We start from the raw sequence: 144179 nt of genomic DNA, 5'->3' as shown, positions 1-144179 counted from the left end.
TGCAAAGGTGTTCCACTGGGTTCAGAGGAAGGGCAGTCTCTTTTAGGAATATTATTGTCCGCAAACGATTGACTCACAGACACTACTTTAGGATAGGCTGCATTATCATGTTGATGCAATCATCGCCCCCGAACTGTTACTCTACTATACCCAGTACACAATATTGTAAACACAATAATCCCCGAGCCTTTTATACTGGCTGATCCGCCTCTCGTAACATCTAAAAAAAAATGGTTTAAATGGCTCTAAGAGCTATGGGACTTTTAACATTTGAGGTTATCAGTCCGCTAGAACTTAGAACTACTTAAACCTAACTAACCAAAGGACATCACACACATCCATGCTTGAGGCAGGATTCGAACCTGCGACCGTAGCAGCAGCGCGGTTCCGGACTGAAGCGCCTAGAACCGCGCGGTCACAACGGCCGGCTCGTAGCAGTCAGTTCCGAAATAGGTGCGGATATCAGGACATTTTCGATCAAATAGTGTATGTAACTCTTATTGTTAACAGAAATCTATTTTGTGTAGTGGTCTTTGACGAAGAGTGGTCGCAACACAAAGAATAAATTTAACAGTAGCTTCGAAGGTGTTACATGATGTCATTTATACATGTTATTTCAGTGAGTAAATTCCAGCTCTGACGACCGATTCCAAAAATTCTGCCAAATATCCCTTGCTTCACACACGAAATTTGGCCAGCCATTTCTATCTGCTGTGATGTCACTGAGGAGACACCGAGGCCCACGAGAAAGACATGCCGTGGCGTATACGTCACACCACGTGGCACTGCAGGTCTTACGAGTGACAGCAGCCGTCTCCGGCGGGCAGCGAATAACTGTTTCACACGAGTTAAATAATTGCCGGCCGAAGTGGCCGTGCGGTTAAAGGCGCTGCAGCCTGGAACCGCAAGACCGCTACGGTCGCAGGTTCGAATCCTGCCTCGGGGATGGATGTTCGTGATGTCATTAGGTTAGTTAGGTTTAACTAGTTCTAAGTTCTCGGGGACTAATGACCTCAGCAGTTGAGTCCCATAGTGCTCAGAACCATTTGAACAATTTTTTTAGTTAAATAATTCGTGACTGCTCGTTTAAATTCATGCAAGCTCTCCATAGCACGACAGAATTAAGACCTTTAGTGGGTACCATACTGATTTCCCGTGAACGCTGCACGGAGCCGAGCTTTCGCGAAGTGTGACGAACAAGCCGACTAGCATGACGTCACAAGTTCGTTGCAAGGCACGTATTTCTCGTGGGGCCCGGGAGACATGGCGGCAGACAGAATATTGTCGGTAGTCGCAGTCCTCAACCAACACTGGATTCAAGTGCGGCTAGTGTTGTGATTGCTGCTTTTCTAGTGAAAATTCACTTGCCCGTGAAATAAATAAGAGAGGCGCAGTATTGTGGTTACTGACTGCAGCTATATTGCCTATAAAACTAAGCTATGCACGTCCGTACCTTGGTGCAAACGAGTGGACAAAACAACTGTTCGTAATGCAAGGATATGCTCGGAACTCTCCTACCTGTGGATTACGCGTGGAATTTGAAAAATAAGTTTTTAGATGTGCCTCTGAGTAAGACAAAGAAACCGAACGTTGCCCGTTAGCAGAAATTCTCTAACTACGAGATAAAATTCAGAATGCTGTAACATTTTCTAGCAGCACAGGATATAAGGGAACAAATTATTTTGTTAATTATGTTGAAGAGGTATTAACAAACACTTTCCTTAGTTAACTCCATCCGCGCGACTGCTACGGTCGCAGGTTCGAATCCTGCCTCGGGCATGGATGTGTGTGATGTCCTTAGGTTAGTTAGGTTTAAGTAGTTCTAAGTTCTAGGGGACTGATGACCACAGATGTTAAGTCCCATAGTGCTCAGAGCCATTTGAACCATTTAGTTAACTCCATGTTTTTGTCTCGTTACGTCGGTGTCATTGGTGGATATTAAATATGGCGTTTGTACCTGTTATTAATAGCATAGTACTGAGAATCTATGCGTATTTTCGTACGACTTATTTTAACTGTTGGTCTCATAGAAAGAGAGCATCACTTACAAATGAGATCTGTGCGAGGAAATTTCGCTGACGACTTTGTATTCGTTATACCGAACAAAAAGAGAAAACTAGACCTGGAAGTTAGTACTGAACATAAGCACACTAGCAAGGGGCAGATAAAATGTGGACATCAGGAAACAAGTAGCAACAATGAAGCTAAGGACAATGACCATGTCATACAGAAGTCTGTAAATGAAACATAAGCCTGTTATTAACGACCTTCCGGATATTTTCGTACAGTGTGTGACGTCACAGCAGTTTCGGTACTTATTTACGAAGGGAAGGCGTATTATGTGAAGCACACAGTCTTCTGTGGTCGTAAAAACTTCAGTGGAGGTACAGCCAGATACGTGACTTCTGTCTTCAGCAACTACATCGTGAGACATAGTAACTGGGTTCGCATTTCTGTTGCGATGTGTAGACCGATCTTAATTTTTAATTTGAAAGTTGAGGGATTGTTGTAGAATTCCTCAAGCCCACAAACTGTATAAAGAAAAGTTCTCTAGATAGTCTTGGTTGAAAATAACAGTCAATGTGTAAGCCGCTGCCATGATCTTTATATAGCTAAGGAATCCAGTGAATGAATTCATGTCCATCAAAAAACCTTTCTAAAATGTTGGAACGCATGCTCTTTTTCCTAAAGTTGTACCTAAACCAACTTCAAAACTTCTTAATATACAGGGTGAGTCACCTAACGTTACCGCTGGATATATTTCGTAAACCATATCAAATACTGACGAACGGATTCCACAGACCGAACGTGAGCAGAGGGGCTAGTGTAATTGTTTAATACAAACCATACAAAAATGCACGGAAGTATGTTTTTAACACAAACCTACGTTTTTTTAAATGGAACCCCGTTAGTTTTGTTAGCACATCTGAACATATAAACAAATACGTAATCAGTGCCGTTTGTTGCATTGTAAAATGTTAATTACATCCGGAGATATTGTAACCTAAAGTTGACGCTTGAGTACCACTCCTCCGCTGTTCGATCGTGTGTATCGGAGAGCACCAAATTACGTAGGGATCCAAAGGGAACGGTGATGGACCTTAGGTACAGAAGAGACTGGAACAGCACATTACGTCCACATGCTAACACCTTTTTATCGGACTTTTTCACTGACGCACATGTACATTACCATGAGGGGTGAGGTACACGTACACACGTGGTTTCCGTTTTCAATTACGGAGTGGAATAGAGTGTGTCCCGACATGTCAGGCCAATAGGTGTTTAATGTGGTGGCCATCATTTGCTGCACACAATTGCAATCTCGGGCGTAATGAATGTCGTACACGCCGCAGTACACCTGGTGTAATGTCGCCGCAGGCTGCCACAATACGTTGTTTCATATCCTCTGGGGTTGTAGGCACATCACGGTACACATTCTCCTTTAACGTACCCCACATAAAGAAGTCCAGAGGTGTAAGATCAGGAGAACGGCCTGGCCAATTTATGCGTCCTCGACGTCCTATGAAACGCCCGTCGAACATCCTGTCAAGGGTCAGCCTAGTGTTAATTGCGGAATGTGCAGGTGCACCATCATGCTGATACCACATACATCGACGCGTTTTCAGTGGGACATTTTCGAGCAACGTTGGCAGATCATTCTGTAGAAACGCGATGTATGTTGCAGTGCTCTCCGATACACACGGTCGAACAGCGGAGGAGTGGTACCCAAGCGTCAACTTTAGGTTACAATATCTCCGGATGTAATTAACATTTTACAATGCAACAAACGGCACTGATTACGTATTTGTTTATATGTTCAGATGTGCTAACAAAACTAACGTGGTTCCATCTAAAAAAAACGTAGGTTTGTGTTAAAAAACATACTTCCGTGCATTTTTGTATGGTTTGTATTAAACAATTACACTAGCCCCTCTGCTCACGTTCGGTCTGTGGAATCGGTTCGTCAGTATTTGATGTGGTTTACGAAATATATCCAGCGGTAACGTTAGGTGACTCACCCTGTATACTACTGGTTTTTAAGACTTAGATACGCGCTTCTCACGTAAACCCTCCATCTTAGGGATATTTCAGGTTTAACACACAGTCTTTAATGGCTGAATAAAAGTACCTTCACGGTTTTGTTGACATATATTTTACAGCTTGTGCAGGGTGACGCGAAAGTGACTGTGCAACCATTCTCCGAAGCGTGGATCCAGAAATAATCAGATGCACCTCTGAAATATGAAAGGCAATTGAAAGATCTTCCTGGTGATCCAACAGATCTTGTATTAACTTGTCTTTCAGGATCATAACATCTAAAAAAAAAAATGGCTCTGAGCACTATGGGACTTAACTGCTGAGGTCATTAGTCCCCTAGAACTTAGAACTAGTTAAACCTAACTAACCTAAGGACATCACAAACATCCATGCCCGAGGCAGGATTCGAACCTGCGACCGTAGCGGTCTTGCGGTTCCAGACTGCAGCGCCTTTAACCGCACGGCCACTTGGGCCGGCTCATAACATCTAAAAGAACGATTATTTGGTGTAGTATGTTGTTTCTTATAAATTTCAACAAGGAACACATTAAAGAATATTCATAACATCCTTCCAGATCTGTAGCGTTAGGGAAATACGTTTTATTTGTGCATAGCCCAACCTACTGACATACTTTCAGTTTTTTTGCTCTTATGTCGTACGTCACACCTACAATTCTAGTACAGCTCCATTCAGTTCTTTTCTAATTCTTACTGATCACTCACTAGTCATTGTGATGTCGAAGTAGTCAAAACTGGCTCCTTCAATGGCGCAAATAAGGTTCAGGATATCACCTCCTGAAGTATCACATCAGCAAATTTAACTTATGCGACAATCAATGTTCATTTTACTGAAGGTAAGAACAGATAGCTCCTCGAGGGTTTTCAACAGTTTGTCAGCCAGCGATGCTGTTCATTTTTGAAACACAACCTACGACCAGCTTATAGTTAGAAGTGATGACAATTTCTGCAGGAACTGACCATCATTTTGCAGGACAATGCTCAAGCACGTACAGTGCAAGCTGTTACTGATGGGGCTGCTAAGTGTTGTACCACCTACTGCACTCCCCTGACTTAAGCCCTCGTGAGATCAACTCGATTTTTAAAGTGAAGGAAACACTTCACGGCATTCGCTTCAGAACTGGTACAAATTCGTTGGGCAACAGACCGCGACGGCATTCTCTTCAGAACTGCTACAAATTCGTTGGGCAACAGACCGCGCCGCTCAAACTATCAACACAACTGGCACTGCTAAGAGTATCCTACGACGTCCACATCGCTGGCAACGGGTTGTACACAATGCTGGTGACTACTCTGAAGCCGGCCGGTGTGGCCGTGCGGTTCTAGGCGCTTCAGTCTGGAACCGCGTGACCGCTACGGTCGCAGGTTCGAATCCTGCCTCGGGCATGGATGTGTGTGATGTCCTTAGGTTACTTAGGTTTAAGTAGTTCTAAGTTCTAGGCGACTGATGACAACAGATGTTAAGTCCCATAGTGCTCAGAGCCATTTGAACCATTTTTGAAATACTCTGAAGGTCAGTAAAATTTTGAAACACGCATCTGTTTTGCACGAGCTGTAAATAAATAGTTGCCACTATTGAAGTTCCAACCCTCGTATGAGTCACGTATGGGAGAATATGCGGCAGGCGGTAGCATGCGAACTAAGCCACCGCGTGCATTGAACCCAGCTGTCCATCTTGCGGCTGTAGTAGCGGCAGTTGGAAGAGATGACGTCGCAAGGGAATTCAGTGAACCTGTTTTGGTGGAGAATATCACCGAAATGAAAGAGGCATCGGGCAAGTTGTTAAGAAAGTGTGAAAAGACAGAAAATTTGTGCGAAAGGGAGTCGTCAGCGATCGCAGAAGGGCGTGGCGATTTGTTGTACAGTATCAAGCAATATGAGCGGGAAAACTTTGAAAAGGGTTATACGACCAGAGATTTAATAAAAGAGAGAAACGAAAGTGGAAACGTCGGAAAGAGGTCGTTGTGCGAAAATGAAGGAGGTGGAATTAGTTAGCGCCACGCAAGGTGCGCGAACAGCAGTTTTAGAGGAAGAGGTTGGTAAGAGAAAGGAAGGCGCCGCGCGAGGCACGGGAGCTGCCATTGTTAGGGAAATTGGTGCAAAAAATAGAAACTTGGTTGGAATAAACAGGGACCTGGAAGAGGATGAAATCCTCAATACTGTGGATGAGGCGATCCTGGCTGACGAAAAACTCGTACAAGTAAATATTGTTGATAATCATGAGAATATGGATTCAGATGAATGTGTGCAAAGGACTGAAATCCAAGACGATTATACTAAATATGAAGTTAAAGTTGATGTCATCCAAAGTGATATTGAAGAAATGCCTGTGACTGAAAATGAAATAGAAATTTTAGGAAAGGATCGGAAAATTGAAATTGAGAAAACTAAAGAAGAGCTGGCTCGTTGTCTCGTTTCATGCTAGAATCAGACAGTGAATGGGAAATAAGTGATAGTTCAGACGAAAGAAACGTAGAAATAGAGGAAAGAGAACGAATCATAACGGAAAATATATCTGAAAACAAAAGTAGGGTCTTTTCTAAACAAAATCCGGCGGTAGATACCGAACCGAAAAAGATAGAGCCACCTGACGATACGAGGCAAGATCTGATTAGACCCGTGAAAGACTTTGAAATCAGAAAACCGAAAAAGCCACCAGACCATACGATACGGTGGAATGAGTTGACAAGAACCGTGGAAGACGTAGAAATCAGGAAACCGAAGAAGCCACCAGACATAGGTGAGTTGCCAGTAAATAAAAACTTACTGCCACCACAATCATAAGGCATGGGGCAGATTTATTACGGACTTTGAAAATGTAATGGATTCCCTACACCATGAAACTACAGAATTTACACACGAGGAAATTCTACTTAATTATAAGAGCAAAAGTATAATTGAAGAAGCCTTACAATTTCCACCCCACGTAGAACAAGATCTGAAAGAGAAAAAAGGACTTCGTAAGAAAAAGAACGAAAGAAAAAGCGGAAGCCAGATCTGAAAGGCACGATAAGGGCCTTAAACTGACCAAATTCAAAGATGGTGATCTTGCTCTCGTAAAAACTAACGAAAAATGTAGTGAAATAATCCAGGAAATTTCTAAATTCAAATATATTCATAATGATCCCTTTAACTCCGCACACTAATGCCTATTATCTTGTTTATCCTAAGTCAAAGTAGCCATTTGGTGTTCGTAATATTGTAGATTTAAAACCTTATGTCCACAGAAATAAGTAATAAGGGGCAAAAGTGAAAAAAGTTATATGTATTTGGTCGAATGATATTTTACTTTATATTTTCTTGTTCTTGATGTTGTATTTGAAAGTGTTGTTATGTTGGATAAAACTTTTCTGTTGTCAGATTACTGATGCATGTCTATAAATTTCAGATTCAGTATAACATAATGGGATATACATTGCATGTAAACTACAGGACTGCAATAATGGAATATTGCACTATAATCAGAAGGACTGCCAAATGTGTCAATGGGCAGATAAAGTGTTGATGCTGAAAATAACAAAGGATTGCCAAAAGTGTCAACAGGCAGACAAGTGTTGATGATGAAGATAACGAAGGACTGCCAAATATGTAAATAGGCAGACAAAGGGTGAAAAGTTAATATAGTGCATTGAGTATTGTGTTTTCTTAAAGACCTGCATGTGTATTTCCAGCAGACAAAACATAAATTCCTAATGATCACACAGTGGAAAAAAGGTTTAGAGTAACCATGTGTAATGAAAACTGTGTATGTAAACTATATGTAAATCCCTGTATATATAGTCCATTAAATTTCGGACATGTAGCAGCCCAAATAAAATTTCCTCCACTGATATTTCGGCCGCGTATCGTCCGGCCATCCTCAGAGTGAGTCACAAGACTGACGACAAGATGCCAAGCGTGACCTTTTATGCTCCACCGCGGCGGTACTGCGCATGCGAGTCACACATGCTGGTCGGCGGCAAAGAAATACGCTTATACATGCGCCGCCTGTGGCGAAGGCTTACAGACATTCGATTCGCTTATCGATGTATGATCGGCGGCGGTGACACCATGACGACTTCTCTGCAGTTTAGTTACCCCAAGAGTCGGATTTCGTGATTTGTCCAAATTAAAACCATTATCTCTATTTATTAAATTATTAGCTAATCTTATCTCTATTGCTTCATTGAAGACATATTCCCAAAAGGAATAGATGGATGTTAAAATCTTCAAATCACTGAAATTCATGGAATGCCCTGTATCAATACAATGTTCGGCCACAGCTGACTTGTCTGGCTGTAATAAGTGTGTGTATCTTCGATGCTCCACACATCTCTCATGAACGTTGCGTGTTGTTTGACCTATGTACGACTTCTCACAATTTCCGCAAGGAATCTGATACACACTCACTTTACGAAGCTGTAAATCGTCCTTCACAGAGCCGAGTAAAGCTGCAATCTTCGTGGGGGGCCGGAAGATCACCTTAACACAGTGTTTCTCAAGAATACGGCATATCTTCGAGGAAAGAGCTCCCACATAGGGCAAAAACGTACTAGATCTGAAGGAATTACTATCTTCTTCCCCATCACATACCTGCATTCTAGGTATTGCGTTGAATGCTCTACGAATTTGTTGCGGAGAAAATCCATTCGATTTAAAAATGCTCTTGAGGTATGTGAGCCCTTCTTGCAAATTGTCTTTATCGGATATACAGTGCGCCCTATGCACTGAGGTCTTAAAGACAGCTATGGTCTGTTAAGGGTGATGGCAGCTACTCGCATGAAGATATAGATTTGTGTGCTTTGGTTTCCGGTGTACGGCATGGCCTAATGTGCCATCAACTTTACGGCGAACAACAACAGCCGTCCGTGACAGATTTGTTAGTCGGGTGACATCCAATGACTAGTGCACGTTTGCCGTCACTGAGCTCTCCTGCCCGGCCCATTGTGCTCTTAATGCTTCTCTACTGCCAGCGCAGTATTTCTCAACTTCTTTCATATTGGCAGTTTCACCTTTCGTGACATCTAGTGGCCAATTCTGCTTTACAGCCGGCCGAAGTGGCCGAACGGTTCTAGGCGCTACAGTCTGGAACCGCGAGACCGCTATGGTCGCAGGTTCGAATCCTGCCTCGGGCATGGATGTGTGTGATGTCCTTAGGTTAGTTAGGTTTAAGTAGTTCAAAGTTCTAGGGGACTGATGACCTCAGAAGTTAAGTCCCATAGTGCTCAGATCCATTTAAACCATTTCTGCATTACATAGGGATGACCGGATACTTTTGATCAGATAATGTAATTACTATTTTCATTTCCTATCCTCCGCTAGGTAATCAACAAAAATGAGCCATTCTGCACCCAGAAAACAATGACCGCAATCTTTCCTGCAAATGAAGCTGACTTCATCCTGTGTACTACAGGCGTACCAGGTTCGACAAAACGCATGTGATTGCTGTTCCGCTCCTGCTGTGGAGTTGTGGACCTACACCTCACTGACAATAGCAAATTGCCGGAAAAAATCACTCAGATGTTTTTAAAGGTCCAAATCTTGCTGAGAAGTTCGTTTTTGTAATTGCTGTTGCACAACATGAAGCACTTGCGTCATCCGTCTTGCACAAGCCGTTGTCATGATTAACACTTGAAGTAAAATAGTCTGTGATTTTGACCAGATCATATAGCGTAATATGTAGAGCCGTGGCTTCTGAAAGAGGAAGATGTCGCAATCCGGATCGACTCCGCGCGGCGGAATAACAACCGTAGCTTGTAGACCTGCCGATATGAGTTTGGTTTTTAGGCGGTTTCCACGCGTGTTCAGGTAAATACTGGGCTCGTATCCAGTTTCCGCCATATAAAATACGATACACAAACAGTTAAAATACGATCACTCTCAAAACCATGTTGACACAATCCACTGCAGGGACGCACACGACTTCATCGAAAGGAAGGTCATCCGCCCACAAAATTAAATAAAATAAAGTTTCCTAGTCTTGGTAATGAACTCTGTACTAGATGGGATTAACGCTAAGAAGCACAAACTATACAGTATTTTTGTTCTTTCGGTATGTTTGTAGCGTCAGCTATTTCAGTCACATTTAACCGTCGATCGTCCGGTATGGTACTGAGCACTTTTTCTTTGAGTTTCAGCTGTGGTAGTAGTCTTGGGACATCCTTGATATGAGTAGTACGACAAAGTTCATATGGCCCCACTCTGAATTGCAGTCAAATTTATTCTAGATGGTGGACCCAAGAAGGCGGCCATAGATGTGACAACATTGCAATGACATCATGGTGGGAAGTTCATATTTTGGCAGGAAAATAATTCAATTGGGCTACCTCCACTAACCTAACCCTCTTCCCTCCCCCCTCCCCTCCTTTCCCATAAAATGGTGGGAAGTTCAAATTTTAGGGGGAAAAAAGGGCACTTGAGCGTCCTCCACTAACCTAAGGAAATGGCGGGAAAATAGGTCACTTGGGCTACCTCCACTAACCTTAAGTCATCCGACCACTACATCTTCCTTGGAATTCAGTTCTTAAGTGTCGAAAATGAGGAATCCTGCACTTTGTAAACCTTCACTGACTTTTTTTTTGTATGTCCATCGTTGTAATAGCTGGTTACAATAACTTCAGGTGTTCAGCATGAAAAGGAAATTAAAACACCTGGAGCCATCTTTATGCAACCAATTTCGGTGTTCCGTTACACCATCTTCAGGCCCCTTTACCAACGTAAAATGGGAGGAATCCCGTCTCGTGTGCTGTTATAACAGGAGCAGTATTAAGTAACCAGTACCCGTAGATCTCTGGTTTACACGGCACTATCCCTTTGTTGATCATTGGGAATGTTGTCCTGACAGTCGTCGGTTGATGAACGAAGGGATAGTGTCGTGTAAACTCGAGACCTACGGACACCAGTTATTTAATACTGACTCCTGTTACAACGGAGCCTGGAATGTCAGACTCCTTGATCGGGCAGGTAGGTTAGAAAATTTAAAAAGGGAAATGGATATGTTAAAGTTAGATATAGTGGGAATTAGTGAAGTTCGGTGGCAGGAGGAACAAGACTTCTGGTCAGGTGAATACAGGGTTATAAATACAAAATCAAATAGGGGTAATGCAGGAGTAGGTTTAATAATGACTAAAAAAAAATAGGAGTACGGGTAAGCTACTACAAACAGTATAGTGAACGCATTATTGTGGCCAAGATAGACACGAAGCCCACGCCTACTACAGTAGTACAAATTTATATGCCAACTAGCTCTGCAGATGACGAAGAAATTGATGAAATATATGATGAGATAAAAGAAACTATTCAGGTGGTGAAGGGACACGAAAATTTAATAGTCATGGGTGACTGGAATTCGAGAGTAGGAAAAGGGAGAGAAGGAAACATAGTAGGTGAATATAGATTGGGGCTAAGAAATGAAAGAGGAAGCCGCCTGGTAGAATTTTGCACAGAGCATAACCTAATCATAGCTAGCACTTGGTTCAAGAATCATAAAAGAAGGTTGTATACGTGGAAGAACCCTGGAGATACTAAAAGGTATGGGATATATTATATAATGGTAAGACAGAGATTTAGGAACCAGGTTTTAAATAAGTAAGACATTTCCAGGGGCAGATGTGGACTCTGACCACAATCTGTTGGTTATGAACTGTAGATTAAAACTGAAGAAACTGGAAAAAAGTGGGAATTTAAGGAGATGGGATCTCGATAAACTCAAAGAACCAGATATGGCTACGAAGTCTTTCGCGACGTATTTCTTGAGTAAAAATCTCTCGGTGTACACGCCGCGTCAACGCGGCATGTACACCGAGAGATTTTTACTCCTGAAAGAACCAGAGGTTGTACGGAGTTTCAGGGAGAACATAAGGGAGCAATTGACAGGAATGGGGGAAAGAAACACAGTAGAAGAAGAATGGGTAGCTTTGAGGGATGAAATAGTCAAGGCAGCAGAAGATCAAATAAGATAAAAAGACGAGGGCTAGTACAAATCCTTGCGTAATAGAAGAAATATTGAATTTAATTGATGAAAGGAGAAAATATAAAAATGCAGTAAATGAAGCAGGCAAAAAGGAATACAAACGGCTCAATAATTATGTAAGGATGTAGAGGCTTATCTCACTAGGGGTAAGACAGATACTGCCTACAGGAAAATTAACGAGACCTTTGTAGAAAGGAGAACCACTTGTATGAATATCAAGAGCTTTGACGGAAACCCAGTTCTAAGCAAAGAAGGAAAAGCAGAAAGGTGGAAGGAGTATATAGAGGGTCTATACAAGGGCAATGTACTTGAGGACAATATTATGGAAACGGAGGAGGATGTAGATGCAGATGAAATGGAAGACATGATACTGCGTGAAGAGTTTGACAGAGCACTGAAAGACCACAGTCGAAACAAGGCCCCCGGAGTAGACAACATTCCATTAGAACTACTGACAGCCTTGGGAGAGCCAGTCGTGACAAAACTCTACCATCTGGTGAGCAAGATGTATGAGACAGGCGAAATACCCTCAGACTTCAAGAAGAATATAATAATACCAATCCCAAAGAAAAAAGGTGTTGACAGATGTGGAAATTACCGAACTATTAGTTTAATAAGTCACAGCTGCAAATTACTAACGCGAATTCTTTACAGACGAATGGAAAAACTGATAGAAGCCGACCTCGGGGAAGATCAGTTTGGATTCCGAAGAAATACGGGGACACGTGAGGCAATACTGACCCTACGACTTATCTTAGAAGAAAGATTAAGAAAAGGCAAACCTACGTTTCTAGCATTTGTAGACTTAGAGAAAGCTTTTGACAATGTTGACTGGAATACTCTCTTTCAAATTCTGAAGGTGGCAGGGGTAAAATACAGGGAGCGAAAGGCTATTTACAATTTGTACAGAAACCAGATGGCAGTTATGAGAGTCGAGGGGTATGAAAGGGAGGCAGTGGTTGGGAAGGGGATGAGACAGGGTTGTAGCCTATCCCCGATGTTATTCAATCTGTATATTGAACAAGCAGTAAAGGAAACAAAAGAAAAGTTCTGAGTAGGTATTAAAATCCATGAAGAAGAAATAAAAACTTTGAGGTTCACCGATGACATTGTAATTCTGTCAGAGACAGCAAAGGATCTTGAAGAGCAGTTGAACAGAATGGACAGTGTCTTGAAAGGAGGGTATAAAATGAGCATCGACAAAAGCAAAACGAGGATGATGGAATGTAGTCGAATTAAGTCGGGTGATGCTGAGGGAATTAGATTAGGAAATGAGACACATAAAGTAGTAAGTGAGTTTTGCTATTTGGGGAGCAAAATAACTGATGATGGTCGAAGTAGAGAGGATATAAAATGTAGACTGGCAATGGCAAGGAAAGAGTTTCTGAAGAAGAAAAATTTGTTTACATCGAGTATAGATTTAAATGTCAGGAAGTCGTTTCTAAAAGTATTTGTATGGAGTGTAGCCTTGTATGGAAGTGAAACGTGGACGATAAATAGTTTAGACAAGAAGAGAATATAAGCTTTCGAAATGTGGTGCTACAGAAAAATGCTGAAGATTAGATGGGTAGATAACATAACTAATGAGGAAGTATTGAATAGAATTGGGGAGAAGAGGAGCTTGTGGCACAACTTGACTAGAAGAAGAGATCGGTTGGTAGGACATGTTCTGAGGCATCGAGGGATCACCAATTTAGTTTTGGAGGGCAGCGTGGAGGGTAAAAATCGTAGAGGGAGACGAGGAGATGAATACACTAAGCAGATTCAGTAGGATGTAGGCTGCAGTAGGTTCTGGGAGATGAAGAAGCTTGCACAGGATAGAGTAGCATGGAGAGCTGCATCAAACCAGTCTCTGGACTGAAGACCACAGCAACAACCTGTTATAACTACGTACTTGACTGGATGCCTCCCAACTTAGTTGCTCAAGGTGCCTGAAGTCGGTGTAATGCAACATTGAAAATTGTAGTGTAAATGCAAACAGGTGTTTTAATTTTCATTCAATTGACTTTGGTTGAATAATATTAACAAATAAAGAATTTTATACTAGGGAACTATTCTATTTTATCGATTTGAGATACGTGTACACAGCACGAATATTTTAAAATATTATACAAATGGACCTACTACGTAGATACGCTATAGCTTTTTCAAATGATTGCACACTATGAATCAATGTAATAAAAACAAAAAATCACTGATTACATATCAAAGACGGAGCAAGGCAGGACTATTTACACGTTGCCCCCAAAATAACGAAAACAGCACTTTCCGTGCTTATATATATTATATATATTTTTATTCCACTTCAAAATGTATGCAGTATTTCTGTCATACACTATAGTGAACACTGCAGCTCCACCCAGAGTAAAATTTTAGGTTCGTCTCCCATACTACTTCGACATCGACAGGGGATTGAATCCCAGGCGGGAAACATTTACTGTTCCGAGATAATATTTCTAAATTAGAATGAGCCTCTTCACAATCAGTCACTGACAAATAGCGCAGTTCCTTCAGAGCGCGTGGGACGCATCTGTTTCACGGGGTGGGCGGCTGGTGGCGTGAATATAGAATGCAGTGCCGCGTCCAGTCAATAAAGAAGGGGACTGCGAGTAACGATGTGTGTAATCCGGGAGCAGCAGGCTGACCCCGCCCGTCCCGGGGGGCCCCGCAAGGTGCATTGTTTTCAGCACCTCCCCCTCCCCCGTGCCGGCCGCCCCTTCCGCGACGCACACCCTTACATTTAACGATGCAATTTTCAATATGGCGAGAAGCAAGTTTAATGGCTAGTCACTCCCCCGCGTCCACGCACGTCACTCCGCCAATAACTGCTCGACATTCCATCAACGACCGCTTTAGTGGAGGACATTATACACCTACTCAGCGTGATTTGTAGTCATGTGTGCTGCGAGACACTTTAATCTACCGCTTTGGCGCGTGTTTACGTGAACTGTTATCGTTGTCACTCACGCGTACTGGCTCGGCTTTATAGCATCGGCTAGTCTCAGCAGTCCCCTACATGAAATCTCGTGCACAGTTCAGTGTCACTGCTTCCTAAGTATATACATTGTCCAGAACCAAAAACTTATTTGGGGTGGTAAAGATAAATCGGGCACCGTGTACGTGAGAGGTGTAACTAATCAACAGCGGAAACTGACACGTGTGAAAATATACGTTCCGATGAATACTGGCTCGCAAACGAGCCGTTCGCGATATATTTGTGAATGTGGGATTGTGGGCAAAGTCTGACCTCACTATGAAATAGTGTTGTAATTAATAAATGTGAGATGTGAACTTTTCGATTAATTCCCTATCTACAATGCCTGATGAAGATACTGAAGCACCGGAAGGGGAAGAGGAAACATAAGGAAACTTCACAGGTTGAGAGGGTATGTGATATTATTTCAATGATTACAACATCGAGTCAGATTTGCATAAAACTTGGCAGTATGAACTCATTTATCAGTTTGATGTTGCATCCCGTCTGGCCTAGATGCGTGCACTTATTAGGTTGTGAAGCGTGTCATAAAACCATTGTATCCTCTTCTAAAGCAAACTGGTCCACAACTGTTGTAAATGTTCCTTGATATCCTGGGTAGTGGCACAGGGACGGAGTTGACATCCAAGATGGTCCCACGCATGTTTTATTGGAGACACATCTGGGGATCTTATTGGCCACGGGAGTACCTCAACATCAAGAAGACAATTCATACAGACACATGCTATGTGTGCGCATAACGCTCCTGTTGAACAATATCACCACGATACTGTCGCATGAGAGGAAAATCATGAGGAATCAGAGTGTCCGTGACATACCATTGTGTCGTCAGAGCTCCCTCAGTCACTACCAGCTGTAACTGAAGTCATACTGATGACTCCCCACACCACGGAAATGGAAAAGCCGTGTGGCTAGGGCCTCCCGTCGGGTAGACCGTTCGCCTGGTGCAAGTCTTTCGAGTTGACGCCACTTCGGTGACTTGCGTGTCGAGGGCGATGAAATGATGATGATAAGGACAACACAACACCCAGTCCCTGAGTGGTGAAAATCTCCGACCCAGCCGGGAATCGAACCCGGGCCGTTAGGTATGACATTCCGTCGTGCTGACCACTCAGCTACCATCCCCACACGATGACACCCGAGTATCACCGCTGTACCTCTCAAAAGAATTGAAATAATGGGTCCTCTCCTCAGGTCGCCGCCATACGCGGCGACGATGGTCATCCGGGGTAGTGTTCAAGCCGCGACTTATTGTTGAACACACTGCGACGCCATTAATCAGTGGTCCATTCTTCACGGTCGAGGCACAACTCCAAACACATCCGTCTGCGTTGTGGTGCAAATGGCAGCCTATGAAGGAATGGTAATACCCTAGTCCGTCTGTTGCAAGTCTCCGACCAATGGTGCGAAGTGACACAGTGTCATTTCTTGTTTGCGGACGGCAGCTGCAGATGTGAAGTAGTTTTGATGTGCTTGGTGCACAATACGGCGACCGTTCCTCCTGGCGGTCAGGCGTGGTCGACCAGAGCGAAGAGTATGCCTACCCCCACGTTCCCATACGGTCCTATTTCGAGCCAATGTCACATTCGAATGCCCCACAAATTCGGATGTTGTACGATTCTACAAATGGAGTTACACAATGAGATTCCTTTCCAACTCTTTCGGCTGCTGATAACGCTGAATCAAACGCGTACGCGGCATCTTAGTGTCCTTCAAAGTGCTCACTCAACATCTGACGCTGTTCACTCCCCATACATATCCTACCAGACATGGTAACAACACTAAACACGAAGAACACTAATGTACTGTTATGGCGATTCTACTTGTCGCAGAGATGTGACGGTGGTATGTATGTGTACAAAATTATCTTTGGCCGTGTCTTCACGGTGGTTTGGTTTCTTTTATCCGACAGTGTCAGACTAATGTGAGACAACATCTATCGCACCTGCATGATCCGATATGCATACGTTGAGTAGGGTCTGTACCTTGACCGCTCAGATCATCCGACCTCAATATTCCTGCTTTTTCTATCAGTGGCCATCTCAAGAGTGAAGCGTTCAGTAATCCCAATCATACAATTGAAGAACTCGAGCAGCAACTTTTACAGTCTTGTTAAGCTTTATGAGATGATTCAAGGTGTTTGAAAGAACTGGCAATTCACCTTAGAGACGGGTGCAATATTACATCCAAATGCTACCTTGAGCACCTAGATCATCCGACCTCGCGCCTCTGAATTTTTCTGTCTGAGGCCATCTCAAATGTGAAGGGCTCAGTAATCCTGATGGTACGGTTGAAGAACTCGAGCAGTAATTTGTACAGTCTTGTTAAACTTAACGAGATGGTCCAGGAGTGTTTGAAAGAACTGGTAATTCACTGTAGACAGAGGTGCAGTTTTGCATCGAAATGCTACGTCGACGTGTGGAACATCTCCTTTTACATGTGCGAGCTACAGTTAATTGCAACATGTAACGTGCTGAAGCAGTATTATATTCCTTGTCGGGATAGAGTGTGGGTGAAATTGGAACCCAATTAGCTGGGAAGTTAACCGAAAAGTACAAATATCTAATACCTTTGCTCTAACTGGCACAATATTTCATGCTGCAGTCAATGGCTGCTCGTACCCGCGCACTCGCAATTATCTCTCCAACGCTCATTTGAGGACCTATGTTTTCTGGAAAGTTTTTGCATTTAGTAACACATTCTTTCACCCGTGTCGGTTTCCGCTATTAAGTGTGATGAACGCTCTACGTAAAATGTGAACACGAACTCCACTGACAAAATTTCGTATTGTTCTGGGCTATTTTCAGAGTACTTTTATACAAGGGACTAGTAGTCTTCATTGGCTCTTTACAGACTAACTGCGATTCCTTTGGATTTTAACGTTACTCTGATTCTAAATCTGGCAGAAAACTCAAAGAGATTCTGGTCGTATGGAAGAGTGCACCAGTGGCAGGAAACAATCAATACCTTCAGTGCGTGATACCAATGGTAATGTTACTGATGATAGTGCCACTCGCACCGAGTTACTAAACACGGTTACCCGAAATTCCTTCACCAAAGAAGACTTAATAAATATTCCAGAATTAGAATCAAGAACAGCTGCCAACATAAGTAACTTAGACATCTTCGGTGTAGCGAAGCAGCATAAATCACTTAATAAAGGCAAAGCCTCCGGACCAGATTGTATACTAGTTAGATTCCTCTCAGAGTATATTGATACAGTATCTCCACATTTAGCAATTACATACAACCGCACGCTCGTCGAAAGATCCGTACGTGAAGACTCAAAAGTTGCAAAGGTCACTCCAGTATTCAAGAAAGGAGACAGGAGTAATCCGCTGAATTACAGATCAATATCACTAACGACGAGAGTAGGAATCAGACATATAGACTGTATTCGATAATTATGAATTACCTCAAAGAAAAGATTTATTGGCAAATAGGCAACATGGATTCAAAAAATATCGTCCTTGTGAAGCACACCTAGCTCTTTATTCTCGCGAAGTACTATCGACAGGGTATGTCAAATTGATTCCATATTCTTAGGTTTCCAGAAGGCTCTTGACACTGTTTCTCATACGGAACTTCTACTTAAATTGCATGCCTACGAAGTGTCGCCTCTGTTGTGCGACTGGATTCATAATGTCCTGTCAGAATTGTCACAGTTCGTAATAGCTGACGGAAAGTCATCCAGTAAAACAGAAAGAATATCTGGCGTTCCGCAGGGAAGTATTACAGGCCCTCTGCTGTTCCTAATATATATAAGCGATTTAGGAATAATCTGGGCAGCCTTCTTAGTTTGTTTGCAGATGATGCTGTCACTTCCCGATGAGTAAAATCATCAGAAGATTAAAAACAATTGCAATATGAGTTGGACAAGATATCTATAAGGCGCGAAAAGAGGCAATTATCTGTAAATAATGAAAAGTGAGATCCTCCACGAGAGTGCTAAAATCAATTCATTAAATTTCAGTTCTACGATAAATCACAGAAACCTAAAGGATGTCAATTCAACTAAATACCTTGGGATTGCAACTACAAATAACTTAAATTGGAATGATAACTTAGTTAATGTTATAAGAAAGGGGAACCAAAGATTGCGTTTCATTGGCAGAACACTTGTAAGATGCAACAGATCTACTAAACAGAGTACCAACACTACACTTGTCGCCGGCCGGTGTGGCCGTGCGGTTCTATGCGCTTCAGTCTGGAACCGCTTGACCGCTACGGTCGCAGGTTAGAATCCTGCCTCGAGCATGGATGTGTGTGATGTCCTTAGGTTAGTTAGGTTTAAGTAGTTCTAAGTTCTAGGGGACTGATGACCACAGATGTTACGTCCCATAGTGCTCAGAGCCATTTTGAACCTAGACTTGTCCGTTCTCTTCTGCAGTACTGCTGCGCTCTATGGGAACCTTAGCAGGTAGGATTGTCGAACGACATTGAAAAAGTTCACAGAAGAGCAGCTGATTTTGTATTATCGCGAAATAGGGATCAAAGTGTCAGGTATTTGATATGCGAGTTGGGGTGACAATCATTAAATCATTGGTTGCGGCAGGATCTTCTTATGAAATTTCAATCACCAGCTTTCTCCTCCGATCGCGAAAATATTTTGTTGGCGCTCACCTGCATAGGAAGAAATGGTCGTCATAATAAAGTAAGAGAGCTGAGAGCTCGTACGGAAAGATTTAAATGTTCGTTTCTCCCGCGCCCTGTTCTAGAGTGGGACGGTAACGGTAGAGAATAGGTTGAAGGTGGCTCGATGAGCCCTCTCCCAGGTAGAGTACTGATGCAGACGTGGATGTAGAGCTCCCTCTGCTGTCGTATCTGTATTAGACCCAAAACACTTGCAAAAGAGTGCAAATGTGAGCAAATCAACACTTTGCACTCGATACTAGGAACCACACTAATGTACAGTTTGGCCAACGAGTAACTGGTCGCGGTGGTCCTGTTCAATGGCCATCTCGGTCCTCAGACGTGATACCAATGGAATTTCTATTCTGAGAGGTTATGAAGAAACTAGTTTCCAGGGCTCCAGTCGATGCCCACACGAACCTACTTGACTGGGTTATCCCAGCCGCAGATACAGTGGATCAAAATCCTGGAATTCTTGAGCGTATAAGACAGTCGATATTGCGTCGCCCTGCATTCTGCTGTTATGCTGGTGGTTACCACTGTAATAATGCCTGTAAGGAAAACGTTCTGCATTTGTTACATACTGTACTGTATACTGACAGAACAGATTATTATAAAAGTGTACAGGTTTCGCCTGAAGGTTATTACATCACGTTGTATTTTCTGTTGTAGGTTTTTGTGATTGCATATCACTGTCTTTTTCACTGTATTGAAGGTATTTTCACAGAAGCGCAGGTAACTAGGATAACAAAACCCAGTAAATCGTAACTATGTTATTTAGGGAAGGCTGCTATAGATGAACCGGCTCCATCGATGGACCGCCTCGATTTGACTGTGGATATTGACAATAGGAGCATACTACCGGGCATTAAGTGTACCCTTATTGCCAAAGATTCGTCATCTTAGTCATGAGCTGTTTCATGAAGACACAAAGCACCAGTGAAAAAGGATAGGATTTGCACTGTATTCTTGTAATTGACTAGTGTTAGTCATTGAAACATCGTACTGATATGATAATACAGATAAAATTTCTGCAGTCCTTATCGGAAAGTACTACCAATGCACGCTATTTCGTCATAATCACAATGTAAAGTTACGTGCTGTGGACGAAGACTAGGTATTGCAATGCGTTGCAATGCGAGTAGCATTGAATGATCAACGTCTAATTTTGTCTAAACTTAGGCCTAAGTAAATCACTATGAACAAAATTTAAATAATGGTTTTCATTATATGTTTTCTAATAGCATGTAAATGCTTTGATAACCAGTTTCTTTTTTAAAAAAAAATCTTCGAAGGTGACATTTCTACATATAACCACATTGGTTTCGGATACATGTTATTTGGTTTCGGACGACTCGAAAACTCCTAAAATAAAATACATGAAAGGTATTGACACTTCTTTAGATGTGTACAGTATTTAACAGCTATTTGACTATTTCCCATTCAGGGAAGCTGCCTGGGCCAATGAAGTAAACCAATCGCCTCGACTGGGCCTATGACACATGTTTTATTTTTCAAATCTTTCGTTAACGGTGAATATTTATGACTTCTTTGTCTCCTTCAGTGAATCGTAAAAGATAAAGTTCAAGTTATACTGAAAATAAAATATTTATTACAATATCCGACAATGTTATTACACCTTTTCCTTAGGTGGCCCATTGACAGCAACCTTCCTCTAATCTGCAACTAACTATCGGAGACCAAGAGACCAAGAGGCCCTTGCATCAGAATACACACAAAATATCCCTGCAAACTCTTGTCAGTGGAATACAGGTTTAACCTGTATAAATATAATGACTTTTCGAGGTGTTTGGAAAATCAAACAATGTACAACTGACACTAAAAAGAATGGAACACATTTGTACCATTTTTCATGCAGATCAATGTTTAAAGAACAGTAGTTATTTTCCTGTAGCTTACAAACGCCGATCAGAAACAACAAAAAAAGTATTTTATACGCCAATTGACCGCATTCACAGATTTCGAGGAGCTACTCCCTCTAAGTGGAGTACATTACTAACAAGGGAACCTCCCCATCGCACCCCCCTCAGATTTAGTTATAAATTGACACAGTGGATAGGCCTTGAAAAACTGAACACAGATCAATCGAGAAAACAGGAAGAAGTTGTGCGGAACTATGAAAAAATAAGCAAAATATACAAACTGAGTAGTCCATGTGCAAGATAGGCAACATAAAGGAGAACATTAGCTGATGAGCGCCATGGTCTCGTGATTAGAATGAGCAACTACGGAACCAAAGGTCTTTGGTTCGAGTCCTCCCTCGAGTGAAAATTTTACTTTCTTTATTTTCGCAAAGTTACGATCTGTCCGTTCATTCATTGACGTCTCTGTTCACTGTAATAAGTTTAGTGTCCGTGTTTTGCGACCGCACCGCAAAACCGTGCGATTAGTAGACGAAAGGATGTTCCTCTCCAATAGGAACCGAAAACATTTGATCGCAAGGTCGTAGGTCAACCGATTCCTCCACAGGAAAACACGTCTGATATATTCTTTACGACACTGGTGACGGCATATGCGTCACATGACAGGAATATGTTGTCGACCCACCTAACTTGCACACTTGGCGAATGGGTAAAAAGATTCTTCTACCTTGCCCGATTTAGGTTTTCTTGTGGATGTGATAATCACTCCAAAAAAAGAGATGAAAACATAAGAGTTTGTCACATAAACTGCATCAAATGAACAGTTTCAGAGTCGCACAGTTTTCCCTGTGCTCTGTCAAAACATATGTTTTTTACGTTTACAAATGTTTCCGTGCGTAGACCGTCAAATTCTGTATATGTCCAAGCAAATCTGAACATGTCCTGGAATTTTGGAGAGCGAAGTGGATTATGTGTGAGTGCCTGAACTTTGATAATTATCTGAAAATAAAAAATTAAAATTTTCACCCGAGAGAACATTTGAACCAAGGACCTGTCGTTCCACAGCTGCTCACGCTAACCACGTGACCACGGCGCTCGTAAGCCAATACTCTCTTTATGTTGCCTACCTTGCGCATGGACTACTCAGTTTGTATATTTTGCTTATTTTTTCATAGTTCCACACAACTTCTTCCTGTTTTCTCGATTGATCTGTGTTCAGTTTTTCAAGGCCTATCCCTGTGCCAACTTATAACTAAATCTGAGGGGGGGTGCGATGGGGAGGTTCCCTTGTAAGAGCACGAAACATTTCATCCGTGAACCAGGTAAAATAGGATAGTAACGTGGAAAACCACGTACTTCCTCCTGACTTAGCTAGTCAACGCTACACGGCGAATGAAGTTCAGCAAATGTCGCATAGTTTTACTTAAACACGAGCTTCGATCGTTTCTCTCTTCCGACATGAGCCACGGTTACATTTTCAGCAATAGGCTATTTGCTAAGGTCGTTACTACAAACAAAAATGTTTCGCGGTAATTATTGACTCAATCGTTGGCCAAATGAAAATAAATCATCGTATGGCATTACTGGCAGGGGGACCCCTGACGCGTTGTTCGACAGCTCCGTGTAAGTCTTTGTATTTGTCGCCACCTCGGCGACTTGAGCGCTGGTAAAGCTAAGATGAAATGATTAGAATACCGCAAACACTCAGTCCACGATCAACGCCCGCATCTCGTGGTCGTGCGGTAGCGTTCTCGCTTTCCACGCCCGGGTTCCCGGGTTCGATTCCCCTCGGGGTCAGGGATTTTCTCTGGCTCGTGATGGCTGGGTGTTGTGTGCTGTCCTTAGGTTAGTTAGGTTTAAGTAGTTCTAAGTTCTAGGGGACTTATGACCACAGCAGTTGAGTCCCATAGTGCTCAAAGCCATTTGAACCATTTTGAGCCACGATCAACGAAAATCTCAGCACCGTTCAGGAATCGAACCAGGGACCCCGCAGTCTAGAGGCAATGACGATAATCACACTTTTTTCTTTTTTATCCTCTCTTTGTTTTTCTTCGTTTCTCTTTTTCAGTAAATCACAACTCCCGATGTTTTACTTCAAAAATGGCAAAGAAAAGTATTCGTGTTATCAGTATGTTAAAGACATCCCGTAAAAACAATGGAATCACAAAATAAATGCCATGACCAGGAATCGAACATGGGCAGCGGGTTGGTAGGCTAATGTCTTGACCGCTTTTGTCTTTCTTGAAGACGCTATCCCCCCCCCCCCCCCCCGCCCCTGTTTTCTGTGGAACTCTTCCCTTGTCTAAGTAAGTTTAATCCCTCAAAAAGATGAAACGAAAATTAAAACTACCCCTAGTTGGCAAGGCCGCATGCATCGAAAAGTCACCATGTATATACTGCCCTCGTGAGTGAGTTTCATTTTAATTATTCCTAATGCTTCTATACAGCTGAAACGCAACAGGAAAACATTGAGGTCATCAGGAGTGACAGTATCTGTAATAAAACTGGGAAGTATTTCGCTTCTCCGTCTCATACTCTTCCTTTTGTTTCTATCGGTGTTTAATCGAACCAAATATGCTAGCTGCTTCAATTTAAGATGACTGTAAAATGTTATGGGAAACTTTTATTCCGATTTTCTTTGCTCCTGTGACAGGACAATTAGAAATTAGACTAGTACTATATAAGCAATTAGCGTAATCAGTCCAAAAAGCGCAGTTCAAACTTGATATATGGCAGCACTAATGCCAAAAAAAGTCTCTCAGGCAGCCTTTTCTGTTCTGTAAATTTAAGGCGAACTGTTAATGCAAGGCGACTAATATCAGTCATCACGAAACTCTCAACTGATCTCGTTAGGATGCTGATAACCACGTATTGAGCATGATCGTCACATCTGTTGGTAATCGGCTTGTAAATATTTTACAAAGTATCCTTTATTTTTGGCAATTTAAAAACCTCCCTCTTTCGGGAGTCTCTCCCGCAGTTGAGTCATCCGAGTGCATCTTGCACGTTGAGTAAAAGCTTAAAGTTGCTATCGGTTCTTCACCGTGTTGCGGATTTGACCTTTTCATTTGACATTTTTTGTAGGAATCATTTAAAAATATGTAATTTCATTTATACTGTTCACAATTTATCGTATTATTTGACGTGGTGAAATTTAGAGATGAAATGAAATGTCGTGTGGCTAGGGCCTCCCGTCGGGTAGACCGTTCGCCGGGTGCAGGTCTTTCGATTTGACGCCACTTCGGCGACCTGCGCGTCGATGGGGATGAAATGATAACGATTAGGACAACACAACACCCAGTCCTTGAGCGGAGAAAATCTCCGACCCAGCCGTGAATCGAACCCGGGTCCTGAGGATTGACAGTCTGTCACGCTGACCACTCAGCTACCGCAGGCGGACAGTTTAGAGATAAGCGATCTATTGTGTTAAAGTTGTGGATTTACAAAACTCCTTAATATTCAAGATCTCAAATATAATTTTATTGATTACTGGTTTCGACTTATCTGCCAGCCATCTACAGATCTGTAATATGGAAAATGTCATCTGAGAAGTACATAAGTGTTAATCGAAAATATAAAAGTTCCATTACACGTTACATACCATAACAAAATACATTGTTTGATGTACAACTGCCAAACGGTGGGACACTTTGTCGTAATTTTATGTGAATAGGATCGTTTGTTATGCAGTCCAATGGAACAATGATGTAAATTATCCTAAAACATATTAGAATCACGACAATAATATTTTAATGCTAGAATACTTAACAGGGAAATATAAGCTGAAACTACAGTCTTTACCCAGAATAAAAAGTCGTCATATGTAATTCACGCTGACAGAATCAGACAGTTTACATATGAGGACGTAGACGTCATGCTTGCCACGTTATGTTACTGTAAAGTAACGTCAGAAGCAGTTATTCTTGTGGAATCTGTAGAACCAGATTCCAGTTCCACACGAGAAGCTACTAGTATATAACTTCCATATGTGAACATAAACATCCTGTGTAGCTCATGACACAAGCCTCGGTAGACAAGGAAGTGCACGTGCTTATAGGAAGACAACTTCCGCCTGATAGCGCTATTAACTAATTTTTTTGTTAGTGGAAATGAAGAACAATTAATACAATGATGACATGAATAATTAATTACACAAAACGAAAGACAAAATATGTTTAATATTTGATAACTGAGTACCATGAACCAGGCGGCATGAAAGTGTTGGAAGTACCACGCGTAAGTTTAACGAAGTATAATTACACCTGTTCTTTCAGTACTGATGTCAAACTTACGGTACATTGCCGAAAGCCTTGCTTTTTAACGATTACATATTGTATTATCATAAGAGAAAGTACTATGGATTTCTGCCTGTATTATCCTGTGCTTTCTTTTTGGTTTATAGTTCAGCTGCCTTGTTTATGGCACTTAGTTATTAAATATCACGTATATCTCATTCTTTTGTTCTGCATTATTAAATATTAATGTTGCCATTATTGTAATTGTTCGTCAGTTCTGCTAAGCGAAAAATAAGTTACTAGCGCTATGTGGCTGAACATGTCTTCCTGTAAGACTTGAAACACAGCGTCGTCAACTTTTGTCTCCCGCAGCGCGTGCATTTCCGTGTCTACCGAGGTCTGTCTCATGATGTTTATTTTCATTTATGGAGGTTACTTAGTACTAGTTTCTAGTCAATCATGACCTCCGTGTCCCCATATGTAAACTGTCTGTTTCTATCAGTGTGCATTATATATGACGACCTTTTACTCTGGGTAATACTTGCAGTCTCATCTTATACTTCCCTTTTATGTATTCTTGCACTACAATATTATTATCATGATTTTAATACATTTTTGAGATAATTTACATAATAAATCCGTTGGATTGTATAACGAACGATCCTGCTCACGCAAATTATGACGAGATGTCCCACCGTTTGGCTGTTTTACACTAATCAGTGTATTTTGTTATGGTATACATCGTGTGGCGGAACTTTTATATTAACAATTTACACTTCTGTACTTCTTAGATCCCATTTTTTATCTTACAGATCTGAAGGTGGCCAGTAGTCAAGTCGAATCTAGAAATCAATAAGATTATATTTTCGATCTTGACTGTTAAGGGTTTTTATGAAACCACAGCATCAATTATTCACTATTACCGGAAAAGTAAAGTCATATCTGAGAACTTGTTGAAAATAGTTTAAATAATGAATGACAGCGAATGACATGTATTACGGGACGGACGAGTTCACGTTGCATGCATTCTTTGACACATCTCTTTCACTGATCAAGACGTCTGCTGAAGAGTAACAGATTCACGGGTATTAATTTTTGTATCCAAAATGGAATTATAAAAACTGGCCGGCCTCGGTGGCCGAGCGGTTCTCGGCGCTTCAGTCCGGAACCACGCGACTGCTACTGTCGCAGGTTCGAATCCTGCCTAGGGCATTGATGTGTTTGATGTCCTTAGGTTAGTTAGGTTTAAGTAGTTCTAAGTTCTAGGGGACTGATGACCTCCGATGTTAAGTCCCATAGTGCTTAGAGCCATTACAACCATTTAAAAAAAACTGTTTCTCTCTTATTTTCTTACCACAATTATTAGCACACGAAGTTTTAAAGAGATACGAAAGCAGATAAAATGACAGGTAAAACGAGAAATTAATAAATTTGCTGAGATGGTGTACAAGAGACGCTATAGGAGAGTAAAAGATGGAATGAATTTCTGCATGGTGTAGAGTGTGGACAAAAAAATACTGTCAGTAGAAGTAAAGAGGTATCGATAAATCAACTATACGTAGAATATGGACCGTGGAATGTAACGAATAGCCTAATGCGTAAAGGGAAGAAGGCTGTGTTAGGATAATGAATGATGTAACGTAACTGTCTTTCCGATAAGATTATAATTTTAAAATAACGTTTTACACAGCAGTTGCCACACTTCGGATACCTTTAGATTGTCAAAACGTTTCGCGGGAAATTGAAATATAGTTTCCTAAAAATGAATTACTCAGCAACCAAATTTACAGCAACGAAAAGATTTCGACGGTCACATGGGAACTCGATAACCATCTCATTTTAATAATGGATAATTGAAGAGATTTATCGATTAAATTAACTGCTTATAGTTTACATTTGTTAAAAGTTGCTATAGAACTCTTGAGTGATTAAAACCTTATTTATGAAGTAGCTGACCTGCTGCACGTTGAATCGGCGATGGGGGGAATCAGAGTGAATTACTGCGGGTTGTCAAGAGCCGAGGGCGCGAACAAAGCGTTGTGATCGCTGTATGAAAACCAGTCTGCGGTGTTTGCGAGGGGAGAAGTCGCCCACCAGCCACGAGCAAGGGGTACACACGCAGAATGAAGCTCGCCCCTTTGCCACCCTAAAGTCGACACCTGTTTCCCTTAAATCTCTCGTCATGCCCTTCCGAGTCCCAGGATTAGCAACAATGTTTGACGCGCTTCTCCCTAATACCTTGAAAAGAGCATAGAAGTGTACTGTAATTTATGCCCTGTGTTCTCGCCCGCAAGGGTTAATGGTATTTTTGCAGTAGTTTTCCTCGATTAAAGTATATCTTTTTTGTTACTTTATCATTTTACAAATTTACGAATATTTGGCTACAGTTTTCCTGTGCTCTAAACTAATTCGTCTAAAATTACGTACTGCCCTTTCAGTTTTTCAATGTCTTCACTAATGCAAATCAACAGCAATCCATAAAGACCAGAAAAATACAAGGCAAGATGCTACTTGAATATTTTGTGAGCGATTAATTTTCCACACACTGCATTTTTGTATCATTATCATAAAAAACTTTCGGTCGTCGCTTCATTTCTTTCCTTTGTGTTTTGTAGTTTCTGAATGGCTACATCGATTAATTTTGCTAACATGAAAGTTTCCAATCCTTTCTCATTCATTTTCTAAGCAATCACTTTTGAGACTTGTGCAGATTTGCTTATTTTATGTTGCATTTAACAGAAAATTTCGTTGTCATAGCAATTTTTGCATGATAACGTCTCTATCACAAATGTGGTACCGTTACCATTGGGATTGAATAGCTTATGCATTGTTTACAAGATCATTTAGCTATAATGTAGAAAGCACAGCTTGTTTCACCCTTCATTCTGTCCGATTTAGCGTACGCCTTTGATGAATTGTAATTATATCAGTTTAGTGATTTCTAACATTGAGCAAGTGGTCACCCTAATTACAGACCTGCATGGAATACTTGATTTTGAAACAACATAGTAGGAACAGCGTATATAACACGTTTGTTAATATGGTACGGTGTTTTCACCATGAATAAAACGTGATTTGTGACAATTTCAATATTTCAAGAACAGGAGAGCTGTTCCTAATTTCCTGTCTCCAATTCTTGTGCGTTAACTGTTGTTTTCTCGAAACACACATACATTCCTTCAGATTTTTTTTGGATGGGCAATTTAATCGTGACAAGTAATCTGACCAGTCCCACGTTCATTCGATTTTGACAGTTTTCACGTGTTGCTTCAAACTCCGATCTTCGCGCATACACGCATGGATTACAAAAATTGCAATGTCTTGTAACCGTGCTATAATATCTATATTTTGTAGCTCAATTTATCTGGCATATTCAGAGTGCATTTCTTCGTATTATCTATCAGTGGCAATTGCGCAAACTATTAAATGCACACTACGTGCTATATAATAAATATTTCATATCGTTACACCTCTTTGTCAGTCGAACAATCGCGAATTACAAAAAAGGGGAATTGTACACTGGAAGAGAGAATGATTTATGCTGCAGACTATGACTGATCGAAGGCACTCATTCTGTGTTAGCGTTCGTAAAGAAAACAGGCTGAGTTTCGTGGCTTCAGAAAAGCATCTTAATTAGTATTGTGGACTTCAGTTTACTTACGGTTACCGCCATCTTTGAACTCAAAATTATACAGCACTTAAGCATCAATTATATGAACTAGTAATGTTGTGGATGTCTGCTTAAATAAGTGTTACTCTTGCTCGTTCTTTTTCTATAGAAATACTGTAAGTCTACGGTTAAGATGTCTACAATAAATCGTCAAACGTTAGACAAAGTTCCATCGCTGAGTACAAGTTGGCTTTCTTTCATAAAGAAATGGAGTCTTGTTCTGTATTACAGTCTGCTCTGGCGTATTCGTAATAAGCAAGTTAGTGAACAGTCTTAATCATCTCCGAAAGAACACTGCTGTATAGACTAACTCTTTTGTTAGTGTGTTTCGGTGACAATTTTGATATACGATAACCCATAAGTGTTCTTTCATCTACATCAACATCTACACCATACTTAGCAAGCCACCTAATGGTGTGTGGCGGAGGGTACTTTCGGTACCACTATGTGATCCCTCCAACCCTGTTCCACTCGCGAATAGTGCGTGGGGAGTATAATTGTCCGTAAGCCTCTGTATTGGCTCTAATTTCTCGAATTTTCTCCTCGTGGTCAATACGCAGGATGTATGTGTGGGGAAATAATATGTTGTCTGACTCATCCTGAAAAGTGCTGTCCCGAAATTTCAGTAGTAAATCTCTCCGTGCTGCACCACGCCTCTCTTGTAACGTCTGCCATAGGAGTTTGTTTAGTATCTCCGTAACACTCTCTAGCCAGCTAAACGATCCCGCAACGAAATGCCCCTCTGTTCGTTGGATCTTCTCTATCTCCTCAATCAGTCCTACTTGATAGGGATCCAAGATAGATGAACAATACTCAAGAATCGGGCGAACAAGCGCCTTATAAGCCACTTCTTTCGTGGATGAGTTACATTTCCTCAAGATTCTTCCGATGAATCTGAGTCTAGTGACTGCTTTTTCCACTATCTGTTTTATATGATTATTCCCCTTAAGGTCGCTCTGGATAGTTACGCATACATATTTTACGGCAGACGCTGTCTCCAACTGTATGTCGTCAACAGTGTAGCTGTTGAGTGGTGGATTTCTTTTCCTGTGTATGCGTAGTATGTTGCATTTATTTACGTTCAGGGTCAACTGTCAGGGTCTGCACCATTCATCAAATCTCTGCAGGTCATTCTGCAAATTCTTACTATCTTCTGGCGTTGCTACTTTGATATAAACAACTGCAGCATCTGTGAATAGCCTTAAAGAGCGTCCGACGCTTTCTACTAGATCATTTATGTATATTGTGAACAGCAACGGTCCTATCACACTTCCCTGTGGTACTCCGGATATTACCTTTACATCTGTCGATTTAGTTCCGTTAAGAACCACGTGTCGAGTTCTATCTGCAAGAAAGGCTTGAATCCAATCGCAGGTCTGCGGCGATACCCCGTAAGCTCGAATTTTTTTCATTAAACGGCAATGCAGGACGGTGTCAAATGCCTTACTGAAATCAAGGAACACGACATCAGCCTGAGCGCCGTTGTCCACTGCGCTGTGGATCCCATGGAGGAACAGAGCGAGCTAAGTTTCGCAGGATCTCTGTTTGCGGAATCCATGTTGATTTTTATACAGGAAATGTTCATTTTCCAAAAACGTCATAATTCTTCAGCATAAAACATGTTCCATAATTCTACAACATATTGACGTCAACGATATAGGTCTATAATTGTGTGGATCTGTCTTACAGTCTTTCTTACAAACGGGAATGACCTACGCTTTTTTCCAGTCGTTAGGTACCTTTCGCTGCTCAAGCGATCTACGATAAATTACTACCAGAATGGAAGCAAGTTCTTTTGCATAATATTTATAGAATATTATAGGTATCTCATCTGGTCCTGAGGCCATTCCACTACTAAGCCATTGTAGCTGCTTTTCAATTCATCAAGCATCTGAAGATCAGTTAATGGTTAGCGAATTACTATGTAGAGGTTATTTTGTAGAACCATTGTGTAATTTGATCTTATTTATCTCGTTTAAACTATAATTATTGGATCCAATTATGTGTCCTGTAGGAGAGCAAGAATTTATTCATAGTCTCAAACCTTGGCCATAAACACTAGAGTAACTAACCTCGGATTTCCACAACAGATTCTTGCTATTCGAAAGCACTTCTACATATGTTACTTGCAAATCTCTGCAAAGAGTGTGACATACCAAAGCTTTGAATTGCACCATATACCAGGTTAGTTTCCGTAGCCCACCCTGTTGTTGATCCCACTGACGTGAATAGCACTCCAGTTGAATTGAGCTAGTATTTCTTCAACTATCTGTAATTGGCAAACTGTTTTATATTGTTTAACAATAAGTTGTGCGGCATTTTAAATAAGTAGTTTTCATTTTAGAGCGATTAAGTAAAGATTCCTCTCTCTTAAAAAAATTAAGAGAGTAGAGTAGTTTAATAACGATTGCTCCCTCTACATATTGGCAGAAAAGGTGCCTCTATCTTTACGGTCTTTTCGCTTAACCGATATCAGCCCCTGTCAGGAGTGGGAGAGACCAGGTTACTATCGTCTATACGTTATATTTTCAGACTGCTCAGTCTTATGTAGTGTATTTAACTAGTGGAGAAAAGACCATCAGAAACAAAGTAGTAACTTTGTTTATACAAGGATAGAGGATGAAATCGATCATGACCTTGTTAAAGAAACTATGAGTAATTTGATTCTACTTTTATTTAAGTCTCAAATCATAAGTCTGTATGGCTAGACAGAATTTTGACTACGTATCATTTTGCTTCCTCGAGGGTTTCAGCACTCACGTACGGCGAAAAGAGATGGAAAAAACCCTGCAAGAGAAGTTGATTTTTGCACATAGTTCCCTGTATTGCGACTTTGTTAAGTGACATTAACCATGATCTGGTGTTCTGTCTTTGCGTAATGGAATATATTTGTAATCACACGCTTCAATATTGTTTCATGATAATAGAGTATGTAACTACATAGACTTCTATAATTGTCTATGATTACTGTTGCTGAACACTATCAAGCAGACTGCTGCCACATTTCCACTGTTATGAGAAGGTTCTTGTTCTCTTTCTTCTACCAAAGTATCTGTAGATACTTTTTTGTCCGATTTTCTGTTACAATGTAGCATACATTGAGTTTATGGATGTATGAAAACCTTTTAAGCATCCCTACTCCCACTAAATGTTAAACGCATTAACTGTATGAACCATATGTAATATAACAGACATAGAGAATACTGCCACATGTTTATTCTACTATTTTCAATAATTATACCCACATATAACAGGTCCGAGGTCAAGGAATATAATGACCAAATTTGTAGTATTAAAGAGCCATGTTTATTCACTCCCATTCGATTTATGGCTACATCAACTGAACTCAATATTCGATAATTACATTCAAATCCAAACAACACTAAACAATACTTGTCCCATGACATTCATCATAAATACATTCCCACAATCGCATGCTCAAGGAAAATGAATTGTCTTATCAAATTTCAAAGCTTTATGGAACACAGAAATATTAACTTCCAAATTTTTGATAGTCAACAGTTCACTTCTTTTGTGTCTTCCAAATGTGAACAGTTGTCAATTTATTTTACTGTCACTGCCTCAGTTTCCAAGAATCTATTCTAGGACAGGAAAATGCCACCAGAGAAAAGAATAATCTAAATCCTTTAAAATGTATTTTGACCTGCAATTATTGCAATTAATATTACAACTACACAGTAACATTATTTACAGTATGTAAATGATATAAATGTAAAATATAGTAACATATATCAGAAGGTTCATTTAATAACAAATACAGTGCAATATATTCTTTAACACACATATCTAATGTCCATTCTCCTCCTCATCACCATTTTCAATAGCATAAATGCAAAATTCAATAATACAATAAAACATATACAAAATATTTAATGCTAGAACTTCTTATGGTAAAAGCATCTGTAAGAGAGAACTGTAAAAAAAAAAGACCACAGGAATCTTAAATCATAATTTAATATCTTTGGCACATTACTGAAATATGACAACGCCATATATTACACAGCTTACACGACGATTATCGCTATGATGTACATAATATAGAGTCATTTACGTATTATCTTCTTTCTATATACAGCTCAATCAATGAACAGGAAAACTCGAATGACGTACTCTGATAGAGCTCATATGGACAACTCGGTGTGCTTCAGTCATAGTAAGTATTTATAATACTAAAATTAAGCAGAGAAGTAAAAAATACATAGAAGTACTGTTGTTCAGTACAAGTACCATATTGTCACGTTTCGGTGGCATTGAAGTTTTACAGGAGAGACTAATTCCTGTGAAGCGAACTTATTCAAACTCGATATATAAAAACAGACAAGCATCCATAAAGAGAACTTGGTGAGACAAAGCAGATAAGGTCCGCTGTGTAGTTCTCATAACGATTTTCCTTACCTTTAGCGACAGAGACGATATTCGCATTCGAGTGTAGATGGGCTGTGGACAAGGTTGGAGAGGCAGTTATACATAGGAAAGTGTCGAAATTGCTAGTTTTAGCTTGATGTCACTGTAGAAGGTCGTGTTTACAACATTCACACTCTCGCTCTTTTATATGCTTCTGCTTTCGCGAACTGTATTAATTTCCTTTTCTATACAGGCGTGATTGTATCCTCATCACCCCTTGCTTACCATATAAAATATAAGCCTATAAACATATGTTACAAATTCTTACATATGTTTCAACGGAACTATTATACGAAGAAGTCCTTTGTAAGGTAAACTTGAACGAAAAGAATCCACATGAAGGTACACAATACTATACCCTGTGAGCCTAGCGAAGCAAAGCTTCCCTAATGGTAAGAAAGACATTCAGCTGGAGATAAAACACAGCGTATTTTTCTGTGCACGGTTTATGTTTAGACGAGGCAGTTTAACAGACAGGATCGCAGCGACAGTAGAGCAACAAGAAACCTGTTTTTCATAGATTTCTTTCCAATAAGCGTCTTTCAGTAGCAGTCTTGTATCATGAACACGCACAGAACTTTCTAACAAACTGGAGCAAAGTGGGACAAACATTTTGCTGTCCTAGGAAACCATTTAGTGTTCGTTATTGGCAACTGCTAAGCATCAAAAATGGTCCAAAAAGCACTGTTGAAGAATTAGTCTGCCAACAGTTCATCACGCTTCAGCAGACGTCTACCGCTTCCCGAGACCACCGAATTGTGGAAGATTTAAATACTTATTTTAGTGTGAAGCTGCTGCGCATAGAATACCATCTATCGCCACTCCTATGTTAGATGTTCGAGAAAAACTGAAACGCTGGAATGTATCTAACCGTTGACTGACATCTGTCGTACGAGTTGGACCAGCAGTAGTACTCATTTCAGTGCAAGGGGTCTTCAGAGTAACGCGAAATTCGGTAAGCGGGGCGCTTTTGCTATACTTAACGTACGAGTTGCGTCTACAACTCCTACACTGAGAATTTCACAAAAATGGATGCACAACATCTTCAGAGATGTGATCCTCCAGTTTTCCAGAGGAAAACTTTGTGGTTAGACTGTTGAGCCTTGTTGCAAGCGTACATACTGTAGAAATAAAGGAAATGGGTAAACGACTCACTGGTTCCACGATGGAAATATAATCTTGAAGGAAACCTCAAAAAGCAGATAGAACGTTTTCCCTTTGTGGTTGTAACTGAGTTCCGATCAGCTACCACCATTCTACAGTGACGTCATTCCAACAGATAATTACTGTCCATTAGGAATCGAATCATTGCTTTGGTAGAATACTCTTCGGTAATATCTTTGTAGTCCACAACAAATACCATACTCTCAACCAGCCAAGCGGGCGGTATTTTCCAGCAGCAGGTCCGAGCTATGTCTAGGAATTTGCCAGAGACGCTGCCCTGAGTGTCCTTATCACACACGCGCCGCGAGACGCCGCGCTGGTTCCCGCGCCTTACGTGCGGTCGCGGTCGCGGTCGGCGTGCGGCGTGACGTCACTCTTGTAGGGCTGGAACAGCTTGGGAGGCTGGCGCGCCAGCTGCGTAGAGCCGGCGCCAGCAGCCGCGCCAGCCACAGCCGGGCCAGTCGCGAACAGCGGCGGCGACAGAAGCGGCGAAGGCGACGGCGACGCCGTGGGCAGCGAACTCGCCGCCACGCAGTTCACGATGCCGCATCTGCGACACACGTACAGCCGCGCTCAAAACAACATGTAACGGGGATCGCTGACCGTCCCACGTTCCAGCTTGTCAACTTGGCATATTAAAAGATGCACTTCACACAATGTAAATAAATATATAGCATGTAATATCAGAAGCCAAGGTCACTTGGTGTGAAGTTGTTAATTTCATGACCAGATTCGACAGTTACTATCTGTCATCTTGAGATTCTCAGATCTACAGAATACGGTAAAAACAACGTGCATGATCGTACAACAGTTATACACAAGGAATCATGTTATCTGAATAATAATAATTACGCGCTTCTCAGAAATAAAACTACACTAAGTCTTGTGGACATAATGTGAACATGCTCCAAGTACTATAATACAGCTCAACACTGGTTTGTTAAATAAATAAAAATGTTAAATAAAAGATCCATGTGACCAATATGGGGTACATGAGCAAAAACAGGTAAATTAGTGTTGTGTACATAGTTCCGCGTAGTCAGCGCGTACACAACTTTCCCAATAAAGCGCGCCCCGCTAAGCACAACAGCGCAGGCGCAGCGCTCGTCCGTCTCCGCACTACATCTACATCTACATTTATACTCCGCAAGCCACCCAACGGTATGTGGCGGAGGGCACTTTACGTGCCACTGTCATTACCTTCCTTTCCTGTTCCAGTCGCGTATGGTTCGCGGGAAGAACGACTGTCTGAAAGCCTCCGTGCGCGCTCTAATCTCTCTAATTTTACATTCGTGATCTCCTCGGGAGGTATAAGTAGGGGGAAGCAATATATTCGATACCTCATCCAGAAACGCACCCTCTCGAAACCTGGCGAGCAAGCTACACCGCGATGCAGAGCGCCTCTCTTCCAGAGTCTGCCACTTGAGTTTATTAAACATCTCCGTAACGCTATCACGGTTACCAAAAACCCTGTGACGAAACGCGCCGCTCTTCTTTGGATCTTCTCTATCTCCTCCGTCAACCCGATCTGGTACGGATCCCACACTGATGAGCAATACTCAAGTATAGGTCGAACGAGTGTTTTGTAAGCCACCTCCTTTGTTGATGGGCTACATTTTCTAAGCACTCTCCCAATGAATCTCAACCTGGTACCCGCCTTACCAACCATTAATTTTATATGATCATTCCACTTCAAATCGTTCCGCACGCATACTCCCAGATATTTTACAGAAGTAACTGCTACCAGTGTTTGTTCCGCTATCATATAATCATACAATAAAGGATCCTTCTTTCTATGTATTCGCAATACATTACATTTGTCTATGTTAAGGGACAGTTGCCACTCCCTGCACCAAGTGCCTATCCGCTGCAGATAATCCTGCATTTCGCTACAATTTTCTAATGCTGCAACTTCTCTGTATACTACAGCTTCATCCGCGAAAAGTCGTATGGAACTTCCGACACTATCTACTAGGTCATTTATATATATTGTGAAAAGCAATGGTCCCATAACACTCCCCTGTGGCACGCCAGAGGTTACTTTAACGTCTTTAGACGTCTCTCCTTGATAACAACATGCTGTGTTCTGTTTGCTAAAAACTCTTCAATCCAGCCACACAGCTGGTCTGATATTCCGTAGGCTCTTACTTTGTTTATCAGGCGACAGTGCGGAACTGTATCGAACGCCTTCCGGAAGTCAAGAAAAATAGCATCTACCTGGGAGCCTGTATCTAATATTTTCTGGGTCTCATGAACAAATAAAGCGAGTTGGGTCTCACACGATCGCTGTTTCCGGAATCCATGTTGATTCCTACATAGTAAATTCTGGGTTTCCAAAAACGACATGATACTCGAGCAAAAAACATGTTCTAAAATTCTACAACAGATATCACTGTCTTAGAGACGGACCAAATTCTGCTTCCGCCGATCCGCGTATTAATATGTAACGCAGCCATGAGATTGCTGCTAACGTAGAACCTTTTCTTCTCGCGGATCACACTCGCGCAGTGATACCTGAACACGCGAGGTATTATAACGAGTGTACAGACGTCTGATTAGTCAGTCTGCATCAGTCTGCATTAGTCTATAGTCAAGTTTCAGTCTTCGTCTAATAAGATTATCATATTCCTGTACATAGCCATGAAGATAAATGTATAGACACTTTGTCAAGTATCAGAGATATGTGAGAATAAGATTAACATACCAAGACCAAAGGAACTTCAGATTGTCAATTGTAAACAGCATCCAGAATCAAGTTATGTAATGTCTATGATTTTTATTATTTTAATAAATGTGTGTGAAAATTAATCAAGTTCTGTTTAAAGTTGGTCACCGTCAATCTGCTACTCTAAGCGTGCAAGTGGCATTTCTATCGTCTGACCTAACGGCAGAAGACAAACACGCCACGATAAGACCACGAGACGTATTGCTGACATTCGCCTACTTCGTTAGAGCGACAAGTCAAATAATCTGATGGTGTGTGTACCGAAGGTCTTACAGTACGCACACCACAATCAGGAAAGATGGTGCGTCAACGATAATTCAGGAGGACTGAGCCTATGTGCTTTAGAGCCCATGTTAAGTGGTTACAAGCTTGGTCGCCAGGCAGCGCCACCGCACTAAGGCGACGACGTGTACACGATTATTTCGAAAATTGTACAGACCAACTATGTACATGTAAAGCCTGTATATAGTAATTATAAATAAGTGTATATTCGATTCTATGTCTGGTTATATTCACATCTTCGCCTTAGTGCGGTGGCGTTGCCTGGCGACCAAGCTTGTAACTACTCAACATGGGCTCTTAAAGCGCATCGGCTCGGTGTTCCTGAGTTGCCGTCGATATCATCTTTACTAATACACTATCATCTAATATACCCGTCTCTGCTCTTCTACTCCTTATTGCTGCCATAGATATTTTATTTAGCAATGACAAACCAATGTGGATGTGTGTTATTATAACTGGAGCATATTCTCAGTAGGTCGACGAGACTTACGTGTAGTTATATTCCTGGGAGACATATGCTTTTTATTATTCAGGTAATATGGTCCCTTGTGTATAATTGTTGTAAGAGTATGCAGATTACTACACTAACTTTGTTTTATCCGTACACTGCAGAACTGAGAATCTGAAAATGACAACTAGTTACTGTCGAAACTGGTCATAAAATAAACAATGTCCTATCAAGCGATCTAGGTTTGTCATGATACAAATTACAATATTGATTGCCCCAACATTATGTGTAAGTTATATAAAAATACAATTAAATGAAAATGGGACTTGGAAATAGAAAAATAAGAAGAAATAGTCTGATACAACCGAGAATAAAAACACACAACGAGAAAGTAGAGACTTTTATTTTATTGTCACTTAAAAAAATAGATAACAAGAGGCGGACAAAAGATTTACAGGAGTACAGAATAACAGACAAAGACACACAAAAGAGATTAATTCAGGGAAAAGATACAAAAAGTTCAAGGATTTTCAGAAGAAAACACAAAAGAAGAGACGACTGAAATGAACAAAAGGAAAAAGAGAACAGCATTGAACAAGAATAATAGAAGTATTGGGAAGCCAAAGAAAGGTAAAGAATATGTCGTCATCAAACAGCTGTTTCACGTGGTCCTGAGTTATCCAAATTCGAATAATAATAATAATAATAATAATAATAATAATGAAATGAGATAAAAACAGTAAACTGCACCTGTGGAACTGTTATTTCCATAAAAATAATTTATAAGCTATCAAAAATGGTTCAAATGGCTCTGAGCACTCTGGGACTTAACATCTGTGGTCATCAGTCCCCTAGAACTTAGAACTACTTAAACTTAACTAACCTAAGGACAGCACACACATCCATGCCCGAGGCAGGATTCGAACCTGCGACCGTAACCACAAACAAAATATCCATTCAAAAATAGCGGAAAGTTCATGAAAAAAGAAAAACTTCCCTGTGTGGTGTTTGGCATTTAAAACAGTATGAATTCCGTTGGGAATCGGTGAGTGACATCTGGGGTTGTAACCAAAAGTTTCGCTAAAATGCATATAACAACTGTGTAGTTTCCGTTTTTCTCTAAAATTTATCGTAATAAATACTTCACTGACTAACCACTAAAGGGAAGAGAATTGCTTTCTGTTGCTAATTTTTCAATTAGCTAGGTCTTTTATGAAGTACACACAACAATACTTGCTGAAAAAAATGTTGGGAGAATGGAAATTGAGAAGAGTTCTTCTGAACACATTTTTTTTGGGGGGTAAAAGACCCCTGATACGAGTGGAAGCTATGTCAAAGTAGTAAGAACATTAAAATAATAACGTGTAAGGCCAATATTGGTTTTCAGACACCTGGAGTCCTCCTGAGATTCGAATTACACAAATTTTGAATCGAAATCTATGGAATTTCATATAAATTTTGCAGACAAACTTTTACATTTCAGTTTGCTTAGATATACTGATGGACACAATAGACACTTAACCATTTTTCTAGCACAGATCATAATGATTCAGCAATATGCAAATCCACTGATTAAGGGATTATGGAACTATGTGTTGTTGCATCAAAGTATTCACGAAACAATCATTGAAATTCCCGGGCAAATAATTTGCGTCATTATTACCGCAGTAAACGTAAGTTCCATAGGGAACAGTATGTGCCCCACGAATTTCACTTAACGTAAGCGTCACCCTCCTTTCAGTGTGATAGGAGAACCCACTAAAACCAACGTACGACTGCCTAACTATTGCAAAACAATATCTTCCAAAATTTTCCCAAAAATACGCTCTATTTTATGCTGAGAAAGAAGAAGATAGTGGAAGTGGTAAAGAGACGGGAAAGTAATAAATACTGCAAGATAGTACAGAGTGACTGTGTTATAGAAATAGCGAAGGAGACAATGGTGATGTGAGAGAGAGGGAGGACAAAGTGACTGTGTTATAGAAATAGCGAAGGAGACAATGATGATGTGAGAGAGAGGGACACAATGATGATCGAACGAAGTTGGCAGCGACAGAACCGTGCTAAGGAAAGAGTGATGCAGGCAGTGCCGGGGGAGGGGGGATGAATAAAGAGAGAGTGGAAGTAAGTGCACGTCGATGAGAGCCAATGACAATGAGAGACAGAATATATGACAATGACAACGTGGAAGAGAGAGACAGTGACAGTGAAATGAGGCAGCAGAAGTAGGAAGGAAAAAATGAGATATTAGTAGTAAGAGGGACCAAGAGGGAGAGAGCAACAGTGAGAGACGACTATAGTAGTGGGACAGAACGAAGGGAACTGTGACTGTGACACAGGAGACAATGGCAGGGAGACACAAAGGGATAATGACAATGAGCTGGGCTGAATCATTGAGTGAAAAAGGCCAACTGGGAGTGAATGGGTATGAGCGACTTACAGTGATGGGCTAGTGGGTGTGTGCGCATTACAGTTGGGCAAGGTTGTGGGAGTTTGAGGTGAGTTTTATATTTTAAAAAAAGCACGAATATGTTCGTATGCGGGTGAGTTTCATATTTAAAGGGAGGTTTACTATCTTTTGGTTCAAAAAATCGATTTTTTAAATTGCATTTTTGGATCCATAGAAGTGTTTAGAATCCACCCCTGAATACGGAACGGAAATGTTTGTTATTCGCGGTTGAACAAACAAATACACCTGCTTGAAATCGGCCTTTTTCACACACCAGTTTTTTTTCCTTTCGGAGGACGAGTTATTGTACCGGTGCTTGGGAGGAAACACACAAAATTCAAATTAAAGTTTGAACGCGTGTGTTTGGAAGTGAGCCCCCAAGCATTTGCATTCTGGTGCGAAGACTGTGGAGATCGCGACTTTCCTGCCAGAGAGCAGCTTCAACGAAGGGTATTCAGCAATTCTGTAGACCTTGACAACAATGGACGTCACCCCGGGACTCTATTCGACGCAATTCGCCAAGCATTCGGACGACAACCGGATTCAAGCGGCCGAAAACCTCTTGTCACCGACCGTACGAACGGCTCTGGAGCAGCGCAGGATGGCCCAGATCGAGCAGAACGCCCTCTATGAGGAAGAGGAAGGACTAGTTTATGGACCCGGAATAGCAGATTGAACGTAAGTTGCATAAAATTGCATTTAAATGAAGTGAAAACTTCAGATGCGTTTTTCTCGAAATTGCTTTTTTTTTTTATCGCGCGGTATGGTAACTTCAAATTTACCAAACCGATTGGCATGATTCTTTGTTTCCGACGAAACTAACTTGTCTAGGAGTTGTACCACTTTTATTCCGATCCATCAACTATAAATAGTTTTACTTGGCCGACGAAGTCGATAAATCGATGAAAAAATCACTATTTTTTTCAAATGGCCGCCGTTTTGTTTCCTATGGTCCAAATAACTTAAGCGAGGTACAATTCCTAAAGAATCTTATATATCAGGTGATCAAAAAGTCAGTACAAATTTGAAAACTTAATAAACAATGGAATAATGTAGATAGAGAGGTAAAAATTGACACACATGCTTGGAATGACATGAGGTTTTATTAGAACAAAAAAAAAAAAGTATTGCTAGACGCGTGAAAGATCTGTTGCGCGCGTCGTTTGATGATGGTCGTGTGCTCAGCCGCCACTTTCGTCATGCTTGGCCTCCCAGGTCCCCAGACTCAGTCCGTGCGATTATTGGCTTTGGGGTTACCTGAAGTAGCAAGTGTATCGTGATCGACCGACATCTCTAGGGATGCTGAAAGACAACATCCGACGCCAATGCCTCATCATAACTCCGGACATGCTTTACAGTGCTGTTCACAACAATATTCCTCCTCTACAGCTATTGTTGAGGAACGATGGTGGACATATTAAGAATTTCCTGTACAGAACATCATCTTTGTTTGTCTTACTTTGTTATGCTAATTATTGCTATTCTGATCAGGTGAAGCGCCGTCTGTCTGACATTTTTTGTATTTTTTGGTTCTAATAAAACCCCATGTCCCGAGTGAGTTGCTACTCTCATACCGGGCGCCTCCCCAGGTGGCGGATAGGGGAACGCTCATCAGATATGATGGGTACTGAGGAAATAAAATACTCAGGGCGGACCAAAAGTAGCAAAACAAGTCCAGGAGCGACAGTTCCCAGAATGGGCGACTTCCAGGACAGCCAAAATCCACCAAGCGACTGCCTTGGATCAAGCGGCTTGGCGGTCAGCGTCTGTTCACAGATTGTGCGGCTGAATCACCTTCCTCTACAAATCACATTTGTAGTTGTAATCTCGGAGACTTGTCTCCACACAGGAAAGATACATCCTTGAAAGTTCAAAACATGGAAAGTTCTTTTAGTCAAAATTCCCCGCCTGCCAAAATAAGACAGGAAAGATTGCCATCGGATCCGGGGGGCAATCAACCAAAGGAACTTACGGATGAATCGGAGCATCTGAATACACCGAAGCAAACACTGAGAACCAACACCTTTACAAACTTCGCCACGATAAACATAAACTCACTAGCTAAGGTTGGAAAACTCAAAACTCTACTGGACACTGCCATAGAGCAAAGGATAACAATACTCGCCATACAGGAGATGAGAAACACAATGCGGGAACCATACGAATCACAGGGATTCAGAATCTACCAAGGAATCCCTGGAAAGAGAGTAATGAAAAATGTACCACAATTCGGAACCGGTTTCATAGTGAAAAACACAATAATAAATTCTGTCAAGGAGTTCAAGGCCTACACGGATAGAATAGCAACTCTGACCATCAGGTCCGCAAACAAGACGTACACGTTAGTCAACGTGCACGCACCCACAAACGAGAAGAACAGAACTGACCCGAAACATGTAGAGGGATTCTGGAATCTGCTAGACCAAGTCCTCACTAATGTTCCATCAAACCACACTAAAATCGTAATGGGAGACTTCAATGCGCAGATAGGAAGAGAGAAAAGGTTCAGGAACATTGTTGGGGACTGGCCGGCACAAAAGAAAACTAGCACGAATGGCAGAAGATTGATAGAAATTTGCAGAGAACACAGAATGGTGATTAAATCGACCAGATTCAAAAGAAGACCACACAAGAAGAAAACGTGGAAACACACTGATTGGAAAAAGGGCGAATACCAACTTGACCATGTCTGTATGGACAAAGACCATCACAGAGAAATCTACAACGTTAAAGTTCTGAGGGGAAAGGACCTGGGCTCTGATCACTACCTGTCCAAAATAAAAATCAAGATAACACCGGCTGGAAAAAAGAAAAAAAGAACCAACCGGTTGAGACGAACCCACGACCAAGCAAAAATACAAAACAACACACAATACGCAATGAAAACAAACACAGTCCAATCAGACACGGAACTGGAAGAACTGACAGAGAAGTTGAAAACAATAGCCGCAGAAATAGCACAACCCGAAAAGAGAAAAAAACACCAGTGGTGGGACAGAGTGTGTGAGGAGGCAGTCGACAAGAGACATGAAGCGTGGAAGAAATTCCAAAATAACAAAACTGACGAAAATTTTGCAACGCTGACCCAACAAAGGAAAATAACTCAAAGAACGTTAAGAAATAGCAAAAGAAAGTATCATCACGGACTGCTGGACCAAATAGAAGATAGCTTTGCCAAAAACAACTCACGGCAATACTATAGAACATTTAGGGAAAAAACCAAAACCTTTACACCACCAACCCTCATGCTCAAAAACAAAGAAGGAGTAACGGCACACAACGATGAAGAAAATGCCAATATTATGGCGGAAAGCTTCCGAAATCTTCTGAACTGCGAAGACCCGATCAATATACTCGACATAAATACTAACACAGAAGTCAGGACACCGGAAGAGAACATACAAGCACCATCAATATCAGAAGTGGAAATAGCAATTAAACAATTAAAAAACAACAAAGCTAGCGGAGAAGACCAACTAACGGCAGAGCTATGGAAGTACGCCGGAGAAAACGCAGTGGCCAGCCTCCACAAGAACATTCAAAAGATCTGGAAAGAGGAGAAATTACCGACAAGATGGACAACAGCGATAATATGTCCCATCCACAAAAAAGGGAGTAAGACAGACCCAGGCAATTATAGAGGGATCTCCCTACTGGACTGTACGTACAAGATTCTCTCCAAAATAATTTATAACAGGGTCAGAGACCAACTAGAAAAAGAACTGGGAGAGTATCAGGCGGGATTTAGACCGGGAAGAAGCTGCCCAGAACAAATATTAAACCTAAAGCTAATCATCGACTACTACAAATCAAGAAACAAACAACTAGTGATCTCTTTCATCGATTTCCAAAAAGCCTACGACAGCATACATAGAGAATCTTTGAAGAAGATACTGAGAAATTTAGGCTTACACCCCAAACTGATCAAAATGATTGGGCTTACACTGGAGAACACAACCTCTAAAGTCAAATTCAGAGGAGCAACCTCAGACGCGTTCGAAATTAAAACAGGATTAAGACAGGGGGACGGGCTGTCCCCAATTCTGTTTAACTGTGCACTGGAATATCTGATGAGAGAATGGAGGAAGATTAATCCAGAACTAATAAAAGTAGGAACAAAAATCAAAGTAAACTGTTTAGGTTTTGCGGACGACTTAGCGCTATTAGCAAACAACATAAAAGAGGCAAGAACGCAAATTGAGACACTAGAAGAGATAGCTGGGAAAATTGGACTAAAAATCTCGTTCCAAAAGACCAAAATCATGGTCAGGGATCCTCTCTGCGTTGATCACATATCAATTTTCAACACTAAAGTAGAACTGGTGAAAAAATTCAAGTATCTAGGGGAAACAATAACACACAACAATAACGAGAAAATAAACTGGAAAGAAAGAACTGACAAACTGAAGAAGTCTCTATTCACAACTCAGAACATATACAATAAGAGATGCCTATCAACAAAAACCAAAATCAGACATTACCAGACGGTGATTCTCCCGGAAATACAATACGCATGCGAGACAATCTCCGGACCGTATAAAATAGGAGAGATAGAAGCAATAGAAAAAATAGAAAGAAGGATAGTAAGAAAGTGTATAAACAAGAAGAACCTAGTGGAAGGCCAATGGAGAATAATCCCAAACGAAACCGTCTACAAAACAATCACTCCACTAACAGAATTCTTCAGAAGGAAAAGGATATCATTCCTGGGACACATACTGAGAACGGAAGACACTAGACTAGCTAAACGACTGATCGACTTTTATTGGAATAAAAAAATCAAGTCAAACTGGGTGAGAGAAGTGCAGAAGGACATGGAAGAACTAGGAATCTCGAAGGAGGATCTTGTAACAAAATCACAGAAATACAGCGAATGGGTAAAAACAAACACAATAACACTCACGCACAAACCAAGGCAGAGACGAAATGTGGTGTATTCAGAGGAGGAAAGAAAACGAAGATCGGAACGGCTCAAAAAAATATGGGCTAAAAAGAAAGAAGAAACAGCCAAACAAATGAAACGGCTAAGGACGACTACAAGATTTGAACTAAAGTGATCCAATAGGGTCGTAAAAGCAAAAAAAAAAAAAAAAAAAAAAAAAAAAAAAACCCCATGTCATTCCAAGCATGTGTGTCAATTTGTACTTCTCTATCTACATTATTCAGTGATTTATTCAGTTTTCAAATTTATACTGACTTTTTGATCACCCGGTACTTCGCTAACGGTAACTCAGTTTTGATTTCAGACGAGCCGGCTGACCTGTGACATTCCGCGCATGGAAGTCTACATCGAAATTTTGTTTCGTTCCGACGGCACTTCTGCCTTTGCTCTTCGGCATTTCCGGTCGAAAAAACTCCAGTTTGCAGAGAAAATATCAATAAACATTTTGACAAATTTGATACTGATATCTATAGCACATCCCGAGGAGAAAATTCTCAAACAACATGCTTTTTTCGGGCCAAAGATAGTAAACCTCCCCTTATAAAAACACGAATATGTTCGCATGCGAAAATTTTCGGGAAAATTTTTAAAGTTGGTGAGGAAGGTAGAACGAGGTAGCTGGTACCCCACATTTCAGTCACCAGTCTTTTAAATGAACAGGAACATATTCACATTTTTATGCTCCTATAGGAACACTTTTCTGCTGGTTAAGAATTGCCAAATTACGTTAAGGGGGTAGGACGTCAAACGGGCCGACTTGGAGCAGGAGAGGCATCTCAGGACATTTTAATTTCCAGTGTCTATACTTTTACAAATAAGTTCATAAAACTTTGTCAGCATGACCAGGAAGGATTCAGAATTTACACTCATAGCAGTGGAAGTTCTAAAACATAACGAAGTAATTTTTTTTTACGTGTGAAATTTCATCATTTTTTTTGACTTACTAATGGCAGCATTTGTTGCTATAGGTACACTTTTCTTCATAAGTTAGAGAGATTCTTCGATGAATTTTGCACAGCATACATACCATACTCACAGGTGTAAGAAACTCTAGAATTTATTTAATTTATGAAAAAACGAATGAACTGTTATATTTTAAACTTCGTGTTTAGAAAAAACACAAATTTTATAGATAATTACCTCAAGTTTTACCACAGTTTTTAATAGATTTGGAAAATTCTAGAGTTTCATACACCTTTAAGTATGGTTTCTATGCTGTGCAAAATTCACCGGAGAATCTCTCTTACTTATGAAGAAATGTGTTCCTATAGCAAATAACTGCTGCCATTAGTAAGTGAAAAAATGATGAAATTTCACACGTAAAAAAATTACTTCGTTATGTTTTAGTACTTCCGCTGCTATGAGTGTAAATTCTGAATCCTTCCTGGCCATACTGACAAAGATTTATGAATTTATTTGTAAAAGTATAGACAGTAGAAATTGAAATGTGCTGTGGGCCTCTCCTGCTCCAAGTTGGCCCGTTTGACGTCCTGCCCCCCTTAACTTGTTGTTGCAAGATGATGTTGCTGTTCTTGCCGATGGATCAGTACATACTGGCGTAAGTTTCCTTGAAACAGCTATCGGTTGAAAATTAGGAGCTTTTTTCCACAAATCGTTTCAAATGTGGCTTGGCGAAGCCAAGTGGTCCCCACGGCAGTCTTTTTCAGTGCAGAGTGGAGAAGTAACTGAGGGAGACAGTGGGAATGGAAGCCGGGGCCACCGACGCAGAAGGCAGGGATGCCGTAGGTTAACCACCAGCTGATGCGGCTTACCTGCAGCTGGGCGAGCCGTCGCAGTCGTCCTGGCGCTGCGGCTGCGCGGGGCTGGGACTCGGACTGGGGCTGGGGTACGGGTAGGCGTAGCGCGGCTGCGGGTAGTACGGCGGGCACGGCACGTACATGGCCGCCTGCAGCAGGCTCGCCGCCAGCGTGGGGTCCGTGTACACCGCGTACGGCCACGCCATCGCCATGCGCTGCCGCTTGTCCTTCATGCGCCGGTTCTGGAACCACACCTGCGCCGCAAACATCCACTTAGCACCAAAGTACAAGGTCTTTCGGAAAGATTACTCCCCAGAACATCGAGTGACATTATACTGAGCGCACTATCCGAAAATTACCTCGAGCAATTAAACAGAGAACCGACTCGTGGAGATAACATCTTGGACCTACTGATAACAAACAGACCCGAACTTTTCGACTCTGTAAGTGCAGAACAGGGAATCAGTGATCATAAGACCGTTGCAGCATCCCTGAATATGGAAATAAATAGGAATATAAAAAAAAGGGAGGAAGGTTTATCTGTTTAACAAGAGTAATAGGAGGCAGATTTCAGACTACCTAACAGATCAAAACGAAAATTTCTGTTCAGACACTGACAATGTTGAGTGTTTATGGAAAAAGTTCAAGGCATCGTAAAATGCATTTTAGACAGGTACGTGCCGAGTAAAACTGTGAGGGACAGGAAAAACCCACCGTGGTTCAACAACAACGTTAGGATGGTTCAAATGGCTCTGAGCACTATGCGACTTAACTTCTAAGGTCATCAGTCGTCAAGAACTTAGAACTAATTAAACCTAACTAACCTAAGGACATCACACACATCCATGCCCGAGGCAGGATTCTAACCTGCGACCGGAGCGGTCGCTCGGCTCCAGACTGTAGCGCCTAGAACCGCACAGCCACTCGGGCCGGCCAACAACGTTAGGAAACTACTGCGAAAGCAAAGAGAGCTTCACTGGAAGTTTAAACGCAGCCAAAACCTCTCAGACAAACAGAAACTAAACGATGTCAAAGTTAGCGTAAGGAGGGCTATGCGTGAAGCGTTCAGTGAATTCGAAAGTAAAATTCTATGTACCGACTTGACAGAGAATCCTAGGAAGTTCTGGTCTTACGTAAAATCAGTAAGTGGATCGAAACAGCATATCCAGACACTCTGGGATAATAATGGCATTGAAACAGAGGATGACACGCGTAAAACTGAAATACTAAACACCTTTTTCCAAAGCTGTTTCACAGAGGAAGACCGCACTGCAGTTCCTTCTCTAAATCCTCACACGAACGAAAAAATGGCTGACATCGAAATAAGTGTCCAAGGAATAGAAAAGCAACTGAAATCACTCAACAGAGGAAAGTCCACTGGACCTGACGGGATACCAATTCGATTCTACACAGAGTACGCGAAAGAACTTGCCCCCTTCTAATAGCCGTGTACCGCAAGTCTCTAGAGGAACGGAAGGTTCCAAATGATTGGAAAAGAGCACAGGTAGTCTCAGTTTTCAAGAAGGGTCGTCCAGCAGATGCGCAAAACTATAGGCCTATATCTCTGACATCGATCTGTTGTAGAATTTTAGAACATGTTTTTTGCTCGCGTATCATGTCATTTCTGGAAACCCAGAATCTACTCTGTAGGAATCAACATGGATTCCGGAAACAGCGATCGTGTGAGACCCAACTCGCTTTATTTGTTCATGAGACCCAGAAAATAGTAGATACAGGCTCCCAGGTAGATGCCATTTTCCTTGACTTCCGGAAGGCGTTCGATACAGTTCCGCACTGTCGCCTGATAAACAAAGTAAGAGCCTAGGAATATCAGACCTGCTTTGTGGCTGGATTGAAGAGGTTTTAGCAAACAGAACACAGCATGTTGTTCTCAATGGAGAGACGTCTACAGACATCAAAGTAACCTCTTGCGTACCACAGGGGAGTGTTATGGGACCATTGCTTTTCACAATATATATAAATGACCTAGTAGATAGTGTCGGAAGTTCCATGCGGCTTTTCGCGGATGATGCTGTAGTATACAGAGAAGTTGTAGCATTAGAAAATTGTAGCGAAATGCAGGAAGATCTGCAGCGGATAGGCACTTGGTGCAGGGATTGGCAACTGACTCTTAACATAGACACATGTAATGTATTGCGAATACACACCGTTGGGTGGCTTGCGGAGTATAAATGTAGATGTAGATTTCGCGACATTACATCTTCTACAACTACATCTACGTCTACATCTATACTCCGCAAGCCACCTGTCGGTGAGAGACGGAGGGTACTTCGGGTATCACTATTCGATTCCCCAGTCCTTGTTCCATTATCGCGTGGGAAGATTGATCGTCGGTAAATTTCCGCACTAGTTACAGTTTCTTCAATTTTCTCACTGCGGTCATTTTGTGAGACGTGTGTGGGAAAAAATAACAAATTGTCCGACTCTTTCTGGAACGTACTCTCTCGGAATCTGAATAGTAAAGCTCTCCACGATGCATAACGCCTCTCTTATAGCGTCTCTCATGAATTTCGTTGAACATATCCGTAAAGGTTTCCCGCCGACTGAAGGATCCTGTAAAGAAGCGCACAGCTCTTAATTGCGCCTTGTATATCTTTTCTATTAAATCAACCTTCTTTATTAACGAACACTGACACACTGGGTATACCGGGTGATCAAAAAGTCAATATAAATTTGAAAACTTAATATACCACGGAATAATGTAGATAGAGAGGTAAAAATTGATACACATGCTTGGAATGACATGGGGTTTTATTAGAACAAAAAAAAGTTCACAAAATGTCCGACAGATGGCGCTGGACAGCAAAACGTCAGTGACTGCACATGACAATCGTATATAAAAGGAGCTGTAATGAGAGAGAGAATCAGATGCGCCAGCAGTCGCAGCATGTTGACGTTACCTGAAAAGGCGCTTTTAGTTAAGCTGTATTATCAGAATGGGGAATGTGCTAGTTCAGCGTTACGATCCTATCGCCATAGGAAGAGGAATCGAACGGGTAAAGGTCCGTTAACAAATGCAGCTGTGGCGAGAATGATTTCGAAGTTCGAAGCCACGGGTTGTTTAGACGCTAGACCCCGTAGTGGCCGACCGAGCACAAGGCATAATGCTGCTGAGACAGTTCAGGAAGAAATGGAGACTGTAGCGGGTTCGTCTATGCACGGGGAAGTCAGCGCTCGTGCAGTCGCACGTCGCACCGGCATTCCATACACTGCTGTTTGGTTGGCACTTAGGCGTACCCTCCGATGCTATCCGTTCAAAATCCATCGGCATCATGAACTGTTACCTGACGATTGAGTGAAGTGGAGGGCATTTGAGGTGTGGGCGTTTCAAAAGATGGCGGAAGATGACGATTGGTTGAGTAACGTGTTGTGGACCGACGAAGCTCGTTTCACGCTCCGAGTTTCTGTCAACGCCCACAACTGCACAATTTGGGCTACCGAAAATCCTAGAACTGTCGTGGAAACGCCATTGAACTACTAGAAAGTCACGGTATAGGTTGGATTTACCACATCTACCGTCATCGGGCCTTTTTTCTTCTAGGAAATGCGTGATTCTGGTTTTGTAACTGCTACCGTGACGGGTGAGAGGTAGGCCGATATGTTACAGAAACGCATCATCCCCAGTCTGGCTGATAAACATCTGCTGGAACGTATTTTGTTTACGCAGGATGGCGCTCCAGCCCATATTGCTAGACGCGTGAAAGATCTCTTGCGCGCGTCGTTTGGTGATGATCGTGTGCTCAGCCGCCACTTTCGTCATGCTTGGCCTCCCAGGTCCCCAGACCTCAGTCCGTGCGATTATTGGCTTTGGGGTTACCTGAAGTCGCAAGTGTATCGTGATCGACCGACATCTCTAGGGATGCTGAAAGACAACATCCGACGCCAATGCCTCACCATAACTCCGGACATGCTTTACAGTGCTGTTCACAACATTATTCCTCGACTACAGCTATTGTTGAGGAATGATGGTGGACATATTGAGCATTTCCTGTGAAGAACATAATTTTTGCTTTGTCTACTTTGTTATGATAATTATTGTTATTGCCGGCCGGTGTGGCCGTGCGGTTAAAGGCGCTTCAGTCTGGAACCGCGTGATAGCTACGGTCGCAGGTTCGAATCCTGCCTCGGGCATGGATGTGTGTGATGTCCTTAGGTTAGTTAGGTTTAAGTAGTTCTAAGTTCTAGGGGACTGATGACCACAGATGTTAAGTCCCATAGTGCTCAGAGCCATTTGAACCAATTATTGTTATTCTGATCAGATGAAGCGCCATCTGTCGGACATGTTTTGAACTTTTGTATGTTTTTGGTACTAATAAAACCCCATGTCATTCCAAGCATGTGTGTCAATTTGTACCTCTCTATCCACATTATTCCATGATTTATTCAGTTTTCAAATTTATACTGGCTTTTTGATCACTCGGTATTTTAACTTATGTATCGGTACTGGAAGTTCACCTTGACGCCAGCTGTAGATTAATGGTACATGTGGTTGAAGTAGAGGGCTCAAAATGGCTCTGAGCACTATGGGACTTAACTTCTGAGGTCATCAGTCTCCTAGACTTAGAACTACTTAAACCTAACTAACCTAAGGACATCACACACATCCATGCCCGAGGCAGGATTCGAACCTGCGACCGTAGCAGCAGCGCGGTTCCGAACAGAAGCCACCGGCCGTAGAGGTAGTAGGGATTTTGCGTAGTACCATTGACTTCCAAGCTCGTATGTTCTGACGGTTTGTTCGACTCGGTCTACGTGCCTTCCCTTCGAACAACTTTGGGTGAAGTGCAACGCCGCATAATGACGGCAGTGAATGTAGCAACTCCACACACGCTGGCAAACGTATGGGACGTACTTGACTATCGTCTGCAAGTCTGTCGTGGGCTCGGAGAAGACCGCTTTGAATTTTTGTGAAAGGTAAATGAAAACGTTGATCTTAATTGTACTTGTAAAGAGTAAGCCGAAGCTGTATCGCATGAATGTGAAAGTTACGCCTTTGTAAAATCAGGTGGATCTTACGAAAATACAGATTTGTAGTCCTATGCGTACGATAAAGTTTTCCCCAACTTTTTATCTTCTTTCATGTACAAGATATGTGCTTGTGAAATGGAATGAGTCACTGTGAAACACCCTGCTACATCCAATATATATTATTATTTTCGATTATTTCCTTTTGAGAGAGCGATTGAACTTGAGTAGTCATGATTTCTTCCTTTTTCTTCGTTCTTCACAAATTCTCTTCATACTTTCACTGTGTTCTCTCTTGCGTTCTTCTGACCATCTTTTTCCCGTTCTTTTCTCGGTATGTTCTTGTTTAACTGTGTGTTTCTGTATGATGTTTCTAAACTGTTCTCTATCGTTTATGTTGTCTTGTGTGATTCCCAGTTCTTTAATGTCTTCTGCTTCAGTGATCCACTTCGTCTTGTTTTTGCTCTTGTTTACTATCTCAAAGATTTGTCTTCTAAGCCTGCTTTTATTCATCCTACTGATATGTCCATAAAATGTCATCCTTCTCTTTCTAATGGTGTCTGCTGTTGTTTCTATGCCTTTGTAAATCTCTCTAGTTGGCCTCTTCATCCAAATTCCTTCCCGAAACACTGGTCCATATATTTTCATATATACTATAAAAAAGGAAAGAAAGGAAAATTAGGATGTAACGTACCGTCGACAATGAGGTCAGCAGAGAAGGATCACAAGTCGTATTAAGGAAGGGTGGGGAAAGAAATCGGTCGTACCTTTTCATGTGAACCTTCCCGGCATCAGCCTTAAGCGATTTAGGGAAATCATGGAAATCCTAAAGCAGGACAGTCGGGCAGATATTTGAGTCTTCGTCCTCCCGGATGCGAGTCCACTGTGCTAACCTCTGAGCTACCTCGCTCGAACAAACACTACGAAGAGCACAGCGACACAGCTAATTTACTTAGAAACATCACCAGCTGTCCATAGTTCGTACTTTACTAGCAATATTACAAGTTAGCCGGCCGGAGTGGCCGTGCGGTTCTAGGCGCTACAGTCTGGAGCCGAGCGACCGCTACGGTCGCAGGTTCGAATCCTGCATCGGGCATGGATGTGTGTGATGTCCTTAGGTTAGTTAGGTTTAATTAGTTCTAAGTTCTAGGCGACTGATGACCTCAGAAGTTAAGTCGCATTGTGGTCAGAGCCATTTGAACCAATATTACAAGTTAATCTTATACACAACATATGCGATAATGATACTGATGACAGAACTCATAAAGCTTAAGCAATTTTGAAGCCTTGTGCTTGGAACTTCAAACTGTACTAGGCGTGTAACTGTTAGTGACGTGTGTAAGTTTATTTTATTCACTCAAGAGTCATGCGTGGATCAAATTTCGCCTTTTTTAAAAAAAGTAACAAAAGTTCTGATAAAGTTATGGGACGAAATTTTTTCGTAAAAATTTACTGGCTTTTCTAGAATGAGGGAATAGATAAATTATTACCCCAACTGTGCTCTGATGTCTGCGTTGGGGACGAATTTTTATCAGCATCTTATATTATTCGGAAAGCTTTGTTTCAGAGAATACCTAAGGAAGTGAACAAATGGTTCAAATGGCTCTGAGCACTAAGGGACTCAACTGCTGAGGTCATTAGTCCCCTAGAACTTAGAACTAGTTAAACCTAACTAACCTAAGGACATCACAAACATCCATGCCCGAGGCAGGATTCGAACCTGCGACCGTAGCGGTCTTGCGGTTCCAGACTGCAGCGCCTTTAACCGCACGGCCACTTCGGCCGGCTGGAAGTGAACATTCAGTACTCTTGAGAGATAACTGTTCTCTGCTCAATGAACTTTGGTGACTACACCAACCCAAATTGTGGTTCCAAGTAAGATCTAAGTGGAAAAGGTTCCTCATTTAAGTTTTCGTTCGTGGGTATAGTGTATTATTTCTGCAGATACGTTTGTATACATAAGAAAAAGTCTCTGGCAAATTGAAGATTGCAGGCTCTGCAGCGGCTATGCACTGTATAACAGAAAATACCTCGTACCAACATTAGCCATTTGTTGTCCTGCTAATTTTATGATATGTATGAGAAATGTATCATATACCTCGAGTACAAGTCCTCTAAATTTGTCCACCACAATTTGTTGAGAACAAAGATTGCCTTTCTTCGAACTATTACCATTTACTTTTCTTAAGTACCATTATTACACTTTTGTATGGACTATACCGACTGAGTACCATCCTAGCAGTGCACTTTGGTTGTGAAACTGCATGGAAACGGTGCCTGATAAGTATTTACGTATTGCAATGTTTGTTTCGTTTTGAGTAAGTACAAAAAATAGGTGCACATAACTTATTTTTTTCTGAAAACGTCAAAGGGCCGCTACGCTTAATGTACTCATTGGACATAGAGATCCAAGTTGGAAATGACTACTATCCCCACTCTGTGAAAATGTTTCGAATTTAGGTTAGAACATTGGCGCAGTCTGGAGAGTAGGAGCTGTTTAGCGCCCTTGTCGACCAAATTCTGAAAATTAAATTTGCTGGCTGAACACCAAGCACAGCCAACTCGGAGGCACTTAGCGACATAACGGCAAAGCGTAGTCTGCTAAAGTAAAGATCCAGGTTCGAATGGCGACCGGCAAACATTTGATGTGACAGGAGCATTCACCAACGCGTACTGCGCTGGAGGATGAAACTTGCACTCGTCGTTATGTACAATCTTTCCATTTATACTCTTGGCTCCTTAAAGATGAGAAACTTCGCAGTTCAGTAATAGCCCAAGACACGTACTTGTTAATCGCTTCAGTTGTTTACATTATTTAATGGCACTGGAACGTGGAAAATCAAAAGAAATCTCAGAACTTCAACGAAAACTAACAGAGGGGATATGGGAGATGCAGCAACGTCAAGACTAGCTGATCAAATTTGAAATTGCCAGGTTTGTCAGGAATTGTAGGTTACACACTAGAAAGACAACAGTATGGCTCAAAAATATAATCTAGATGTCTAGAATTAAAATGTAATATTCAAGAAGCAAACTACCTCAACTATACTCGAAAGAATAGTCTGAAAGTAAATTAGGTGTATTGGGCAAATAGAGTAATTATTTAATCAGCGAACTGTTTAAGAGTATTAGTAGTAGTAGTAGTAGTTTTATTCATTCGTATATCAGGTTTTCAAGGATATTGGGAATGTCTTGGTATTTCAGTTCAAGAGCAATAAAAATAACATAATTCTTATATTCAGGCATTTAGATACATACAGATCTAGTTTGAGAAGGATGGGATAGGTAGTTTGCCGTAGCCTTATAGTAGGAATCATTCCGGTATTTTTGTAATGCAGTTTAGTGAAACCACGGAAAACTTAAATCACAATTTCTGGATAAAAGCTAAAGTCCCAAATTTCCCGAATACAACTCTAGTATGTTTAAAACCGTCCTACGTCACTCGGTTTGTCCCTAGTGCACAATACTGTTTTACAAAAAAACGGTTCAAATGGCTCTGAGCACTATGGGACTCAACTGCTGAGGTCATAAGTCCCCTAGAACTTAGAACTATTTAAACCTAACTAACCTAAGGACAACACACACATCCATGCCCGAGGCAGGATTCGAACCTGCGACCGTAGCGGTCGCGCGGTTCCAGACTGTAGCGCCAGAACCGCTCGGCCACCAGCGGCCGGCACTGTTTTACAAGAAGTTATTTAATAATGCAAAAGGCTAGTGTAACACTATTCATTCATTTCTGATTCCCTGTCACTGTACACTCTATACACACATTGCTTCACAATGTTACACTGCACTGTCGGTTGATTTCAGGACTATAGCGACGATGTCTGGTTTCCATTTTGAGTAACGGAACTTCTCATTTGCTAGTCTGAAAAACTGAGTCAGCATCTCTCTATAACAAGTGAGATATATAGCCCAGAAAGAGGATACAGTGTTGGTATTAGACATTGCATAGCTATGGGAGTAAGTTTTTCCATATAAGAAAAATAGGAAAAAACATGCTATGAAACTGTCATGTGAAATGACAGATGTTTTAGTAACGCTGTTACTACTTATATGTCTTAAATTTTTTACCAAGCTCCTAATCTGTGTTGTGTAAGCAATCTTTCAATCTATAGACTGTATTGTTTAACAGGTTCTTTTTAATTGTCGTTTTAAATAAGTTTGTTTTAGTAATGTCTTGTAATCTCCTTGGACAATTTATCGTACAGTTTTATTAAAGTTCACTGTAGTTCTTGTTCCACGGCCATGGACAGAGCTGTTTTTGCAATAATTATCAACGTTTTTTTGATGTGTGCAGGTGGTTGGTAAATGTATTCGCATAGTGTAGTTAAAACCCCCAGTGTTTTGAACAGATCTTTACAATAGACTCCACTACCGCTTTTGGTTATTATTCTTATCGTCCTTTACTGCGCTTTGAAAACGGTGTTTATATTTTATGCATTTGTTCCCAAAAGGTGTCAAAGTCTGTAAATCGTGTACAGGTCTTTTATGGCACCTTACAACAATATTGATGGTTTAAATTAGGTTGTTGAGAGGAACTCATGCGATAACGGTACAGACAAAAAAGTTTACTGCCAAGGAAGTAGCACATTTACAGGCGGGATTCACAGCCGACTGAACTGACCGGTTTCAATGACAATCATATTCTCTTCTCAGTACTTGCTACACATATCTTACATACAACAAGAATACATAGGCAAAACGTAACGCTGTTTTTTTTCCCTGATATCTATTTCGATCAGCATCACACCTAGATTCGAATGATTTTCGTTAGGAACACACCAAATTTCTGATGATATTTTTTACATAACGGAAGTAACTGACTGATAAATGTCTTACTGATTTAGTGATTAATAAAACACATGCTAGATATTTTTCCATAATAAGAAAGTATTTAATAGGTTTACATTCCAATCCACAGACCTGAGGACACGTATCTATAATTATAAGGTATGCAAATCGAAGTCGAAGGTATCGTGGAATACACATATCCTCTTAATGAGGCTATCCGGCAGAACGTTTATTCAAATCCTCATCCAGATGCAGGCTGTCCGCGGTTTCCCTAAATCACTTAGCCCGAATTCCAGGATCGTTCCTTTGAAAACATGCGCCTAATTTCCTTCTCCATTCTCCCCCTAATCCGGATCTGCCTTTAGTCTCTAATAACATCTTCCTAGACGGGACACTACACCCTAGTTTTCCTTCCTTTTCTTAAAGATCTGTTTAAAAGCTTCTGGATTTATGAGTTGAAAGAAACAGACAAGTGTCTGTAGTGCCATATAGCTTTCCTTCTTTCCTTCTAACAACAGAAAACCCATGCTCGTGATATTGCCAGATGGGCTACAAGAAAGGAAGAAACATTAAAATCATGTACTAGCACACACTTGGAAATTAGTTAATAACAGAGATTTACTGATATCTGCTAGTGGCGCAGTTACAAAAACAGAATAACGTTCATTACTTTCGTAATGAATTAAAGAGAGCTCACCTTTTTTCTAGTAATCAATTATGGTTCTGCTTTAATACCCAAATACGTTTCACCACATTTATAACATCCTCAATGGGTCTTCCCTTTTATTGTTCCTGAAATATATACAAAGAGACTTATTCATGTATTTCTGTATACATACATAATTTGCGTAGGGTACGTACGTATTTCAGGAACAATAAAAGGAGATAAAATCCTCTGAGGATACCACAGTTGTGGTGAATCATGTTTGGGTATTAAAGCAAAACAATAATTGTGACTGGCAAAAAGGTGGGCCCTCTTCAATTCATTATAATTTTTCTGCAAGCATAGGAACAGAGCTTAAAATTCCAATATGGTAGTTGACTACTTTCGTTATCCGTCTGCAAGAGTTAACGGAATGGAATGATTTATACAATATCTACGCCATCTATTGGTAATCACGAACCTTGTAAACGCTTTGTAATACAAACATCTGCTATTCTGTTCTGTTTACCATCAAAATAATTCCAAGTGTTTCCAGATAATTTTACTTTTGCGCACTTAATTTTCACAGCCATGAGAACATAGATACTTATACTGGAAAAAGGTTGGAAATATCTGCTGGAACTGATAGATGACTTAAAGCTAAAATTAGGGCAGATACTTCATTGCTGTTGTTAGGAGTGTTATAACGCGAGATACGTAACCTGTCGGAGCTTACGGTGCAAGTTTCGTCACTGAGTCGGGATCGTGAAGTAGCATTCAATTAATACCCACACTTATCACAGGAGGCTCTGAACGGCTTCTTGCTCAAGCGTTTTACTTCTTGTTGTAACCTGTTACCATAAAACAATTATCACTTTTCTCGGCTGCCGCATACACGGCGTAAAACACCGACAACAGCTGTCTAAAAGGTTGTCTTCTACGGCCAATAAAAGCTACTTTTTCGGATAACATTTTATAATATAATGGCAGAGCGGCAATCTCGTGTTTTGTATGTGTGTGTGTGTGTGTGTGTGTGTGTGTGTGCGTGGGCGCGTACGTTTGTGTGAGCGATTGTCCAGTTATTGTGTAATGATGGCAGTAGGGGCAGCCGGCACACCGAAACTTTTATCACGGCGATGCTAATTGTGCCAGCTGAGTTCGCGGGTTGTAAAATCCTTTAAGAGCCATCAAACAAAAATAACAACATTAACACACACACACACATACACATAGACGGGCAGAGAGAGAGAGAGAGAGAGAGCGAGAGAGAGAGAGAGAGAGATACTGGAAGAGAACAGGGCGGCATCCCTTTGAACCTTTCGGAAGCTCGGTCCGTGCGGTTTTATTTCACCTTTCGCCCCCTGCCTTTCTTCTACACACAAGTGGTGCGTCCCAGGCTACCGTTATACACTTCACTTCACTCCACCACCGTGAAAGTTGACTAGTTTAGAAAGAACATTTACCGTCCAAGGGGAGCTTTATTTCGACTCTCCTTCCTCTTACTTTAGTTCCTATCAGAAGTTACCAGCAGTAATTAATTTTGCTTCGATAAAACACCACCCGAACAGGAAATTCATGCAGTACTCGCTGACAGAACTTCGTGAGTCTTCAGGTTGGAAATCCTTCAAGAGACAACGAAAACTGTTCTTTGTATTGAAAAATGTGAGATCTATTATGGTAGAGTGCGAATTTGGATGACGTTCACTTTTACAATTTGTATAAAACCTCAAAAATAAATTATTGTAATACCAACAACGTACCTCAGAATTCAATTGCGGCAGGAGCTCATTGATATCTTCTACCTAAAAGCTTTACACAACCAGCTTCTGTAGAAAAAAATCCAATTTTTGTGTCTGTTGTGTGGTCAAATGGAAACTCTGCGAATCACATTCAGGATATTGAACGACAGCTTCATTAGTCATTGCGAGAACAGAGGACAAAATAGTTCCCCATTGTTCGGCTAGGCCTCGCTCATTACTTGGTCTTTCACTTGTGACCGTTTCGGCATTGTCCAGCCTGAGCATAAATGTTCTCTATTATTATCAAATAACACTCTAAATAGCATTACTGTACCCTTTGGTACACAAAAAGTCTTCATTCTAGAAGTTCTTTTCGCAGAGAAAACATTAGGGCAACGGTTCTAGCCCTGAACTAAACCACCTGATTGTATAGTAAATACACTGATGAGTGGAGCAAAGACGGATAAATGCAGTAGATTTTATGAAATTACACGATTTCCATGAAATACAGGAACCAGGCTGTGCTGAGTTATTAATGTGGCATTTGATCCTAACTAAAAATCATGTGCGGAAAATTCATCACGCGACACAGGTGACTGCAGTTTTAGTCTTCAGTTTCTGTCGTGAAGTTGTTTTACCCATCAACACTGCTACTATTACAAGATAATTCCCTTAAAATAGGATCTTCCGATATTACAGCATTTTTACTAAAACATCATGTATTATGCCATTAAATTATGTGTACAGGGTGACAATTATTGAACTATGTGAAAAAAAAGAAACGTCAATGACATACAAACTATGGCGTGCACACACTTTATTCAACATGTAAACGTCACTACAGATATTCGTATTAAGGTTAGGACATGTTTAATATGCCTGCCATCATTGGCGATGATGTGTTCCAGACGTATGGCGAAGTTCTGAATGACCCGCTGAAGTGTTGGAACATCGATGCTGTCTATGCCCTCCTGAATGGCTGTTTTCATCTCAGAACTGGTTTTGAGGTTATTGCTGCACACATTTTGTCTTTAATGTATCACCACATAAGAGTCGCATGTGTTCAGATCCGGAGAATATGGTGGCCAATCGAGGACCATGCCAGTGGCCTCTGGGTACCCAAGAGCCAGAATGCGAGCCCCAAACTTCTCCTGCAGAACATCAAACACTCTCCTGCTTCAATGGCGTCGAGTTCCATCTTGCATGAACCACATACACTAATGGCCATTAAAGTTGCTACACCAACACGAAATGCAGGTGATGAACGGGTATTCATTGGACAAATATATTATACTAGAACTGACATGTGATTAAATTTTCACGCAGTTTGGGTGCACAGATCCTGAGAAATCAGTACCCAGAACAACCACCTCTGGCCGTAATAACGGCCTTGATACGCCTGGGCATTGAGTCAAACAGAGCTTGGATGGCGTGTACAGGTTCAGCTGCCCATGCAGCTTCAACACGATACCACAGTTCATCAAGAGTAGTGACTGGCGTTTTGTGACGAGCCAGTTGCTCGACCACCATTGACCAGACGTTTTCAATTGATGAGAGATCTGGAGAATGTGCTGGCCAGTAGCAGTCGAACATTTTCTGTATCCAAAGAAGGCCCGTACAGGACATGCAACATGCGGTCGTGCTGAAATTTAGGGTTTCGCAGGGAACGAATGGAGGGTAGAGCCACAGGTCGTAACACATCTGAAATATTAACGTCCACTGTTCAAAGTGCCGTCAATGAGAACAAGAGGTGACCGAGACGTATAACCAATGGCACCCCATACCATCACGCCGGATGATACGCCAGTATGGCGATGACGAATACACGCTTCCAATGTGCGTTCACCGCGATGTCGCCAAACACGGATGCGACCATCATGATGCTGTAAACAGAACCTAGATTCATCCGAAAAATTGACGTTTTGCCATTCGTGCACCCAGGTACATCGTTGAGTACACCATCGCAGGTGCTCCTGTCTGTGATGCAGCGTCAAGGGTAACCGCAGCCTGGTCTCCGAGCTGATAGTCCATGCTGCTGCAAATGTCGTCGAACTGTTCGTGCAGATTGTTGTTGTCTTTCAAACGTCCCCATCTGTTGACTCAGGGATCGAGACGCGGCTGTACGATCCGTTACAGCCATGCGGATAAGATGCCTGTTATCTCGACTGCTAGTGATACGAGGCCGTTGGGATCCAGCACGGCGTTCCGTATTACCCTCCTGAACCCACCGATTCCATATTCTGCTAACAGTCACTAGATCTCGACCAACGCGAGCAGCAATGTCGCGATACGATAATCCGCAATCGCGATAGGTTACAATCCGACCTTTATCAAAGTCGGAAACGTGATGGTTCGCATTTCTCCTCTTTACACGAGGCATCACAACAACGTTTCATCAGGCAACGCCGGTGAACTGGTGTTTGTGTATGAGAAATCGGTTGGAAACTTTCCTGATATCAGCACGTTGTAGGTGTCGGCACCGGCGCCAACCTTGTGTGAATGCTCTGAAAAGCTAATAATTTGCATATCACAGCATCTTCTTCCTGTCAGTTAAATTTCGCGTCTGTAGCACGTCATCTTCGTGGTGTAGCAATTTTAATGGCCAGTGGTGTATTGTCGAAATCAGGTTCACTTTGGATAATGGGGATGAAATCATCTTCCAAAGTCTTCACGCACCGTTTCGTAGCCATTAAAGCGTTTAGTAGGTTAGAGAAAAATCGAGAAACGTCCAGTGAAATCTTTGATAAAATCAGTACATACTTATTACTTTCGATATCATCACTGAAAATAAGCAGGACGAGAATTCACCCTGGATTTCCTGATCGGATGTACTCCGTCGTGGGAGGTGCTCCAAAGAATGTTCCTACTACGTCCTGCCGTTGTTCCTATTATTACATAAAAATTAGTGTCATCAGTGTTCAGCTTATCGTCGACGGAAAAATACCTATAAAAGGAACAATACATCATGTAGAGGAGATTGGGGGAATGTGATTGACAGTGTCTCGTTGAAGCAAGCATTCTGGCATTCGCCTGATTTAGTAAAATCACGTCAATGTTATTCCAGCGCGGCTGGATAGCACCTGAACACAGGTCAGTGCATGCGTTTGGTAGAAATAAAAGTGCAGGAAAGGTAAATTACCTTGATAGTGGACTCCGGTAGGTTGAGCTGTGAGGCGAGCTCGCAGCGGCGCGGCCTGGACACGTAGTTCTCCTTGTAGAACTCCTTCTCGAGCCGCGCCAGCTGCTCGCGGGTGAAGGCGGTGCGGTAGCGCCGGATGCTCTGGTCGTTCCCGCTGCTCGTCGCCGTGCTGCCCGTCGACATAGCCGGAGTCTCTGCGATCAGAAGACTAGTGTTCGCTGCTGTCCCCACAACTACTACTTCAATTCTCCTATCATAGTGCCACTGAACACTCATTAATACTTCTTCCAATGAAGCGTAGGAAACATTTGTAGTATACAACCCTCACAGTTCAGTGAGAAAGCCTCTGAAGGTGTTGGAGAAGAGCTAGTGATAAAGTGATGTTCTGAACTCGTCCGTGAAGCGTGCGAATGGTGCACTTGGCAGTGTACCGACGGTGACAGGTGGGGATCTGGGTTCGAATGCTGGTCATCCGCACAACTTTAATTTTACGCGCCCAGTCAACGGTAACAAATGCTCTGTTCATTCTGTCCAGAGTAAACTAATTGATCGCCAACAAACATACATTAATCAACTTCACCATGTGAGACACTACATTACTGACTGAGATTACTGCATGTGTTTTCTTAACTGACTCAAGTGAGGCGCAGGAAGCTTCCGCAGAAATGTGTTAACCAGAGTATGGTTACAGGTCAGCTTCCGTTCTTGGCCGAATCCATGTTCTACATTTCTACGAGATTTATATCGCTCTCTAAGACAGTTTTCTCCAAGTTCATGCACTTCATTAGCAACGCTCTACACCGTATTTAAGTCTCTTCTATATTTAGTCTCTAAGACAGAGATTCATGAATGCTTCAAATGGCTCTGAGCACTATGGGATTTAACACCTGAGGTCATCAGTCACCTAGAACTTTGAACTACTTAAACCTAACTAACCTAAGGACATAACACACATCCATGCCCGAGGCAGGATTCGAACCTGCGACCGTAGCGGTCGCGTGGTTCCAGACTGAAGCGACTAGAACTGCTCGGCCACCACGGCCGGCAGATTCATGAATGTTTTGTAAACAGATTGTTTGTAAGAGTTAACACCGAACGAGATGAATGTGTGGTTAGGACGCAGACTGTTATTTGGAGGCAGCAGTGTTCGAATCTCCGTCCGGTGACTTCATTTTGGTTTTCGTGGTTTCCCTACATCACTACGGACCAAAGCCGTGATGATTCCTTGATAGAGTAACGGCTGTTATCTATCCTCCGTCTGGTCGTTGTCCAAAGGAGTCGATGCTCCCTCTCTAATGACCGCGCTGTTAACCGGATGTTATGCAATTGCTCATTTAGTGGGACTACAGTCAGTAGATAAGGTTAAGCGCGATATATGAAGGTTTTCCGTAAGTTCCCTAAATCGCTCCAGGCAAATGGCGGGACGGTTACTTTGAAAGGACACGACCGATATCCTTCCCCATACTTGACTCTATACGAGCTTATGCTCCGTCTTTAATGACCCAGATATCAACGGGACGTTAAACCCAATCTGCCTTCTTTTTTTGTTGCTTCGGCTGCGAGGAAAATGGCTGTCTGAATGGCGGTTTCCGTTGTTGAGGAGGGTGACTGGCAGCTCCCTCGGTGACGAGAGCCCTGGGAACGTTAGACACAGAGAATTTGTCCCGTTTTCGAAAATGCTGTGAAGACTCCTTGCGACCGCTGGAGTCGCTGTGGAACCATGGCGGTTCTGGGACCTCCGAGGATGTTTGGCAAACCCCAGAATGGAGGTGTGTCGGCGGATGCCAAGTATTGCTTTCTCTTGGACAGTAAGAGCTGTGATTGGCCTTCGTTAAGCCAGAAATTCTTCTGGAAGGAGCAAGAGAGGCAGTGGAGGTGGCAGGGGACAGAGTGACTAATGATAGCTCGTCGCTGAGGTTGTTTATGAGACAGCCTGCCATAAGACGGCAAAGGCCAAAAGTAGCAGAGTACAGAAGCGAAAAGGCTAGTGAGGGTCCGGAGTCGAGACCGGTGATAGAACTGTGAAGTGATGACAGCCGCGTGAGGAGTTGGAAGCAGCACGGAGGACGAGAGGGCAATTCAGTAAGGATCGGCGGAAAACGGAGAGGCGCAGGGCTCACTGTGAAAGAAAAGCGCCGTAGTAAGCCTTCTGTAGCATCCGCCTCTGTAGCAGCACTGCCAGCGCGGCGGATTGCCAAACAAAGGGCCCCGGGTTCGGTTTCCGCAGCTAGGAGAGTTTCTTCGCTCGGAGACTAGGTGTTGTGTTGTCTTTAAATTCCTATCGCCATAACTGACAGTCCACTGTTGACTTGGTCGCTTACGAAAGCCAGTAAAAAAAACTTTTTGTTGTTTCATGTCAGAATGGACTGGAAGTGTCTAAGGTTGTAGCACGGGCTAGTCTAAACTTTATTTGTCATAGTGTAAAGAAGGAGCGTTTATTAGACCACATGAATACAGAAACTAGAGGAGACCTTGCTTTCCAATGTGTAAAAGGATGTAAATGGATATTAAGGGATGTGAATAGAAATCTCGTTCAAGTAATAGTATATCTCTCCACCTGTAAGTGTTAAATGACCTATGTGCCGTCATTCCTTTTTCGGTGTCCGCAGTAATCTTTGTGTGATTCTAGGCTAGCCTCGTATATAGTGCCTGTATTTCTGGATTGGTTTCCCTACGGTTCGACGATTCTTATGGACGGACGATGGGTCGCTACTGTCAGATGGGTCACTGATTTCTCATTACAGTAATTCCCCGTGTTTCACGGGGTGAACCTTTTATAGCGAGGCTGGCGACCCAAAATATTACAGTTATCGGTGTTGGGAGGGTTGGTATTAAAAGCTCCCGAGAGCAACTGACTTAATTAAGTAGTACACCTACGGGAGGGAACATTGCAGTTACGGTCTACTCTTGTTTCCTACTTTGTAAATACCCGTCATCAGGGAAATATAATTACCAGTCTTCGATAAACCTACAAACATGAAGAATTCCAGGACTTTAGACAATTCGCTGTTTCCCTCGATCTTATGATAAACAGTGCAGCTCATAATTACAGACGGAAGTGTTTACCGAGTTCTTAAGCAGAAGGACAAAAGTTGAATTGGCTTTCCCGTAAAACAGCTGTTTGTTCGATGATTGCTGAGACTGCAGAAACGCCTTTGATAACACCTTATTCTGCATGGCAATCTTCTCGAGGCAGCCAGGTTGTACGAATGTAATCTATCAATAACTATATGTCTTACTGTTTATGAAATCAATAGCATTAGCGTTTATCGGTAATAAAGAAGTATGTTTGCCTGAAATGTTTACTTCTATTCGTATTAACACGAATCAATCGGCTACAAACAAAGGAAGTAATAAGAGAAACCCTGGCATGTAACAAATGGAGTTTTGATTTTACCTTTCGCCAACGACGGACATTCCGACGTTACTCCTAGAAATCTGCCAGGGTCATTTACCCGTGGGAAAGCCAGATGTCAGACTAAGAACCATCGGAATAACCCTTCGAAAGTGTGCTCATCTCCTAAAGCGGTGGTATACAACTCCCTCACTGAACAAATCTTCAGTATTCTTCACCGTTATGAATGCTTTACTATGTAGGTTTCAGGAAAGGGATGGTAACGGTTTAAGGAAGACCCTTACCCTTCGGCACGGATTTTTGTAGTAAGCTCGAGAGTATCAGAGAAATGTGTGACAAACTTGTATAGCAGACTTTACAAGAAAGATATTATCCTCACATCTAAAAATTCCGTTACAATACGTATCGCATAATGACCACCAGCGCAAAATTAGAGAAATTCGGGCATTATGTCACAGTGCCGGCCGATGGAGGTTGTGCAGTGATTAGTACAAGTGTCCGACTATCCAGACTCGTCGTTTTCCATTATGTCTCTAAATCACTAGTGGCAAATATCGGGGTGATTTCTTTGAAAAGGCGCGGCCAGTTTCCAGACTCGTCTTTCCCATCTTGTGCTCCGTTTCTGTTGACTTCGCTGACCTCGGGATGTCAAACCCTAATCTTCCTTCCTTCCTCGTCACCGACAATATTTCCTTCAAGATAGCGAATTCCATACTGCGAATTCGTATTGGGAATTTAAGGTTTCCGAGCTGACAGATGCTGAACAATACCTCACAGTGCTTTAACCAGATCTCTGTCCTGACAAGCTACACATAAATATTATATTAACCATATCCTGTTGTATATTCTCCCCTTCTAGAGTGGTTTTTTGCAGTGTCTTCTGAGACAGCTTCTTCTTGTGTCTTTGTACCGTATCGGCACAGGGTTTAGCGTAGTTATTAGACGGATATAGCATGGTTAATGTAAGGGGTGGTCGGATTTCCTTCCCGCCGTAACCCTCTGGGGCGGAATATGCGTACCGGAACTGCCTGTGTGTAGTGTTAGTCATGTGAAAGTGAGCGAAAGTTTTCAAAACGTCGGGCCTTAGGTACCGACCCAGTGTTAATTACATGGGATGTGGGAACGACATCCAGGCTGGCCGACCCACCGCCCCTCATTGTTAATCCGCCAGGGGGATTCGATGCGGGACCGGCGCATCACCCCGTCCAGGAAGCGACGCTTCAACAAGCACGGCTATCGTACGGTTATTGTCTTCTGAGACTGAATGTCGTACAGTATGTCATTTTGATGTGTGATGGTAGGATAGGAAATTATACGAGGCGTGTTTTTTTTAAGTAAGTACCGTTCTGAAATTAAAAAAAAGGACGTGCTAAGATATCTCAATAATTTTATTTTTACATAAAAGCCTGTACCTTACTCTACTTTTCTATATAATTTCCGTCAATACTGAGGCACTTGTCATAACGTTGTACCAGTGTTTGAATACCCTCCTGATAGAAGTCTGCCGCCTGACTTGTTAATCACTGCATCACCACTGTTTTGACTTCGTCATCGTATTGAAGACGCTGACCGCCCTGGTGTTTTTTCAAGCGCAGGAACCGATGGTAGTCACTGGGCGCAAGATTGGGGCTGTACGGAGGATGATCTAGAGTTTCCCATCGAAAAGATGTGATGAGATCTTTGGTCTGATTCGCCACATGCGGACGGGCATTGTCTTGCAGCAAAACGATGCCCTTGCTCCACTTGCCACGTCTTTTGTTCTGAATTGAACGGCGCAGATTGTGCAATGTCTTACAGTAAGTTGCTGCATTGATTGTCTCATTACGAGGCAGAAATTACACAAGCAATACTCCTTTTCTGTCCCAAAAAACTGTGCACATGATTTTCCGGGCGGAAATTGTTTGCTTAAACTTCACTTTTCTGGGTGAATCTGAATGCCGCTATTCCATGGACTGTTGCTTTGATTCTGGTGTGACGTAGACCACCCATGTTTCATCACCCGTAACAATTTGGCTTAAGAAATCATCACCGTCGTTGTGGTACCGCTCAAGGAAAGTCAATGCACTGTCTAAACGTTTGGTTTTGTGCACATCCGTCAACATTTTCGGTACCCAACGTGAGCACAATTTTCGGTAATTCAAGTGGTCGGTCACAATGCCATACAAAACACTACGAGAAACATTAGGAAAGTCATCCCGCAAGGTGGAAATCGTAAAGTATCTGTTTCCTCTCACCTTATTGTCCACTTCCTGCACCAAACTTTCATTAACGACCGAAGGACGCCCACTCCGTTGTCCACCATGCACATTTGTGGGACGATCTTTAAATGCTCTCACCCGCTTTCGTACCATTCCATCACTCATAATGTTTTCTCCGTAAACTGCACAGATCTCACGATGAATATCGATCGCTTTTAGGCCTTTAGCACTAAGAAATCTTATAACAGCCCGTACTTCACAGTCGGCGGGACTCACGATTATTGGGAGGCATCTTAAACACTCAGCACACAACGTAAACAAGGAAGAATCAGACTGTAATGGCGTCAGTGCGTAGATTAAGGTACAGGCTTTCATGTAAAAATAAAATTATTGAGATATCTTAGCACGTCTTTTTTAATTTCAGAACGGTACTTACTTAAAAAACAAGCCTCGTATGTTTGCGGAACGTGTTAAGAGTGCGCTGTACGAGACGTGATCCAAAATAAATGAGAATTATACAGTTACGCATTTTGTATTTTACAGAACATTTACAAAATTGAAGCACGTTTATAACAGTGTCCAGTGAGCATTTGTTCCAGCACCTAACCCAGCTGTGTAGCGCCTCCAGAGATTATTTTCATCTTTTATGTTCCGAAAATGCTTCTCGTTTAAGATTCTTTTCCGTGATAGGAGACGAGAAAAAGTTACGGAATCGATGAGTAGGGGAGGTGCGAAAGTGTTATTTTGTTTTTATCCAAAAATTACACAACACTGTTGCGTTGAAGGATACAATACCTTACCATCGTAATAAAAGCCATAGTCCCACCAGTGCCTCAGGTAGTCATTATAGTGCCAGAACGTACTGTTGCTGGTTCCTTGGGGAACAAATTCATAGTTTACTACTCTCTCGCATATCTGAAAATAAAGCAGTTTTGCTTTCACGTTGATTCTCACCAGTTTTAGTTTATTTGGCCGCAGTGATCAACAGGTCTTCCACGCTTTCAATTGTTGCTTGGCTTCTAGTAACATATCCATAACATCAAGACTCGTCGTTAGCAATAATTTTTGACGTTCTCTCATGTTTGCAATTTTAAAATCAGCGACTTGCACAACAGCGTTTAAAAAAATAAGGACTCCAACACAACTGGAGTTTCTGCACCGATAATGGTTGGCCATTTTATAGCGGAGCACCTGCCGGGAGAACCACTCACTACCGCCACTCCGCATAACGAATACTGCCGCTCTTTTCCCTACCCAATATCCGTTTTCGCACTATAATTTCAATGAAAAACAGCCATGAAATACTCAGGGTCTCACAACAGGTGGCACAATAAGGCTGACTAGATCATCTGGAGTTAACACTATTTTTGTGTCCGATATAACTTACTGTGAGGAAAGCGTGGTTTTCAGTTTAATAAAAGAATAAATATCTAGTTAAACGGCTTCTAGAAGCGTGAAAAATACGCTGATGATTGTTACTGACTGATCCGTGTCTTCTAAAATCCTTTTTCCAACTAAGACTTCCATTCTGGTTCATTTAATTCTTAAGAAACAAAGTTAACGTTTATCGACAATTCGACATGGAGGTAATTCTAGACGGAATAGTAAATTGGATGGCTACAAATAGAGAAGAAACCGTTGATGATCGTAGTAGAGGAACAATTGTGGCATTGGATCGTTGTATTACGGACCCAGCAGGAAACATAAATCAAGATGGTAAGATAGTACACTGGTGTGCAAAACTTAAGGACGAAAATAACTTTCTCATGTTGTGTCATTGCTAAGTAACGTATCTCCATGAAAATTGCACCATGCATAGAAAACTGCTAGAGTACAGATCAGAAGGTAACTGGAGGACGTACTAAATGGGACTAACAGAAAAGACACTTTTATTCAAAGGCAGTAATTACACTGAAGTCTGCCGCGCGGAATTAGCCGAGCGGTCTGAGGCGCTGCAGTCATGGACGGTGCGGCTGGTCCCGGCGGAGGTTCGAGTCCTCCCTCGGGCATGGGTGTGTGTGTGTGTGTGTGTGTGTGTTTGTCCTTAGGATAATTTAGGTTAAGTAGTGCGTAAGCTTAGGGACTGATGACCTTAGCAGTTAAGTTCCATAAGATTTCACACACATTTGAACATTTTTGAACACTGAAGTCTTCGCGATTTATTATGGTCCCCTGGAAATTACAGAAGGTGGATTGTGGTTCGTAATAGTTTGTGTGTGTGTGTGTGTGTGTGTGTGTGTGTGTGTGTGTGTGTGTGTGACCACGAACGACAATATATGCTCTGCACCTTGCTCCCATTTTGGCCACAAAGTCGGTTATGAGTTCTTGTGGTAGGGCGTTCCACTCCTCTGGAGGTACCCTCATATGACGAGAGGTGGTCAGCACCAAGGAATGTTCTCGAACATGACCGTTTTGGTGGTCCAGCTTTTATGGTGAGGGAAGGGGTAATGTTGCTTGGGCGTTCTGACCTCCTGATCTCTGGTCACGGTACACTCACGGCTCCACGTTATTGTCACACTGTACTTCTTCCCCGTGTGCTTCTTTCCCCGGGAGCATTCGACCCTGACTTCATTTTTATGGGCGACAATGCGGACCGCATCGAATGCGCACGTGAAGGAGCTCTTGGAACGAGAGGATATTCGGCGAACGCACTGGCCTGTCCGTTCTCACTACTTAAATCCCATCGAGCACGTGGTGGGATGCGTTGGGGAGACTTACTGCGGCAAAGAATGCCTTACCGACGTTGCGGCCAGCAACGGAGCACGTTGCAGAGCTGGCAGTGCCGTCCGTGGCAATCACACACATGTCCCGCCTTTTATTAATGTCCACAGGATCATCATGAATCACGGTGACTTCAGTGTGGTTATTGTCTTTCAATAAAAGCAGAATTTCTGTTCGTCTCACTGCGTATTTCTTTCAGTTACCTTGTGTACTATAGCGCAGTAGTTCTTTCTACATATGGTCTGACTTTCATTGAGCTATGCTACATGGAAGTAACACATCATGCGAAAGTTACTTTCGTCCTTAGATTTTGTACACCAGCGTATTTTCAGCACAGTACCTCCCCAACGGGTAGACGGGAAGAGAAATGAGAGCCCAGTGCCTGGACATCGTAGAAATTATTACAGTTTGGAGAATGACAGGGAAAGGAAACGACCTTTTCCTTCTTAATGGATTATTTCAGTATTCACCCTAAGGGATTCAGGAATACTACATGCAGTCTAAATGAAGGTAAGCTGTTGTTTCCTAACGACACAATTGACTCGTATTCAGGAAACAGTGGTTTAAGTGCCCGTCTGCTCATCCAGAATCAGTTTTTTCGTGATATCCCTAAACGACTAAAGCTAATACGCTGGGACGGTTCCTTTGAGATGACAGAAGTGCTTTCCTTCCCCAGAGAGAGCTTGAACTCCGTTTATAATGAGCTCGTCGTCAACACGACGTTAAACCCCAAGTTTGCAGCCGCGCGGGATTAGCCGAGCGGTCTGGGACGCTGCAGTCATGGACTGTGCGGCTGATCCCGGCGGAGGTTCGAGTCCTCCATCGGGCATGGGTGTGTGTGTTTGTCCTTAGGATAATTTAGGTTAAGTAGTGTGTAAGCTTAGGGACTGATGACCTTAGCAGTTAAGTCCTATAAGATTTTACACACATTTTTTTGAACCCAAGCTTGCATCCTTTTCCTTTCGAATTCAAGTTACTACTCACTGCTTCAGCACAGTCAGTTTTATACTTACCGATCCATTTAGCCTCCAAATATATTGTCCAGTCACATTATGTGACCACCTTTCAAAACCCTTAATAATTAAATTTCTGCAGCGCGAGACGTGCAGTAAGAGAGTCAAAAATAGTTCAAATGGCTCTGAGCACTATGGGACTTAACATCTATGGTCATCAGTCCCCTACAACTTGGAACTACTTAAACCTAACTAACCTAAGGACGTCACACAACACCCAGTCATCACGAGGCAGAGAAAATCCCTGACCCCTCCGGGAATCGAACACGGGACTCCGTGCTCGGGAAGCGAGAACGCTACCGCGAGACCACGAGCTGCGGACTAAGAGATTCAATGAGGATCTGGTAGATGCCGACAGGTATGTGGACCCAGTCCGACTCCAGTACCCTGGCCAGCTGCGCCAGGTTTCTCGGCTGAGGATCCAAGGCTCGAACGGCCCGATCGAGATGTTCCCACAGATACTTGATTGGGTTTAAATACGGGGAGTTTGGTTGCCACGGGAGCACGGTAAAGTTATCCTCACGCCATGCGAAGCGCGCACGTACACGGCGTATTGTGTGACTCGTTGTACTGTCCTGCTGGTTGATGCCATCGAGCCGAGGAGAAACAAACAACATGTAGTGGTGGACATGGTCCCCAAGGACAGGTGCATGTCTGTGTTGATCCACTGTGACTTCCACAATGACGAGATCACAAAGGGACTGCTACGAAAACATTCCCCAGACAATAACGCACCGTCCTCCGCCGTAGGCACTTCCGACGATTGTTGTAGGGTGTTTGCTTTCAGACGTTTCACGCCGTACACGCCAACGGCCATCTGTCCCATAGAGCATGAAACGTGATTCATCATAAAAGGCCGTCTGTCGCCACTCAGTGGACGTCCAGCTGAGATATTGGCGAGCAAATTTCAGCCTTCGTCGCCGATGGACGACAGAACGTGGGTGTATCATCCAGGCGACTGCTTCGTAGGCACATACGTAGCAACGTTCGCTGAGCGGTCGCTGAGGATACACTGTTGGCAGCTCCTCTGTTCATCCGTGCCGTCGGTTGCTCAGCAGTTGCACATCTATTCGCCCGTACAAATCTCCACAGCAGTCGTTCACCCCTGTCATCTATGGACCGTGATGCAGCACAGTTGCCCCGTCGCCAGTTTTGGAAAGCACCATTTTGCCAAGCACAGTGTACTTTAAACGCGGCGGCGCGCTAACGGTTTACTAACTTAGTCGTTTCGGAAATGCTTCCACCCTGTTCCAAAAGCCAGTGGTTATGGCCTTTTGGACGTCAGATAAATTGCTCCGTTTGCACATTACAACAATGACTGCACTGTTTTCCGCGTCCCCCCGTCACACTTTATATGCCCTCCACTGTTATCGCTGCCACCTGCGTCGGTGAGTGGCTATAGTACGCTGTGGTCGAACATAGGCGGTGGTCATTAATGTGATTGTACATTGTAAATTTGAACATCGGTAAAGCTGGAAACATGGGCAGTATACAGGGTGATCAAAAGGTCAGTATAAATTTGAAAACTTAATAAACCACGGAATAATACAGATAGAGAGGTGAAAATTGACACACATGCTTGGAACGACATGGGATTTTATTAGAACAAAAAAAAGTTCACAAAACGTTCGACAGATGGCACTGGACTGCAGAACGTCAGTGACTGCGCATGACAATCGTGTATAAAAGGAGCTGTAATGAGAGAGAGAATCAGATGCGCCAGCAGTCGCAGCAGGCGCTTTTAGTTAAGCTGTGTTATCAGAATGGGGAATGTGCAAGTTCAGCGTTACGATCCTATCACCATAGGAAGGGGATTCGAACGGATAAAGGTCCGTTGACAAATACAGCTGTGGCGAGAATGATTTCGAAGTTCGAAGCCACGGGTTGTTTAGACGATATACCCCGTACTGGCCGACCGAGCACAAGGCGTAATGCTGCTGAGACAGTTCAGGAAGAAATGGAGACTGTAGCGGGTTCGTCTATGCACGGGGAAGTCAGCGCTCGTGCAGTCGCACGTCGCACCGGCATTCCATGCACAAATGTTTGGTTGCCACTGAGGCGTACCCTCCGATGCTATCCGTACAAAATCCATCGGCATCATGAACTGTTACCTGACGATTGAGTGAAGCGGAGGGCATTTTCGGTGTGGGCGCTTCAAAAGATGGCGGAAGATGACGATTGGTTGATTAACGTGTTGTGGACCAACGAAACTCATTTCACGCTCCGAGGGTCTGGTCAACGCCCACAACTGCAGAATTTCGTCTACCGAAAATCCTAGAACTGTCGTGGAAACTCCATTGAACGACTATAAAGTCACGGTATAGGTTGGATTTACCACATCTACCGCTATCGGGCCTTTTTTCTTCGAGGAAATGCGTGGTTCTGGTTTTGTAACTGCTACCGTGACGGGTGAGAGGTACGCCGATCTGTTACAGAATCACATCATCCCCGGCCTGGCCGATAAACACCTGCTGGAACGTATTTTTTAAATGCAGGATGGCGCTCCAGCCCATATTCTAGACGCGTGAAAGATCTCTTGCGCGCGTCGTTTGGTGATGATCGTGTGCTCAGCCGCCACTTTCGTCATGCTTGGCCTCCCAGGTCCCCAGACCTCAGTCCGTGCGATTATTTGCTTTGGGGTTACCTGACGTCGCAAGTGTATCGTGATCGATCGACATCTCTATGGATGCTGAAAGACAACATCCGGCGCCAATGCCTCACCGTAACTCCGAACATGCTTTACAGTGCTGTTCACAATATTATTCCTCGACTACAGCTATTTTTGAGGACTGACGGTGGACATATTGAGCATTTCCTGTGAAGAACATAATTTTTGCTTTGTCTTACTTTGTTATGCTAATTATTGCTATTCGGGTTAGATGAGGCGCCATCTGTCGGACATTTTTTAAACTTTTGTATTTCTTTTTGTTCTAATAAAACTCCATGTCATTCTAAGCATGTGTGTCAGTTTGTACCTCTCTATCTACATTATTTATTCAGTTTTCAAATTTATACTGACTTTTTGATCACCCGGTATTTGAGAGACATGCCGCAGCGAGCATCAGACTAGCAATATTTATTGAACAGTGTGTAGTAATCGTCAGTACGAGCACTCGTCTTGCAACAAGACAGGATGAGCAGAGGCCGGGTGCGGCTGGAGATTTCATAAGCGCCGACAGCGTCTGCCGATGTTCAAGTACTGAATGGCCACATGGCGGTGTGATTTAGTGCGGCCGGGATGAAAGCGGCCGCGCGATAAGGCTGAGTGCCCGGCCAGCCGCCGGACAGATACTAGTAGCTAGCCGCCGTCTTTTAGCGGGCATTATACCGCCACCATTCAGCTACCTGCCGTGCCGACGTGTCTTAATGCGCCGCCGGGCCCTTATCGCCCGCTTCTTGTACAGTATATATTCGGGCGGGGCCCGCGCCCGTGCCCGAGGCAAGTACCGCTTGTAATGCAGATAAGCCACATGTGTCTCCTTAACTAGGCGGGAGGTGCTACCCGTCTGATAGTTAGCTACCGGAAACACTTATTTACGGCCGCGATTTGGAGGAACATCTGTGCGTTCTCCGGAGCGGCGGCGCCGACCGCGAGCGACAAATGAGAGGTCTGCTAGTTCCCTAGGCGCTTCACATGCCGCTTCCACTCCTCACGCACATTACGATCTTTTTTTTTTGTCTACTGCAGTTCTCGTTCCAACATCTTATTCTTTTTCCTGGTCTTAATCCCGCTTCTTCACGGATTCAGCCTGTTAATTTTCGGAAATTATTTGTGCAGAAACCAGATGGCAGTTATAAGAGTCGAGGGACATGAAAGGGAAGCAGTGGTTGGGAAGGGAGTGAGACACGGTTGTAGACTCTCCCCGATGTTATTCAATCTGTATATTGAGCAAGCAGTGAAGGAAACAAAAGAAAATTTCGGAGTAGGTATTAAAATCCATGGCGAAGAAATAAAAACTTTGAGGTTCGCCGATGACATTGTAATTTTGTCAGAGACAGCAAAGGACTTGGAAGAGCAGTTGAAAGGAATGGACAATGTCTTGAAAGGAGGATATAAGATGAACATCAACAAAAGCAAAACGAGGATAATGGAATGTAGTCGAATGAACTCGGGTGATGCTGAGGGAATTAGATTAGGAAATGAGACACTTAAAGTAGTAAAGGAGTTTTGCTATTTGGGGAGCAAAATAACTGATGATGTTCAAAGTAGAGAGGATAAAAAATGTAGACTGGGAATGGCAAGGAAAGCGTTTCTGAAGAAGAGAAATTTGTTAACATCGAGTTTAGATTTAAATATCAGAAAGTCCTTTCTGAAAGTATTTGTATGGAGTATAGCCATGTATGGAAGTGAAACGTGGACGATAAATAGTTTAGACAAGAAGAGGATAGAAGCTTTCGAAATGTGCTACAGAAGAATGCTGAAGATTAGATGGGTAGATCACATAACTAATGAGGAGGTATTGAATAGAATTGGAGATAAGAGAAATTTGTGGCACAACTTGACTAGAAGAAGGGATCGGTTGGTAGGGCATATTCTGAGGCATCAAGGGATCACCAATTTAGTATTGGAGGGCAGCGTGGAGGGTAAAAATCGTAGAGGGAGACCAAGGGATGAGTACACTAAACAGATTCAGAAGGGTGTAGGTTGCAGTAGGTACTGGGAGATGAAGAAGCTTGCACAGGATAGAGTAGCATGGAGAGCTGCATCAAACCAGTCTCTGGACTAAAGACCACAACAACAACGACAGTCTACGTCTATTGTCATCCACTGTGAAAGTGTGCAAACGTTTTTCTAAATGTACCATGTTACTGAGGCAGGACGCGAGTGCAACCCCGGTATTCACCAAGTCGGATGTGGTAAACCGGCTAAAAACCACCTCCAGGCTGACCAGCACACCGACGCCGTCGTTAATGCGTCGGGTGGATTCGATTCGGGGCCGGCGCGGCTCCCCGAATCTCGGAAGTGGCCCGCAAACGAGCGTCGCTATCCGGGCGGGATTCCCCGTTCCCACATACTATGAATTTTCCGCTTCGTAGGAAGCAGAATTTCTTTTCGCTTTATGCTTCAGCTATCCTGAATCGACACGTACGAGGATGGGTCCCCTGAAGCAGGCTCGCTAGAACAGAGTGTTGTCAAGTGGTTGCCTACCTGTAGGCGTTTAGTAATCACAGTTTTCACTGTACATGTTAATTTTTAAATTGCTCAACATACGTGGGTAGCTACCACTGAGGGTGTTTACGAACTGGCGAGGGGGGGAGGGGGGTGGTCTTAAAGGGATCCTTTGCCGTTTCATTCACACATGTGTCAATATCGCACTCTTCCATGATCACGCCACAGGAGGGCGAAAAATAGGAGAGCTAGAAAAGCATCTGCAGCCTTTGTTGCTTCGGATCGCGTTCAGATTTCTTGGAATGGTTTTGAACGGTGCCTTGTGTTCCGCACCGTTAAAAAATAATTTGCGGTCACCCCGCTCTCCAAAGCGATGCGGTCAGATTCAGTGGGGTTATAGAGAAAGGTAGTAGGCGCCTTTGAGCCAAAGTTCAAACTTATAAGTCGCAGTGGAAAATGATTATGGGGTTTCGAGAAAGTGATCCTTTAATTCTGTTGCGCTGTGTATTTCGTGGGGCAGGGTGGGACCCTCTAGCACAACGCTCCCAATCACACAGCACACGAGTGTTAGGTAGATTTTGGCATAAAAAAAGTGAGAATGGCTTAGCAGCAGTCCTACTCACTGTGTCAGAACCTGTGGAGCTTTTTGCTCCTTCCTAGAATGTAAAGCGACCTAAAAGGGTTTTGTTGTCAATGCGTGGAAGGTGAACGAAAACCGCCTAACGAGTGAAACATTTTATGTACACTGGAGGTGGAGTGGAGGGAAGGAAAGGAAAGGGAAGGAACTGATGGTGTCAGCTGCATCCGGACTTAAGGCAGAATCACTGGCGACGAGAGAAAATGTGTGGTTGGCCGGGATTCGAACCGTCGATTTCCTGCTTACTCGGCACTTCCGTAAACCATTGCGCCAATCGAACTGTGTTTATCGACATTGCGCGGACTGTCTCGGCACTCCTGGCCGACCCAGATTCCCACCTAGTGACACCTATCCCATGTCCTCCGTGCTCGCTACTTTGAGATTCCGGCATGAGGTCGAACTTAATTGTGCATCCGCACTGAAGGTGGTAGATTAATTGCCATTGAGGGGAATCAACTATATGAATGCGTAGTCTCTCTTCTTTCGGACCACACGTTCTTGTGAGTGAAACATTATGTATGAAAACTAGTATTCCAAACGAATCATAGTTGATGAAACTGATTCGAGGAAGGCACCTAGCTGGAGAACTTATAACAACCAACCCTCCGCTCGCAGAAAAGAAATTTTAGTTACTTTTACACTCCTGGAAATGGAAAAAAGAACACATTGACACCGGTGTGTCAGACCCACCATACTTGCTCCGGACACTGCGAGAGGGCTGTACAAGCAATGATCACACGCACGGCACAGCGGACACACCAGGAACCGCGGTGTTGGCCGTCGAATGGCGCTAGCTGCGCAGCATTTGTGCACCGCCGCCGTCAGTGTCAGCCAGTTTGCCGTGGCATACGGAGCTCCATCGCAGTCTTTAACACTGGTAGCATGCCGCGACAGTGTGGACGTGAACCGTATGTGCAGTTGACGGACTTTGAGCGAGGGCGTATAGTGGGCATGCGGGAGGCCGGGTGGACGTACCGCCGAATTGCTCAACACGTGGGGCGTGAGGTCTCCACAGTACATCGATGTTGTCGCCAGTGGTCGGCGGAAGGTGCACGTACCCGTCGACCTGGGACCGGACCGCAGCGACGCACGGATGCACGCCAAGACCGTAGGATCCTACGCAGTGCCGTAGGGGACCGCACCGCCACTTCCCAGCAAATTAGGGACACTGTTGCTCCTGGGGTATCGGCGAGGACCATTCGCAACCGTCTCCATGAAGCTGGGCTACGGTCTCGCACACCGTTAGACCGTCTCCCGCTCACGCCCCAACATCGTGCAGCCCGCCTCCAGTGGTGTCGCGACAGGCGTGAATGGAGGGACGAATGGAGACGTGTCGTCTTCAGCGATGAGAGTCGCTTCTGCCTTGGTGCCAATGATGGTCGTATGCGTGTTTGGCGCCGTGCAGGTGAGCGCCACAATCAGGACTGCATACGACCGAGGCACACAGGGCCAACACCCGGCATCATGGTGTGGGGAGCGATCTCCTACACTGGCCGTACACCACTGGTGATCGTCGAGGGGACACTGAATAGTGCACGGTACATCCAAACCGTCATCGAACCCATCGTTCTACCATTCCTAGACCGGCAAGGGAACTTGCTGATCCAACAGGACAATGCACGTCCGCATGTATCCCGTGCCACCCAACGTGCTCTAGAAGGTGTAAGTCAACTACCCTGGCCAGCAAAGTCTCCGGATCTGTCCCCCATTGAGCATGTTTGGGACTGGATGAAGCGTCGTCTCACGCGGTCTGCACGTCCAGCACGAACGCTGGTCCAACTGAGGCGCCAGGTGGAAATGGCATGGCAAGCCGTTCCACAGGACTACATCCAGCATCTCTACGATCGTCTCCATGGGAGAATAGCAGCCTGCATTGCTGCGAAAGGTGGATATACACTGTACTAGTGCCGACATTGTGCATGCTCTGTTGCCTGTGTCTATGTGCCTGTGGTTCTGTCAGTGTGATCATGTGATGTATCTGACCCCAGGAATGTGTCAATAAAGTTTCCCCTTCCTGGGACAATGAATTCACGGTGTTCTTATTTCAATTTCCAGGAGTGTAGTTTCTCTTTCGAAAACTTTCTCATGTGTACTGAACTTCTATGCACTGCGTTCATACTCTTACAAAAATTAAATTTCTTCAGTTTTTACTTTGCTTTTCCAGCTTCAGAGCTGGAACGGTCTGCAGCGAGTGGGCGCCTCAAGGAAACACAGATTGTTGCTCAGAGTAGCCAGAGTCAGAGTATGGTTCAGCATAACGTTTGTCTCGTTTTCGGAGTTAAACATGAAGCGTGATGGCTATGTGGCGTGCTCGGGTAAGGGAAAAATAAGATAATACTCGACCGTGTGTTTTTCTAAGGGTATATCGCGGAATTTTCCTTGTGCAATTTAGGAGCACCACGTAAAACCTAAATCTGGATGGCCACTTGGGATTTGATCCTCGGTCCTCCCAGATGCGTTGTCACTTCGACATATCGGCATTGCGCTACTTTTTCACATGGTTTCTAATGACCTCGTTGTCAACGGAACATTAAATTAAACCCATATATATATATATATATTATATATATATATATATATATATATATATATATATATATATATATATATATATTCGAAGTGACAGATGGGGACAGATTAACTTACACTGAAATAAGTTGCAGATATGCGGAGCATATTGTATGTAGCGCACTGCCTTTCGAACTCGATGGCATACATTTATACCTCTGAGGAGCGTTGAATAAGTAACGCAAAAATTCTTTTCTGAAAGGAAGTTGATTCTGTTCGGGATTCCAGTACTCTATATTATTCCCCACTCTTCTGGCTACAAAACCCTGTTTTCCAGCACAATCGCCGTTCAATGCGAAGGTCTTACGCCACCTTACCATGCCCGCATGGTAACATTCTAGTGGTCGACGTCGGATCTAGCGTCTTGCTGCATCAGTTACCTGTCCATCGTCCACGCACTGCTTCCCGAGGAGTGCATCCTTCATTGGGCCAAACAGATGGAATTTGGAAGGTGTGAGGTTGGGGCTGTAGGGTACATGAGGAAGATCAGTTTGTGTGACTTTTCTGCGATGATGTCACACGCCAACGGCACACCATGCTTTTGCTCACTGCCAGGTCTCCCTAGACATTCTGCAAGCGCCTATGAATATCTGTGATGCTCTGGTTTTCCGCTAAAACAAACTCAGTGACAGTTCTCTGCCTGGAACGACTTCCATCACAGACGCCATTTTGAAGACTACGTACAGCGCCGCCACCTATCGGAACTTCATAAAGCTATCGGGGCTGAAGAAAGAGCATTCCACGATGTCCCACAACTAATTCCGAAATTATTAACTAATATTGGCCGAGAAAAAATGTATTGCATTTTTTATTGAATGCCCCTCGCAGAAGTGTTAGACGACCAAATTGATTTCGAGAAATGAACAAACCAGCCAGCTCTGTTGCTTTTCGCAATGGCTACTATATCTTTTGTGCATCTGTCTTTTTTTCTATTGAATATCCGAGATAGCACACATTGTTCCCCTCTTCTAGATCGTCTTGTCGAAGTTGCACATTTAGTCTATTTCGTGTTACCAGCTGTGTATACCATTACCTTGATTAACTTACTTTCCTTTTCCTGCATGTGCATATTATACCCACGAGCTAGTACAGTATCACTGCTACGACATCTACATATGCATCTTCGCCATACTCCGCAAGCCACCTAATGTGTGTGGCGTAGCATACTTTTCGTACCACTAAATGAGTCCTCCAAGCCGGCCGGTGTGGCCGTGCGGTTAAAGGCGCTTCAGTCTGGAACCGCGTGACCGCTACGGTCGCAGGTTCGAATCCTGCCTCGGGCAGGGATGTGTGTGATGTCCTTAGGTTAGTTAGGTTTAATTAGTTCTAAGTTCTAGGCGACTGATGACCTCAGATTTGAGTCCTCCAATCCTGTTCCACTCGCGAATAACGCGTAGGAAGAATGTCTGTAAGCCTCTGTGTTGGCTCTAACTTCTCGAATCTTCCCCTCGTGGTCAAATCAAATGGCTCTGAGCTCTATGGGACTTAACATTTGAGGTCATCAGTCCCCTGGAACTTAAAACTACTTAAACTAACTAACCTAAGGACATCACACACATCCATGTCCGAGGCAGGATTCGAACCTGCGGCTGTAGCAGTCACGCGGTCTCGGACTGAAGCGGCTAGAAGCGCTCGTCCACAGCGGCCGGCTCCTCGTGGTCATTACGCGAGACGTATGTGGGAGGAGCCGGCCGAAGTGGCCGTGCGGTTAAAGGCGCTGCAGTCTGGAACCGCAAGACCGCTACGGTCGCAGGTTCGAATCCTGCCTCGGGCATGGATGTTTGTGATGTCCTTAGGTTAGTTAGGTTTAACTAGTTCTAAGTTCTAGGGGACTAATGACCTCAGCAGTTGAGTCCCATAGTGCTCAGAGCCATTTGAACCATTTTTTTTGTATGTGGGAGGAAGTAATATGTTGTCCGACTCTTCCCGGAATGTGCTCTCTCGAAACTTCAATAGTAAATCTCTCCATGATGCACAACGCCTATCTTGTAACGTCTGCCAATGGAGTTGGTTGCGTATGTCCGGAATGCTCTCGCGCCGGGTTGGCGACCCCGTGACGAAACGGGCCGCTCTTTGTTGGACCTTCTCTATCTCTTCTATCAGTCCTACCTGGTAGGGAACCCAGCACTCAAGAATCGGTCGAACAATCGCCTTGTAAACGACATCAGCGAACTGTATTATACTGTTTTTCTATTCGTGAGAAACAACTCCAGTATCAACTCCTGTACATCCCTCGTTGCCTCTTCGATACACATTGATGAGCTAAAACATTATGTGAAAAAGGCTTTCAAATATCGCTACCAGTCTCAATATTTGTTGAGAGCTAAATTATTTATTTAGCGACACTTACAGGGATGATCCCTCATATCAGGCTATATTGGTATTACAAAAACATTTAGCACGTGTGCATACAGATATTAAAGTTTTTTGGCATGACCGCTCTGATCATCCCGAGGAGAGAGAGAGAGAAGGATAACGTAGTAAGATGCGATGCTAGTTTGTGTATTGATCTTCCGTTTACAAGAACATTTTTTTAAAATATAAAACAATGATTCAGTTAGTTCTTGTGGCGTGGCAGTTTTCTTGTGATGTACTGAGGCCCCACTATTTCCATGGCTCTTTTAGACTTCTTTACCACTATTCACAAACGTCGCAACGCTGTCTTTAAAGCAGTCACGTCAAGCAACTTTAATATCGGTATACACTTGTGTTAAATGCTTTTTTAATGCCAATATAGCCATGACGAGGTAGCACCTCGAAACATATCGCTAAATAAATAATTTAGGTGTTAACAAATTTTGAGACTCGTCGCGATATTTGAAAATACTTTTATATTTTTGAAACAGTCACGGTCGATTAATTGTCAATATGGCTTAAAATTATTACATTATGACCACTACTTTAATATCGGTATACACTTGTGTTTAATGCTTTTTTAATGTCAATATAGCCTGATGACGAGGTAGCACCTCGAAACATATCGCTAAATAAATAATTTAGTTGTTAATAAAGTTTGAGACTCGTCGTGTTATTTGAAAATCTTTTTATATTTTTGAAATAGTCGCGGTAGATTAATTGTCAATATGGCTTAAAATTATTACATTATGACCACTACTGGTCGTTAAACTGAATTGCGCCTGGCGGTGTTGCAGCCACGTGAGGCGGCAAGGGACGTAATATGTGGAGTAGAATGGAGAATCACTCTATCGAAGAAACAAATCGCAAATATGGAAATCGATTCACATAAGCAACTTAGACAAGGGGCAGTTTGCTATGACCCGGCGCCAGGGAACGAGTAACTCGGAAATGGAGAAGCTAGTTCGGCTGTTAGCTTGCTGCTGCGGTGAGCATCTATGGAAAGTGGCTGGAGGGCGGTGAAACCATGTGTAGGCGACAAGGTGTTGGACGTCCACTACTCATCACACCTTGTAGACGTCGGAGGCTTGCCCGCCCTGTAGAGCAGGATAGGCGACGATCTGTGGCAGATATGACAACAGAGTACAGCGCTTCACAGCAGACGACCTCTACGTGTTCCCTTGCTGGCGCAACAACCTCGTCAACTGTGATTTCTGTGGGAACGGGTTCATCAGACTTGGAGCGTGGATCGTGTTGTCTTGTCGGATGAATCCCGTTTCATGTTACTTCAGGGCGATGACCGTAAACGGATACGCTATCAGCCAGGAGAACGGCTGCTCGAAACATGCACCTCGCCACCTTCTCAGATGAGGGAAATGTTACATTATGGATCGTATTCACCTGGGCTTCCAAGGGACTTGTGGTCGTAAGCGAAGGCACCATGAAAGCTGTGGACTGCGTGAACATTACTGAGGACCGTCTGCATCCTTTACTGCTTAATGTCTTCGCCGACAGCGATAACATCTTCCAGTAGGATAACTGTCCGTCTACAAGACCACTATCATGTTATAGTGGTTTGAGGAGCGTGACAGTGAACTCACGTTCATGTCTTAGTCACCAAATTCGCCTGATCTGAACCCAATTAACACGTCTAAGACGCTATTGGGCACCAGCTCCCCGTCCGCAAACCACCGGTCCGTAATTTATGGGAATTGCGTGAACTGTGCGTAGATATCTCGTGTCACATAACTCTCGAAACCTACAAAGTATCTGTCGAATCCGTATCACGCAGAAATGACACTGTATTGCGTTCCAGAAGTGGACCAAACGTTGTTAATCTGGTAATCATAACGTTTTGGCTCATAGGTGTATAAATGAAATATTAGCGGTTGTAATGAGCTTTCCTGATTTTGCCCTCTTGTATCACTCAGTCCTTGCTGGCTATTGTAGCTTGTTTTACATAAATAAAAAGTATTCCTCTTCTACCTCTTTAATTAATACCACATTTTCTATGAATGAAAAATAACCATTTTATTCGATTCGACAATAGAAAGAGTTTCTCAAATCTGTGGGTGTGAAGTATGTATCCTGTTTTTACTACATTTGTCCTCTATAAAAACTGCAGTTCTACAATTAACTTCTCGAATTTCGACTGGTGTTTCATTAGTAGATCCTAAAAGATTATGGTCACTGTCAGTGCAAGTATATGGACAACTTTTACTGTTCTTAAATTGATTTTTTGAACCATTGTTTTACCAAAAAACATTAATATGCTAAGATGTGCACTCAATTCGCATATTTAGTTAATGGACATTGTTCACAGCCGTCTTAGGATAAGTATAATGATATGTAACTTCCGTTTGCTGATCGACCTCTAACAGCACCCATGAAATGCAACGATTCTTGAGTTTCTGGCATCAAGATGAATTCACTTTAATATTTCAGTCTAGCTTGGTGCCTATAGAGATAAGTGTCCATGTATAGATCTAGATGTCTTAGCGTGTTTCTTACACTGGTAACTGTAGGTGTGAAACTTCCTGACAAGTTTAATCTGTAGGACCGGCTGGGATTCGAACCCTGAGCTTGACTTTCATAGGTAACGACTTTTCACCTGACCCATCCTCACAGTTCCCATCAGCCAGTACCGCTCTCCCGTTTTTATTAACTTTACCGGGAATCTCTTGCCTAGCTTACTCGTCTAGCACCACTGGGAGGAAGTATGTATCTTTAACTCTGCAATTGTGTGCACTCTGTAGCTACAGAGGAATGCTCAGATCTCTCATCGTCACCAGTGAAAGCCACGTTAAGGACTCGAATCTTTGCGGTACACATAGTTTGAATTTGTCAGGAAGTTTCATATCCATTTTCTGTGGGAGAAAAGTTGACGATAAATGAAGTAATAAGCATGTCTCCTGTCTTCAGTTAAATCTGTAACAAGCACTGTATAGCTGGTAGGATACTGCCCGCCAAACGCAGAACACCTAGTTTGGAGTGCCAGTCTGTTATTCAATTTCAATATCAGAACATTGTCACTGTGGAGTCATGGTATCGTTCGTTTATAAACTTCAGTTATAAGTTGTACGGTAAAAGCAATTAACAGTATAAAATATTCCACTAGTGAATAATAATATACGATTGTTTAGCCTTATACCAGTGGGGACGGGATATCTGCTCAACTTTGAAAGGTGAAATAACGAATTTTCTTTTTCCATACTAAAGAAATCGGAAGTCCCAAATAAAAGAGGCCTGACCGTTACTGGCCGCTACGCCTGGCGAATCAGAAGGCAATGTTCCAGCTCTACGTCTGTTTGTGCGGTGTGCTGTAACCGTCCAAGTATTTACACTCCCATCAAAGAGCCGGTGAGAAAGTAAACACGTTTAAGTTAATGACTTTATCTAGCCAGTCATTGTTTGTTGCAGCCGATAAATCACTGTGTCACGTGTGTGTGTGTGCTAACACTGAGGGTTTCATCAACAAGGTACGTAAGAAGAGTTCTACGAAGAAAAGTAATGTTTGAACAGAATGTTTAACTCCACGGTCGTGAATGTTCATATTGCGTTGATATTTCTAGACCTTTTTCGTTAATCCTTGATGAAATCAGAATTGTATGACCACTGAATTTCCTTGCATTTTACTGTATTTATACGTAGTCTGTCACAAACTAACAATTTATTTGGTGAAAACTGTATTAAAGGAACGCGTACACTCACGCATGCATAGACGTACACAGACACAGACACACACACACACAACACATGCAGAATTTAATTATATTGCTTTTTGTTCTTCTGCATTTCCTTCGTTATTTCCGCAGCTGTACTTCCAGTTCATTTCTGCGGACTCCTGACAAAGTGATTGTGCTTGCTTTGCTTTGACTCTTAATACTCTGTTCGCGGTTTGGAACAATTACAACTTTTGGTGCGCTTTCATGTGAAGTTTGATGATTATTCTGACGAAATATTATCATACATGAGAAGTCTACGTTAATGATTGGAAACGAGCTGTGATGCCAAAAACCACTTGTTGCGGAAAATCCATGAAGTCTCTAGTTATTGCCATTCGCATAGAATTACTTTGCAGAGGAGAAAAGAGAAAAATGACTAACTATTAATGTCATTATACCACGGCCTATGTGTCTAACTACAGAATCTTGTCATCTATAACCTCTGTAACTTACTGTGCTGTGGGACGATAATTATTACGTTTTCCTAGTTACTATTGAAAGAAGTAGCAGCTTTTACAATTGTTAACTCGATATCTTGCACTTTGACATTGTTTTATTTCATATGTGTATTTGAAATATGTCTCCCGCCTAACAGGTATACTTCTTTGTTTGTTAATTAAGCCTAGTCATAAAACTGAAGTGTTTTATATAACTACTTTGAGCTATGAAAAGTTATACTCTATCAGTAGAGAATGTTCGCTACAATCTATTTATGTTTATGTTACCACCGATTTTCATTCAGGAAAATATAACGTCAGGGTTGAAAGGACATGAGTGTAGCACACTTCTAGTAAGCTTTTCCTAGTGAAGTGGCTTTCAAGGGGTTCATTTCTACCCGTCGTCACCGATTTAGTCCAATTTTATGGAATATGCGAGGCTTGGCCAGAAATGGAAGTGACAAAATTGTGAGCCGCAGATGACCGAGAGTCTAGAGAAAATAGCATTTTTGGCGCGGGTCGAGCGAGCGGTTAACAAAGCGGAAAGAGTGCCGATCGCTACTCCAGTGGTAATGGGGTCAAGTACCCGTGTGGAAACATTTTTTTTTTATTTTCAATTTTTACGTTATTTACACTGCATATAAACCGAATGATGAACAGATTAGTCCACTTGTATACAGCACAATATGCTGTAAGCATTTCTGGAAAATTATTGCCAACACTCTACGTATGCCTACAAGAAAGTACTAGCTCTTTTGCACAGAGGATTCAAGACATGGTGGATTAATATACGACAAAATATAGGTATGTCGTTATTACTTCGTCAAAATCTGGTAAAGTGATATGATGAAACACACCACACAGCAAAACAAATTTGCTCTGTTAATTGACTCGTGGGAAAGACAAACAAATCCACAATTAAACTACAAGATTTTTCTAGATGTTCAATAGGAAGAAGGATTGCCATCGTGCAGTATTAATGTGATTCTCCTCACACTCCGCTAGTGAAACCCTGCGATGTCTGTTTTTATCGTCAGAGAAAGAATTTGCTCAAAAAACTCTTACCTTGTCGAGAAAGAAAAAGGAATCACATTCAGATAAGACAGCACCAGAATGTATTCCGTTGTGCACCCCCAGCTACACTCGTCAGTATTTGTCAAAATGATGACCTACGCGTCGTTTGCTGCCAAGTTGTGCTATGAGAGGAACCTTTTATGAATGTAAACCAAGCTCGTTTCTCTATAGAAACTTTAAAAGAACTATGCAACTGTAAACGTGCGGCGTTTATAACGAGTACAAGCTGCTGAAAAAAAAGTGGTTCAAATGGCTCTGAGCACTATGGGACTTAATATTGGAGGTCATCAGTCCCCTAGAACTTAAACTAACCTCAGGACATCACACACATCCATACCCGAGGCAGGATTCGAACCTGCGACCGTAGCGATCGCGCGGTTCCAGACTGAAGCGCCTAGAACCGCTCGGTCACATCGGCCGGCTACAAGCTGCTGAGAAAGTTCCTGCTTCCCCTGTATTATGATCATTATCACCCTGGCACGTGTAAATCATCAACTGTAAATAATAAAAAAAGTGTAATTTTGTAGACCAAGTTCTTGTATATGCCTTCTAATCCCTTACTGGAAATTTATTTCGAATCCCGAATTTTCCTTTACCTTTTCTTTTCACGTCTCTTATGAATATATTAGTACATACAATGTACTGAACATTATTACTGTTTATTTATAATGTAAGTAATATAAAAACTGAACTTCAAAAAGTTCTTGTATAGAGACTCGTTGGCACGACCCTAATATTTCGGTTCCTTACCCTTTCCGCTGCGCCAACCGCTGCGTGGGAACTATGTAGCATAAATGACTCATACCGCGCACGACATGCACCAAAAATGGTATTTTTTCTAAACGCTTGGCTCCCACTTCCATCACCTTCATTTCTGGCCAACCTCTGGATATAGAGCCTACCAAAAATTAGGTCAAAATCAGTGATAACTAATAGGCACAGTCCCGTTCTTAGACTGAATCGATCTTGTTGTCGATGGATCGATACACCATAAACCATCTATCGAACTCAGATCATATTTCTCAAACTTGATTACTGTAATCAAAAAGTATTTAGAAAAAATGACAAAGGCAATATTTACACATTTTTTATTTTATTTTATTTATTTATTTATTTAACCTGATCAGATTAGGGCCATCAGGCCCTCTCTTACATCGGACCAGTGTTCCACACATGCAGCATTTCACACATCAGAGTTACATCATGAACATAGTTTAAATGAGAAAATTAGCTTACTCTAGTGACAATATGAATAAAGAGTAGTGACTAAGACCTAATAAAGTAAATGTGGAAGTATTTTTACAACAGGTGCTATACATACAGATTATGATAAAAGCAATAATAATAACGGTAAAACAAAAAATCAAATAATAATGATAAACATGACTAAGACCTAATAAAGTAAATGCTGGCAGTATTTTTACATCAAGTGCTATACATACAGATTATGGTGAAAGCAATAATAATAACAGTAAAAAAAATCAAATAATAATGACAAATATGAGAAAGATTGGCAATAGTAATGTAGGTTTGTGCAGATGTACATTAATATCTTGGTGTGTAAAGTAGATGTTTACTAGTATATTCGAGTTTTGGGTAAGGGAGATTTAAGGAGGGGGAAAGAGGGAAGTAATGAGATGAAGTGCACTCATGTACAGAGGAAGGCATTACTGTTGCTTAAGTAGATACGTCATTACCTGTTTTTTGAAGCCGGTCATGTTTTTAAGTTCTCTAACATAACGAGGGAGGTTATTCCGGAGTCGGGTTCCCGCTACTGTAAAGGACTTGGAGAAGGTGACTGACCGATGCAGTGGAACGGAAAGGATTTTATTATAATGGGAACGTGTGTTTCTGTCATGTTGTTCCGACATGAGCGTTAGGGACGAGGAGAGATATGAGGGACAGTATACATTTATAAGGCAGTAGATGAGACAGAGTGTATGGAAATCTCTGCGTTTGTCTGCACGCAGCCAGGACAATTTTGCATATGCTGGTGAAATGTGATCAAAAAATCGAACGTCACAGATATATCGGACGCAGGCATTCGTGACCAGTTCTAGACGCCGGGAATTTTCCTGAGAGAGGCCTTGTAGGATAATATCGCTGTAGTCAATGATTGGGAGTATAAGCGTTTGTACTAATTTCTTTTTCAGATCGAAAGGGAAGAGTTTTTTATATTTTTGTAGGACATGAAGGGATGCTGATGCTTTTTTGCACACTGCAGTTACGTGCTCTGTCCAATTTAGATTTTCATCTATTATTACTCCCAAACTCTTTGCTGAGGGAGAGAAGTTAATATGTGTTCCATTTAGGATAAGAGGTGGTACGGATTCCCGATGTTTTGGGCTAATGAGCTTAGAGTGACCAACAAGTACCGCTTGGGTTTTAGATGGGTTTAGTTTTAGACCTATGTCCTGTGCCCATTTTGACAGTGCATCGAGGTCAGTATTGAAATTTTCAATAGCTTTCTTGAGATTGCTTGGTTTCGCACTTAGATACAACTGAAGGTCATCAGCATACATATGGTATTTGCAATAGGTCAGGACCGATGACACATCATTGACATAAAGAGAGAAGAGTATAGGACCTAATACTGTGCCTTGGGGAACGCCTGACACTACCTGCCGCCATTGTGATTTTATATTCCTAGACAGGACGCGTTGCTGACGAGACGTCATGTATGAGCGAAACCATTGCACTGCACTTGGTGAGAAATTTAGACCGCTAAGTTTGGCTAGTAAGATGTCGAAGTCGACAGTATCAAATGCTTTGCTGAAATCTAAGAAGCAAATAATAGTCGCTTCTTGTCTGTCTATGGCAAGTTTCAGGTCATCTGTCACCTTTATCAGAGCGGATGTTGTGCTTCGATGTTTACGGAAACCTGATTGGTATTCGTCTAGTAGGTTGTTAGTAGTTAGGTAGTTGGTGAGCTGGTCATGAACTATATATTCTAAGGCCTTTGATAGTGCAGGAAGAAGGCAGATGGGGCGGTAGTCAGAGGGTGCTGTGGCGATGTCCGTTTTAGGCAGTGGCTTAATTTGTCCCAGTTTCCAGGCCTCAGGGAAAACACTTGTGATTAATGAATCGTTGAAAATGTCTGTTATAGAGGGCAGTAGTTGGTCACCATCTGGATAGTGATACCATCATGTCCAGTAGATGCTGATCTAATCCGCATTATGGCTTTCTTGAAAGTACTGCAAGTGACGTGCTGTAGATAGAATTTTTCTTTGCTACAGTCGTTCATCCCCATGAAGTAATCAATGATTCTCTGTTTTTTTTTTCGGGTCAATTTTGGTTGTAGGTAATGTGAAGAATCGGTTTAGTTCTTCAGCTGGGACCATGGGATTTTCTGCAACTTATATTTTGCCTAAACCGAGACTACGGAGATTTTTCTACAGGATAGCTGGTCTACATCTATTGTCAGCTAATGTACGGGCATGTCTGAGCTTAGCGTTTCTCACCACTTGACTGACTTTGTTTCGTTTCTGCTTGTATACAACATGATTTTCAGGTGTAGGGTGTATCTTGTATGCTCGATGTGCAGCATCTCTGAGATTCATGAGCTGTTTTAGTTCTTCAGTCAGCCAAGGTGCAGGTTGCCTTTTTACTTTTCTGATCTTTATTGGAGCATATTTGTCATATTGTTGAGTAATTTTGTTAGTGAAATCCTGGAGTTTGTCGTTTATGTCCATGAGGGGAGTAGAGGTCATCCCCCAAACTATTTCTTGTGCCTCAGTTTCGAGTTCAGGCAAGTTTATGCGTTTGAGATCTCGGTATGTAGACAGTTTTTGTTTCTTTCTAGGGGATTCTAGTGAATACGTCATGGAAATGATGTCATGGGCAGACATGCCAGGCGCAGATATTTGAGAGATGCGGATTATTCTGTTCGGAGATTTCGTTGCGAATATATCTATGAAAGTGTGACTGGTAGTCGTGTGATGAGTAGGTGCCAGCTGGAGTGGCGTCATATTTGAGGAAGAAAGCATCCTCTTAAATTTCCCAGTGGAAGGCCTATTGCACAGAAAATTAATGTTAGTGTCACCTGCTATAATTACATGTTCATATGACGATTCGAGACTAGAGAGGGCAGTTTCGAAGCAGGCGAACCCACCTACTTTAGGAGGTTTGTAAAGGACACATATTAAGCACTTTCTGTTAAGTGATTTGATTTCTATGAACATATATTCCACTTGTTTATCTACATTGTTGTCGGATGTGTGTAGTACTGTAGGTGACAAATCAGAGCGTATGTACGCCCCTACTCCGCCCCCTCGTCTGTTGCATCTGTCGTGCCTGAGAAAGATATTTGGGCTAAAGGATAAATTACTGACTAGTAGAAGTAGTTAGCCCGAGTGTGTGGCAAATATTATTGTGGAGGAAACTTCAGAGATCAAACAAACATTTATTAAATAAATTGACTCTTCAGCTGCTTTACGCGTATATCGATTCAAATATTAAACTCTGTTTTAACAGATTCTTTTTAGTTTATATTTTTCTCCTAACAGAATGTAATTTCATAAAACAAATGGAATGGGCAGCAACCATTTCGACACGCAGTAAACTTCTGTGTGTTAAGCTGATTGCGATTATGATCAGTTCATAAGATACGCGCAACACACTTATAAGAAAAAAACAGAGATTTATAAACATGTAGAAGGTAGTGAAGATAATAGAAAGTCTTGCCGCAGAAGGAAGGTCGAAAACACACACGAAGAAAAAGGTGTTTTCCAGGAATAGTAGCTCGGAATGGACAGTTTGTTTTCAAGAAACAAGCATATTCACTAGGATCTATTACCAGGCCTGATATCGGAACGTTGAACTGCAAATAACTTTCCTGCGAAAGCACCTGGCGTGTTACGTATAAAACAGCATTTTAGCGTCGCACAAGTCATGGGGCTGTCAACACAAATTTTATCTTAGCACAACGACGGGATCGAGCGAGGCGGCGCATTGGTTAGCACACTAGATTCACACTCGGGAAGGTGACGGTTCAAACCCACGTCCGGCCGTCCTCATTTAGGTTTTCCTTGATTTCCCTAAATCGCTTCAGGCAAATTCCGGGATGGTTCCTCTGGAAGGCCGCGGCCGATTTTCTTCCTCTTCCTTCCCTAATCCGAGTTTTTGCTCTGTCTCTAATGACCTTGTCGTCGACGGGACCTTAAACATTAATCTCCTCCACAAAGACGGGAAAACTTCGGTAAACTCGGGAGTCTATGCATGGAAATCACAGCTGCGTTATCATGGGAACAAGTAACCACCCACGAACATTCTCGAACATGATCGTTTGGGTAGTCCATGTGATATGATGTGAGGAGGCATAATATTGTATTCACACACTGACCTCCAAATCTTCGAACCCGGAACACTCATCGGTCAGCGTCATAGTGACACTATACTCCTTCCCTATGTGCGTCTTTTCGAGGGTACATTCGGCTCTGACTTCATTTTTATGGACGACACTGCGCGACCGCATCGAAGAGTGCGGGTGGATAAGCTCTTGGGAGAATATTCGGCGAACGCACTGCCCTATAAGTTTCCCCCCACTTAAATCACATCGAGCTCTTAGTAGGATGCTTGGAGGAAACGTACGGCAGCACGGCCATACGCAAAAACGACCATCCAGCAGTCCAGCAGGTGTCAACCGGGCAGTTGGCGGAATGGAACGGCCTGCCAAAAGAAAGCCTTACCAACCTTGTGGCTACCTAGAGGACACGTTGCAGAGCATGCGGACCCGTCCGGTGGTGATCACGCACCGTACTGAGGACCATGTTCCACTTTTTATAATGTCCAAGGGGCAATCGTAAATCGCGGTGGCTTCAGTGTGAGTACTGCCTTTCAACAGAAGTATCATTTCTGTTCCTCTCACTGCGTATTTATTTCGTTACCTTGTGTACTATAGTGTAGCAGTTTTTTCTATATACGGTCTAAGTTTCATCTAGCTGTGTTACTTGACAGTGACACATCAAACGAAAGTTATTTTCATCCATAAGTATTGCAAAAGATTGAGGATATGCCATTTCATGTGTAGCACGTAAAACTTGCTCTATACAGAAACGAATGTGTCCAGTCCGTCCAACTTATCTATGACATGGAAGACATGATACGCAGAAATCAATACAACTGTTTCGGGAACAACGAATTTTTGTGAGAGTAAAAGTATACTACAGTTTTTTGGTAATTTTTATAAAGTGAAACTGTCCTCAGTCAGAAGGCTGGTTTGAACACTGCAGTGCTTTACTAGGCATGACCGTATTGCCTACTGACTAAGTTGTCTGCTTACGGAGGGACTTGGGCCGAGAATCACCGCATGGCAAATAAGTCTAAGGCTGATTTTGTAATAAATCTGAAATTCACTGAAATAAGATGTTCAAAAATGTGTGTGAATTCCTAAGGGACCAAACTGCTGAAGTCATCGGTCCCTAGACTTACACACTACTTTAAGTAACTTAAACTAACTTTGCTAAGAACAACACACACACCCATGCCCGAGGGAGGACTCGAACCTCCGGCGGGAGCGGCCGCGCAGTTCGTGACCGTTGCGGTATCATATTGACAGTACAACGTTTGGGCTGTGAAGAATATCTGCAATTGTAACTATTATTTCGCTTGTGCAACAGTATTTAAAACTACTCTCTGGCAGAAAACTTCTAGTATTCTTCAACATTGTTTAAACCATATCGATAACGGGTTCACCGACAATGAAGCTAATCGCTTGTTCATGTGCATCATTCTACATACGTTTCGGCCTTGCACACTCCGACGGAAACCTAACGCCACGGTAAATTTTAATCAGATTTTGTGTAACGTTCCATTAAAGCGACAGTTTTCATACAGTTCGGACGATAGGCGATGTGCATGTACCGAATTGCAAATAGTGATAAATACAGAATTCCTTTAAAGAACAAAGGAAAGTTTTCCGGTAATACCGTGTCCTAGACAATGTGGATTCCAGTACGTTCCTCTCTAGACGTACGTCAATCAGGAGCAGCACCACAAAAGTGTACGATCCTAGCGGGAGCTTTACATGGCAACTCGGTTTGAATACCAGTAATATCGCGCAATATTGTGTACCAAGAAATTCCTGAAAAATAATCCATGTTTTTACTGCTATAACACAATTTGCAGAAGTTATGATTATGTCTTAAACGGCTTGTGTCAGATTCAGTATCATCGTCTTGCAATACTACTCATTTGTTGAATGGCTTTGTTTCGATTTCAGGTTCTGCTTGTATACTCATGCACCACTTGAAAATTTTTGAGAGCTGTCATCATCTTCCGAATTAACGGAATACAATAAATCCTTTCGCGTTTTCAAATCAACGGAGCAACGTCTTAGCCTTCTTTATATAAATTTTACTTATGAGCATCAGAAGAGAGGAGATTAGTTAGCCAAAAAATTCAAATTCGAAAAAATATTGGACGCAGAAATAATTTTCCATGGCTCCTTACACTTAAATGTTCATAATTTTTGTGTATGACTACTTCAATCCCACGGCAATGAGACACGTACTTAACTGCGCAAATGATTAAAAAATACGGGGAGGGTTGCACAGCGAATAACGGAAAGAAGTATGTTGTGATTGCAAAGAACAGACGCCAAAAAGGAATAACTGGCTATATGACAAGATAGAAAATGAGGACGATATAGTGGAAGATTTCACGGTCAATATTGGCATCCATTTTGATTTTATTTACAGGGTAGCTGGGGGTAAAGCCCCACGCGGGGTAAAAACCTACACCTAGTTTTTGAATTGACTGCCGTTGTCTCAAGGAGTTGACCACCAGATCTCAGGTTTGTCTTATTGCAATTTATAGTTCCACGAAAGTTCATCCTGGCAGGTCGCTCCAGAGGGAGAAAATGAGGTAGATTTGTTTTTTACAACTTACACGTAACTTTCCTGATATTTCACCTGAATATTATATGATGTAAGAATTGAAAAGAGGAATCAACGAAAAACACGTTGAACTACTGCATCTAAACTTCACTTTCACGTGGAAACAGTTGTTCCAATACCTCCCCAAAGTAACTACGATGCGTTTTCCAGAAAATGGCGAAATGGCGCATATCCCCGCAGGTGTTTTGGGGTAAATCCCCACAGCTCCAACAATGTGACGGCAATTCTTTAATGATAATCCTCGCAAAAGATGACATTCAGCACTCGCTGAAAAGGTTTAGGGCAATTTTCTGGTAATCATTGAAACCTGTGCCTTTAGCGTCGACACTCAATAAAGAACAAATGGAAGAAGAATTCATGGGAAAAGAAAACCTTGCTGCAAAGAAGAAAAGACGTGCCAAAGAAAGAAAAGAACATGCTATAGAATCAAAGCGACGTAAGGTTCAAATGGTTCAAATGGCTCTGAGCACTATGGGACTCAACTGCTGAGGTCATTAGTCCCCTAGAACTTAGAACTAGTTAAACCTACCTAACCTAAGGACATCACAGACATCCATGCCCGAGGCAGGATTCGAACCTGCGACCGTAGCGGTCTTGCGGTTCCAGACTGCAGCGCCTTTAACCGCACGGCCACTTCGGCCGGCAAAGCGACGTAAGCTACGTTTCTTTACATCAATGCCAAAAAAGGGACGAAAACAGATCAAACAGCCAGTTGATTATTATTCAGAGTCCGATTCAGACTTCTCATATCATGACATTTGCTCGGATACAGATATGGAGTTTCTATTTGGCAAATAAGTACTTGAAGAAGAAGAAATATAAGAGACTGAGAATTCAAGGAAAAATCAGAGGACCTAACAAAGTATACTATTTACTAGGTACCTAATAAATAGCTTAGCCTCAGTAATTTAAATCTTTCAGGTTACTCTACTAATCCTCCTGTCGTGGAGGAGAAAGTATTATTTTTGTACTTGTAGTTTGAAGTATTATATTCAAATTTGAGAGACAATTCAGTTCAGTATTTTGTTGGGCTACTTGGCTACAATACAACAATGTTAAAAAGGGTTTTTTCAAGTGTTTTTATTACGCAGTTTATACCCATGTTTATCTCACAGGGAACAATCTCCCCCCATTTTGCGGAACAAAACCCTGCACGTTTTATTTTAGCTAAATTGTAAATATCTCTTTAATTAGTCATCAGAGAGAGCAGCATAACCCAACGAGCTGACGGAAAAAGACTGTGGAAATTCTCTGCTGGATCTTGTGAAATAAGTAAGGACCTTAACAACTAATTTATGAATGAGAGTATAATACGTTACGAAACATGTACGATATTCATGGAGGGTCTTAATATGTGGCGAAGTGTGGACGAGATTTTTATCAAGCAGGGTAAAAAATTTATGATAATCGCAAGAAAAGGAGTCACTCTAGAGAACCAACAAACCGCGTCGTCTTATGTGTACGGTGTAGGGACTTTGCAGCCGTCATTTATCGTTTTATTAAGTTCAATTTACCGTATAGGAGGTCGAGGCACAAACTGCGACTTACCATCTTCCGTCGTCATGGGGCAGAAACTTTTAGATCATGATGAACATCAATCCATTTTTATTTATTTATAACAGAGAATCATGAGGGAGTATGCAACAAGTATCTCCTTAAGTACGTCATCTTTATATGACCTAACACAGCCAAAACCTGCGGGCTCTTGGAACTGTAAGTTCGAGAATCTAGCAGCCACAATCCTTATTAATGTCATAGAAAACCCTACCAGTTTGGTAATGGAGAAAAGTTTGGAGGATAAAACTTGTGGCGAGAGGCCTAGGCATGACAACAGTAAGCAGGTTCAAATGAACATAGGTTGCAGTAGTTATCCAGAGATGAAGAGGCTTGCACAGGTTAGATTAACCTGAAGAGCTGCATCAAACCAGTCCTCGGTCTGAAGACCACAACATGTATGAGAAATCTGAGGAAGTAGTTGGGAATACACTATGTGATCAAAAGTAATCGGACACACCCGAGCCGGCCGCGGTGGCTGAGCGGTTCTAGGCGCTTCAGTCCGGAACCGCGCGACTGCTACGGTCGCAGGTTCGAATCCTGCCTTGGGCATGGATGTGTGTGATGCCCTTAGGTTAGTTAGGTTTAAGTAGTTCTAAGTTCTAGGGGACTGATGACCTCAGATGTTAAGTCCCATAGTGCTCAGAGCCATTTGAAACATTTTTGACACACCCGAAACCATACGTTTTTCATATTAGGTGCATTGTGCTGCCACCTACTGCCAGGTACTCCATATCAGCGACCTTAGTAGTCACTAGACATCGTGAGAGAGGAGAATGGGGCGCTCTGCGGAACTCACGGACTTCGAACGTGGTCAGGTGATTGGGCGTCACTTGTATCATACGTCTGTACGCGAGATTTCTACACTCCTAAACATCTCTAGGTGCACTGTTTCCTATGTGATAGTGAAATGGAAACTTAAAGGGACACGTACAGCACAAAAACGTACAGGCTGATCTCGTCTGTTGACTGACAGAGACCGCCGACAGTTGAAGAGGGTCGTAACGAGTAATAGGCAGACATCTATCCAGATTATCAAACAGAAATTCCAAACTGCATCAGGATCCACTGCAAGTACTATGACAGTAAGGCGGGAGGTGAGGAAACTTGGATTTCATGGTCGAGCGGCTGCTCATAAGCGACACATCACGCCGGTAAATGGCAAACGACGCCTCGTTTGGTGTACGGAGCGTAAACATTGGACGATTGAACAGTGAAAAAACGTTGTGTGAAGTGACGAATTACGATACACAACGTGGCGATCCGATGGCAGGGTGTGGGTATGGCGAATGCCCGGTGAACGTCATCTGCCAGCGTGCGTAGTGCCAACAGTAAAATTCGGAGGCGGTGGTGTTATGGTGTGGTCGTGTTTTTCATGGAGGGGGCTTGCACTCCTTGTATTTTTGCGTGGCACTATCACAACATAGGCCTACACTGCACCTCCTTGCTACCCACTGTAGATGAGCAATGCGGGGATGGTGATTGCATCTTTCAACACGATCGAGCACCTATTCATAAGGCACTGCCTGTGGCGAAGTGGTTACGCGACAATTACATCCCTGTAATGGACTGGCCTGCACAGAGTCCTGACGTGAATCCTATAGAAAAGCTCTGGGATGTTTTGGAACGCCGACTTCGTGCCAGGACTCACTGACCGACATCGATACCTCTCTTCAGCGCAGCACTCCGTGAAGAATGGACTGCCATTCCCCACCAAACGTTCCAGCACCTGATTGAACATATGCCTGCGAGAGTGGGAGCTGTCATCAAGGCTAGGAGTGGGCCAACACCAACTTTAAATTCCAGCATTACCGATGGAGGGCGCCATGAACTTGTAAGTCATTTTCAGCCAGGTGTCCGGATACTTTTTCACACATAGCGTCTGTTGACAAGCTAGTCTATTGTTTCTGAGTATCCTTAAAGGCAAGCACGCGCAGGAGAGCATTGCTCGGCAGCTGGCGGAGTTGCCAGCTCCCTGGAGACGGCCTGGGTGCGCGCTGCACATTGTTCCCACACCGCCTGCTGGGAGGGACGGCCTCGCGGTCAGACGACAGCCTCAACGCTATTTGTACACACGTAAGGCTTCCTCACCAGCGTGGCCTTTCTCAGAATGGGTTTTCACCGTATATGTGATGTGGAGGTGGCCACTGGGTCGTCCCCCAGTGGCAGCGTTCCAGTCATCCATTGACACACGCTAATCAGAATATTCTTAATCTGTATATTTGTTCTTTTGGCCGTTGCTAAGTCACTAAACGTCACCTGTTTCGAACGATCCTCAAGAGAAATCACGTTCATTGCAAAATACCCAATCGAATGTCCTTAAGGGGGTTAGGACGTCAAACGGACCGGTTTGGAGCAGGAGAGGCACCACAGGACATTTTAATTTCTACTGTGTATACTTTTACAAGTAAATTGAATTCATAAAACTTTGTCAGCATGACCAGGAATTATTCAGGATTCACACTCGTAGCAGCGGAAGTTCAGAAACATAACAAAATAATTTTTTTACACGTGAAATTTCATCATTTTTCACTTATTATTGGCTGCATTTGTTGCTATAGGTACACTTTTCTCTATAAGTAAGAGAGACTGTTCGATGAATTTTCCACAGCATACAAACCATACTACACAAAACTACAAAAATTAGAACCATTACTTTTCACCATACCGTTTTAATAATAATGTGCAATTTCCATGATTCAATTGATCGTTGCTAGTCAGTTAGTTGTGTAATTCTGCTTGTGCTTGTGCTATGTTAGTCTATGGCATTTATAATTTTTACATGAATATGTGGCTACACTAACTTGTCACTGTCCGGAAATATGTATATATTTCATACGTTAAAGGTGACGCAGAGGCAAGAGTAGCCGGTCATAGTCTACTCTACATATGTATGGTGAATAAGTGTCTGTATTTGAGTGTTTGTACTCTCTTTCTTCTTTTTTTTACTGAACTAGCCAAATAATTGTCATTTAAAAAGTCTTTTGGACATTCGCAGTCATAAACCACAGCTGCATTACATTAAGTAAATGTCCCTTCCGTCATTTGCTGCACTCTTCAAAGTGGAAAAATTAAACGGAAGACGTATAAAGCAATTATAATGAAACTAGTTGTAGTGTATCTTTTGGCGATCCGAAAACTACTTTTATCACCTAGAGTCGCTTTAAGTTACGATTCATGTTTTTACAGGCATATAGTAGCGTTATAGTCTACAATAGGAATACTGTATTCCTTAAGATTTCGTATACTCATCGTGTAAATGAAACATAAATATCTCAACTCGTAGAAGAACTATCCAGGGTGTGCGGCACGTAGCATTCTGCGAGAAGATTTTAGTGGTCGATGAATGAAACGATATGTTTAGATATTTGACAAATTTACTTGTGAGTGTCCTAAGTTACGAAATAACTAAAAGCGGAATAAAAGATATCTCAAGATTCTATAAAGTCATATATAAAGTGCACACAATGTTATCAGAAGTATAACCAAGGAAAAAATTTTGAACTTTGTTTCCTGAAGACCGTAAGAAAAAAGTGTTCAAAGGTAGCGCCACCGTACGAAGTATGTGATTAAATGATTTGAAGAAATAAGTACGATTTCGAATCAGAGACGCAAAATTAGTAACCACTCTTTGATATTTTAAGAATGAAACGTTGACGTCGTTAGCAGAGTATTTGCTTAGTGTTAAGATTTATATATTTTATATTATTTTTCCATTGCAAGTTTCACGAGCTATCATCAGAAAATAGTCCAGTTACTTTTCTGATGCGCAGACTACATTCTAAATTACATTGATATCCTTGGAGGTTTTTAATGGTTCGTAATTGCAGCTATAATTCTGACGTCTGCATTGCACTCGTTTCCTGTTGTGTGAAAATATTTCGTATTATTAATTTCAAATTCGTTCTTCTAGTATTCGTACATCACTTGGATCGTTAAAACTTCGTTGTGTTCGAATGGCGACCCTTGAAGTCCAGTTTTTTTCCTTTCTTTTATCAGGTTTCATTAGCAGAATATAAAAACTACTCGGCAACAAGTGTGGCATTTGTAGATGTACGCATGAAGCATAATGCTCTAAAATGATAGTGTAAAGTAATCGTTGCATAAAGAACGGAAGTTTTTTCTTTATTAGTTAAGCTGTATCTAAATTTACGTTATTTATGTAGTACGCTGCAGACAACAAAGTAAACATAACATTATTAAATTTTCTGGACATAGGCCGGCCGGAGTGGCCGATCGGTTCTAGGCGCTACAGTCCGGAACCGCGCGACCGCTACGGTCGCAGGTTCGAATCCTACTTCGGCCATGGTTATGTGTGATGTCTTTAGGTTAGTTAGGTTTAACTAGTTCTAAGTTCTAGGGGACTGATGACCTCAGAAGTTAAGTCCCATAGTGCTCAGAGCCATTTTTCTGGACATAATTCTGTTGGCGGAAACTAAAAAACACTTCATAAAATCCTGCTTTTTCTTCTTTTGAAGACGTACAATCGCCGGCATTGTCTTATGAACGAGTGACACTACAGTAACAACGCATCGGTTCTCTCGAAGCACTAGTCTCATTAGCAATGAGCGGGGCATCAACTCACAAACCTGTGAAGGAAGCACCAGATCTATTCGGCATAATGATTCCCTTCCGCGCAGTGCATACAGTATGAAATGGTATATAATTAACGCATGTAAAAAAAAAAGAGCTCCGCCAACCGGGAATGAAAATATACTAGTAGTACCGCCATACAGTGAGCTAGCTTGTAAAATATAAAAACTTTTGTTTTTGGTCTATGTAGTTTCCTAGTACTCCATACCTGTTAAATAGACACTATGGCAAATCAAAACAAGTTTCAACTTGTCTGGATGTATTTTTGCTCCGCACAGTATTAATCACGCATGCTGCACGATAAGATTCTTCTTTGAAATTGTAAATGAGTTTTAAATAATTATTCTGAAGCAGCGGGACATTATTTATTGGTCAGTAGCAGTTTTAAAGTAGAAAAATTTCAATTTCTTTCCCATTCGGCCGAAGTGTTTAAAGACAACTCATCTTCTAGGGTACTACCTAGGCTGGGCCTTTCATATACCGTAGCTTACATCGCCCTGCAGCTACAAATACTGCAGAGAAATCTGTAATCGAAAGTTCCAAATTTATGAAGCATGAAATTATTTGGGGGCTGTATTAAAAAATAAAAAAATGGTTCAAATGGCTCTGAGCACTATGGGACTCAACATCTTAGGTCATAAGTCCCCTAGAACTTAGAACTACTTAAACCTAACTAACCTAAGGACATCACACACACCCATGCCCGAGGCAGGATTCGAACCTGCGACCGTAGCAGTCCCGCGGTTCCGGACGGCAGCGCCAGAACCACTAGACCACCGCGGCCGGCATTAAAAAATAAATTTTCCACTGTTCTGTCGTAACGTTTCAGCCCTTGTAGCACTCGGCCAATGTCAAGAAGGACAATCGAAAATCCCACCGATTAATTAATGTACCTTCGTAATGGAATTTACCTCTCTGTAAAGATGGACATTACGGCAGAAAAATCAGTGTCGTACGTTATTAATCTCATTCAGTACTTATCATTATAATCACTGTGGTACTGTCCTTACTGAGCATTTAAATTTTTACAGAACCTCATATTAACTCACTAGAGACTAAACTGAATTGAGTCCCGACTGCTAGTTCCGTTCTATGTGGTTCCTGTTTTCATCGCTTGAAGTTACAATTTGTTTTCCCAAACACTGCTATATTGACTTCGATGCTGATGTTAAAGATCTATAGTATTTTATATAATTTGGTTAATTGCTTGTTTTGTATTATCTGTTCGGTAGAACTGGAACTGAAATGTCAGTACTGATATTGGTTTCCTCTAGTTTCCCTAAATGAATTGAGGGGAATGGTCGGGTGGCTCCTTCGAGATGCCGAGACGGGTTTTCAACCTCACCCTTTTTTAGCTTATCTAGAGTTCCGTCTCTGGCCTCAGTATCGACGGAGCGTTACACGCAAATCTTTGTTTGATAGAGCATTAAGTTCCTTCAGTCATGACAGAACTTACCATTTCTGTCTTAGGTATAAACCGAATCCTGACTGATTCATGATATTGGCTTAAAGGGACCAGTTCGTGAATACGAGGGAAATATTGAAAAATTAGTCAGTTTTACAAATAGTGTAACTCAAAGATTAGAGATGTAAGCCCATGAAATGATTACCATCTTTTAACTGATCTTTTGGGAAGAATTTAATGCACAAACTACAGCTTTTGGTCTCTTTTTTTAATTGTATCTTGTGTTTCAAGTGAAATAAAGCATGTTAATTATTTATGTACAGCATAGGTACACGAATCTCTAAATAAAAAGAAAGCAGAAGTCAGATTTTTTTCTGGAAGTTCTTTACACTCTCATGTTTAAAGTAGACTCTTAAAAAGATGTTGCTTTCATAAATTACCGTTCAAAAAATTTAATAATAATTACCAATAGTTTCAGTAATTATCTCACAGTTTTTCTTTAAAAAGGTCTTTAATTTTCAAATTTAAGTCATAAGAAAAGTCTACTTCTCGTCATGTGTGTTTAAAGACAATATACAGAGTTTCAGCTCACTGTATTTAACTGTTTTTAACCAGTGTGTACTAGAGCATCAGAAAACTAAATTTCTAGGAAATTCAAGTTAAAGTTAAACCTTGTATCTCTACCTACCCTGCATAACACTAATGCGTCCCAGGTCCACAGCCATCTTTTTCTGGTATTGCTCTCTCTCCTTTTTCTTTTTCAGACTTCGTACTATTGCTTCTTTGGTGGCCTCCCCAATGATTTGTTTGTTTCCGAAAGTCTCCTGCGGTCTATCAATTAAACCTCTTCACATATTTAGTTCATCTCGCACTTTCATCAATTCCATAACCTTAAACCCTGGCACTGCACTATCATTGAAACATAGCAGAGCATTCAACACACCTATTTTCAAGGTATTTAGTCCTATCAGAACAGTTTTTGGTAATCATTCCCATATACAGTTCTTACTCTCTTATGAGTACTGTGTCCTACCGTGGAATTACTTCTCTAATAATCTTGGGTATCTAAGACATTAGAGACTAAAACTCACAAAAAGCAAACAATAGAGAAAAAATCCTGTTTTAATAGAGCTGTCTGCGTGACATACAGGCATCGTCATGTGTGCAAACATTTTTAAATTCCTCTAATTTTGGGGCTTCTTTCGGTATACTTTCGTTGAAGTAAACTTTTTATTGTGCAGAAACCTACAAAGAACTTTTTAAAGACAAAAATTATAAAATTCGTTTTTTTGACACTTATTCAGGTACTAATCCCCTTAAGTAGCGTAATTGTCTGTCTTAAACTTTTCTGCATTTTTTTTCAAATTTGAGTTATTTTTAACTGTTTCTGTTAAGATGAGCAATTTTTTTTCCTTTGATTAAATATTCAGCCTGCTGTATCTCTCACAACCATTCAGTCACTGATGTCTTGGAAGGGCAGACTTATGATTTTGAAATGAATGGAATGTAGTATTAACTGGCAATTAAACCACAACCGGTGTTCAAACATCATGTGCTTTCTTATTACAAGTTTATTTTTCCCATCACTTCATGACGGCAGAAGACGAACAGTATTTCAGTGCTATCATCAGACTGTTTTACTTAATTTCTTACCTTGAGTCATGGCCTCAGCTATGCAGCAGGAAGCACAGTCATGCTGCACCAATACAGTCCGCACACGAGCAACGTTTTCCCTCCTAGTTGTGGCTGGTGCGATCATTCAGCAATTCTATACCAGACTCTCGTGTAATAAGCATCAGCTAATAACGAACCTCGCCACCCTCTCACTTATTCGCTAACTATATTTCGTCAGATGAAGTTGGCACAATCCCCACACTCGCCAGTATTACTGCCAAGCGGTCGGAGCCGCTTCTCGTTTGGCAGCGTGCAGTTATGAAAGATTTCTGTGTGACTCATTATTCAGCCAGCTATATTCTTCGCAGGGCTCTTACAGAGATAATTGGAGGCAATGATAATTCAGAACTGTCAAATTATGAATGGGTTGGATTTTTATTCGGGTTGACACCGAAGAAATCCAAAATCCGTCAGATATACTGTCTAACTTTCTGAATGGTTCGTACGTCACCACCCACCTGGAAACGAGAAATCTAAAGACTTTCAGTTGAGGAAGAAGCCAACAGCATTTTGTTACGAAACAAAAAATGGGATATGGCTCATTCTTGAGCCAATTTCTCATTTTACATCTGTATAATACTGCTACTGAAGAATTATACACCTGTGTTCTGAATTCAGAATGATTAAATGCATACATCCTTCTGATTGGCTAACAGTTAACTACGCATTTTATAGCGAATCATCACTTGTTTATAGTTCAGCATAAGAGTCACCGAGAGAGAGATGACGGAAGAGCACAAAAATATATAGTGTTTGCATTAAGACGAACATACTAGGCGGATGGTACATTTGTCTGCTGGCCTTTCGGCCAAATTTGAAAGGAGTTTAAATCTCAAAAAATTTTCAGCAAAATAAAATGCTAGAAACTGGGAACCTATGATTTTTCTTAACAATTAGACGAAGATCTTAGCTCCGAGAGGAGGTCAGGTGGTCTCATAGAACAAGAACACACAAGATCCCACCGAGTTTACTTTACATTTGTCCAATCTAGACTACAGCAACAACTAACAAGGAAACATAGCGTTTCAGTCATTTAAATAACGAGCGCGATAGCCGTCGAATCATGGCCGTTCAGAAAAAAATTAAGCACATTCCAGTCACAGAATACAATCGAAGGTGATCAGGAGAGAAAATTCCCACGAAATTGTAAATAATCGAACCAATTGATTTATAAAACGTGGATCTCCATATGAAGCACGCATGTTTACAGCAGTGTCCAAGAGCTTTGGGGCAGTGTAAAAGAGTTTTGGAGGAAATATTTTTTTTTCCGGTAAAGATTATCCTATCATGAAAAGAAAAAGTTGCACGGACAAAGAAGAAAAGTATCCGCCAATAACGATTCACACAGCGCTACGCAGTATTTGAAGCGGTGGGCAAAGTGTTTTTAACCATTCGCTGGTACCTTGGATGTCATTATCTAGTACCTCAGAATATTCGTATATAATATTCTGAATTCAGCGATGGAGCATCTGTCACATGGAAAACAGTTGTCAACGAAAACGTGAGAGAGTGTGGTTTAAACTTTTAAGTGACAGAAGGTTTCCCCTAGGATTACAATGACATACATCCCAGTATGTACTCTTTGTGAATAACAGTGAATAAATCTGTTTATTTATTATGTATTTTTAAGTCTGTCATAAGGTTACAAGTGTCACTTAAAGGGCTAACGTCATGTCGGGGACAATGTGTTTAGAGCTGGGATCCAAGCTCGGATTGGGAAAGGCTCTACAAGGAAACGGGCTGTGTACCTGTCAGAGGAATTATCCCAGCCTTTCCCTTAAGCAGTTTATGGAACTCACGGAAAAGGTAAATCTCGATGGTTGGACGGATCCCTGAAACCCGTAGTCCCGAACAGGGATGAGAAAGACCGACAGGTTAAAATTGATATTGGTATTTTAATTCTGAATATCCGATATTTTTCAGTATTTGTTTGGTATAGATTATAAGAGGTGTTTTTATTTTTTTTTACTAATAATCGGGAAAAAACCGAAGTATCAATTAGCATAGTAACAGAGTAAAATTTTTCGTTTTTAAATAAATATTTTTTAAAGAACGAGTAATTTTTATTCGTAAAATTTGCATTGCTTTGAAGTATTGCATTATTACAGAAAATGGTAAATGCAATCAGTGCTATTTTAATAACAATGCCGACAGAAACGAGAAACAAACAAATGGCATGAGAATTGGTACAACACTGCTGTGACAGTAATGCAGGGTGTGATTTGTGCTTCTACCAGGGGGGGGGGGCGGGGGATGTCTTAGGGGGTTAGTAGAATTATATATGTTACTAGCTTGGACCGTGGTATTACGCATGGTTAAACAGCTATTTATAAATAGATGTTAATGCCGAAACTCACTATTGACACGTATGCATTATCAGAAAAGCCATCCCTTGTTATATCTTTAAAAGTACATTATAGGTAAAGCTTATTTACAAAATCATCTACATGCGGGTACAGATATACGAGGGGAATTCAAAACGTAGAAGCACATTTGTGAACAGTTGTACTTATTCTGATGATAGAAAACTGAAACATATTAATAGTGTTAATAGTAAGACTTATTAAAAACTTTCAGTTTTCGGCTCCACAAATTTACATTATATGTAAAGTTTTACTCCAGTGCTTGGGAAATAGACATCCCAGTTTGGGATACATAAACTAAAACCAGAGGAGGGGATGGTCTGATGCAGAGGGGGGGAAATCCCCCCATACCCCCCTGCAAATCGCACACTGCAGTAATGTACCTGTTGTCATGTGGCGTCCCATAGACGGTTACCGCGTGTACATGCAGTGTGAAAGACTTCCTCTATGTGGTCTGTATGATAGTTTCTCACTGTCGTTGTCGGACATTAGTTGTATTACACAATGGCACCACCCCTAGACTGGAAGTATTTTACAAAGCAAGGTATCAATGAAGTACAATGCTCCACTTTCTGTAAAAGATTAAAAACGGAAGAAGCCACAACAAAGTTCCGACATAATTTATGGAGAAAACTTAACAGGTTGTTCACAGTTTACAATAAAAATAGAAAGCAGCTGATCTGCTGCCTGTGTCCACACAGCAGGCCTTTATCTGCTTTTAGCCTTTGAAACAGACAAATTAACACGAAAAATAGAGTTTTTCGACACCAGTTTTCGCCCTTTACCACTGACTACTCGTAATATCCAAATAGTGGTATGATATCCGATTAAAACATGATTTTAGAGCAGTGTCAAAAAATTAGTATCAGTAGAATAATACTTGTGATTTTGCTTGGTAGCCAACAACTAATCGCCGGCCTGGGTGGCTGAACGGTTCTAGGCGCTACAGTCTGGAACCGCGCGATCTCTACGGTCGCAGGTTCGAATCCTGCCTCGGGCATGGATGTGTGTGATGTCCTTAGGATAGTTAGGTTTAAGTAGTTCTAAGTTCTAGGGGACTGATGACCTCAGTAGTTAAGTCCCACAGTGCTCAGAGCCATTTGAACCATTTTGAACCAACAACTAATCACTTATCGAGAAAAGCAGCGAACGATGGACGGACTACGTTCTTCTATTTACTTATTTCATTTAATATTTTGATTCTGTGCGTCTTGAATCTGAGGGAGTCAAAAATTTTCAATCTTTGTTCGATTACAGTAAATAATAGGAATAAATAAACGAAAATCGTTTATTTCAGAAACAAGTTATTTTGAGCGGTTTTAACAATCCGGTTAGACTGGCGTTGAAAAAAACGATATCGAGTCGAGTGTCTTCTCGCTCGCTTAATGGTTGTCATATTCTTGGTATTGTAAAATTCACTCCTTCAATATTATCGGAGCAACAGATGCATTTAAATTTTTAGACAGCATACACGCTGATGTCGAGTGTGTATAACACTTCGGTTACAACGTAACATCGTAACATAGCTGAACAAGAATTCGAGAAGAAAGTAACTAAAATATTAAGTGGCAGTATTTAGCGACACGAGCAGACTCAAAACGGACGAGAGAGGTTCGCCGGTGTTTGTAGACGATTATAAGTAATTATTGACGGGCAGTAAAAGCGTTTTAGGTGTTTCTGGGAAGTTTTAAAATGTCAGCTCAGGTAGGAGCGGAACAGCGGGGCGTCCGTCATTTGTCGGGGAGATATATGGGCCGCAGGCAACATTTGGAACTGTTGACGCGGGGGACAGAGTGGTGAGGCGTGTTCCGTTGTAAGACAGGAATTCCGACGCTTGATTTATTGGCTCGCCGGAGGTAGACAGCCACCTACAACGTGCCGCGCCGACGCTCTTTACTTCACCCTGCTCTTCCTTTTCTATAAATGATCATTTGCTGTTGGAACTGATCCGAAATATACTGCTGCGTACTGCTGTGCTCGAGTTTACTCCAGCTGCTCTACTAAACGCCATAAAAAACAAACGCTTTCGATAAAAAGTGTCAGTTTACACCGTATAATCACTCATACAACTACAGTAACTGCTTTAGCAGTTATTTTGAAAAGAAAAATGCTTATCTGAAGCATGACAGTAGCTACCTCACTTAGAGGAACATCATATTTGGTACAGTAGTGCACTCTAGCCACCAGAAAACATCACTCTACATGTTTCTAATTATGGAAATGCGTTTCCGCTTTGAGCAAACAGTAATTCTTGTTCTTTAACACACATCGTCAGTGGGTTCATTTATTTTCTTAGCATCATATCGCACCCCTGCAAGAAAAGTGACACAAGTCGAAAAACAGCATCTTTATTTTATATCACTGAAAAATGCATGCAAAGTGCCCTAACGTGCACAAAAAATGTGATGGAATTTGCGGCCAACAGTACTTACTTGAAATGCAAAGGAAGCTTACACTGTTTCAACAGAAGTTTTATAGAATTAACTCTTTAAGACGAGTTTCAACGAGTACTGCAGTTTTGAGTTGTGTTCTTGCCGGGGTGCGCGATTCTGATGAACACGTGGCTGTCTGTCATTTGCAGAACAGCTGATGTTTTGCTCCATTTCGTCTTTCGGAAATGCTTGGCATGGCTTTGAGAGTTTCATGTAACATCAATATATGATAACGAGAAAATAAATCTCCCCATTGACGATGGTGAAATATCACATAAATATGTTTGGGTGTTAAAGTAGAAGAGCTCGTATTAGCGCAAGGTAGATAACTGCGCATTTGAAAGCAAACACGGACAAAATGTGCTCCAATTACAAGATGAATAACTGAACGTATTGGTTTGAAGGTAAAGCAGCCATCAACCTGAAGTTTGATTTGTAACACCACAGAGCATTATAAGGGATGGTCTTATTGCACGTGGTTTGCCCTTGCATTCCTCCAGTCTCATGCATCCAGTTATTGCAAGGGTCTACAGTAGAAAATGGAAAAAAGAGCAATTTCATTGTTTTACTTCTCGAAGTCATTTCTGTTTGTGAAAGTCACAGTAAGTGTCAGAAACAATCCAAAGAATGACCAAGGATTAAACTATAGACTATTAGATTTGTAGTGCGTGTTTTATCCGCGCAGCCACTTATTACGTGAAGTTAGGTTGGGTAATGCCAGGCAAGTCACGTGACTACCACACGCTCTGTTTACTTCAGCGGCTCCTCAGCGCACATGCACCTCAGTATGTTCTATCAGAGATTAGGTTACCGTCATCTCATCACAAATGAATCAAAAAATTCGGCCACTCCTTCTGCGTTGCTGGCATCCGGCTCTGAAACAAGCTACATGCGCTCTGCGCACAGTTAAATGCCCTGTTGCTTTTAAGACCAATATGAAACTCTTCCTTCTACAATCTTCGTAATGTTCCCCAAGAAATTAACGTATACGGCCAGTGTCCGCCTGTCAAATCCTCCCATTTTCTGCCATCTACGCCTCATGCCCTTTTCACTTCTAAATCAGTCACGTCACTTTCTTTTCCCCTGGTTTCATTTACTGTGTTTATCACGTTCCTCTGCCTCTCACTCTCGCACCTCTCATACTACGCCCATTGCTGCTAACTCTCATAGCTTAAAACTACCTTCCAGTAACCTTTCTCTATTGTTGTACTCATGAACTATTGTAAAATCTGTTTAGTTTTCTCTTTCTGTACAATATTAATTATTGAATGTTTTATAACGTTGTATGCGGTACTAGATAGTCTATAACTTATAACATGCTTATTGTAGGGATGTAATGTAAAATATTGAGAATTTCTGGTTACATGTAAGACAGGACCTGATGGTCCTATTCTTGCGAAGTCAAATAAATTACAACCCTTTGACGTGCGATCTGTCAACACAGTCATGTTGACACTTATATTAACGAACAATAACTATCTCCTTTCCCCTGATGTCTTCTTAATCCAAGCGTACAAGACAAAAAAATGGCTCTGAGCACTATGGGACTTAACATCGGAGGTCATCAGTCCCCTAGAACTTAGAACTACTTAAACCTAACTAACCTAAGGACATCACACACATCCATGCCCGAGGCAGGATTCGAACCTGCGACCGTAGCGGTCGCGCGGTTCTGTACAAGACAGGCATTGTTTTTATGACATTATGAACTATGTAACCGAAGTACAATTAAGTGAAGTAGAAAACGTCGGAATCTCCGTGACGCTTTCCGCGGATGATTATGTTGTATACAGGGAAATCACAACGCTAGAAAATTGTTGCGAAATGCAGGAAGACCTGCAGAAAATCGGCGCTTGGTGCAGGGAGTGGCAATTGACCTACAACATAAGCAAATGTAGCGTATTACGTATACATAGACAGAAATATCTTTTATTGTATGATTATACAATTGCAGAACGATCATTGGAAGCAGTTACTTACATAAAATATCTAGGAGTATGCGTACGGGGCGATCTGAAATCGAATGACCACATAAAATTAATCGCGAGTTAGACATATGTCACACTTAGATTCATCAGAAGAATTCTCAGGAAATGTGGTCCATCAACAAAGGAAGTAGCTTACAAAGCACTCGTTCGACCAATAGTTGAATATTGCTCGTCAGTATGGAATCTGTACCAGATAGAGGAAATATAGAAGATCCAAAGAAGAGCAGCGCGTTTCGTTACAGGTTCATTTATTAAGCACGAAAGCGGTACAGAGATGATCAACCAACTGCAGTGGGAAACGCTGCAAGAGACGCATTTTGCATCGTGGTGTTGATTATTTTTAAATTTCCGAGATCGTACTTTCCTTCCGCCTACGTATATCTCGCGAAAAGACCACGGAGACAAAATTAGAGGGATTCAATCACACACGTAGACAATTGTACTCCCCTCGAATTATTGGCAACTGGGAGAGGAACAAGAAGGGGAGTGAGTGTGGAACACAAAATATCCTCCGCCACACACCACAAGGTGCTTTGCGGAGTATAGATATAATAGATGTAGACAGACTTTTGCCAAGTTTGATTACTTCACAAGAAACTTGCAAACGATGACAGCCATGACGAACTAAAAAGCTTTCGAATTGTGTTCTCGGTATCAAATATATAAGGACAGATTATTAAGGATTAACGCTCTGTCGACGATTATGTCATCATAGACTAAGCATAAGCTCGTATAAGACAAGGATTGAGAGAGAAATTACACACGTCCCTTTCCAAGAAACTATTCCGACATTATCGTAATCTATTTACCGATTCCTGTAAACCAAAACAGTCTTTAATCGAAAATTTTTTCTTTATTCAGTGACCACTTTAGAAAAGTTAGGTCGTCATTAGATTAGCTCTTTCAGAAGACGTAATCGAATGATGATCTATCTGATTGAAACCGGTCACTAAACAAGGAAAAAAATTACGATCAAAGACTGTTTTAGGTTCCAAAAGTTTTTAAACACTGGATCGCTCTGTTCTCCATTGGGATCATTCACTATTTATGGACGCCATACCTGACCTACATCATTATCGGCGGACGTGTATTTGATCTCCACTCCTCCAGTGTCTGTATAGAGCGCGCTAACCAATGCGCCTCCCCACTCGGAACGACGACAAACGCCAACAAAGGAAAGTTAACGATCGCTAGATGTTTTCGCGCTGTAAATAAACACCTCAAGTAAATGTGGTTCCTGGAACACAGTAAAAATGGAGCACGGGAAAATCGTAAAGAAACAATAACCAATGTTGAACTACTGCGTAAATTACATAAATTCGGGGAGTTCTCATGAAAGTAAAAGAAATGGCTCTGAGCACTATGGGACTTAACATCTATGGTCATCAGTCCCCTAGAACTTAGAACTACTTAAACCTAACTAACCTAAGGACATCACACACATCCATGCCCGAGGCAGGATTCGAACCTGCGACCGTAGCAGTCGCGCGGCTCCGGACTGAGCGCCTAGAACCGCTAGACCACCGCGGCCGGCGCGCTAACAACTCACAGGCATAACGATTGAGAGTAGCGTAAATGAAAGCACTAGCAGGTGTCCGCAAAAGTTGGGTTATGAACAATTCGAAGCTCCAGACTTGTGCATTCCAACAATGTATTAGCACTGTGTCATTAAACAAAGTTTCTATGCTTTTGGTTATTCCGTCCAAATCATAGCTCTACTGTCAATAATTTAATAACAGTCTTATAATCATAGCGTATGGTTCTATGACGTCGTGTGCGATTATAAATTCAGCGGTTGCGTATTTACCATAAGTTTTGTTTTGTTCTTGCATAATGTTTCACGCACTAAATGGATAGTCTCCGACCATGCAGCGGACAACGACGTCGTCATTTCAGAACATAACTTCTGGCGATGAAAAGTACACAATTGTTAAATTTCCTGCATAATAATGCATAGCATAAATATCTGTTTACATTATCGGCATAAATTTTTAAGAATACTCAGAATGTGATAAATTAAAAGTCTCTGTGTTGTATATAACGTATACCATACCTGTTAACAAATAGTAAATGATCCTTTCGCTGCAATGTCAATACGATCTGATAATTTCTAATTAAAATAATATTGAAAGATTTGCCGATAGTCTTATAGCACAGTTCATTTGAAGAAAGAGTGTATTTATCGCAACTGTTTCAATAATAACCTCACGAAAAAGATTGCCTCCCGCTCTCGCCCTGCATTACTTAAATTATTTTGGGTTTAAGGACAAATGTAAATTTGAAATTATTAATTTGCCGTCAGTAATTTCACATAAATTTTCGGAGGTATTACCTAGACATAGAACATTACTAAATTATCTCATACAAGCAAGCGGTAATCATACCGTAAAATGTGAAAAGTTGAGTTCGCAAGCAGATGATGGCATGTATCGGAACGTCGGGACCATTTTCAGAGATTCCCGATTTCTGATATTAATTAACACTATAGATTTCGGGGCTTAATATCAACTTCCCGAAATTTTGAAACAATCTAATCAATACAAGAAATTCTAAACTTCTAAATACACAGTTGTGCTGAAAGAGAGTGTTGATTTTAGGTCGAAATTCAGATTAAATCAGTGATTCCCACCTCTTTGCCTATTTATAAAAGCAATGGTTCTGCACATGAAATATTATCTGCTATACATCTTTATACTTAGTGCTACTTTGCTCATGTTTCGACAGCGCATGTATATTTATTTACGATATTAAAATGTAGCAATAAAGAAAGCTTCTTTTGTTAAACCTATGAAAGTCATATCCTAATTAATAACATTTTAAGATATTTATTGCATTTTTGCAAAGTTGAAACGTTTTTCCTAAAGCGAAGAGGCTAAGAAATGTGCAAAACATAAAGTGGCAAATAAGGTAGTATGTTTGTATGACGTACTTTGATATTGTAGTTTGTAGACAGCTAGATTTCAAGATCGGAAGAAATCACAGCCCCGTAATCGGTTGTTATGGACGTTCTCGTATCCAGAGAGACAATAACTTAGACATACTTTACTCAGGTAATCTTTTTTCTTTTTTTACGTATAGGTAATCCAAGCAGTAGCTAGCGGTTACTAAGATTATTTTAATTTTTTCTTCTTTCTGCACATTTCGGAAAACTGGTAAATCGAAACGTTTGTAAATTTGTGCAACATTCCAGTCTGCACTTAGTCGGAGGAAGGTAAAAATTTCTAGATGTGATGACACTATGTAAGCCGTCACCGAATTCGGTGCAACTGGCAAATCGGAGTGCAGCTTTTGTGGTTCGACCACTACCTGGTAATTTCGTAAAATGGGCGTTTTCAATAGAAAATCATATTGAGGTAAAAAGACTAAAAGCTGAATCAACACCACTGAGTAATCAATGTTCTATTTACATGCATAGAAAAAGGAAGTGCATTCCGAAACCTAGCCAAGCTCCGTACCTTTTCTTTGTGTGCCTGTCGACGACACAGCGCTAGTACCTTCCGAAGAGTCGCCTCTTTTATTCCTAAATAATTCGTAATTTTCCACCAGAGCTTTCCCCACATTACTAATGTCAATGAAGTAGTAGAACTGAGCACAAGTTCAGCTCAACCGCTATTTTTTGTTTTTTGTTTTAGACAGAAATTATAAATGAAAAGATTACATCTTAGGACGGAGATGGTGTACAAATAAAATTTTCTCATTTAACAAACGACGCAATCGTTTATTACGAAAGCTTCTTTCCAGAATGTATCGAACTACAGATGTAATATCGTACGATTCGTTTTTTAACAAACGCCAGACTCTCTTAGACATACAATATTTCCCCCCAAATTTAGATGTGACCTGAAAACTAATGTTTGGAAGAAGGTTAAGTAAAAGCTTTAAATATAAGACCCGTTTTTGGCTGATTCCTATTTCTGTGCTATAGTAGTTGAACGTCTACTATAATCATGAAAAGACAACATAGAAATAAAACAGTTTAGAGTGAATAAAAATTACGATAAGAGTCACAAAATACCTTCTACGGATTTCGCTTTGGAGCTCCGTAAAGCAAAGAACCTAGTTGCTCATTGTTGCGGTTGATACTTCATTTCTAAAAAATCTTTCCCTGGCCATGACTTATGTCGCGCAGTAAATAACTAACAACATGGAAATTATACAAGCACCAGTGAGAATCATTTTGAATCTGTAGGCACTCGACTGATAACATTTTCCCCTCGGAGCGACGGTGCATTCATAGACGAAAGAGACGAAGCCAAGATTAAAATGTGGCTCCACGCTCGGGAATAACACCCAACTAGACGCAAATATGTAAAGCACGTGAAAACGAGAATAAATTCTTTCAACGCTTCGTGAAAATACAAGTACAACGTCATTCATCAAATGAATGACAAAAAAAATTAATTTTTTGTGATAAATACCTTTATACATAAGAATGATTTCACTGAGAAAGGCTTGTAAAGACTCGGGAAATACCCACCTCCCTAATAATCTGAAGCTGTGGGCAGGACGACAAACCGTAGCCAGATGTGAACGCACTTCGCTCCGCGGTCCGACTGTTGACAGCTAACAACAACCCACTAATTGTCCGCAAATTCGTTAATCTTATTTTCTCATTCCCTTTCTCTGAGGGATGCGAAAGCAGATTCAGAAACGGATATAGACCACACAAGTGTCATCACAGAAGACGATTCAACAGACCCAAAAATGTCCATAAGAATGCAGCATCCGGCAAAAATGATATTAAAAGACAACACCTACGATAAGCCCCACTGACATGATAATACTGACACTAGTAAATATATTTGAATTCTATGTAATAAAGGAAACAAACCAGCGTCATGGAAAAGCTGCAGCCGGCCGGTGAGGCCGTGCGGTTCTAAGCGCTTCAGTTTGGAACCGCGTGGCCGCTACGGTCGCAGGTTCGAATCCTGCCCCGGGCATCGATGTGTGTGATGTCCTTAGGTTAGTTAGGTTTAAGTAGTTCTAAGTTCTAGGGGACTGATGACCTCAGAAGTTAAGTCCCATAGTGCTCAGAGCCATTTGAACCATGGAAAAGCTGCAGAATCATACTGATAACAAAACGGAATAAACCTACAATAAACGCAAAATCATACCGACTAATATCATTGTTAAATACCATAGCCAAAACATCTGAATGATCGTAACAGAGCGCCTCAGAAGATATGTCGGCTCCGGAAAACATCTATTCGGCTCACTACGGCATCTCGGGAGCAGTTAACGGAGGCCGCTGGAGCCTAGTATTTTCGTGAACATAGAGCGAGCCTTTGACAAGATGTGGCATAAAGGGCTACTTCACAAACTGGCACACCTCAAAAACACCCATTATAAAATTCGTCACTCTGCCTCGCCTAAGACGTGTGTGATGCATTAACTGCACAACCTGCATGTGCGGCGTGTTGCCTATAAACGCGGCACAAGGAGGAACCGACTGGAGTTTTACTCCTACAGAGCTCTGTGTGATTTCTGTAGTTCGCGCCACTGTAGATTTGCCGACCATCTGGAGAGAACCAATATTTGGTACAGACGTTTCTCCCAAGTTATGAGTAATTTACCTCACTGGTCAAAGCTCGGAGAATATCAGACGAGCAACATAGCGACACAGACGTCCCAAAGTTATGCTGTGTTTCCTTCGGCATCATATATATTTTTCGTGGCTGGAAATGACAATACGATGAACTTTATTACATAGCTGTGAGAGAATATGTGAATTAAACAGTGACATACACAGTAGAAACGTAGCTTCACCTGTTTACTGCACGCTGAAGCAGAATTCCCACAAGTAAATATTTTCCCTTTATCATGATATTATATTTTGTCAGCAACATTATTTCAGTACATGGCAAAAAGGAATAAGCGAATGCGAAACATTGCGAAGTTGCGTAAGCTGGGCATACCCTTGCAATCACAGACTCTCGACTGTAGAAACATCGCACTAGCTACCGAAAACGAGAATAATAACTAAAAAATTTGTTCATTATATTATTTACAGAACTATCTTAAAATATGTGTAGTAGGCGAAAGAAATGAAAGAAGGCTATGGGAATGGGTGAGAATAAATAAAAAACAGCCGAGTTCCATAAGAAATGTTCATTAGAGTGTACCACGAACAACCGACTGTGAAAGATTTCTCGATTGTTCATGTCATTACATGCTAGAAATTTTGTATAAATTTCTGAAAGCTAAATACAACGTTTTTGAAAAGCCTTCTACTGCATAATGACTCCGTAATACAGAATAACCTAACAAGCTGTGCTATGTGTAAAATATGTTGCTATTTAGCTTGGTGGAAAAATTATTTTTATGTAAGGCAACATAAAAATAAAAATAATAACAATAACAAAAAATAAAAAGCTAGCAGCTGCGTTGAAGGACAATAATTTTCAGGTAAAATGTCTATGTTGACTACGTAACTACGAGCCATTTGAAGAGCATCTTAAGGTGGAAAGAATATAAATTTCGACCAGTTTCTGACAAAACATAAAATATTGACTATTTTCATTGTAGCCTTAAGTCAGTTTCAGTGATACTTGTTTACTTGGCAACAGTGTGCCACGCCCCTGCTGTAAGAAGCTAGCAGAACAAGGCGCGTTAAGACTGAAACCTGAACGTACCTTTGATAGATTCGGTTTTGGCGACTGGCGGGCTGGTGTACGTGGGCGGTATGACGTCTACGACGACGGTAGGCTTTCCTAGATGTGCAGCCGGCGGAGGCTTGATGTCTTCCGAGGAAGACACGACCAGCTGGTGTTCCATCACGCGGAACGACTGCTGCATGCTGCGACGAGCTGGTGGCAACGGCTGGGCGCAGGACACTAACTACGTGCTCAGCACCGCTGGGGGAGCCGTATTAGCGACCCGTAAAGAGACGCCTTCCCAATTGGTTGGGACGGACGCGCTCCGCCATTGGTCGGCGGCGGGCAGGGGCGGAGCCAGCGGCCACGCCCCGTACTCTCCCCTCGCACCCCAAAAACTACAGCTGATGCCGAGCCATCAAGGAAAATGATGACCAGGAAATCGCCGAGATTGATGCGGGCGAGGCAGTTCCTATTACTTTCTCCCTCTTCATTTCCGACCCCCCCCCCCCCCCCCCCCCCACACGCTCACCTCCTCTCATCCTAATCTACTGCTGTGCGATGTTATTTGTTGTACATTCCCTCCGCATTCGGTTAATAAAGATGGTTGCTCGAATTGAGCGTAAAGATCATTCCTTGCGACCAGTAGACGTGCCTGTCCCATACCAAACCCTGATTTAAACACACAGTTTTCGATGTTTTCCGATCTATTGCTTAACGAGAGATTTTCCGAACAAGCTATTTTCACGTTCGCACATTCATCGATTTTGTGACACTCTGCGAATGATCTGAATTCCGGTCAGTTCTTCAGAATTATTAATGGACTCATGAGGCGCTACTTACTGTGACGATCAATTGCCCCGCAAATGAATCGTTCCCGGAGATAAAACATATCTGCGTTTCCATGTGGCAGTAGAGTAGCGTTAAAACAAACCTATTTTTTCAGTTTTCCAGTTCTGTACAATCTGTTCTGGCAATCTTATCCATCGTGAAAAATTTTCCGTGCAAACGGAAATACTGTCTCGGAATCATAACAAATCTTCTCCGAACAAGATTTTTGGCAACATTGTGTTGCTAAAACGTCTTTCCTGTGACCAAATTCTCACCACACCCGATAGTGTCTGTTTACACGATTACTGCATTCCAGTTGCTAATCGTATATAGTGAAATGCTGTTATTTCACTCCCTTTATGTGAAAGCATTACTTTATCTAGAACTTTTCCTTTTTGTTTTTCAGACACGGAATAATATGCCTTTAATGTTCCAGACATAAGTAATGATGCTGAAACATCTCGGATGTTTACGGATTCGAAAATTTTCCCTTTTATCGCGTGTATACATTGATCGGTAGGAGAGATCTAAATGGAAATATATACAAAAACAGACAGAGAATAATTCCGGCCGGATTATATATATATATATATATATATATATATATATATATATATATATGTATGTATATAGTACAACAGAAAGTACAAAATGAAGCAAAGGCACAGGAAAATTACAGACTTGGTAATCGCGGTCACGTACGGTGCAAATGTTGTTGTATGCATAATATCGCGAACCGCACATGCCTGATGTCTTTCAGGATGTCAGTAAAGATCTCAGGAACGCAACTACATTAGAAGTAGAATAATTAAATAAGCCAATTTTTTTCCCATAACATGAGGTGGATAATTCGCTTTTAGGTCGTCTGAAGTTAAGGTTAAGCATCCGAATCATCGAGTGACTAATTTTTAAAATTGGTTCAAATGGCTCTGAGCACTATAGGACTTAACATCTGAGGTTATCAGTCCCTAGAACTTAGAACTACTTAAACCTAACTAACCTAAGGACATCACACACAGCCATGCCCGAGGCAGGATTCGAACCTGCGACCGTAGCGGTCGTGCGGTTCCAGACTGTAGCGCCTAGAACCGCTTGGCCACCCCAGCCGGCCAATTTTTAAAAGAATAGTATGTTGTTGTGGAATGTTTTTTTGTTACTTTAATAGTTTAAGTTATAATCGCTGGAACAACTATTGCGCATATAGTAGTGCAATTTAATGCGTTGATTAGAACGGTATTTTGAAGTTGAATATGGAAGTAACGTAATAACAGCTTTACTGATAATACAATGCGATGTCAGTGCCCTGATGTGAAACAGCATGCACCCCATTTGTGAGACAACAGATCAGTCACAATTAACTGTTAATGCAGTGTAGAGAATAAACATCGCAGAGTCTCTTCTCTTTGTTGATGCATCCCTGAATTTGTTTCTTTTCTTCATTCAAAGAGTACGGTGCGTGAACGAATGCATAAATAAACGGACCCATGTTTGTAACACAGACTTTTACAACTGCACAAACTTTATACATGCCATATTGTGTGTCAGCAAATACTTAATATCAGTGTCATTTACAACGTACCATCTCTTTAAACTGAGTTAAAACATTCTAGTTGTGTGGTGCTTTGCTCTTGTCTGCCTTCGTGTGGTGTCGTTACTCTGCTTAAACACAGCTGGATAAGAAACTGCAACGCCATGAAGGAGTCGTTAGAAAAACGTCAAGTATTCGCCACAAATGAATAATGGAGCAAAATACGAGTACACGACTAGAGACCCAGAGTAATACATGTAGGCCTACATTACTGCGAAATAATGGATATTTTGAGGGGCCAACCCAAATTACAACAAGGAAATTTTTTATGCCATTCCAGTAAGCCGGGAGAGCACTATTTTAACCTGGATAAGTGCCAATTTTTACATTATGACATGTAGTCGATACGAAGGATGGGAGGCTGGTTTAGCGCCCCGTCGAAGATGAGATCGTTAGAGACAGTGCATGTTGTCGAATTGGGGAGGGATTGCGAAGGAAATAGACCGTGCTCGTTCAAAGGAAAATCACGGAAAACTGACATCTGAATGTTAACCTCCGTACTCGCGAATGAGACCACGGGCTTCCATTGCCCCACCCCGCTCATTAGGTTGCTTAGAGTGTTACGCTACAGCTACATACGAGGGCGTGCTGCAAAGTAATGCCTCCGAATTTTTTATTCTGTGTTCAGTATCGGTTGAGGTACTGCATGTGATGCATATTACTCCGTCGACCTTCCCGCTTCGCTGAAGGAAGCTGCTACCTATTGCCACTAGAGGGCTCCGAATTGTAGCGTGTAACATGCGGTGCTCAACGTAACTGTGTCGGTTCGTGAGAAAAAGCGTGCTGTAATTGAGTGTCTAACCACAAAAAATGTGCTTCCAATTGAAATACATAGAAGAATAGAAGCTGTGTTGGGTGATGACATCAATAATGTAGGGCGTTTGGTTGTTCGTGTTGAGGTCTCCTTTTTGACCCCGAAAACAAGAAAGCATCAATGGAGATCCGCCACGACGGATCGTTTGACGCCTAAAATTTCAAGACCATGTCATCAGCAGGTAAAGCCATGCTAACAGTGTTCTTTGATGTCCAGGCACCACCATAAGCTCTGCAAGGTACTGCAAGGCCCTCAGAAAGCTGAAAGCACGACTTCAAAGAGTTCGCCCACACATGGAGCACCCTCTACTTCAGCGTGACAATACCAGAACAGACATGACCATTGTGACATCTGCTGCAATCCGACGCCTTGGGTTCACCATCATCGATCATCCTCCGTACAGTTCAGACCTTACCCCATCCGATTTTCATGTGTTTCCAAAACTGAAAGGACACTTTCGAGGACTTCACTTTGATAGTTTTGAAGCCGTGCAAGTAGAGGTGAGGTTTTGGCCCCGTCAACAAAGTCAAACATTCTACAGTGACGGTATCAGAAAAAACTGGTGTCTCATTGGGAGATATGTGCTCGTTGCAGGGTAACTATGTCGATATATGTATAAAACTGGTGTCTCATGGGGAGATATGTGTTCGTCGCAGGGTTACTATATCGGTATATATATATATATATATATATATATATATATATATATATATATATATAAAGTGCAACAATAAAGTAATGAGACTGATTTTCTTTGCAAGATGTGGCAACCCTGCAGACTTGCGTAGGCACAATGTCTTTGAACTTGGTCTATAAGCTACTTTTAGTCCAAGCGGCACATCGATGCAACTGCTCAGTCGTGAGTTGTGCTTTAATAAGTTAACATGTGTTTGTGTCTTTCGTCACGGAAATGGAACCGCATAATATTGCGCAACGGTATGCCATTTCTTTTTGTGTTAAATTGGGTGAAAACGCGACAACTTACGGTAAGCTTCAGAAGGCTTTTGGAGAGGAGGTTATGTCACGAGCTGACGTTTTTCGTTGGCACAAAATGTTTAGTGAAGGCAGAACGAATGTTCAGGTCAAAAGTGAAATGCATGCTTCTGAGCATCTTTGATTCCAAGGGAATCCCGAGGGAATTGTTCAGAAAGAGTGGGTGCCTCCTGGACAAAAAGTTAACCAATATTACTACAAAGAAATTTTAGAAAGACTTCGTAAAAGAGTTCTTCGTGTCCGTGCCGACATTGCTGATAATTGGATTCTGCAATACGATAATGCGCCATCCCATACTGCTCTGTCAGTACAGCAATTTTTAACCTCAAAACAAATTTCAGTTCTACCACATCCACCTTATTCACCAGATATCGCTCCGTGCGACTTTTTTTCTATTTCCAAGAGTCAAAACGGCGGTCAAGGGACACCATTTTCAAACAACACAAGCTGTCCAAAAAGCTGTGAAGAGGGTCTTGGAGGATATTACAGAAGATGAGTTCCAGAAATGTTACTATCAATGGCAGAAGCGCTGGAAAAAGTGTGTACAATCAGAAGGGAACTACTTTGAAGGAGACAACACTAAACTTGACGAAAACGGTAAGCAACATTTGTTTTATTCAAAACGGTTTAAGAGTATTCACATAAAAATTTGAAGGCATTACTTTTCAGCACTCCCTCATACTTACCCCGTAAGAAATCATCCAGCGCATGGCGAGAAGTACTTTGTAGCAGTATTATTTACTCCGTATTCTATTTCCATACGCGTTTGGAACGGAGGAGGAATGATGGTGCTGATACACCATGTAGCCTCTCTTATTTTTTTTCGTAGTTAGTGTATGGATTACATTTTACATTTGAGAAAGTAAAATGTTTGCAGGTGTATCTCAAGTATCAAGTGGCTCTCCCGATTTACCTGGGCAATGTTTTAAGAGAGTCCGTCTTTCTGGCAATGATGAATTCTGCGAACGTCGAGGAGTGCGGAAGCTTAGCTCTGGGGGTTCACTGGGTGTTGGCTTGCTACGTTCACTTGTGTTAACGTGCCACAGCAATGCCTCTGCGACGTGGTTACCGTCCTCGCTGGCGGCGCAGTGTACCTGTGTATCGCAGTTTGAAGGCGATTGATATTGACTTGGCTGGACAATTTAATAAACAGCAATTGATTGGAGGACCAAATGTTTTTCGTGGTTTGCACCTGAACTTTACCTGTGATGTACAGGCTGTCTTTGGTGGTTCCACATGGTTGACCTTGGCTGTTGTTTGGAGCAATCATGCAGATTATGGTGGCCTTGAAGCTTTTCCAGATGCTAATATTTTGGCATGGAAGACTTGGAGTATTGCTGAGACTACAGGATTGTTCGCTAAACAGCCTTATGGTACTCTTGTTCCCAGTATGCCATTTGTTTTGCCTACCAGGAAGAAGAAGAAATTAAATGCTGATGAGTACCTCTTTTTGTGGGCGAAAGTGGGTAATGGCAATTGTAAAATCAAGATCAACGGTGACTGTATGCTGTATTATAGACAATAAAGTGTGTTCTGTCCTTTCCTTATCTCTTATCCTTATCTCCCCCTTTTTTTCTCGAACTCCTTCGATGTCTTTTGTCAGGTTGATATGATAAGGTTTCAGTACACTATAACAGTATTGTGGGATAGGTCGTAACAGCGTCTTGTTTGTGGTTTCCTTACCAGAATCGCTGCTCTTTCCCAGAAGTATCTATTTATACTAGCTTCAACCTCAAATTAAGTTTTAATTTTTTTAAGTAAACATATTCAGCCGAAAATGTAGTGCATACGCGTCAGAGATACGAGGTAACAATTATATAACGGCCAGCGAAGTTTCGATTGCTGTCAATAGCGCTGCAGTAGTGGCTGAAAGTGTTGGTGGCTCTTATTCTTTCATCTGTGGACCGTGATTTCCGGTCAGTGATAAAGTTTCTTACTTCTCAAAACATAGTGCGGATTGTAATATTCATTTTCAGTGCAGTCAATGACTTGTTCTCAGTCCGGACGTTGATCATTATTCTGAAGTGAAATGCATTAAAGGGCATATTCACCTACTAAGACACAAAGTTTTGCCTAGCAGATTGTCTTCATATTTACTTCTTTGTCTTCTTTAGAGGCACCATAAAGTCCGCAGCCAGGGCTAGTACGTAGAAAAGTAACTGAGTTAAGCATTACGAATGGCTGGTAAATATCAAGTTACGAAATGAAGTAAAGCTTCTGAACGTATATTCTGAAACTCTTCACACATTAAAACGGTACAATTTAAACAAATAATTTGAACAATGAGTCTGGTTTCTGCACCCTCTCAAAATGACGTGACTACCATTCACAACAGCTTCCCGCAAAGTGTGTACACGACGAAGAAACACAAAGATATTATAAAAATCAAAGAGTTTACACCTTTGTCAGAGATAATCTCTTGTACATATTTAGCGAAACTTAATAGAATTGAATTTACAGCATTTTATGTTAAATCTTCGACATTGTTCTAAAGACATAGAATATAAATATTTAAGTACGAAATAATTAATTTTAGCTGACATAACATTTATATGAACTTTTGTAGATGAAGAGATCGATACCCGCTGATACTGTAGGATTCACAATGTGTCTTGGGCTTGATTACATTACACGATCGATAGTCATCGTCATCGGCGTAAGGTGCACGGGCCGAAGGTCATGAACAATCAGAGTGTGGCTGGTGTTGGTCATTTTGAGGAAGTCATCAAAGTGACCATACTGAAGAGGATCATGGGCGTGTTATGGAGAACCGGCGCTCCATGATTATGAATCTAAGCAGATACTGCGATCCTTGTCGCAAGACACTGTCATTAGTCACCAGTTGTTCAGGAAAGTGTGTGTCAGTGGATGCTATACCCAAAATGAATCGCTTAGGAGCAACACTGACATTTCTGCAGCGGTGCCATGTTGACGGGATCGTCATGGTCGATGGGACGTGGCCTACTCACTTTACCCCGGAGTCCAAGCATCTTTGGCGTCACAGTGGATCTCAGGTCAAGACGAAGTTTTTATTGGTACTGAAAGTGATGAGCATGGTTTTCTGCTCATTGTCTTCCTGCCCAGAGAAAGAGTAAAGGCTGACCGTTACTACGAAAGAGTGCGACAAGTGCGACGGGCCACTCAAAACAATAGATGTGGAAAACTCAGTGGAGGTGTTGTGCTGTTGCCTGACAAGCTCGCCGACATACCATGCACCACACAACAACTGTTCTCAAAGAGTTCGGCTGGTGGCTGTTTGATCTACCACTGTACAGTCGGGATCTTACTCCCAGTGACCACCATATTTCCGCGCTGATGAACTTGCCGTTGAGCGCCCCTAATCTACACAAATACAATATTTTATTGCACCTGTCGTCTGGTTAGCATTTTCACAAAGACGAAGAGTTGAAGACGACTGTCGCATGCTCATTCCATTCACGGGCATCAAATTGCTATGGCACAGGAATATAAAAGTTGATCCTACGAAATGAAGGCGTATCAATTCTATTGGTGATTATATCGAAAAAAATAACTCATACATTTCTGTAGGTATATCTACTGCCAATAAAGTTTTTAATGTACGTACACTAATTGATCAAAAATATTGAGACATCTATTAGTATCAGTGGACGTTTATATGGGGTGTGTCCACCAGCAGTCCTTATGACGGCTTGAGCTCTGCTGGGAACACTTTCAATGAGGTGCGTGAATGTCTGTAGTCGAATGACAGATCATTCTTTCTCAAGAGCCGAAACCGGAGAAGATAGTGATGTAGGACGCTGCAGTCTGGAGCGAAGTCGATGTCCTGAATCATCATAAAAGTGTTCCATTGGGTTCAGGTCGAGACTCTGAGAAGGCCAGTCCTTTCAGGAATATTATTCTCCACAAACCATTTTCTCACAGATGCTGATTTATGACAGGTTTCATTGTCATACTAATACAACCAATCATCATCTCTGAACAGTTCCTCTACTGTGCACGGTACACAATGCTGCAAAAGTGTTCATTTACTTAGGAATTTAACATTTTCTTGTCGGCGGATGTGGCCGAGCGGTTCTAGGCGCTTCAGTCTGGAACCGCGCGACCACTACGGTCACAGATTCGAATCCTGCCTCGGGCATGGCTGTGTGTGATGTCCTTAGGTTAGTTAGGTTTAAGTTGTTCTAAGTTCTAGGGAACTGATGACCTCAGATGTTAAGTCCCATAGTGCTCAGAGCCATTTGAACCATTTTTTGAACATTTTCTTAAGCGCAGTAAGGGGACGACACCCTAACCATGAAAAACATCCCCAAACCGCAACACCAGCTCCTCCTTGCTTCTGTACTGGTCTTGCACATGATGGTAGATTAAGTTCTCCAGGCATCCGCCAAATCCACACCGTTCCATCAGACTGCCAAATGGCAGAGTGTGATTTATGACTCCAAATCACTCGCATCCAGTGGCGGGGCTCTTCACATCACCGCAAGCCTCGCTTAGCATTGGCCACAGAAATGTGTGGATTACAAGGAGCTGCTCGACCTTCGTATCCCATTATTTTTACCTCCGTACGGGCAGTCATCGTTCTAGCCAGACTGCTGACAGCACTTTGGAACTCACGAGTGTTTCCTTCCGCTGATTCCATGCTAGTATTTTCAACCAGCCTCCGGAATACTCAATGGTCGCTGTACGTGAGTACATGTGGTTAGCTGTGACTGTTCCTTCGCGTTTTCACTTCACAGTCACATCATCCGTGATCCCTTTGTACTCGGGTGACATTCAGCGAGTAGTCCACGTTCGAAGTGGCTGAGCTCTCCAGACCGACCCATGTTTCTGTACTGGCAACGCAATACTTCCCGCCTCCTTTTATACTGGCTGGTTCACCTCTCCTGACATCTAGTGGTCAATTCCGCATTATGCAGGGGTGTCCCATACTTCCATAATTTTTATCGTCCGGTGTTTTTTCTTTTTCTTCCTTCTCTTTTTTTAAATGGCGTAACTTAATCTCTAGATGACCCTCATATAGTCTACCGCATTAATGATTCGTGTCTAACGTACTGAATTGTATCAACTCTTCGAACAAATGACACATTTGAAAAAGAAATCTGTGATGGTATTTTCATCATTAATTGTTAATGTGGTTCAGTGTGCAACGCCCTTCGCAAGACATTAACTATATCCGCGCGTACTCTTCGTCCCGAAGCGTTCACAGTTCGCAGTAATTGACGAAAAATCATCGAGTAAAACAGAAGTGATTTCTGGCGTTTCCCAAGGTAGTCTTATAGACATTTTGCTGTTCCTTATCTATATAAACGATTTGGGAGACAATCTGCGCAGCCGTCTTCGGTTGCATGCAGATGACGCTGTCGTTTAACGACTAATAAAGTCATCAGAAGATCAAAACAAATTGCAAAACGATTTAGAAATGATATCTGAATGGTGAGAAAATTGGCAGTTGACCCTAAATAACGAAAAGTGTGAGGTCATCCACATGAGTACTAAAAGGAACTCGTTAAACTTGGGTTACAAGATAAATCAGTCTAATCTAAAAGCCGTAAATTCAACTAAATACTTAGGTATTACAATTACGGAACAACTTAATTTGGAAAGAACACATAGAAAATGTTGTGGGGAAGGCTAACCAAAGGCTGCGTTCTATTGGCAGGACATTTAGAAAATATAACAAACCTACTAGGACACTGCCTACACTACTCTTGTCCGTCCTCTTTTAGAATACTGCTGCGCGGTGTGGGATCCTTACCAGATAGGACTGACGGAGTACATCGAAAAAGTTCAAAGAAAGGTAGCACATTTTGTATATGAGAGAGAGTGTCACAGAAATGACACAGGATTTGGGCTGGAAATGATAAAAAAAAGGCGTTTTTCGTTGCGATAGAATCTTCTTCCGAAATTTCTATCGCCTACTTTCTCCTCCGAATTCGAAAATATTTTTTTGACACCGACCTACATAGGGAGGAACGATCACCACGATAAAATAAGGGACATTGGAGTAATAGAGAATTGTGAAGGTGGTTTGATGAACCCTCTGCCAGGCACTTAAATGTGATTTGCAGAGTATCCATGTAGATGTATATGTAGATGTAGAATTATGTGCCTGTCTGTGGTATGGACTTCGGGTATCGTAGACAACCATAACTGATACAGTCTGGGATTGAGCCTACCCCGAATAGCATACATCCCTTCAGAGGAGTTGTACATGAGAAAGTCGCAGGCTTCGTTTAGCATTATGCTGGCTACATTCTAAGGAGATGAAAGCGTAGCCACAAAGCACATAGAATGCCCAGTGCTCTTTCAAACATAACTGAAAAACGTTTCTTCCTCAGCTTTTCCATATACAGCACTTTTCACCGTCCAGGCATTCCAGTTTTTATTTACTGATTTATTTAATTTATTTTGCACCTACAGCCTAAAAAATTACGCAGGTTTTGTTCAATAATTAATTCTCTCAACTCAGGAATAAGAGATTCCACTGTTCATAGACGCGAGGTGTTCAATAAATCCCCCTCTTCACCTACATCCTAAACCTATCTTGGGCTAAAATTAGGGTGACAGATGACAGGCGGGATATCCCGAGCACAGAAATAAGTGCCAAACCGATGCTGAAGGCAAGTAGAAACGATTACAATTCCAGGAAAATACAGAAGCAGAAAGTAAGTTTCCTTTGTGAACATTCCGTCACTTCTTCGCAGAAAATTCGAAGAATTGGTGGCAGCGGCGACGAGTCTAATGTTGTTATCGACCGGAATGCAGGAGCGCACAGCAATGGCGCCTGGGTGGTCTCAAATGATGGTCGCTGTCATGTCTCACTACTGCTAGCCCGTGAGCTGTCATGTCTAGCCCGGGAGCTGCGGCCGTTCCTAGAATGCCATTCTGGTTACTAATGCACTCGAAATGTCCTGTGTACGTGATTTTAGCCCTGGTGCCTTGTTCCTAGAATGCCGCTCGTCTTACTAACGCCTTTCAGTTGTCGCACACGTGAACTTTTCCGTTTTCAAAGATTATAAAGGCGTCCCGTTCTTCAGGGTTAATGCTGTCCAATGTGCACACAGCGAATCCTGAGTTGACTCCAGTTCTGTTTGACTGGTTCAGATAAAAAATGAATAATTTTTTCGTTGCTGTTCGCTTGGTGTGAGGTAACATGCGTTTAACTGATTTATACATCTGCCTTTTTATAAGCGCTGTTACAGAAAACTCGGCAGTGAGGTTTCTCGTGTGGGAACGTTGTCAAAAACTTTGTGTAAAATTCAGAGGCTGTTAGACGGTTATTCAGATAAACTGACAGTGTCAGAAGAGACAAAGCAGAATGCTCTATACTGCGGAGTGAATAATTCATTTTGCAAACAAACCTTATGATGTAACAAAGCCATTTCGAAACCATACCGCTTCTCCCAGGACTGCTAATCCAGCAAGGTCTTCATAAGAGCTTCGAAGGAATTTGGAACCTAGTGGACTGAAATTGTAGAGGCAGAATGGCTTAGTCGGTAAGACTACTGCACGTGAACATCAAGAATTCGGGTTTGAGTTCCTGTCGGGAATAAACTATTCTCAAAGAGCGTAAAACACTTCATGAAATAATCGTTTGTTAATTTTTTTGAATTTCGGTCACTCCTCCCTAGTTTTACCTGCTAGTCTCTCTGAATTTGGAAACAGAACTGATACCGTCTCTGCACTGATTCCTTATCTCCAGTGAGAAGATATTAGCTTCTACATGAGCATCTAGACGTATACTCCGTATATCACCGTTACGCGTGTGGCAGGAGGTTCCTTTGATACTACCATACACTGAGGTTTCTTCTACTCCAACAAAAAAGTGATTAAGAAAGAAGTAAATTTTTGTACGATCCTTGGCAAATGGTTAAAATGGCTCTGAACACTATGGGACTTAACTTCTGAGGTCATCAGTCCCCTAGAACTTAGAACTGCTTAAACCTAACTAACCTAAGGACATCACACACATCCATGCCCGAGGCAGGATTCGAACCTGCGACCGTAGCGGTCGCGCGGTTCCAGATCGTAGCGCCTAGAACCGCTCGGCCACTCCGGCCGGCGTACGATCCTCCTTCGAGTGTCTTCCACTTCGGATTTCTCAGAATGTCTCCCACACTTCCCCAAATTTCAAAAGCTTCCATGTCTACTTTTACTTCACTATTAAGTTCAAACCATTTTCCGACCACAATTTCTTTAAATGTGTGAACAGATTAAATAGGCTACTTTCCTATGTTATAAATGTGCTTCGGATTGTTGTTATTCTGAGCGATTATAATATTCAAATAGCATTTACAGTGACTATTCTCACAAAATATCTGTTATTTTTATGTAATTAAAGCATAAAAGTCATTAAATTTCAAGATTTTGTCACGTGGTCGAAAACGCTCTGTTACTGGCTGAAGCTCTGGTGACGTCACAGACTAGGAGCAAGACGAAGCTACATGTGTGTAATAGGAGTGTCAGCCGAAGTTACTAGGTTTTACCGTACATTTTTTGCGAACAGTTTAGCTGTTCAGTGACGAAAAACGCATTTACAACAATTTAAGTGTCAATGGAAAGGAATTTTGTGAACGCTTATAGTGGAAACCTTACGAAAGGTGATGCGTTTATGCTCCACCCATTTGGAGCGACGGTATGTACATCGACGGGCATTCTTTTCCCTGCCCCCTGCAGCATCATCAAACACGCTCAAAACTAAGGGACTGTAGAACGTTTTGCAAGTAGGTCCGTATCTTGTATGTAGATTGTCGACTAACACTCATGAAATACGACCCACAGCACAGTAGAATTATCCTTGGCAAATCTTAGTGCTGGTTTCCTCGTTTATAACACAATTAGCAGAGAGACCGCCGGTCAAAAGCGCTCTCTGGTGCGACGGATAGCGAGTCTGACAAAGAATCAGGACTTTTTCAGGCTCGAATCCTGTTATGGTATACGGCAGGCAAACTGTCGATGTGGTTTTCGCTTATCAGGAATGTCGCTATGCTACGCAGAGGTACAGTTATGTGTTGAAACGTAGCCTGAGCCTGACGTTCTGTGTTCGCAGACTTCCCAGAAATAATTAAAGACAGTGGAAGTCTGAAGAATAAAATACATAAAAAATAATGGCAGCTAATGAGAGTAATACAAGCAACACCTTAGCTCACAACCTACATGCCAGTATTAAGAGGCAGCTTGGATGCGTGAGTGAGATCAACCAAAGGCGTGTTTCGTGAAAATTACATTCCAAAGCATTTAATATTTTCCACATTTCGGTTCATCAACCACTTTATGGCAATGAATCCAAAATTGGTTACGATTCTCTCAGTAATGTGCTCAAAAGTTGCAAAGTGATGTCACGTTTTTAAGAAAGATCTTTGTTACGGATGAAGCATCGCTTAAAAGCCGTGAGTAAATCAATATTTGCAATGCTCACCTCTGGTCAACTATAAACGCCCGCCGTGTCAGAAAAGTGGGTCAACAACTATCTAGGTGAAAGTGTGGTTAGGGATTTTCAAGAATTCCGTTAACTGTCGCCGTTTTATTGATGGGAGTCTGAATAGCCACAAGTACGCGGTGGTTATAATTAAAGTGCAGCTTTTCAGGGAGGGCCAATGTGGACTATAATTATCGTATGGCAGCGAAGCTTGGTAGATATTCTAATGTGTTAATGCGGAACCGGTTTACGCTGGAAAAATTAGTTTCAATTTTGACCACCATGTGCAAATATGGCGCTGTACAGCATCTCATTGACGTTACCGGTGCTCATATTGAACACATTGTCTAAGCAGCGATTAATAATAAAATCATCATGGTCCCTTTCTCATTTCTTTGTTTCATTGAGTTTCCAATTACCCCCATTATTTCTGAATGTGGCAGCTTCCTGTAAGTGCATCGAGTCGTTCCTCTGAGCAGATCCTTTATTAGGAGCTTCTTCCTGCATAATAGGTCTGCTCTCCACCAGATCGCTGGCACTCAACTTAATTTAACACCATGTAAAATTCGCAACAGTGAAATGTGAGTTGCGCGTATTATAATAGTTATGTATTCCACGCCAACCGTGATAAAGGTCTCATTAAATTCTGTACCACAAAGAAAGTTGATAACGCAAGCTGCGATAAACATAGTGTAAGTTCCACAGTTCCAGCATCAACCTACACATACCTCCTTGCTTTTTACTCATTGACATGTGGACGTCGTATATACGCACTTCAAATGCTACGTTGTGGAAAGAAGTACCCTGCCTCAGTATTTATGTATCGCTCAGATCACTGAGAAAACAAAAGATAGTGCCGTATGAGAAGATGATGATGGCTTCGAAGAACAGGAGAGTGCGGCGTTGTACACTACTGGCCATTAAAATTGCTACACCAAGAAGAAATGCAGATGATAAACGGGTATTCATTGGACAAATATATTATACTAGAACTGACATGTGATTACATTTTCACGCAATTTGGGTGCATAGATCCTGAGAAATCAGTACCCAGAACAACCACCACTGGCCGTAATAACGGCCTTGATACGCCTGGGCATTGAGTCAAACAGAGCTCGGATGGCGTGTACAGGTACAGCTGCCCATGCAGCTTCAACACGATACCGCAGTTCATCAAGAGTAGTGACTGGCGTATTGTGTCGAGCCAGTTGCTCGGCCACCATTGAGCAGACGTTTTCAATTGGTGAGAGATCTGGAGAATGTGCTGGCCAGGGCAGCAGTCGAACATTTTCTGTATCCAGAAAGACCCTTACAGAACCTGCAACATGCGGTCGTGCATTATCCTGCTGAAATGTAAGGTTTTGCAGGGACCGTATGAAGGGTAGAGTCACGGGTCGTAACACATCTGAAATGTAACGTCCACTGTTCAAAGTGACGTCAATGCGAACAAGAGGTGACCGAGACGTGTAACCAATGGCACCCCACACCATCACGCCGGGTGATACGCCAGTATGGCGATGACGAATAGACGCTTCCATTGTGCGTTCACCGCGATGTCGCCAAACACGGATGCGACCATCATGATTCTGTAAACAGAACCTGGATTCATCCGAAAAGATGACGTTTGCCATTCGTGCACCCAGGTTCGTCGTCGAGTACACCATCGGAGGCGCTCCCGTCTGTGATGCAGCGTCAAGGGTAACCGCAGCCATGGTCTCCGAGCTGATAGTCCATGCTGCTGCAAACGTCGTCGAACTGTTCGTGCAGATGGTTGTTGTGTTGCAAACGTCCCCATCTGTTGACCCAGGGATCGAGACGTGGCTGCAAGATCCGTTACAGCCATGCGGATAAGACGACTGTCATCTCGACTGCTAGTGATAAGAGGCCGTTGGGATCCAGCACGGCGTTCCGTATTACCCTCCTGAACCCACCGATTCCATATTCTGCTAACAGTCATTGGTTCTCGACCAACTCGAGCAGCAATGTCGCGATACGATAAACCGCAATCGCGATAGGCTACAATCCGACCTTTATCAAAGTCGGAAACGTGACGGTACGCATTTCTTCTCCTTACACGAGGCATCACAACAACGTTTCAGCAGGCAACGCCAGTCAACTGCTGTTTGTGTATGAGAAATAGGTCGGAAACTTTGCTCATGTCAGCACGTTATAGGTGTCGCCACCGGCGCCAACCTTGTGTGAATGCTCTGAAAAGCTAATCGTTTGCGTATCACAGCATTTTCTTCCTGTCGGTTAAATTTCGCATCTGTAGTACGTCATCTTCGTGGTGTAGCAATTTTAATGGCCAGTAGTGTAGTTCGGCTCGAGTTCCATTAGAAATTTTGCATCTCTGTCTCAACCGTCATGTTGCAGTAATGATGAAGTAAGCAACCGCTGTAGTGTGACAGAGTGAGCTGCAGTAGCTCGTAATACCAGCAGGCGGACCGCGTCGGCAGCAGACGGCGGCGCGACATCTGGGTGGAGCCGTAGCCGAGCATTTAGTGTTCCCGGGGGGACTGTCCGTCTGCGCCCAAATGAGTCTGCGCTCTGGCTGACGCTCTTATACGACGGCAGCCGCCACCCCTCAGCGTCTTCTTCTGTCTGCAGTGAAGCAATGTAATCGCAGTCGTATTAAGGAATCACAGTGTTTTGTTAGCTATAGTGAAACTTTCACCAGCTTTCACGTAATGCATGGCCAGCATACTTCCAAATCAATACTATTATACGCTGAAGGGTTGCAACGCTAGATGACCGTAGCGAAATGCAGGAAGACTTCTAGAGGATCGGCGGTAGGTTCAGAGATTGGCAGTTGATCCGCAAAATAAACAAATGTAGCGTTTTCGCTTAAATAAGTGGAAGGGAGAAATTACAAAAACAAAGGAGAAAACACAAAAATGCAGCAAATGAAGCAGACAAAAGGGAATACAAACGCCTCAAAAATGAGATCGACAGGAAGTGCAAAATGGCTAAGCAGGGATGGCTAGAGGACAAATGTAAGTATGTAGAGGCGTATATCACTAGGGTAAGATAGATTTTGCCTAGCCGGCCTGTGTGGCCGAGTGGTTCTAGGCGCTACAGTCTGGAACCGCGCGACCGCTACGGTCGCAGGTTCGAATCCTGCCTCGGGCATGGATGTGTGTGATGTCCTTAGGTCAGTTAGGTTTAAGTAGTTCTAAGTTCTAGGGGACTGATGACCTCAGAAGTTGAGTCCCATAGTGCTCAGAGCCATTTGAACCAGATACTGCCTACAGGAAAATTGAAGAGACCTTTGGAGAAAAGAGAACCACTTGCATGAATATCAAGAGCTCAGATGTAAACCCAGTTCTAAGCAAAGAAGGGAAAGCAGAAAGGTGGAAGGAATATATAGAGGGTCTATACAAGGGCGCCCGCCATGAACCATGGACCTTGTCGTTGGTGGGGAGGCTTGCGTGCCTCAGCGATACAGATAGCCGTACCGTAGGTGCAACCACAACGGAGGGGTATCTGTTGAGAGGCCAAACAAACGTGTGGTTCCTGAAGAGGGGCAGCAGCCTTTTCAGTAGTTGCAGGGGCAACAGTCTGGATGATTCACTGATCTGGCCTTGTAACACTAACCAAAACGGCCTTGCTGTGCTGCCGGCCGGAGTGGCCAAGCGGTTCTAGGCGCTTCAGTCTGGAACCGCGTGACCGCAACGGTCGCAGGTTCGAATCCTGCCTCGGGCGTGGATGTGTGTGATGTCCTTAGGTTAGTTAGGTTTAAGTAGTTCTAAGTTCTAGGGGACTGGTGACCTTAGAAGTTAAGTCCCATAGTACTCAGAGCCATTTGTACCTTGCTGTGCTGGTACTGCGAACGGCTGAAAGCAATGGGAAACTAAAGCCGTAATTTTTCCCGAGGGCATGCAGCTTTACTGTATGGTTAAACGATGATGACGTCCTCTTGGGTAAAATATTCCGGAGGTAAAATAGTCTCCAATTCGGATCTCCGGGCGGGGACTACTCAGGAGGACGTCGTTATCAGTAGAAAGAAAACTGGCGTTCTACGGATCGGAGCGTGGAATGTCAGATCCCTTAATCGGCCAGGTAGGTTAGAAAATTTAAAAAGGGAAATGGATAGGTTAAAGTTAGATATAGTGGGAATTAGTGAAGTTCGGTGGCAAGAGGAACAAGACTTTTGGTCAGGCGAATACAGGGTTATAAATACAAAATCAAAACGGGAGAATGCAGGAGTAGGTTTAATAATAAATAAAAAAATAGAAGTGCGGGTAAGCTACTACAAACGGCATAGTGAACGCATTATTGTGGCCAAGATAGACACGAAGCCCACGCCTACCACAGTAGAACAAGTTTATATGCCAACTAGCTCTGCAGATGACGAAGAAATTGAAGAAATGTATGATGAAATAAAAGAAATTATTCAGATAGTGAAGGGAGACGAAAATTTAATAGTCATAGGTGACTGGAATTCGGTAGTAGGAAAAGAAAGAGAAGGAAACGTAGTAGGTGAATATGGATTGGGGGGAAGAAATGAAAGAGGAAGCCGTCTGGTAGAATTTTGCACAGATCACAACTTAATGATAGTTAACACTTGGTTCAAGAATCATAAAAGAAGGTTGTATACATGGAAGAAGCCTGGAGACACTGACAGATTTCAGATAGATTATATAATGGTAAGACAGAGGTTTAGGAACCAGGTTTTAAATTGTAAGACGTTTCCAGGGGCAGATGTGTACTCTAACCACAATCTATTGGTTATGAACTGTAGATTAAAACTGAAGAAACTGCAAAAAGGTGGGAATTTAAGGAGATGGGACCTGGATAAACTGAAAGAACCAGAGGTTGTACAGAGTTTCAAGGAGAGCATAAGGGAACAATTGACAGGAATGGGGGAAAGAAATACAGTAGAAGAATGGGTAGCTTTGAGGGATGAAGTAGTGAAGGCAGCAGGGGATAAAGTAGGTAAAAAGACGAGGGCTAGTATAAATCCTTGGGTAACAGAAGAAATATTGAACTTAATTGATCAAAGGATAAAATATAAAAATGCAGTAAATGAAGCAGGCAAAAAGGAGTACAAACGTCTCAAAAATGAGATCGACAGGAAGTGCAAAATGGCTAAGCAGGGATGGCTAGAGGACAAATGTAAGGATGTCGAGGCTTGTCTCACCAGGGGTTAGATAGATACTGCCTACAGGAAAATTAAAGAGACCTTTGGAGAAAAGAGAACGACTTGTATGAATATCAAGAGCTCAGATGGAAACCCAGTTCTAAGCAAAGAAGGGAAAGCAGAAAGGTGGAAGGAGTATACAGAGGGTCTATACAATGGCGATGTACTTGAGGACAATATTATGGAAATGGAAGAAGATGTAGATGAAGATGAAATGGGAGATATGATACTGCGCGAAGAGTTTGACAGAGCACTAAAGACGTAAGTCGAAACAAGGTCCCGGGAGTAGACAACATTCCATTAGAACTACTGATAGCCTTGGGAGATCCAGCCCTGACAAAACTCTACCATCTGGTGAGCAAGATGTATGAGACAGGCGAAATACCATCAGACTTCAAGAAGAATATAATAATTGCAATCCCAAAGAAGGCAGGTGTTGACAGATGTGAAAATTACCGAACTATCAGTTTAATAAGCCACGGGTGCAAAATTCTAACACGAATTCTTTACAGACGAATGGAAAAGCTGGTAGAAGCAAACCTCGGGGAAGATCAGTTTGGACTTCGTAGAGATGTTGGAACACGTGAGGCAATACTGACCCTACGACTTATCTTAGAAAATAGATTAAGGAAAGGCAATTCCACGTTTCTAGAATTTGTAGACGTAGAGAAAGCTTTTGACGATGTTGACTGGAATATTCTCTTTCAAATTCTGAAGGTGGCAGGGGTAAAATACAGGGAGCGAAAGGCTATTTACAATTTGTACAGAAACCAGATGGCAGTTATAAGCGTCGAGGGGCATGAAAGGGAAGCAGTGGTTGGGAAGGACGTGAGACAGGGTTGTAGCCTATCCCCGATGTTATTCAGTCTGTATATTGAGCAAGCAGTAAAGGAAACAAAAGAAAAATTCGGAGTAGAAATTAAAATCCATTGAGAAGAAATAAAACCTTTGAGGTTCGCCGATGACATAGTAATTCTGTCAGAGACAGCAAAGGACCTGGAAGAGCAGCTGAACGGAATGGACAGTGTTTTGAAAGGAGGATATAAGATGAACATCAATAAAAGCAAAACGAGGGTAATGGAATGTAATCGGATTAAGTCGGGTGATGCTGAGGGAATTAGATTAGGAAGTGAGACGCTTAAAGTAGTAAATGAGTTTTGCTATTTGGGGAGCAAAATAACTGATGATGGTCGAAGTAGAGAGAATATAGAAGATAGACTGGCAATTTCAAGGAAATCGTTTCTGAAGAAGAGAAATTTGTTAACATCGAGTATAGATTTAAGTGTCAGGAAGTCGTTTCTGAAATTATTTGTATGGAGTGTAGCCATGCATGGAAGAGAAACGTGGACCATAAATAGTTTAGACAAGAAGAGAATAGAAGCTTTCGAAATGTGGTGCTACAGAAGAATGCTGAAGATTAGATGGGTAGATCACATAACTAATGAGGAGGTATTGAATGGAATTGTAGAGAAGAGAAATTTGTGGCACAACTTGACTAGAAGAAGAGATCGGTTGGTAGGACATATTCTGAGGCATCAGGGGATCACCAATTTAGTATTGGAGGGCAGCGCGGAGGGTAAAAATCGTAGAGGGAGACCAAGAGATGAATACACTAAACAGATTCAGAAGGATGTAGGTTGCAGTAGGTACTGGGAGATGAAGAAACGTGCACAAGATAGAGTAGCATGGAGAGCTGTATCAAACCAGTCTCTGGACTGAAGACCACAACAACAAGTGGATAGATTCACTGTTGTATGATTACACTCTTACACAATAATCACTGGAAGACGACACATCCGTTAAATATTCTGGAGTATGTTTAGGGAACCATTCAAAGTGGAGCAACCACATAAGAGAAATTGCAGGTAATGCAGATGCCAGACTGAGTTTAACAACGTTCGACCGTTACCTGAATATTGCTCATCAGTCTGTGACGCGTGCCGGATAGGACTGGTAAGTGAAATATGGTGTGGTTATAATTAAACTTGAGAGGACCCCCGAGTTATCGTATGGCAAGAAAACTTTGTGGAAGCATTTGTAAGGACATGCGAGGAAGAAATAACGAATAAATCGTTTGTATTTCCACATGAGAGGGTGACATACAATGTTTATGTTCCACGTTATAAACGTTGCTAAATGTGACGACAGTCTGCATCCACGTCAGCCTGCAACCGCACTAAAGATACCAGCTCAGAGTTGTTCGCAGCACTTTTCGAACGGGGGATCATGTAATAAGACCTATTCAGCTGTCGTGACACAGTTCGTAGACTGCTTCAAGATCGTACATTGCGTCCAGAATTCTCGGCCATGGCAGTCGTAATTTCTTCAATAATTTGTGGTGCAATTGGCTGTCGGCCTCTCCAGTCAGCGGCTCCCAAATCTCCAGTTAATTAGAACTTACGAATCGAGTTCTTCAACCCTGGTGGGGAAAGGGGGCCTCTCTGTATTCCTTTAATGCGCCGATACTCACGAGTAAGGAAAGGCAAACCTACGTTTCTAGCATTTGTAGGCTTAGAGAAAGCTTTTAATAATGTTGACTGGAATACTCTCTTTCATATTCTGAAGGTGGCAGGGGTCAAATACAGAGAGCGAAACGCTATTTACAATTTGTACAGAAAACAGATGGCAGTTATAAAGGTCGAGGGGCATGAAAGGGAAGCAGTGGTTGGGGAGGGAGTGAGACAGGGTTGTAGCCTATACCCGATGTTATTCAATCTGTATATTGAGCAAGCAGTAAAGGAAACAAAAGAAAAATTCGGAGTAGGTAATAAAATCCACGGAGAAGAAATAAAAACTTTGAGGTTCGCCGATGACGTTGCAATTCTGTCGGAGACAGCAAAGGACCTTGAAGAGCAGTTGAACGGATAGAATAGAGGATATAAAATGTAGACTGGCAATGGCAAGGAAAGCGTTTCTGAAGAAGAGAAATTTGTTAACATCGAGTGTAGACTTAAGTGTCAGGAAGTCGTTTCTGAAATTATTTGTATGGAGTGCAGCCATGCATGGAAGTGAAACGTGGACCATAAATAGTTTAGACAAGAAGAGAATAGAAGCTTTCGAAATGTGGTGCTACAGAAGAATGCTGAAGATTAGATGGGTAGATCACATAACTAATGAGGAGGTGTTGAATGGAATTGTAGAGAAGAGAAATTTGTGGCACAACTTGACTAGAAGAAGAGATCGGTTGGTAGGGCATATTCTGAAGCATCAAGGGATCACCAATTTGGTTCAAATGGCTCTGAGCACTATGGAACTTAACATCTATGGTCATCAGTCCCCTAGAACTTAGAACTACTTAAACCTAACTAACCTAAGGACATCACACAACACCCAGTCATCACGAGGCAGAGAAAATCCCTGACCGCGCCGGGAATCGAACCCGGGCGCGGGAAGCGAGAACGCTACCACACGACCACGAGCTGCGGACACCAATTTGGTATTGTAGGGCAGCGTGGAGGGTAAAAATCGTAGAGGTTGGTTCAAATGGCTCTGAGCACTATGGGACTCAACTGCTGAGGTCATTAGTCCCCTAGAACTTAGAACTAGTTAAACCTAACTAACCTAAGGACATCACAAACATCCATGCCCGAGGCAGGATTCGAACCTGCGACCGTAGCGGTCTTGCGGTTCCAGACTGCAGCGCCTTTAACCGCACGGCCACTTCGGCCGGCAAAATCGTAGAGGGATCAAGAGATGAATAAACTAAACAGATTCAGTGGGATGTAGGTTGCAGTAAGTACTGGGAGATGAAGAAGCTTGCACAGGATAGAGTAGCATGAAGAGCTGCATCACACCAGTCTCTGGACTGAAGACCACAACAATAACAACAACAACAACAACTCACGAAGAGCAGCAGCGCTATTGCTTTTGTTTTGGTAAAACATATTATTCTGAATTGCGGGCAACCACAGCCAAATGTCACATTTTTACAAGAAGGCAAAAAACATGGTTCTGACAGTAGAAAGTTTTTTTTTATTAAAACCTCGACCGGTTTTACGCCAATTTTGGTGCATCCTCAGGTAATGTAAATTGTGTCTACAGCATTATTTTGCGCTATCCTTCATGTCACTGATAAATGAAAACCAGCTAGAAGCGTTTGCCAAAAAAGTGAGGGGGGTGTCCTATATTATCATCTGGTGGCAACGTGGGCACGGCCATAAGGAACACTGAATTCAGAATGCGCCTAAATTGGCCTGAAACCGGTCGCGATTTTTATAAAAGAAACTTGCTGCAGCCACACCGGCGTTTTTTGCCTTCTTATAAAAGTTTGATGAAACAGCTTTGCGAGTGAAGCCCTGATCGTCTTGTCCGGACCCATGCTAGCTGTCTGCGACGGTAATGCACACGGATGCTTGCGTTTCAACCCTACGTCGCCGTGCCAGTACCGGTGCCTAACAATACTAACAACGCAAATTCTGCAGCACACTGTCTGAACATTATTCCTATAGAGTTGGGTACCCATACGACGAATGGCTTTGCGTCTACATTGGCTTAAGCAACGAAAGAAGTTTAATTATAACCACTCTTTGAATAAGATCCAAAGAAGACCAACGGGATCTGTGACACGTTCCTTTAGTGAGCGCGAAAGCGTCGCGGCTATACTCATCCATTTTCAGTGGCATCCTAGCAAGAGGGCGTTGTGCATCGCGATGTGGTTTACACTTAAAATTACGAGGAAGTACTTTTCTAGAAGAGTCAGTCCTACGTTCTTAGAAGAGTCAGTTCAAATCAAATGGTTCAAATGGCTCTAAGCACTATGGGACTTAACATCTGAGGTCATCAGTTCCCTAGACTTAAAACTACTTGAACCTAACTAACGTAAGGACATCACACACACCTATGCCCGAGGCAGGATTCGAACCTGCGACCGTAGCAGCAGCGCGGTTCCGGACTGAAGCGCCTAGCACCGCTTGTCCACAGCGTCCGGCAGAAGAGTCAGTCAATATATTGCCTTCACCTACTTATTTTTTTCTTCCAAAGCTTTTCTACTTTCTGATGCTAATACTGGATCCCCTATTTCTTCCCTATGGACTCTTGTTTCTTCTTCTATCGCGTCAGCAGGCAAGTTCTCCGCCTCATAAAGGCATTCAATGTACTCTTAGAACCTGTCATCTCTCTTATTTGCGTTTAACAGAGGAATTACCATTGCACTCCTAATGTTACCACCTTTGCTTTTTATTTCACCGATAGTTGTTTTGACTTTCCTACATGCTGGGCCAGTCCTTCCAACAATTATTTCTTCTTCGATTTATTCACATTTTCCATGCAGCGATTTCACATTAGCTTCTCCGCACTTCCTGTTTATCTCATTCCTAATGACTTGTGTATCTATATTCCTGAATTTCTCTGAACATTTTTGTACTTCCTGCTTTCATCGATCAACTGAAGTATTTCTTCCGTTACTGATGGTTTCTTTGTAGCTACCTTCTTTGTACCTATGTTTTCTTTTAACTTCTGTGATTGCCCTTTTTAGAGACGCCCATTTCCCTTCAACTGAACCGCCTACTGAGCTATTCCTTATCAAAATATGTATAGCCTTAGAGAACTTAAATCGTATCTCTTCATTCCTTAATATTCCCGTATCCCAGTTCTTTGCTGATTGATTTTTCCTGTTTAGTCTCTAGAACTTCAGCCAGAACTTCTACTAAATTGTGGTCTGAGTCTGTATCTGCTCCTGGGTACGCCCTACAATCCAGTATATGATTTCAGAATCTCTGCTTGACCGTGATGTAATCTAATTGATGTCTTCCCTTATCTCCCGACCTTTTCCGCGTATACCTCCTCTTCTTGTGATTCTTGAACAGACTATTCGCTATCACTGGCTGAAATTTATTGCAGAGCTCTATTAGCCTTTCTCCTCTCTCATTCCTAGTACCAAGCCCACATTCTTCTGTAACCCTTCCTTCTACTCCTTCCCCTGCAGCCGCATTCCAGTCCCCCATGACTGTCAGCTTTTCGTCTCCCTGTATCTACTGAATTACTCGTTCAATATCCTTATATTCTTTCTCTGCCTTTTCATCTTCAGCTTGCGACGTCGGCATGTGTACCTGAACTATCGTTGTCGGTGTCGATTTGCTGTCAGTTCTGATGAGAACAAACCTATTACTCAACTGATCACAGTAAAACACACAATTGCCCTACCTTCCTGTTCATAACGAATCCTAATCCCGTTATATCATTTTTCTGCTGCTGTTGATATTAACCTATACTCGTCTGGCCAGAAAGCCTTCTCTTCTTTCCATCTCACTTCACTGAACCCCACTATATCTAAATTGAGCCTTTGCATTTCCCTTTTCAGATTTTATACCCTCCCAACCCCGTTCAAACTTCTTGCATTCCACGCCTTGACTCGTAGAACGTTTTCCTGTTTTCCTTTCGTTGGTTATTCAGTCTTTTCCTCATGGTCACCCATTGGCAGTCCCCGCCTGGAGGTCCGAATGGGGGACTATTTATGAATCTTTTACCAATGGAGAGATCATCGTGACACTTTTTCAGTTACAGGCCACATGTCCTATGGATACATGCTATATGTTTTTAACGCAGTGGTTTCCATTGCCTTCTGCATCCTCATTCCGTTGATCATTACTGATTCTTCCGCCTGAAGGGGCATTTTCCCATCCCAAGGGCAAGAGAGAGCCCTGAACCTCTACCCACTCCTCCGCCCTCTTTGACAAGATCCTTGGCAGAATTAGGGTGACTTCTCATGCTGGAAGTCTTCGGCCGCCAATGCTGATGATTTTTATTCGTAATTCAGCGGTGGCGGGGTTCGAACCTGGGACCGAGGACGTTTAGATTAACTAATCAA

At 42.1% G+C, this 144179-nt stretch overlaps 1 protein-coding gene across 1 annotated transcript; it reads right to left on the bottom strand.

The window, feature by feature from the left end:
- Positions 1–35341: 35341 nt before the first annotated feature.
- On the bottom strand, positions 35342–118789 carry LOC126249429 (segmentation protein even-skipped-like). The gene is made up of 4 exons (XM_049951081.1): positions 118648–118789; positions 62919–63112; positions 47630–47868; positions 35342–35561 (listed from the first exon to the last, which is right to left on the bottom strand). Exons 1-4 carry the CDS (start codon positions 118787–118789, stop codon positions 35342–35344), a joined length of 795 nt encoding a protein of 264 aa, XP_049807038.1.
- Positions 118790–144179: the final 25390 nt, after the last annotated feature.

The sequence above is a fragment of the Schistocerca nitens genome, chromosome 3 (assembly GCF_023898315.1).
Source record: "Schistocerca nitens isolate TAMUIC-IGC-003100 chromosome 3, iqSchNite1.1, whole genome shotgun sequence".
NCBI classification, from domain to species: Eukaryota; Metazoa; Arthropoda; class Insecta; order Orthoptera; family Acrididae; genus Schistocerca; species Schistocerca nitens.
Note: the sequence above shows the minus strand (reverse complement) of the source record. Positions and strands in the feature narration are given on the sequence as shown.

Coding starts and splice junctions, on each gene's coding strand:
- LOC126249429 (XM_049951081.1), bottom strand. CDS start 118,789: ATGGAACACCAGCTGGTCGTGTCTTCCTCGGAAGACATCAAGCCTCCG. Junction 63,113..118,647: donor CAAAACCGAATCTATCAAAG/GTACGTTCAGGT, acceptor TTCTGATCGCAG/AGACTCCGGCTATGTCGACG. Junction 47,869..62,918: donor TACCGGAGTCCACTATCAAG/GTAATTTACCTT, acceptor TTTGCGGCGCAG/GTGTGGTTCCAGAACCGGCG.